The 144,179-nt window shown below is 40.9% G+C and overlaps 2 protein-coding genes across 5 annotated transcripts; one reads left to right on the top strand and one right to left on the bottom strand.

The window, feature by feature from the left end:
• Positions 1–8,520: 8,520 nt before the first annotated feature.
• PRKAB1 (protein kinase AMP-activated non-catalytic subunit beta 1) lies at positions 8,521–19,476 on the top strand. 3 transcript variants are annotated; one of them, XM_024197391.3, is made up of 8 exons: positions 8,521–8,605; positions 12,370–12,546; positions 13,563–13,729; positions 15,363–15,456; positions 15,776–15,890; positions 17,121–17,254; positions 17,724–17,792; positions 17,873–19,476. In XM_024197391.3, exons 2-8 carry the CDS (start codon positions 12,379–12,381, stop codon positions 17,948–17,950), a joined length of 825 nt encoding a protein of 274 aa, XP_024053159.2. In that variant the 5' UTR covers positions 8,521–8,605; positions 12,370–12,378; the 3' UTR covers positions 17,951–19,476. The 3 variants fall into 3 exon arrangements, with proteins under 3 accessions (XP_024053159.2, XP_024053157.2, XP_024053160.2); XM_024197389.3 differs by lacking the exon at positions 8,521–8,605 and adding an exon at positions 9,622–9,861; XM_024197392.3 differs by lacking the exon at positions 8,521–8,605 and adding an exon at positions 10,108–10,976.
• Positions 19,477–27,060: 7,584 nt separating this feature from the next.
• CIT (citron rho-interacting serine/threonine kinase) lies at positions 27,061–117,879 on the bottom strand. Of its 2 annotated transcripts, none has more exons than XM_024197388.2 (48): positions 117,824–117,879; positions 115,178–115,302; positions 113,890–114,031; positions 112,411–112,586; positions 111,557–111,658; positions 110,722–110,864; positions 109,211–109,304; positions 104,572–104,775; positions 103,961–104,114; positions 94,478–94,658; positions 86,669–86,774; positions 85,670–85,813; positions 84,041–84,160; positions 80,598–80,768; positions 80,270–80,323; positions 79,698–79,751; positions 78,058–78,198; positions 77,548–77,673; positions 72,934–73,029; positions 68,693–68,809; positions 68,083–68,192; positions 64,388–64,562; positions 62,387–62,584; positions 60,043–60,096; positions 51,403–51,600; positions 50,754–50,947; positions 50,097–50,232; positions 49,555–49,659; positions 48,569–48,709; positions 48,229–48,336; positions 47,275–47,392; positions 46,866–47,030; positions 44,869–45,006; positions 44,073–44,253; positions 43,763–43,854; positions 43,329–43,433; positions 42,094–42,263; positions 40,898–40,978; positions 40,543–40,678; positions 38,769–38,908; positions 37,631–37,723; positions 35,969–36,077; positions 35,697–35,825; positions 33,653–33,733; positions 32,945–33,023; positions 32,639–32,818; positions 29,789–30,122; positions 27,061–29,066 (listed from the first exon to the last, which is right to left on the bottom strand). In XM_024197388.2, exons 2-48 carry the CDS (start codon positions 115,271–115,273, stop codon positions 29,043–29,045), a joined length of 6,195 nt encoding a protein of 2,064 aa, XP_024053156.1. In that variant the 5' UTR covers positions 115,274–115,302; positions 117,824–117,879; the 3' UTR covers positions 27,061–29,042. The 2 variants fall into 2 exon arrangements, with proteins under 2 accessions (XP_024053156.1, XP_024053155.1); XM_024197387.2 differs by having other exon boundaries at positions 47,275–47,437.
• Between the last annotated feature and the right edge of the window lie 26,300 nt (positions 117,880–144,179).

Consider the following 144,179-nt stretch of genomic DNA (forward strand, 5'->3'; position numbering starts at 1 on the left):
CTGGCTCCCAGTACTGTTCTCAGATCATTAAGTCACCCCTCTTGTTTTACAATGGGACTTTTATCTGAGTCAGCACCTGCTGGATTGGGCCCATTATGAAGATGCATTGCACCCTGCACAGTTGGAGGAGAAAAACGGGCTGTCAGGTTTGCATTGTAAAATGATGTTGGAGTCAGTGAAACACCAGAGCTGTAGGAAATCCAAGGAACATGAGATGCCAGTACAGAAACTCCAAGCAGGACAACAGAATCTTCCTCCTGCTGGCAAAACTGCCCCAGACCTGAGATTTTTCTCTGCACCCTTCTTGCATCCTTCAAGCACTTGCTGCTTCTTGAAAGCAAGCCCTCTTTTCCTCCCTGCATGTGTTACAGGCAGAGACAGATGGAAACTTTAAATCGCTGGCCTCAGCTCCTGGATCAGATTAACGTCTTTCACTTCTTACAGGACAGCTGCCTTCTGCAAAACAGCAGTGTGCATGTATCCTGATATGTAACTCTAGAGCAAGGCTTCTAAATATAAGAGGCATTTCTGCTCTGCCATACAAAGTGTGTCAGACGAATATTTAAACAACATGCTGTATATATTTCATTAGATTGAGCGGCAAATTAATATCAGTAGGACCATACGAAGATGAAGTCCTGCAATGCCGATCTGCTGGGATATCAGCAAACTTCACAATACATGCACTGAAGATTAGCACTGGAGCACCCAGACGATTTCAAAGAATCACTTTAAGAATGATCAGTCAAACACACACATCCGTGTTAATGGGGAATTAAAAGCTGCAGTAGCATAAATTCAGCTGGTCCCCATGTGATGACACTGGGTCTGTGTGTGCCTCTGGAGTTCGCCTGTCCCCATGTGCTCACACCGTGGCTGTGTGTGACCCGTGAAGGCAGCCTGTCTCCCCCACGTGCTCTCTCACTAGGGCTGCGTGTGCCTGGCTCTGCAACTTCGTCATGCCTATGTGTTCTGGAGGCCATGTGCACACCTGTTCTGTTCTGGATGAGGGAGGATGTCCACCTCTATCCCTGGAAACAGCCTGTACTTGTATGCTGTCGCAGTGTCTGTCTGTCAACAGCCTGTGTCTATGTGCTGTTATAGTGTGTGTATCTATCTGGCTGTATGCAGCCTGTACTCATCTGTTGATCTGGGGCCTGATTCTGCTTTTCTTTATAGCCAGTGACTTGAATGGACTTACTCCAGATTTGCACTAGCAAGAGGAGAATCAGGCCTGTTGGCCAGGATCCTTTTACAGTGCTTAGGCACCCATCCACCTCTTTAGACACCTGAGTCCACCCTCGGGGCTCCACTGCCATTTTCAGAACTGCTGCTCAGCTGCCACCTAACCCCACGGGTGCTGCATTTCCACCCGTCAGCATTTGCAAAGTCCCCTAAGCGCTGGTGCCGACGCACAGCTAATGACTTGCTGAGAGCCTTTGCTCAAGCCAAAGCCCCGGGCGCCCCCAAGCCGGATTCTCAGACTGGGCAGGAACATGCCTGTCTCACCAGCAGAGCCTGGGCCTATTGGCATGCTCAGAGCACACCTAACACCTGTTACCTGCCCCCCCCCCCCAATCAGGAGGGCCAGAGACAGGGCCACTGATGGCTGAGGGGCAGCAGAGCACCAGCACAAAAGACAGCTAGGGACACCGGGCAATGTCGGGCGAGTGTGAGAGAGGTATGGAGTGTGAACAGAAGATGGTTTGGGCTGCTAGGGTACGGGCTATTTAAGTGGCTGACGTGGCTTAAGTGCCTGGTTCCAGGAGAAGGGCTGCAGCTGAGGATCCCAAGTGAAGGGAGGCCCTTGTCTCTGGTCCAGCAGACAGATGTGCCAGGTCAGAAGCTTAGATGCCTAAATCCCTTCTTCTCCCTGCCCCGCCCTCAGCATGTCATTCCTGGCTAGCTCAGGTGGCTTCCCATTCAGCTGACCAGCTTCTGAAAATCCCTTTGTTAGGTGCCTAACTCTTCCCATGCACTGTCTGGGGAGCCTGGGTGCATAGCTCAGGGCTGAGGGTTCCACTAACGACAGGCCACTTCGGGTGCATCTACACAGCAATTAAACACCCACGGCTGGCCCAGGTCATCTGACTTGGGCTGGCGGGACTCCGGCTGCAGGGTTATAAAATTGCAGTGTAGACATTCAGGAGCCTGAGCTCTGGGACCCCATGAGGTACATTGAGACTGCAGCTGGGAGTGAGCCTCCCAGCCCAGGTACACAGACTCATGCTAGCTCGGCTCCAGCTAGCATGCTAAAAATAGCAGTGTGGACATTGCAGCTCGGGCAGCTGCTTGGGCTCTCAAGCCCAGTTCATGGGAACCAACAGAGGATGTTTCCAAAACAAAATATGCTCCCAGAGACCCCAGCAGCTGCTGACTGAAACTGATATTCTTGTCAGTTTCACTCTAGCTGGGAGCCTAGAGCCATGGATTCCAGGGCTGCCGGGCTTCTGGCTCTGTCGCATCGAGCTTGAGAGCCCCCTGGGTTTCTAGGCTGCTGCTCCATGGCAGGGAACCTGGCAGCTCTAGAAGCCCTGGCATGGAGGGGCTACCCCAAAGCTGCAGACTCATGAAGCCCAGGCTCTCTGGCAGTGGCTGTTCACAGGATGGGCTGCTCAGAGCTGGAGGCCCTAGGTTTGCATTGGAACCCTTCCTGAGGCTCACCAGAAGTTTGTCAAACCAGAGAGATTTCTGAAAAACATCTCAGGGCGATAAATTGTCATTTTCTGACAAAACTCTGTCAGAAAATTCCCAGCCAGCTCTAATTATGACATCATTATTCTGGATAATAAACAAAATCCTTTTAAAAATTAATTTCTGAATGTGACGCTGCTTGTCAGTTTTAATAGTAGGGCCATGTCCTGCTTGCTTTACTCACCTGAGTATTCCCCTTGACTTCAAACAGGCTACAGACGGTAGTAAAGGGAGACAGATTTGCCCCTTTCTTTTTGTTAATGACGACATAAAACACATGTACCTCGTATAACACTATCTCGAAAACGTTTTACAAACATTACCTAACTGAACCTCACACACCACTTATGAGATGATAAAGACTGAGTGAATAATACTTAATAAGTAATATTCAATTAATTTTGCTTTTTGCAACTTGTGGAATGTCTGTATGCGGATTGTGGTTTTTCTCAAATGGATTTGTTATTCAATGAATTTTTTCAGCCATTTCTTTCACCTTGTGGTTTGCCATTTGAAATCCAAGCTATGTTGCTTAATTATGATTGGTCAACTAGATCACATGGTATTGTTTCTGTTCCCTGATTGGACAAGTAGTTCTCTGTAAGCATTTGAATGTCCAAGCATATCATTTGCTTTCCATAAGCAGTTGGGAAACTCTAGCTCATACATGTTAATGGACAGTGAAGACAAAGAGACTTAAACACACCTGGAGCAAATTCATTTAAAAATCTGAATTTATATTTAAAGAAATGTTTGTGCAATATTCACCTATTTTTACTAAGTATCATTATCTGAAAAGGACAACCTAAGTATACTTAATACTGCCTCAGGGCAGGGGATGGACTACATGACCTCTCAAGGTCCCTTCCTGGCCTACATTTCTATGATTTACAACTATCCCTATTTTACAGATGGGAAAACTAAGGGAGAGAGAGATTAAAACTCTTCCTCAGGGCAATATAGGGAGTTGGTGTCAGAGCCAGGATTAGAACTCAGGACATTTTTTCATCTCACTTTCTCTCTGCTAAGTATTTGTGCAGCTCTCACTGCTATGGCCATTGCACCAGAGCATCTGAGTGGTCCATAACTAGACCTCTCTTTTCTCTCATTCTAAGGGCAGGTGGGTTCTCTGTGGCATCGCTCTTATTCTTCTGTACCTCATTCTGAAGACAGATTGGTGACTTTTTTCCCCTGGTTCCTAATCCCAGGATTAAACCACCAAACCATGCTTCTGGCCTATAATTTTTTTTTCATTTGGAAATAAAACTCAACATCCATCACCCCCATAATAGAAATTCAAAATAGGTAAATGCAAGGAATGAACTCAGCTGGCAGTGAAGTTACATAAAGCCTGAAAACCTAACAAGGAGGGCAGTTTGTCATGGTTTGGGATGCAATCCAGACCAGTGAGGGGTTGGGCACTGCCTGCCCTGCAACCCTCGGGGCCTGAAATACCCTGCTGCTATGGCTCACATCCTGGACACCAGCAGATAAGCCTGCAGGTCACACCCTGAGTGTCTGTGGGCTGTATATCCCTGGATCAGCAACTCTGACTCTAGCAGCCTGACGACAGAACAACAGCCCCACCCTGGCTTCCACCAGCCGTGGTTATTACTTGCAGGGTGACCCCAACACGCTTCCAGTCTCAAATTTCCCCAAAAACATGTATTCGGAAGTGTGCAGACCACTTGGAGAAATAATATCGTTTGTTTACTCCTATAAAGAGAGAAACACACATTATAGTTTATTAACTTAACTGGAGTAAATACACCCTTCCCTTCAAACACAGCACTGAGTTAGTTTATAGTAAAAAATAAAACAAATTTATTACCAATAGGACATAAGTGATGCCAGGTAAAAGAAATAAAGTGAGAAAGGGTTACAAGCAAATCAAAGTTAAATCATGCATCTAAAAGTCTAAAACTTAATCTAACAAGGTACAGGCTTTGTTCAAGATGGCTTCTCTCACCAATCTGCCTTCTTTCCAGCCATGGCTGACTTTCCCTCAGTTAGGACTTTCCACAGAAGTACAAGATGCTGACTTACCTTATTTTCCTATGTGAAAGATTTTTGCTTAAGCAGGTTTCTCACCTATATTCAGTTCCCAGAGACTTCAACCCCTCCTTTCTCAGCTTGCAAGAGCTCTGGCCCCTAATGTCTATCTAGCGATGGATAACTTGGGTGTTCTCTGCCCCTCCCTTTATGGACCAGTAAACCTTTGGAAAGCATCTCTCTTAAAGTTCATTGACCTTGCTTCAAGAGTCAGGATGACCTCATGCTGTTCTTCCCTTCCTGTGGTCTTCCCAGCCCCCTGCTGATTTCTATGTAATGGGGCTTCAAGTGTTTTTGGTCACCCCTGGCTTAATTTCTTACCTTCCCTCTTGTCTGGGTAAAACCTGTTTCTCCCTTTGTTTGATAACAGACTGTAAAGTATAATATCAATGTGTATCCCTAGTTCTCTGTATAGTGTTAAAACATACATGTCACGATGATGTTAATCACCAGTGTGTCGTAGACTTTCATCAAACACCTCACTCATTATAATACAGTAACATTGTATGCAATCAGTTGATTCAATTGCTTATCACTTGAGGTTCCATCCCCCTGTCTTTGTAGCCCAGATAAAGTTTCTCTCTGCTGGAGAGTAGACACCATGCATGCTGTCTTCTCCCCTGCTCAATAGCTTTGTTTACCTTTATATGTAAATGGACCTTCATTGTCTCTGGCTGATGACCAGGCTGGTCAGAGAGGCAAACGCACATTCCTGTTTACCAACTCCCTGTGACATGCCTGGTTTAAATACATTTTAGTCATATTTGCATCATATATCCATAACTCTTAATCACGCAAGAATATTAATGATCAGTGAGTTATTAGTTTTTCAATGACTTATTGCATGACACCTTTCGGATACAGATTATAACCACACTGCATTGGGTACACTCCATTGGTCAAGCCAGCTGAAACTCATTACCTGATACCACAGGCACTGATTTTTCTTTTTGCCAGTGGGTTCTTTCCACCTTCCAGTTTCACTGTGCACCATAGATGTGCTCCTGCCATTTACTGGTGGCTCGTGGGTACTGAGCACGCCCTATTTTTTTCTTCGGTGGGTGCTTGAGCCCTGGAGCACCCACAGAGTCAGCAGCTATGCCTGGTACCAGCGAGTCCCTTTCTCTCTGATACTGGGCTGCTTTAGGGTCACACAGTTCAAGGCTTGGAGGCTCTGAATACCTTGAAAGCAGGCATGTGGAATAGCTAGGAAGTCTCACTCAGACCCAGCCAGAACACCTACAACATAATGATATCACCCAAATGATGCTCTAGCTAGCTGAGGCTTGGACAAGCACAGGATCAGATGTTTAATTTGCTATGGATTCCAGAAAGAGGTGGTTTTATTTTTTTAACTTGACAGAGAACAGAGGAGTTAAGTTGGACTATGAAGGAGAAGAAGAATCTAGAGTGGGGGAACCTGAATAGTTAAAGAACGTAAAAAGTCACAGGGGAGCACTAGCTAGGGTTAAGAAAAGCAAAGAAGAAAGTGTGATGAACTAAGTAGCCTACAATTTTTTTGTAATGTTTTTATGGGATGTTAGTGCTGCTGTAAGAAACGCTGGAGACACCTGTCCTCTATTTATGCTCAGAACAGACAGCAACAATGCAGGTTTCTCCACCAATGAGCCATAATCCTGACTTGGAGGGATTGGGTAAGAGGGGGAATTTAGTAACCAGGGCCTGTTCAGCCCTTGGTCTCTCTGCTGAGACTGTCAATGAAGGGGAACAATTAATGCCAGCTGTGGTGGTTGGGCCTGAGCTAGAAAATTCAGATCCGGATCCAAGCTCTGGGTGTTTGAGTTTGGGATTTTGACTCAAGTATATCCCTACAAACAAAAAAACTAACTGAGCATTGGCCCTGGCAAGCTTCCACACAGCTCCTGTGTCAGTGTGCCACAGCCCTGACCTGGAGGAACCTGATGGATCATGAACCCAAGAAAGTAAAATCAAATAAAGGTCCATTTCATATCACATGTTAATGTCAGTATATCCGCTGATTTGGGTTTTGAGTGACTCATGTTTGTGAGATGTGTGGGCAGCGCTTCTCAGCTTTCTCTTTGCTATGGTGACACTTCTTTCCATGTGACACTTCGGAAGTCTCTAAGGATGCCACATCCCTGACACCAACAGCCAAGAAAAGGGTATAAGAGCTGCTACAGTAGCTCTCTGCCACTCAGGGTTCCCCTAATGCTGAGGTTAAACCTTCCATAGCCACGTAAACTGGTTGCAGAGCAGCACAAAGCTGCCTTTGTGCTGTGGAGAACATAAGCTTTTCTGGCCCTACAGAAACTACACCTGATCTTGCTCCCAATTAAGTGAGTGCAAGTTATGCTGTTTCCCTCAATGAGGGCAGGATTAAGCCCTAAAGCCTTTGCAAAATTACCTGCTGCTATTTGACTGAGCCCAGACATCTGCCAATTTGGAAAGTGAGAAACTCTTCTCACCAGGAACATTTTTAATTACAATTGGCATTTTGGATCTTCTTGCTAATTAAATTTTTAAAAGGAACATATGTGTGACCCTACAAATACAGGAACCTGTTATGCAAGAATCTGAAGTAATTTCCATTCTGCTTTAAATCAGGTCTAGCAATGAGAAAATGAATGTTACGGTGAGTGTACTGAGGTGAGGGAGGGTTCCCTTTTGCACCAGCACAGGAGGCTGGCACGGGGGGAGTTATATGCTGTGCCCTGTGCCAGGCAAATTCTTTCCATCACCGCTGCAGAGAGTTGGGCAAATTGGAAAAATCACAGAGGGGGCCCCACGACTCTATTTAAAAGGAAAGGGAGTAATTCTATTGCTGTAATAAGCTAGTGGGTGGGAAAGCTCTGCCAGGCTCTTTCAGCACTATTTCAGATAATCTCCTGCTTCCCACGTCTCCAGCCTTAACAGCTGTAAGAAAACTGGGCTCCAAACACTGGATTTATGGGACAAAATTATACTTTGGTACATGGGAGAATCCTGGATGTGGACAGGCTGGTCAGGAAATGGAATGACGATTTATAATACATGGACAGCACTGTTATGGCCCTGCATAAAACATACCAGCCACTGGTGTAATGTCAGCCAGGCCTCCTAACTCACGGGGAACGCATTACCAATAGCTCTGAGCACAATGTAAAGTGCTCCTACTCATCCCTAGGGATGCATTAACCCTGAAGCCTACTGCTGACAATTTAAATGGCGACCTTGTTAGCTGTTGCACGGCTGATCCGAGCAGAGGCACAAGAAGGAGGAACCTGATTATGAAGAGCGGTGCACTAGGCTGCAAGCCGTGGTGCCGGGGGGGGCAGGGGCTTGGAGAACATCCCCACCCCCACGTACCCTCTTCCACCCTGGCTACCCCACGCAGCCATTTGCTGTGTCACGGCACGTCGGTAACGCGACGTGGGATCCGTTGCACCGTCAGATGCTACCGAGGAGCGGGGGTGGGCCCTGAGGCTCCCGAGAAGGGGCATCCCTTGAACTGCAGAGCCTGGGGTGGGCCCCGCTCCTGGGCCAGGGGGGTTGCCCCCCCCCCCGGGCAGTGCACCGCCCCAGGGGCTGCTGATGGTCTCTCCCCCACGCCCCGAGTCCTGCCCGAGCGCGGCGGCGACAGCCGGAAGTGCAGAGACGAGGGGAGCAGGCTGACCGGAAGTTCAGGGGAAGGCGGCACTAGTGACCGGAAGTGCCGCTCCGGGGGGCAGGTTCGAGTGTTACGCCGCGGGCGGAGGGAACGGTTGTAGCGGAAGCGCGCCGCAGGGGGCAGGGAGAGGGGTGGCACAGGGGTCGCCGGAAGCGGAAGTAGCCCGGGCGGGAGAACGGACGGGGCAGGATTCGAAAGGGGTTTCTGAGGCAGACTCGGGGGCGGCAGCCGGTGAGATGCGGGTGGCTGGTCCCGTCGCTCCAGCCCGGGCCCGCTGGGTATCGCCGTGAAGCGGGGTGTCTGCCCGGGGGCGGCGGCGGCGGCCTTGGGAGGCGGTGCCAAGCGGCCGGCCCGGCCCAGTGACCTTGAGGCGATGGGCGGCGAGGCCCCGCCCTGCCCCGGAGGCCCGTGGAAAGCGGCCGGGAGAAGGCTGGGGGTGGGGCTGAGGAGAAGGAGGAGCGGCCTGAACTGGGCCCCTCAGGCGGTGCCGTGACCTGCGTGCGGGGCGGGCTCCCAGCGCTGCCCGGCCTGGGTTCGGGGCGGGGTTCCTGGCGAACCCGGGCTCGGGGGCTCGCTGCCCCTTTTTCCGCGCTAAGTCGGGGAGGGGGGGGAGAGAGATCCATGCCGTGCCGTGCCCCGCCCCACCCCACCTAGCGAGTTCGTGGGTCTCATTTCTGATAGACACGTGACCACACCCACCAGCGCTGACTCGAAATCACCAAGGGGGCCATGGAGCGCGAGCTCTTCTCCCACCCCCGGGAGCCGCCCATGGGGAGCCCTTTGCGGCCGCTGCCAATGGTGCATCGGTTCTTGAGGGAGGTGATGGTTGAGGGCTGTAGAAAACCACCTATCAGCGATGATCTAGGTATACATGGCTCAGCTTCACTATAGGGGGCTTGACCAGATGACCTCTAGGGGTCCCGTCCAAGCCTATGTTCCTATGGTTCTATCCCAGAAGACTACAGGGGCAGCGTGAAACTGACTCATGACTTTTTACTCTACAGAAACAACCTGCCACCAATCACTTTTGAGGCTGGAATCTTGTTCTTTGCTGCCAGGGGTCGGGGCACGGGGGCTTGTCCCACTCCACCCGCCTGGTACTCCAGCCAAAGAGTGGTGTTGGGGCGCCGAGGCTTGCTCCACTCCGCCCACCTGGCACTCCTGCCGGGGCAAGCCCCCACACCCCGGCTGGAGTGCCGGTGGGGCGGATGGAGTGGGACAAGCCCCTACATCCCGACCCCAGTCCCAGGCTGGAGCGCCGGGCGGAGTGGGTAGGGCCTGGGAGTGCCCATTTTTCTGGGGCCCAGGTTGGCCCAGTGGCTAATCTACCACTGGGAGGAGAGCGAGCAGGCGCCCAGCGGCGGTAAAAAACTTTAAAAAAGGTAGGCCCCCACCCCAGGGGAGCCGGCCCCTGCATGGGGCGGTGGGACCTGGAAGGGAGCCAGGAGCCATGCACGCTTGAGAGCAGCATCTCCTCCCGGAGCTGGGTGAGTGCCTGGAGAGCCCCTGGCCAGAGGGTCCATCCATCACCCACCACAAGGCCAGCTGCAGGGGTTGGAGGGAGGCGGGCCCTCCCACCCCCAATTGCCCACTCACCTGAAGTTGGGGCCCACTCAAAAATCCCATGCTGGCTACACCACTGGCTCAGGGGAGGGGTGGGGGAAGAGGTGGTGTGGGGCCTTGGGGGAAGGGGTGGAGTGGGGGCTCAGCAAGGGGTTTGGGGGATCCTTACGTTGCTAAAGTTTGAGAACTGCTGAGACTATGGGGTAATTAATGGACATCTTCCAGGTGTGTTCTGCTGGGAGTTTGTTCCTTGAGCTTTAGAAAAAATAACACTATGAACACTTAACATACAGAAATGATTGGCTATTGTGAAATAAAAGAAAAAGTAACTGAAACTTGAAATAATGAGTTAATTACTTAGAAAGTTTGTCCTAATGTGGCAACACTCATGTTTTAAACAGATTAATAATAATTATCAAGTATTTAAATTTTCTTATACAACTTCAGTGTTTCTGTATATTGATAGTTTATATATGGGATAGATGGGATGGGAAGGGTTCCTACCAATATTACAATTAGTAATTGGATTGGTGAATTGGCAGATTTTGGAATTTTTATCTGAGATACTTGAGTCTGGATATTGTAACTTTACGGGGTTGCTAAAAAGGGAGATTGGAAGAAGTTCTTAAAACAGTGTATCAATGAATTGTTGATGAGTATTATAAGGACTTTCAGTTATAAATTTTCATAAGAGAAAACTGACTCAGTAAATAACTTAGTGACTCTTAAATTGAGGGTTAAATCTAGACTCTCGTACTTGTTACCAGCAATAGAAAAGGCTGCACTTGTGCAGTTTGCTATTAGACATTTAACTTTATCATTCCAATATATATCTGAATAATATTAATCAAAATTTGGATGGCAAGTAGAAATAGGAGGCTCCCTGTAACCCAGACTTAGGTGGGGCTTTGGACACACCCCTCTCATCAGTCTCTCCCATTTACTAGCATAGGCAGCTCTCTCCCCATTCATTGTAAAGGGAGCAAAGGCACCTAATCCAGGATTTGTGGATTTCAGTTATTTTCTTCATGCCTCAAAGGTAGGCATTGCAATGCTTAAGACCCTTTGTTTGTCTGGGCCCTAAGCACTTAGGGGCCTTAGTCTCACTGAAAACCAATAGAACTGAGAAACAGAAGTCCCAGAAGCCCTTATGAAAATTTTACCCCAGATCTGGGGCTGGCTTTTATGTTGGTGGGATCCCTGAAACCCTGACCTGAGGTTTAATAGACTTGACACCTGTTACACTTGGAATGAGGTTTAAAAAAACAATCCAAGTAATTAATGAAACTGATGAGTAAAATGAGGATGAAATTATCCTCTTCCCTCTTTTTCACAGTTACTGTGGGTAAATTCATCAGACTGCTTTTGTTAGTTTTAAAAATAAACCTTGATTAGACAAATGCACCAGCTTCAAACATCTGTCTCCCTCAATCTCAAAAAGAGCTTATCGCCCATATACACTTTCTTGTAATAGGTAGATCTTTCTGAAAACTACTGCCCTGGCTATATTTGAAGAACATTTTAATTAAGTAAAATTATTGATATTTTTGTGGGTAGTTTTGAGCCCAGACAAGTTCTTATTGACATCAATATTTGTGTGGGTTTTCTTTTTTTTGCCATTGACTGTAGTTGGTGGCATTATATATGTGTATGAATGTGTGTGCCTATATTGGCTGGCTTCTGCATAGAAAGAACATAAGGCTTCGTTAACAGGAAAAGAAAAGAAATCTTCCGTTAGCTCAAATTGTAGAGATGTTGGTTTTGGGGCTCCAGGACTAAGCACCCTGATATTAGCATCTTTTGAGTGGTACAATAGAGGACCTTATCTTATGATGAGTATCTCTGAAGGATCGCAGGAGAGAATGTGCTTTTGTGACAACTACCTGCATGCTGAGGCTTCAAAGTTGTCAGGATTTATTTTGCAACACAAATAAACAGGGCTATTTGCAAGCTTTCCTTATAGTTATCCCTTTTGCCTTAGGAGCAAGCTTGTTGTTTTAGGTATAGTATATTTTAAAGATGTTTGTAGGATAGAGTAATTGAATGATTTTCTCCAACTCCGTAAGTGTGAAGACAAGACTCTTATTCCTAATTCCTTGCTTAGTGTCCTATCCACTGGTCCTTGCTAAGGGTGTGGAGTCGGGTCGGGGGGTATCTGTATGTTCCATTCCTCCAGTGTCGCTTATAATACAAGTCAAGCTGTTATGGTCTACTAATTACTATGCTTTCTGTCAGTACTGTGTATGCATGAAAGGAGTAGAAATATCTTTCTACTGTTTTTTATGGCTGCCTTTGTATTGCTGTGCGTGTCTGATTTATCGCTGTCTGTTTTGCCATGGGTTTATTTCTGTAGTCTCTTCTAAAATGGCAGAGCTCAAATTTCACTAATATGTGTATGTCACACTGGATAAGGCTATTTCTGTCCTTTTCAGGGCCTTAAAATGGGGAATACAAGCAGTGAGCGAGCTGGTATGGAGCGTCATGGGGGCCATAAGACGCCCCGAAGAGACAATTCTGGTGGAGCCATTAGTACAAAAGAAGGTGATAGACCAAAAATCTTGATGGATAGTCCTGAAGATGCAGACTTGTTCCATTCTGAGGAAATAAAGGTATCATAAGTTATGGCGGTTCCTTCCGTCATAACCCGACACTGGCACCTTGTAGCTTAGACATTCTATCAAGCTGTATTTTTGGAAGTGATATTAGTGATATTTTAGCCAATTTTCTGTATAAACTCAGTTTTAGAAACTTGAAGCATTGCTGACTTTCTCTCTCTTTTTTAAGGGAAGAAAACCTTATTTCTTCTTCTAACCTTTTAGCAGATTTCTGTGAATGAAATACTACATTTTTAACAAAAATTGTAGGAAAACTAAGAAATTGGCTCTAAGCCCTTGCCCAATGTTGTATATTAATACACCACTTTCCTTTGCTATATCTTTTAAGCTCCTTTTATGCTTTTTTAATCACCATACTCAGTAACATTCCAGATGATGATTCTTTCCATTTTAAAAGTTCTGTCAGAGTTCCCTATTTAGTATTAATTTCTAATAGTCCTAATTTTGGTCTGTCCCCATTGTTGGGTGGAATAAGAATGTTTAGCTCACGGTCTTCCAACTTAATTCATCATATTGCGTTAAGCTGTACCCTGCAGATAGCAATAACCTTCCTGTGGTCCAGTTGCAAGTTCTCTATGGAAGGCATTTTGCAGGGTCTAACAAATGCCTTATACAAGAAATTCCTTTTTAATTATTTTTTACCCCTCAGTTTAAATATATGCAGCTACTTTGTGTGCTTCTCCCCCTCAATGATAGTTACTTCTCTGGTTTAATTGTTTTGCATTCTGTTTTAATATCATCTGCCAATTTGGAAGGCTACTAATCTTTCAACTTATGGGTTATTTAAAAATCTTTACAAGCTGGCTTGCAAACTGTTGAGATACCAACTTCTGTCTCTGATATAACAGTGGCTACCTGCATTTGTTTCTAATTTATGGGAATGTTGAAGAACACACACAGGGGTGAGGATACCTTTAGTCAAATGTTACCTTTCTCTAAGCTTACCTCTCCTTTCACAGGGCAAAGGAGCCAACGTAGAACTTCTGTTGAGTAAAGTTTTGTGCTTCTAGGCTCCACGAGAGAGAGAGGAATTTCTAGCTTGGCAGCAAGATCTGGAAGTGAGTGAAAAAGTCCCTGTTCAAAATCGGCCAACAGTCTTTCGCTGGACTGCAGGAGGGAAAGAGGTTTATCTGTCAGGTTCCTTCAACAACTGGAGTAAACTTCCTCTTACAAGAAGGTAACAAACTTGTTACATTGCATCACTGGCATTCTATCTAAAGTTGGAAGCAATTAGGGTCATGTTATTGTTACACTTAGATTATTGCATACCTCTGTTAGCTTTGAGAGCTCTTAAGAGGAGAAATCTTAGTGTATCATGCTAACTGTCAGTATTTGAATGGTGGGACACTCTGACTGCCGGAGGTGAAAATTGTCCCATGGAAGTAGTTATTTGCTTGGCACTGTGGAAAAGACACACCACAGTCCCTGCCATGTAGGGTTTACTGCCTAAAGGTAGATGTAGAAGATTGGACACACTGGGAAATCCACAAGTGTTTTTAGCTACATTGCCCCAAAGTGTTTTTTAGGGACTTTAATAAAGAGGGTGTTGGCTTGGTGGGTTTGAGAAGGGCATTCCATGCATAAGCAGCGTGGGAGAAATTATGGAGACAGGAGTAGGGAAAAGGGGACCAATGGAGCATCAATACTAGGATAATTTTCAGACTGGACAGATTGAGTGGGGAATGTAGTGGGAAGCAAGGCCAAAGACACATGCCAGGATGGAATTATAAGGGGCTTTGGAGGGGCAAACGAGAAGCTTAAACATGGTGCAGTGCTTCAAGGGGAGGCAGTGGAAGGATTCAAAGAACTGGATGCCAGCGTCAGATCAATAGACGAGGGAGGTAGTTTTGGCATGGTGGTCTGTAGAGTTTGTCTAGTCTCAGATTTCTCATCTGACAACTTAGACCTCTCCTAGCAAAAGTACAAAGAAATAATAACCGGGGGTGGGGGAGAAAAGTAGGTTTGTCTCCTTCAGATGTAATGTTTAGAAAAGAGAGACATCTGTCCCCCTTTAATTTGCAATTGGCCGTCACTATAGTGAATCAAGTAAACTCTCTTACAAAGTCCCTTTCAAATAGACACACGTTCCAAACTCAAACAGCAAAAACTGCCTCTCTGGACACTTTCCTCTGCAGACTTTGCCCCCATCCCTGGGAAGAAGTGAGGAATGGAGGACTGTTAGTGTTGCATGACTTCTCTCTGAGCTACTGTGAAGACCTCAAAACAGGCAGGAAGCTCGTAGCACAGGAATGACAATCTGATCAAACTGCGTCTACTCAGAGCAGTTTTTCTGGCAGTTACTGCTTTCATTTTCGCAGTTCTTGTTTATTTGACGGGCGAGATTTGTGATGGAAGGTACTGAAAAGCAAGTTCACTCCAATATATCCTTATCTTGTATGTGAAGCTCTGGCTGATGGGCCAAAACTAGTGTGCTGTCACGTTGTATTGAGTAACAAAGATGCAAGAAGAATGCTTTTCAAAAACACAACATTAACCCTTTGACACCAGGAGCCTGGATTTTCTGGTGATCAGTGTTAATGTAAAACATGTGCAGTTGTGCATGTGAAGAGATGGGACTCAGCTGTCACTGAGGAGGTACTCATTAGCGTTAGCTTGTTTCTGTACATTTAGATTATTGCATTGGATTGCCTCACATGCTGTCTTAAAAGGGTCATTACCTTCAGGAATTTTCTGAAAGATTCTGTTTGAGATCTTTGCATTCTTTCTTATAATAATTGTAGCGAGTCTGTAGATGGACAGATTTTTCAGAATAAAAGGTTAATTGTTCGTGTATTTTTCTGAAATCACAGCCACAATAACTTTGTAGCAATCCTGGATCTTCCAGAAGGAGAGCACCAGTACAAGTTCTATGTGGATGGTCAGTGGACGCATGATCCTTCGGAGGTAACATTTTTATGTGATCCTGCAGGTTTACAAGATGATTCATGCACATGAATGGGAGAAATGAGTTGGCTTCCACGCTAACCTAAAGGAAAGGGCCTTTGCTAACACTAGCAATTGGTTGTTTGATCGGGTGAAATGTTCCCGGCCCCAGCTGGCCTAGGTAACTGAGTCTAGTAGTGCTGTCTGTCTGTTAAATAACCAGAGGCTAAACAAGAAGTAGGTGATGAGGACTGTGGGACATTGGTTTTTCAAGTCTGTAGAATATTAATAACCCTGCATACCTTCTGAATTGTGACTTTTTGCCTCTGCTTCTTCCTAGCCAGTAGTAACCAGCCAGCTTGGTACAGTTAACAACATCATTCAGGTGAAGAAAACTGACTTTGAAGTATTTGATGCTTTAATGGTGGACTCCCAAAAATGCTCAGATATGTCTGGTATGAATCCATTTGTAATCTTATACCACGTGCTTGAAGTTACGTAAATACCCTCTACATTTAATTCCTGGTCTTAAATCCCCAAAGTAGAAGAATCTTACTTTTTATACCCGATCTGTTGGGGATATGTGCAGGGATCATGAAATGTAAAAGGAGAGAAGCTGGAATGAGTGAGGAGATTGTAGTAGAATACAGGTCACTGATCAAACCCCATCTAGATCAGTAGTAAGTGGTTGCTATTTGAATGCGTGACATGAAATGGTGATTTCAGATTTCCCTGGTGAATCAGTAGCTACCTCAAAACTGATACTGAGGTTGACTGCCTTGACAGCAGTTTGAAGGTCATGGAGACTGACCTGCCTCTGATCCCTTTTTTCAGGATTGTTGTGTACTTGTGGGGAATGCCATGGCAGCGTTCTGGGTACCTGGAAGATTCTATTTGCGAGCTTGGCCCCTTTCGTATACACTAAATAATTTCAGTAATATTTTGTCACCAAGAAGGGGATTTTATTCCACTGTTTGCCAGGACTGCCAAAAACTATCATAAAAGCAAATAATCTGAGGTAGCACTTAGTACTGAATGTGTGCTGCAGAAATACTGGGCAAGGAAATCCCCTTCCCCCCCCCCCCCCAAAAAAAAAAAAATAAAAGCTTCAGGACCAACCCTTGAAGTGCTGACGGCTGACCCTACCTAGCTGGTCTCCAGTAGGCAGACTCTGGAATCTTTAAAATCATCTCTTGGGCTTCTTGCTACAGATCTTTGTGCTTGAACTTCACAAAACTTCCCAAATTCTGAAATGTGGGTTCCCTTTGCGTTCTGTCACCTAGTAGTGTTCCCATATTTGTGTGCTGTTTGAGTAGTATCTTGCTGATGAGCAGACCAGTGTCAAGATTAACCCTGTGTTATGAACAGGAACTAATTTCTGAAATGATGTGACAAAACTTCCTACTGTGCTGTGTAGCTGCAGCTTGCAAGTGCCCTGTCCTGGGTGATGGTTGTATTTTTTAGTTTGTTTCTGGCCCAGCAGGAATTGTGTCCCAGGAAACCAAAGACTTCATCTAGAGTGTACAGGAAGTGTGGCATCTCTGTAATTCCTGGAGGATTGACTTTATAGCGCAATTAGCTTCTGTCATACACATGTTTCTGAATGTGAAATTACTACTGCAGCTTATGTATCTGTGAAGAGTTTATCTTCTTTAAGGTTAAATATTTTAACATCTCCCTAACAGAGCTTTCAAGTTCACCCCCAGGACCCTACCATCAGGATCCCTATGTTTCTAAGCCAGAGGAACGCTTCAAGACTCCACCTATTCTTCCACCACACCTGCTGCAGGTGATCCTGAATAAGGACACTGGCATTTCTGTGAGTAGACAACCTTTTTCTTTGGGTCAGTTATTTGAGAGGTTGGACATGCACTGGAGCTGCTTGTAACAATCCCAAACCTTGGAAGCGTCCCCTAATGAGTGAGATCTTTATTGCCCAAGTCCAAACTGATCCATTTGTAATTATCTTCTTAACTGATCTTTTTTCAAAACTGGAAGAAGAATAGTAACACCGTTTTCCCCACTCATAAATCCTAATCTATACACTGCAAAATTATCAGAACTTCTGAGAACATAGCAAACCTGTAAGAAATGAGAAAAGGCCCATTCCTAGGTGGAGGAAAGGTAACCCCATATATACCCTTGGTCCCCCCTTAAGTGATCTTTGATTATATTGGAATTTTGACGGGGAGCCAATACAAAGATTTGTTGAGTGGTTGCCTGTGAAAGACAATATGCCATAATTTAGTTTTTCCACTCTCTGTCTCCTCCTTTTATATGCTTTTCAGTGTGATCCAGCTCTACTTCCTGAGCCCAATCACGTCATGCTGAACCACCTCTATGCACTTTCTATCAAGGTAAGGGAGTCTTACCTTATCACAACAGTTACATTGAGTTAACCATTACATTGTGATAACTTGTTTTCCATCTTCCCTAGGATGGAGTGATGGTGCTCAGCGCCACTCATCGTTACAAAAAAAAATATGTGACTACATTGCTGTACAAGCCAATATGATTAGACCAGGTATCCTGGGGTGATGAAGTGCCAGAGGGAACAAATTCTTCGTTAAACCAAAACATATGCATGGTCTATGCTATTGTAAACAGACTCTGATTTCATACGGTTTTAAAGACTTCACATTTGTTTCATATTTGCCTTGGTCTCCCAGTCCCATCTGGAAGTTTTCAGACTCAGCCAGGACCAAATAGATGGCTGGTGGTGCTGTCATTTTTTCAGCTCAATAACAATCGCCTGGGATCTACCAGTGAAATCAGGCTGGGAAATATGGGGATAGTGACAGCTCAGATGTCATTCATGAGTGATACAGGCTGTAGAAAATAATATTCTAAGAAGTGCAAGATCCTTGCTGATCGAGTGGCTGTTTTTATCATAAAGCTCAAACATTCAATTATATTACCACTGAGCTCCACAAAGAGCCCATTCCCTGGCTCGACTATATGTGAAAAATGGCATTCTTTCTGTTGCAGCTGTTTTGGGCGAAGCCAGAGATGCTGCCACTACCACACACACTGTTTCTTTTATTTGTTTGTTTAATCAGTAGACGGTTGAGTACGTTTTCCAATGTGAGTGATGCTCTAGCATTGTTTCTCTTATGAGAACTCCAAAATAACTTTTCCCCAGTGGAATTGCTGATAAAGACAATTGTTCTTTATTGCTGGGTTTTGTGTAGACCATATAATGCACCCTGCAATAATCTGTTCTTGTAACAGATTTGTAATTCTCTTGCCGATAAGGACTGATTTAAACTGGGCTGGGTTCCTATAAGGAAATTGACCAATTTAGCATAAGGGCTTTAATTCTTCAGTATCAGCTTTTATCAAATTGATGGTAAGGTGACTCCCAAGTTACTTTAAAAACTGTATAGTAAATGAGATATTGAGGGGAAAAATCATCTGCTGATATAAGCAGCTGCAGCCCCTGTGAAGTGGCACTGCACTCACTTATGTCAAGGGCTGGATTGGCCCTGAATCTATATTTGCATTTGACTCTGCCAACTTAGGTTCGTGTGGTCTCTGCAGCAAGGACTCCCAACAATTTCTATCACTTCGTGCTTTATTTATATTTATGTAAACGGATGTCATTCTCACAAAAGGTGCCAGGTTGCCTTTCTTAGAGACTGATGATCTATTTGATCCCAAAACGAATAAATTCCCCACCAATGTGCCTCAGGCCTGACCTGGAGGGACCAACTTGGGGAATGCATAGTGCCCGTCCATTCCTGGGCACCTGAGTGCCAATAAGAATGACGAGAGTGACCTCAGTCCATGACCTACTATACAGGGGTACATATTACAAAAACCACCATGTAGCTAATCAGATAGTGACTTTGGTGACCACGATTAGATGTGATACAGTCAATGATAAAAGACTACTTTTCAGTTTTCTGAACTGTTCAGTTGTATTGTTACAATATTTTGAGTAGTTCAGGGTACATTGCTATTGGGTTTTCTTTGAAAACATGGAATTCCTGTCACTGTCTGACCTCTTCAGAAACAAGTTAAAATATAAAGCATTTTAAGGAAAAATGGATAATGTGTTTTTGTTTCCTGTCAGCCCCGCTGCCCACGACCATACTGGGTTGGCTGGCGGCATAATGCTTGGCTAGTTGTGCAGTTTCTCTCCCTGGTTAAAGTGGTAGCTACTTTACTTTTATAAAACCCAGTTTCGACACACATCCTCTCACCATACACTGGTACGGAATAATACACTTTAAGAGTGGTGGGGGGGGAGTAAACCAAGCTCTTAATGACCTTTGGCAATTGGAAAACCCAAGGATTTCACTTTTGGAAAACTGACTGCTCTCCACCCCTGTTTTTGGTTTGGTTTCCTTTTGTTTAAGGCTGTCATAACTATAAAGGGAAGGGTAACAGCTCTCTGTGTACAGAGACTCCAAATCCTTTTACCTGTAAAGGGTTAAGAAGCTCGGGTAACCTGGCTGACACCTGACCCCAAGGACCAATAAGGAGACAAGATACTTTCAAATCTTGGGGGGGGAAAGGCTTTTGTGTGTGCTCTTTGTTTTAAGGGTGGTTCGCTCTTGGGACTGAGAGGGACCAGACATCAATCCAGGTTCTCCCCATCTTTCTAAACAAGTCTCTCCTATTTCAAACTAGTAAGTAAAAGACAGGCAAGGCGTCTTAGATTTACTTTGTTTTCTCAACTTGTAAATGTACCTTTTTACCAGAGTGTGTATCTTTGTTTGCTGTACTTTGAACCTAAGACAGAGGGGGGTCCTCTGAGCTCTTTAAGTTTGATTACTCTGTAAAGTTATTCTCCATACTGATTTTACAAAGATGATTTTTACCTTTTTCTTTAATTAAAAGCCTTCTTTTTTAAGAACCAGATTGATTTCTCCTTGTTTTAAGATCCAAGGGGGTTTGGATCTGTATTCACCAGGAGTTGGTGAAAGGAGGGTGGGAGGAAGGAGGGGGGATGGTTAATTTCTCCTTGTTTTAAGATCCAAGGGGGTTTGGATCTGTGTTCACCAGGGAATTGGTAAAAGGTTTCTCAAGGCTTCCCAGGGAGGGAATTCTTGTGATGGTGGCAGCGGACCAAAGCTAAGCTGGTAGATAAGCTTAGAAGTTTTCATGCAGGCCCCTACATTTGAACCCTAAAGTTCAAAGTGGGGATCCAGCCTTGACAAAGGCTGTCACAGTTCAAGCAGCTTGAGCAATCTCCATTGGTTGGCCTCTGTGATGCTGGGTATACTTGACTGCTTGGAAAGGTCGGTTTTCAGTTTGTTACGGTTCATGACAACTGAGGCATGATGAGAGAGAATGTCTGTTCCTGGCACAGCCTGCACATGAATATTTGTGAACAGAGGCCAACAGGAAGTCTGGGCACGGTGAGGGCTCTGAACAGCAAGAAGAAAGCATTAAGTGCCCCAGAACTCCGTATTACCAGCTCCAGCAGTGCAGATTAATTCAGCTGGAATCCCGGCCACAGGGGTGCCTCAAAATATATCCATTGCTTTCACATCGTCTGCCCACAGCAGGGCAATGAAAGCCTGCCTCAAAAGTAAGGAAATTCCCACACCAAAAACTTGATGCTCATGTTGTAAAGACAGCATTAACTTACTTACATTAACGCACTCATGCTTTCTAAAAAAAATAGTACTTTGTCATTTGAAACACCTAAATCCCTTAGTGTGGAAATACTAAATTATTAGGGCTGTCGATCAAGTGTAGTTAACTTAATAGTTAAAATTAATTGCGCTGTTACACAATAGAATACCAATTGAAATTTATTAAATATTTTGGATATTTTTCTACATTTTTAAATACACTGATTTCAATTCCAACACAGATTACAAAGTTTACAGTGCTTGCTTTATATTTTTATTACAAAGATTTGCACTGTAAAAACAATAAATAATATTTTTCAGTTCACCTTATACAAGTACCATAGTGCAATCTCTTAATGGTGAAAGCACAACTTACAAATGTAGATTGTTTGTTACATAACTGCACTCAAAACCAAAACAATGTAAAACTTTAGAGCCTACAAGCCTACTCGGTCCTACTTATGCAGCCAATTGCTAAGAGAAACAAGTTTGTTTACATTTATGGGAGATAATGATGCTTGCTTCTTATTTACAATATATCACCTGAAAGTGAGAACGGGCATTTACATGCCAGATAGGCACCTTCATGTTTCGGCCACCATTCCAGAGGACATGCTTCCATGCTGATGACGCTTGTTAATGTGTTTATTAAATTTGTGACTGAACGCCTAGGGAGAGAATTGTATGTCCTCAGCTCTGTTTTACCCACATTCTGCCATATATTTCATGTTATAGCAGTTTCAGATGATGACCCAGCACATGTTCATTTTAAGAACACTTTCACTGCAGATTTGACAAAATGCAAAGAAGGTACCAACGTGAGATTTCTAAAGATAGCTTCAGCACTTGCCCAAAGATTTAAGAATCGGAAGTGCCTTCCAAAATGGGAGAGGGACAAGGTAGGGAACATGCTTTCAGAAGTCTTAAAAGAGCAACACTGATGTGGAAACTACGGAACCTGAACCACCAAAAAAGAAAATCAGCCTTCTGCTGGTGACATGTGACTCAGATGATGAAAATAAACATGCATCAGTCTGCACTGCTTTGGATCATTATCGAGCAGAATCTGTCATGGCCATGGGTGCACGTTCTCTAGAATGGTGGTTGAAGCATGAAGGTGCATATGAATCTTTAGCGTATCTGGCACATAAATATCTTTTGACACTGGCTACAACAGTCCCATGCAAACGTCTGTTCTCTTTCAGGTGACGTAAACAAGAAGTGGGCAGCATTATCTCCTGCACATGTAAACAGACGTGTTTATCTGAGCTATTGGCTGAACAAGAAGTAGGACTGAGTGGACGTGGAAGTTTTACATGGTTTTGTTTTTGAGTGCAGGTTTTGTTGTTATTTAATTCTACAGTTGTAAACTGAACTTTCATGATAGAGATTGCACTACACTTCTTGCAATGGGGGAATTGAAAAACAAAAGAAATAGTATTTTTTACAGGGCAAATATTTGTAATCAAAAATAAATATAAAGTGAGCACTACGCTTTGTATTCTGTAATTGAAATCAATATATTTGCAAATGTGGAAAATATCCAAAAAGATTTATATAAATGGTTTTCTATTATTAACACCACAACTAATCATGCAATTAATTTTTTTAATTGCACCATTAATTGCAATTTTTTTAATCGCTTGACAGCCCTAACACTTGGCCACCATGTCCCATTTTACTGTTGGCTATAAGCCACTGGGCCTCACTCTTAGCCAGAACCCTCTAGTTATTTATTTAAATGACCACCAGGGACATCTCCAGGGCTTGGCAATACAACAGTTTGCCAATGTTTACTGTACTGTAAAAAAGCTATACTGTAGCAAGTACTGTGATGAAACTAAACATAAATATTAGCTAATAGAGTACACTGACATTGAAGCTGCAGATGGTCAGTTACATGCTCTAAAGTTTGGCAATAGATAACAAATGTGGTAATTAATGTGAGAGTAATCATCTAGATTAGGACATATGTACCAAATGAACTAGCCACATAGCATACTAATTGACACTAGGATGTTGAAGGGGATGGACTAGTTAGTGGGAGATCCAATCAGAGTTGGTTTTAAATCAGAGAAAAAGCAAACCTGTATTAGCAGATTTCTAGAAGTGATTAGTCTCAAATAGTTGTTTGCGCAAGCAGTGAAATTGATACCTAGATGCATGTTTTGAATAAATGAGGGTTAATTCATACTAGAATAAAAAGGAATCCTTGAGGTGATCCAACAGACTTTTTCTGTCACAAAACAGTAAAATAAATTGTTCATGAGTGAGGAAATGGGACACAAAGAGCTGTGAGCGATGGCGTAAGTCATTAGCTTGAGCTAAGCTTCATGTATTTTCCAATTATGTCCACACCTGGATAACTTATTTCACAACTTTCCAGCAGCAGTGCAGTTAGGCACGCAGAGGAAGATGAGCACAAATATTTTTTTTAAGATGGAGGCTGTCAGTCAATAAGTAACATGATGCTGCAGCCACCTTTATATTGGGTTGCAGGCTGGCCCACCATTGGGCTGCAAATCTTTTCTTGCTGGGCTCCAGAAAATCAGCACACCTGGAGAGGTGCTGCCTCATAAAACTTTTCCCCACAGGGGTTGCCAAATACAGCACGAGGCTTTTGCTGTTGGGAACTCTCTCTATTCAGAGTTAAAGCTCAGCTTTCTTTGAGGCCCTACAGGGCAGCGCTCACACTGCTGTGGAAGACAGGGAAGTGTTTGAACTCATTGTGCCAATGGCTGAACTTCGCTTCTGTGGTTGGGGGAAGGACTACTGTCCATGAAAGTGCATGGGCAGCAAGGGTAGAGTGGAAGTATGTGACAGTGGCTCCAAGAGTCAGTCCCGCACCCCCCACAGTGCACAAAGCCTCTGCCTTATGTCCCATGGCGTCCACTAGCAGCCCTGCATGACATGCTGCACGCCCAAACACTCATATACAGGTTACAGAAAATAGGGTCAATCTGCCTTTGAATGTTTCCTGCCAATTTCTAGCCCATGGCCTAAGATTTAATAAAAGTCATGTATAGGTCACAGGCACTAAACAAAAATTCATGGCCCTTGACCTGGCCATGATGTAAATACCCATGATGACAAAATCTCTGTTCCTGAGGCCTCACTGCTCTGGGGGCCCTGCTCCAAGGTCCCCAGGGCTGGCCCTGGGACTGATGCTTGGGCAGTCCCCAGGCTTGCTGCTCCAGCCACGCTGGCTGCTTGGGCACTGCCCGGGGCCACCCGAGCAGCACTAGGTGGAGCTGGATCCAGGGCTGCTCCAGCAGTGGCCGGTGCAGCTAGCCACAGGGCACCCAAGCAGCTGTGGGCGTTATGGAGGTCACAGAACCCACAACCTCAAACAGACTCACAGCCCTAGTTACAGTGGCTTAGCTGTGTTTTGAGGGAGCTTGGGAAACTGGACCACTGCTAAAGCCACAGTGGGCACTAAACAAACATGCAGTACCTGGGTGACCATTTTTTAGGTGCTTGTTTTTAAGGTGGGTGGCTGGCCCTACATCCGTTCTTAGTAAATTATCCATGTCAAAAACAAAGCCAGCCGTGCTCAAGAGCTGGCTGAAATTTTTACAGCACACCCCTTTTATGAAATGGCCTCATCTCAAAACCCATCCCTCTGTTTAGTGTAGTTTTTTGACAGTAGTTTGTCATCTGTTTAGCGGTCTCACACACTCTTTTTAGCTGGGTATGGTTGGGGAGGGGTTACATAGCTAACTTTGGGATGTTGAAAAAAATGTGGCAAAAGAAACTTTCAATAGGGGACAGCTAGCCCAGTGTGTGGTAAATCTGGTGTTTTTAGTTCAAAGATTCAGTTGCAGTACAGCTCAAATGAGTTCTCTTACAGTCACGTGTCCTGTGTAATAGCTGTTGAACTAGTGTCACAATGTGGCTTCTTGCACCTGCATTGACTTGTATGCAGCAAATCGAGCTGGCCAGTTGTATTTACTAGAACAGCAGCCTCAGCTTCTTTCTATGCCTCATAATTAGACAGACCATCAGCCCCCTTCTTTACCTGTGGGCCTAGTATAGCCCCAGCTTTACACATGCAGAAAGATTGTTTAATGACTTCTCACCTTTCTCCAACAAATGCTATGAAGTAATTTGGGAGAAAAGTTAATGGTCAGCACTTTGTTACACATCATAGCTCCACTTTCTTGGGCTGAAGCAGAATTCATCTCTGCTCCAGCTGCTCTAGAAGTAAGGTGGGGTCCCCCTCTGGTGCAAAAGGCTAATCCCCAGTAGGTGTCTCCCCACACTACACAACTGTAATAGCGCAGTAGTACACCTCCACCTCAGCCACTCCACGATAGCAGGTGTCAATAGTAATACCCAGGGCCATATTCCAATACCACTCCTGGGGCAGTGGATGTTTCTATGCAACACACATTCTCGGTACTGAAGTCGTGCACTTTTTTCTTGGTGACATGTTATATTGTCAGTTTTGACCTTTCGTGAAACAGCAGCACTATCTGAACAGCTTTGGGCCATGTGCCACAGTATGTTGAAATCTAGCCAGCCCTATTGTCACTGGGTTGGATTCCTGTAAGAAGTGAACAGGAGTCCGATTCATGGTATTCTGCTCACTTTCTATAACCCAATGAATTAAATCCCTACAAAAGGAAAAGCTGGGTGCCAAGTGGGATAGCGTAACTGCTACTTTATATGCCCACTTCTGTTTGTTGTTTCTTGGCTATTTCTAGGAGGCTAGAGTTGTAAGTAGGGGCAGTATTTCTCCTTACCGGCCCCCCTGCGAGTAAACCTTAACAATTTTGCAATAGACAATGCTTTTTCTCCAGTAAATTTCAGCACAGAAAATATGGGCACGGTGACAGTGAGAAGTTGTGCAGTGTTCATGGTAGTCAAAAGGCTTCATAAATATTTTACTTCACCAGTTTCTGAACTATTTTCGTTTTGTTACAATTCTGATCATGCATCATAGGACTGAAACAATGAGTTTTAAATATGTATTATTTGTGCACATTAAAATAGAAATAAAGGAACATTTAACAAGTTAGCATTTCATCAGATACATCAGGTAGTAGGCACAATAGATAAATCAAGCAGTTTGGCTTTATGCAGAACATTGCCATGAAAAATGTTGTGTAGACCAAAGTGTAATAGTAGCTATTAGTAATTCTCCCACACGCCCGCCAAGAAAAATCTTCCTAGGGAGGGTGGGGGTATTTATGTGCACAGAAACAATGAACAGCAGGAGGACAGAAATAAAATAAGTCACCACAGGCAGCAGAGTGAATATTAAAAACTCTTCCTGTGAAAGAATTCTTCAGACCCTGTAAAAATTGTTTAGTTAAAAATAGTTGTATTTACATTTAAGTCTGATCGAGAGAGTTTTCCCACCAGGTGTAAGTTATTAAGATGTACAGTAACTTGGCAGATTGAGTACAATCTGAATTATATTTGTGTAGGCTTTTAAAAAATTGCAGCTCTCAGGCATTACAGCACCAGAATATTAAGATGGTGGGATGAATAACTGTTTCCCTTCCTATTAAAACATTGCTGCAGTACAGCAGCAGCATTAGACTATGTTGTTGGCAATTAAAGGGGTTTATTCCTAGCTGAAATTTTGTGTTTGAATTATTTGCCAGGAGCCAGATTCTTCTTCCAGATATTCACATGTATCTCTACCACCATCAATGGGTGTGTATCTAAGGGCTCACCACTACTAGTTAAAAATCTGGACAAATCCACCTCTGTTTCAGTCCAAGTCAATATGCTTTAATTTTCTGATAGCACATATGCTACTTTTTCAGGGGAAGAGGTCTGCTAAAAGGCAGACTATTCTGAAGGTGAGCTCTGTGGTAGGCTTACACTCCTATCAATTACGTAGCTCCTGCTAGTGGCCGATCTGTTAGAATGGCTTAGTGGTACCCTATATGGAAGGAAAAGGTCATTTCACCATGCTAGTTAATATAGTTAATTGTTTTATTTGGTTATTGTTCAACAACAAAGTTCAATATTTTCCAGGTGGAGCTTGATCTGTACCTCTGATTCCCTCCCTTGTCAATAATAAAAAGGTAATGAAGAAAAATCCTGTACTTTTAGATACCTAAAACCTCATTAATGCTAACAAGCTTTCGATTGCAATTTAATGTTACAATATTTCTTCATGGGATCTGGGAGGATTAAGCTGAGGCCCCTCCAATGTCTGAAGATGGCTGTCCACAACCACCATTAAAACAAAAAGCTAGTGTTGAAAAATGCACAGTTTACAATAAAAAAGTAGAAACCGATTCAATTCCCTTTTGTTACGAATATAAAGTTTCTTGTAAATATGTACAGTCCTTTGAGCTATTTCTATAGCAGGAAGCATTTCACAAACAAGACACAAGATATACACTTTCAGGACTTGACAAGCCCATTTCTCAGGTCATGAAGATCTTCCATGAGATGCAAAGATTTAAAGACTGATCTCTGTGACCTTTCAAAATACTGAGACCAAGAGACAAATTTCAGCACGTTTCCTGCCAAATCATCTGGTCTAAAATAACCCAACAGACAAGAGAACAGAACACAATATCCATGAAACTCGCCAAAGGGCATTGACAAGGCATTTGGAGGTTTATGGGTGTCTAGGACAGGTTAGCACTGGCTGGCAAGGGACAAGCAGAAGATAAAAGGCTTGGCCAACGAGAAAACTGGATGCAGTTTTGCTCTTTTCCATTTATAGAAAACATGTTTTTTTACTCAGCATGTCACTGAAGCAGACTGAATGGTCAAAACCTGCCTTGAAAATCATTTGCTCTCTGGCTCAGTTACAAGGGATAATGTTCATGGCATTGGAGAATATGAAGCAATAACTGGCTTGAGGTTAGAGGCAAAAGCAAAGGTGAGGTGTTTGGTAACCGCCAAAGCTGTTTATTGCAAGTATCCTCTAGTGCCGTGACTATTAGCTCTTACTGTACAACAAGATACAATCAGAACAGGAAAGAAGAACTTTGTGTTGAGAGATGACAATTCTGTGCACTTGCTTTCTCGTGCTTTCCTGTGACGTTCTTGGGGGGCAGGGGGCAACCTATCAACCACTGTGAGGAGTGGCCTCTATGGCAAATGATGACAATAAGGATTTTGATACAATTTCTGACTGCGATTGTGTTTAACACTGGGGTGTGTGAAGGTGAGGGATAGCGATTGTAGTTCTCTTGTCATATAATAAGGATTGTAACTCTCTTCTGTGCCAAATTCTCCAGTAAATCATGGCGGTTAGTTTGCAGCGTAATCTAAAGGCTTCAATTAATTTACAAGTGAGGTACAATACAATACTTAGCACAGCAACCTAAGAGGTGAGAGCAGCCAGAGTGATGGTGCAGCAGCATGCAGTGAATTGCCATGCAGAAAACCTGGGTAAAGAGTCTTGTACCCCAGTACGTCAGAGACAATGCACTTTGTTTTAGGGCTTGGGGGATTGTGACCATCTAATCAGGGGATCTGCCCTCCTCCTCATCCAGCTGAACAAAGCTGCACTGGGGCAATTCTACAGAGAATGAGCTTTGAAAGTGGCAGGGGAACAAACGGATCCAGGTTAATTCTCTAGAGCTCTGTAGAGAATATCCAGTGATGCTGTCTATTGCAACCAAGTCACCATGGCCTTTCAGTTTACAAGGCCATGACAAATTCCAGCATCTTTTTCAAAACTATGATTTATTATCTGGTAAATGGTGCTAACCACATTAAGATTTGGGTTGGGATCCTCATCCCATTTGATTTCCTTGATGAACTGTTAAGGACTAAAGCTAGAGTACAAAAAGTTTATGAACTGCTTGAAAGAGTAACAGTAGTACAAAGTGCAAAAAGTATGACTGCAGGAAGGTGCAGGGAAATAAACTGAGAGGCAGACAATCCTTGTTAGAGTCACATGTCTCCTGACGCGGAGCCACTTCTGGCCCAAGAAGGTTGTTTTGGTAACTGGGCAGCAGAAGCATGGAGTGCATATACTCAGTACATTTCCTTTGTTTTTCCTGCAGTTCACGATGAGGAGTAAGTTTGTCTAGCTGAGACTTATACTGAAGATTGGTCCCAGACCTAGCAGGGAAATAAAATGACAAGTTATACAAGATGCAGTAAAATATTCCCGTTCTCCTATATGTAGTCCCAGGACACAAGCAGCACGGCTTTCAGCAGGAGGCAGAAGCAGAGTTTTACTGAGTCCCATGTGTCTCCTTGTCTAGGTGAAAATGCTATGTGTCATGAATCTTCCCCCCTACCAGTGATGAAGGCCACCATCTTCACATGGCATATAGTGAGCTCCTGACAAGCATCTTCTTCCAGACAAATCCCCCTTCCATTTCATCAAAAAGAACAGGAGTACTTGTGGCACCTTAGAGACTAACAAATTTATTAGAGCATAAGCTTTCGTGGGCTACAACCCACTTCTTCGGATGCATAACATTTCATGTGGGCCTGATTCCTCTCAGTGCAGAGACCCTCCTCATTCACAGATGTACAATGCCTTCAACACCTGTTCCGTAGTCATACACAGATCTAAACACCCAGTGTTGGACCAGCTGCCTTGGCAATGGCATAACAGTAGTGCTGGGGGGAAATATTCTCTTTGGAAGAGATTTTCACATAGCCAATGCATATCTTATGTTTCTATGTACTGTGATTGCACATATATTTTAAAGTGGGTTTAGGTTGAAGCCCTTCACCCACACAGGCTTTTCACAGTACAAACAGTCACCCCGCACTGGGAGACTCAGATACTTTCCTGAGATGATGAGACATTTGACAGAGCTCCAGCTTACCTTATTGACTTGTGAGAGTGGAGTTCTTGCACCTCCCACAGGCGTTCGACCTCTGCTGGGCTCTTCAAACAACCTTCCAGGGGACCTTTCTCTGCGGGTGCTCAGAAGCCTGCCTGGAGATTTCTCTCTCTCCAGTGGTCGCCCAGGAGACTTGTCCCTGCGCAGCTCTGTCCTTCCCTCTCGATACCGATGTGGTGTGCTTGGTTCTCGAGGGTGGCTTGGACCTTCTGGTGGTCCTGGGCTTGATGCTACCCGCTTGGTTATGTGCTCATTATATGTGGGGGGACCTCTCTTATTAGGGCTGCTGTCATTCAAAAACAATGGGCGCGGACAGCTGCGTGACAAAAACCTTAGAATTACATTTTTATTAGAGGACATATCTTCCCCCCAGTCATTCCACAGGGTTCAAAGGAAAGAGCATCCAGAGCTAATTCAGCCTTACTGAAAAATGCTAACCACTTCCCTGTCACTGTTCAGAAAAGCCACACTCCTAGGCTCCCAGCGGTGTGCTCTGTGGATATAATAGCACCAACCCCCCACCAGACCCAAGTCCTGGTTGGCTGGAACGTTATTATTACAGAGATGGAGTCTCTTACCAGCAGTTTTTTTTTTTAACATGGTGTCCTAAAGAAGTCTAAATGACAGTTCATGAAAGGAGGTAGATAAGTGTGGCTTTAAATAGGCTACAGCCAGAAATCAAGTATTACAGAAGAGAGGTTTACCCTCCTTCTGAAGATAAATATAAGTATTGCTGCAGAAATCTCTGCATCAGGAGACTACATAGCTTTAGAGGTTTGTCTACTAAATTAGATATTTCAGCTTCTTAAGGAATATTCAACATAAATCAAGTCTATGGCCTGGTCTACAAGGGGGGGAAGAGGGAGGAAATCAATCTAAGTTACGCAACTTCAGCTACGTGAATAACGTAGCTGAAGTCGACGTACTTAGATCTACTTACTGCGGTGTCTTCACTGCGGTAAGTCGATGGCTGACGCTCTCCCCTCGACTCCGCCTGCACCTCTCGCCCTAGTGGAGTACCGGAGTCGACAGGAGAGCGCTCGATTTATCGCGTCTAGCCTAGACACGATAAATCGACCCCTGCTGGATCGATTGCTGCCCGTCGATCCAGCGGGTAGTGTAGACAAGCCCTAAATAACAGCTACAAGAACTACTTATTTTCCTAGGGATATAGCAGTAGGATTTTCCTATTTGAAAGTACATTAAAAAATTAATTTACACCTCATAGGATTTGTTCAAGAAGCACAAGTTACAAGACGTCTAAGTAAACATTCTGATAAATAAGAGGATAGGAGGAGAGGTTAGAAATTTGCCAAGCTTTAGATTTCTCTCTCGTTTTATAAGTAACACTTTTCACTATACAACAGGGCACTATCAGTCACAATATTCACTTACCCGCCCAATTCGTCCCCGCTCTGCTTAACAGAACAAGATCACGTCACTTATCGGAGTCTCCTACACTGTCACGTTCAGACATACAGTATTTAAAGGGTTGGGATTGTGGCTTTTAAAGACCATTTCAAGCCACTTGTATTTCATTTTCATGGCAATAATGAATGTTAGCACTAGACTTTCAAGCTATGGCCACATCAGCATAACATTAAAATATCATTTCTGATCCAAATCCTGTTCGGTCAGTCCCAGCTGCTGTAGCTAAGGAATAATTCCATGACTAGGGCCAAGCAATTTATTTCAAGAAATATTTTATTCAAAAAAATTTGATTTAGTGTATCGATGTTTAAACATCGAATTTTATTACTGTTCTAAAACAGAACATTGGTACAGGTTTTCTTAGTCATGTTAAGAGAACAAAGCATCCAGATTACTTGTGGCAAAAACTCATCTCTGATTCATCCAGTACTAATCTAGGGATCAACTAGGGATTTCTGAGCAACTGACTATAACCCATTTCTATGCAAAGTATTTTTCAGTGAGGAAGGCAGTCACCCTAGACTTCAACACAGAAGGCCTTCCCCATGGTCTTGATGGAAATCATCACAGCCTAATTATCTATTTGTTCTAGAGTAAATTCTTTTAATTCCAAAACGTTCAAGATATTCCTGTTCTATGGGACTTTGGGATCTGGGGGTACGTCCAGACTACCCGCCGGATTGGCGGGTAGCGATCGATCTATCGGGGATCGCTATATCGCGTCTCGTCTAGACGCGATATAGCGATCCCCGAACGCGCTCCCGTCGATTCCGGAACTCCACCAGGGCGAGCGGCGGTAGCAGAGTCGACGGGGAAGCCGCGGCCGTCAATCCAGCGCCGTGAGGACGGGAGGTAAGTCAGAATAAGATACATCGACTTCAGCTACACTATTCCCGTAGCTGAAGTTGCGTATCTTACATCGACCCCCCCGCCCCAGTGTAGACCAGCCCTGAATGTGGACTCAGCTGGGATATCTGTCTAGAACAATTAGGAAATGTACCTCCTTGGCAAGATTTGTTTTGGACACACAAGTTAAAATAATTTCAGAAAGAATCTCAATACAGATGCATGCAGAGATTCTTCATCGCCCGGGGCCATCTCTTCTTTCACAACAGAATTGTTAACATCACAAAACACTCCTGTTTTGTTTTGAAAATATTTGTGGAGGAAGTTATCCAGGTGTGGCCACAGAGTTCAGGTTCCAGAAGGGAGACCCCGGCACTCTGGATTTTAAAAGATCTGTTAAACCAGCAGGCTTTCCTGATACTTCTGAGAGAAGCTGAGCTTCTCCCACTAGAACAAAATGAGGTTGTCATGCAATAATACTGGAGAAAGGGGTCTAGAACTAACGCTCATACATAGCATGAGGAATGACACTGAATGTAGCACCGTAACTCATACCTGCGTGTAGCGGAGGATCCTCTGTGGTGTTCATTGTTGGACTCCTTCACTAGATTTCCCTTACAGCAGATCACTCTTAATTTGTCCTGATAGGAGGAGGCCAGGTAAATTGCTCCAGATGAAATTGCTGGCCCTAGATACCGAGGATTTGGGATATCCAAGTGGGCTCGTGCAGGAGTGCTGAGTGAAGGGGGGAAGAGAAACACTCTTTATAATCCGGTTGTTGTACATTATTCCTGGAAAGCTATCGCCCCTGCAGCAAAGCATATTTCTTCTCTTCAAGGTGCTGAGCAGAACATGACTTACCCTAGAGAAGCACGTGCCTGAATCTCAACCACTTCCAGGGAATTGAAATGAGTCACAAACAGGTAGGGTTCTCTGTAGGCTGCAGCGGAGAAAGAACACCATGCACAGACTCGACGTTAGTAAAAATTAGTCAGGAAACTTGCAGGATGAAGATAACATTTTCCTGCCCTCCTGCAGTCCATAGGGAAGACTAAGGATGTGGGTTTTCTGTAGCAGTTCTATATACTATATTGCTAAATGGGGAGAAACAAGCTTAAAGAAGCATTGCCTTGTACCTATCTGCTCCCATACCATTATATCACACAAAAGGGATTTAAAAATGGACTATTAACTGGACAAAATCTATTAGGAACTGCAAAAGACCCTATGATTTCATTTTGATATGCCAGATTCTTGAATATTTCAGACACATCCAAGCATCCATCATTAAAAATACCAGTGGCCAATTTAGTCACTGTCAGGCTGGGAATATTAATCAAATATATCACTTTGATTTAATTTTCCTCTTATTCTTCATGCTTCAGAAAGGCTGCTACATCTATTTAGGTTTATAATTATTTGTAACCACTAGAAAACACGGAGTCTGAAGGGGATCCTTCCCACTGGGGCTGTTTCCTGGATGTGATAACCCCCAGAATGCTGAATATTTTGGAACACTGGAACTGGGTGGAACCAGCACAAAACTGGTAAACGTCATTCAACACCTACCAAAAGCCAAAGGCAAGCGACTCCATTTCAGGTCTTCTGTCCGACTGCGCCTTCCATAGGAATCCACAAAGACGCCAAACTCTGCAGAGAGCAATCACCAGTGTCATTTGCTTGTGGCTGGATGTTTTTTTAAAGAGGAAGGCAAGCAAAGGTGGGTTTTTACAACAGAAATATGAGGGCCATCTTTTGCAGCTGGTGAATTCTACAGTAGCCAGAATTAAATTACGCTCATTGACATAATGCTTGCAAACACTGCTGATTTAGGAATGATTTCAATAGTTCAGTTGTTGCAGTCCAAGTCCTCTTTATACTGAGTAAGGCAAAGTTATTATTCCTTACACTTCTAGGAATCCAGCATCTCCAAATAGGAGAAACACAGAAATATTAGTCATAAAAGTGTGCCTGCTGTCCAAGCAGGCAGTTACTGTAAATACCTGAAGGATTATTATTGTTGGAGTGAAAGGTGCTTTGTGGACTTCTAGGACATTGGACTAAAGATCAACAAAAACAATTACATTAAAAAATAGCTTGTAACCCTTTGTTTCTCCACTGAGATGAAAGGAAAAATCTTTCTATGGAAGTCATTGCATCACATAAGGAATCCTCTAGTTTAAGTTAGAAAGCCAGGAACGTTTAATCAGAGTGGTTAAACATCTATTTGCACTGAACATTCATTGTATTATCTTCATCACTGGCATAGAAATGAAAGTTACTTACCTGTAACTGGAGTTCTTCAAAATGGATTCTAAGTTCGCACTCCTGGGATGCTCTGACAGATGCAGCTTGAACAGGTAGAATTCTAGCAAGCAATAAGTTGGAGCCCTCGCACGCTCCCCTCCCTCCCCTTTCAGTGAACAAACGGTTCCACGGCGAGGGTATAAAAGGGGCGTGGCACTCATTTAGATCCAATACGATGTTTTTCCCCAGGGTATGTTCACTGAATACTCTCTGGTCAGAAGGGTCTCTCTGGGGATTTGCTCTTTGCAAAGAGGCTGACAGACATGGCTGAGATGCTCGTGCTCGCCATAACAGCTATAGCCTTTTGTTGTGGATTGACTCTGGAAACAGGAACTGGCCCCACAGTAGTTTTCCTCTTCAGATGCTTCCCACTTCCAGATCCTTTAGTTCTGGGTACAGAGGTGGATGGTTTGTCCTTCCCTCCAGATTCACTCAGAGCCAACACTGGCCTCAGACTCGTTCGAGCCTTGTACTTGCCCAATTCCGGATGGTTTTGCTGACAGTGCTTCTTGTAATAAAATTGTCTGAAGCCTGTTCTGTCTGTTCTTTTTTGCTCACGTTGTACAAGTCAAGCAAACCAGCATTTTGAAGGTGAGTGTCCCTCACCCAGAGATGCCAAGTATCTAGCATGCGTGTCAGATGCCACAAATACTGCCGGATGTGTCACACGTCTTTTAAAATAGGGCTTTTTATTCTTCAGTTCTGCCATTTCTGAACTGCAGACTTACAACTAACTTCACCTAATACTAAACTAGTTAACGATCTAACTGCTAACTAAATCTAATTATAAAATTGTTAACTAGCTAATAAGCTATGGATCCAGGAGCACCCCAAAGCAGTTCCTCATGCATTCAGCTGCTTGCAGCTGTAAGTAATTTAGGTGGCTGGAGTGCCACACCCCCTTTTATACTTTTGCCCTGGAATGTTCAACGTTCACTGAGGGGATGGGCCAGGGAGGCGCAGAAGTGCTCCACTGACTACTGCTAGTTCGAGTTCTCACCAGTTCACGCTGCACTGGTTGGAGTGTCACACGAGTGGGAATATGCAGAGGACACTCAAAGAAGAGCTGACTGACAGGCACAGAGATCTTAACATAACCCAGAAGGAATCTGACCAACATATTTTAACAATATTTTATATTGCACAATATGACCTACAGTCTAACATACCATTTCCAGCAATAATGTTACCCAATATGATCATGCACACCCAATGGCTAGCCTCCCATCACTACAGGTCCCAGGTATCTTGTGACAAATGCTGTGCAGATGATCAAGCTAGTCCAGCAGCCACATGATACACTTACCATGGAAACAAAGCAGGTACTCCTCCCTCTGTCCTGTAGGGTTCACCTGTATGATACTGATTGGGAAGCTATTGGTGGAAGACGCAAACACAGCAGAGGCTAAGGAGTGGTCATTCTTATCGAGAAACTCTGTAAAGGGGTAGAAAGGAAGAGCAAAGTCAACACCAGCCTTTCTGTAAGTTCAGACCCCTTGCTCCCATGTAGGTAGACAAGTCTCTGCCCCAAAGGAACATTCACAGAGCTGTTTGTTTATGACAGGAAATGACTCCTACCCTCCAGGGTATACTGCTTCATCTCAATTTCATAGAACTTGTTGGTTCCGATGATGATGCTGTAATTGGTCAAATGGATACAGCTACATGGCTCTGAAGTTTCAATCTCCTGGAAGAGAAGGACAAGGACAGGCCTAGATGATCCTTATTCAACTTTTCTGTTCCATTAGTTCCCCTGTATTTGTTTAAACATTTCTCTTATTACATAGGATTCTGAGTGGCAATATTTCCCTCTGTAAAAGGTGTTTAACAACTGCAGACTGCGAGCCTGCAATCTCCAGCGGGTGGAACAGTTCTCTTGCTGGCAGAACTAGCATTAATGTGCCTGCTAATCCATGAGTTTCCTTCTCTACGGGGGTTTTACTGGCTCTTTAGAAGGCAGGTGTGCACACTATGAATCTGGTTGAACTCCAGCTACCATTAGAAGTGCAGGCAGCAACAGTTACAGCCAGATCAGCTTTTGCATCTGTGAAAAGCCAAAAGATTGCATTTGTTTCTTTCAGACAGACCATGCAACGGTCATCTACACCTTTGTCAGCTACAAATTAGACAAATACTCTAAATAGCATGCTGTGGTGTTCACTGTACGGCCCCATTATGGGGGTGGAGAGGATGTAGGAGAGATTTGAGAAGTAGAGTCAGAGTAAAGCAGTGATCCTTAGTTATACACAGTGTTACATATTAACAGTCAACTAGGTTGAGGCACTATAAAATTGGGCACCTCCAGGCCTTAAAGGCAAGAGTTGCATGGGGGATGGGGGGGGGGGGGAAATGCTGCCAATCAAATTTATTTTTTGAACAGACTTTAAATGAGAGAATGAAGAATTTTTATTTTTATTTTTAACAAAGTTGGTTAAAAAAGAACCGGTTAGGTTCTCTCAAGACTCAAGTGGCTTGGACACTTGCAATTAAACAGCCCCTTAGCTCAAGCCCGATTCAGCTATTGGTGGAAGAAGCAAACACGGGTTTTTAATTGCAATGCAGACATACCCAAAATAGACTCATAGACTTTAAGGTCAGAAGGGACCATTATGATCATCGAGTCTGACCTCCCGCATGATGCAGGCCACAAAAGCTGACCCACTCACTCCTGGAATAATTCTCTCCCTTGACTCAGCTGTTGAAGTCCCCAAATCATGATTTAAAGACTTCAAGTCGCAGAGAATCCTCCAGCAAGCGACCCCTGCCCCATGCTGCGGAGGAAGGTGAAAAACCTCCAGGGCCTCTGCCAATCTACCCTGGAGGAAAATTCCTTCCCGACCCCAAATATGGCGATCAGCAGAACCCCGAGCATGTGGACAAGATTCTCCAGCCAGACCCGCATTGACCATTGATACTAATTACCTGTGATGGCACGTTATTGACCTATTGACTAAAATCACGTTATCCCATCAAACCATCCCCTCCATAAACTTATCAAGCTTAATCTTAAAGCCAGAGAGGTCTTTCGCCCCCACTGTTTCCCTCGGAAGGCTGTTCCAGAACTCCACACCCTATCAGCTCTGATTTTAACTGGAGCAGGTTACAATTTACTGTCGTTTTAGCTAGCAAGCAAAATCGGTATGAGCAACCAAGGTTTAGGCCCGTGCTCCTCAGCAGAGTGGAGTCTCATGCTGGATTGTTATGAATATGTTAACTACGGAGAGAAATCAGTAAACTTGCCTTCCTGATGCAGAACTTGCTGAGGCTCTCGTTATAGCGCAAAACCACCACTTTGCTGGGCATGGCTGCACAGATACAGAGTCCATTCTCAACCTACAGAGCAGGTTAAAAATATGGTTAGAGATGGCAATAGAGACGTTCACACTAAAGCCGTGGAAAATATTCTGAACACATGAAACAGTTCTCTTTGGTGAAAGGCACCGAGATGTTGGCAGAGATGAGTGAGTAATATTTGTAATAGGACAGTGGGGTGTAACTGCATATTAGTGAAAGAATGAAAAGCCTTTTCACACTCCTAAAGGACAGCACACATCCAGACGGCTTCTGCGATTTCTTTTGTAGTTGAAGCAAGTTAATTAAAAGAACAGGAAGCTTTTAATAGAATGATGTTCCTATTAAGAGGGATAATGAACCCGAATTAACCCAGGCAGGTTAGATCTTTAACCTCCTGAACTTGTATCTTAAACAATGCTTTGAAATGAATTATGTTCAACTTGTCAAGGATCTGAGTAATCTGCATAAGCAGTTCCTGCTGAAAACTTCCGCAGTGGCCAAGAGTTTCACATTGAAATTGGCAAATACACTGAACATTGCGGAATGATACAACTGCATGAACAAATTCACTACCTGGATAAGCATCACTCTGTGGTCAAGAGCAAAGACAGAGGAATAAGAAATGTATTAATCATAAGAGTCTAAAAACGGAGAGCGAATGTCTACAGCCAGAGAGACAAGGTGGAGGAAGTAATATTTTTTATTAGACCAACTTTTGTTGGTGAAAGAATAGCTTTCAACTCATACAAAGCTCTTCTTCAGTCAGTTAGGTTAGGTTTATCTCACAGTCTGTATCATATAACAGGTTAGCATATTCCATGTATTGGTTGTCTGTGCTTGTTTATATTTGCAATAGACACTTCAAGCTCCTTCCCCTCCCCACTCCTCCCCCCTTTACTCATTTTATTTGGAGGAAAATACAAAAAACCAAGTATGTAGCTCCTGAATGTGCTGATTATGACAAGAAATAAAGTTGCTGATTTGATGAAGATTAAACCTGGCAATCCCTTCTACTGTCTCACTGGGCCTGGGATCAATAGATAAACTAAAGTACAGCCCAGGGCACAAAAGATCTATATCCTACCTTGCCAGCAGCAAAAAGGTGACATCCCTTGACAGCCTCAAAGATGTTTGGTGAGATATCAGGCTGGGCTGGGAGGTGAGATTGGGCTAGAGACTGCTTCACTTTCTTTACATCAACAAGACACAGAGCCCTCTCTTCTCCTGAGGACAGAAACAGTTATATTTTTTCAATCTAAGATAGTCAAGCAAGGGGAGAATTTCACTCTTCACTGCAAGAGCCTATTCTGTTACATAAGCAGCAGCTTCTCATTATGGGTTGTTACTGTGGTAACAGCTACAGAACACAGTACATGTAAAAAATAATTCCATGTGAAAAAGGACTTTAAAAAAGGAGTAATAAATACACCCGGGAAAACAAGCACTGTCTCCTTGGATTGTTATAGTTGCTGGTTCTAGCTGAAAGACATTAGTACATGGCCCCATGAAGGCACTGCCTAGATTAGCCAGGGAGACCCCTCCTTTTCAAGTGAAAGGTGCTTTATCATTTCTGCCCACACAAGTTTGTAGTAGAGCCTCATGGTGCTACACTTAAGGATCACTTTGACCCATGTTGGAACCCTGAGCTTTCAGTAATATCACCTTTTCAAATATCACATTGGGTTTGACTTTTGTCTACAATTACTTTCTTTCCTACAGACTTGAAATACTGTTTAAATGCTAGGGCATCTTAATATTATACAGCAAATTTGTGAAGCTTTTTTGTTGATTCCCTACAAACATTATATAGGAGGTTTCGATATTAAATTGTGCTATCTATTTAGTCCTTCTAGGCAAAGAGCAGGACGGCGAGCTAAGCACCACCGGGAAAGTATATTGCTCCAATTCGCATTCAGACTGAGGGACATAAAAAGCAGAAGATGAAAGCAGCCCTAGTTATATTACATGGGCAAGTGTTGTGGGACCCTCTGTTAGAGCATTAGAGGGTCATGGTGCTGCAGATCCTAGGACAGTGGTGCCCAATCTGTGGCCCTTCAGGGCGACTGTTAAAAACAAAGAAAAAGGAGTGTAGCTGATTAAAAATTGAAAATGTATTCCGAGTTAGGCCTTGCAACAGCCCCACTACTTCAAAGAGGCAATAGGGGACACCACCACCCATAATTGTCACCCACCACTTCCCTGGCAGCCTCCAGAGCAACTCCATTGTGTGCTGGGAGGGGGTGTCAGCAGATCTCTGCTGCTGTATGGGAGGGGAAGGAAAAGAGCTGCTCTCGCTGTTCCATTGCCTGCTTCCCTTCTAACCTGTGGGAATGATACAGAAACAGCAGGACGGGATCTTGACTGGCTCTGCCTGAGAGAGCTCTTCGCAAAGAACGGTTCCTCTCCACTATACAGACAGCCAAAGTAGTCCAGGAGAGGTTTGGGAATCAACAAACGTTTATGGCTGACTTCAATCACAGCATGGAGTGTTCAGCACCTTTGATAAGCAGAACACTTATTTAGGTGCTAAATATAGATTAAGAAGCCTAACTTAGAAACTCAGGTTTGAAAATGTTGGCCTCTGTTATTCAGTCCCCCATCTGTAAAAAACAGAGCTCACTCCCTTTGTGCAGGGATATTGTGAGCATTACTTCATTCGTTAGTGTACATGAGAATCTGAGGTGATTCTGTGATGAGCACCACAGAAAAGCTATACATAAAAAGTAGAGAGGAACCCAGGGAAAGCAAGTTCCACCGACACTGTGCTGTAGGGAGTGTCCCCTTAACCTTCACAATCTAGAACGTTTATCAGAACACTTCCACAAAAGCAAAAATCTGCCATCTTCCTACCATCATACCTGCTATCATGAGCAGTTTATCAAGATCCTTTATGAGGTGAATTTGGAAAACAGCACCAAGTCCTGGAATGTGTGTTAAGGAATTTTTCAACACATTCAGGGCATAGAGACCTTCCTCTGTACCAACGAGTACTACCTATAAAGACAAAAATTGAACAGTCAGCACTGTATAAGAAGATCACAGAAATGCTCCAAGACTAAATTTCACTCATGCATAACACCAGCCAATGGAAAATAGAATCCAACCCCAAGGTACAAAAGGAAACATATTCCTATTTACAAGTCTGGATACACATACTCCTTTCACGCAAGGTATACAGTGACCAGGTTGAGTGTTGTACACTGATGTCATCACCTGGTCACTGAAGGGCATTGTGCAATTTATATCCAGACGGTCTTCCCCCTCAAGCTTCAACAGGGAGTTTCCAAGCAGCTTCTGTAAGTGACAAAAAGAAAACACAGTATGATTAACTAGGAAACACAAATCAAACTCTTAGACAACAGTTAGCATTGACTCACAGCAATCTGAAGAGCCAGCATGTACAATCACGTCTCAAAACTTTAACGCACATTATTGCCTCCAGACTCGTGCTACATTGCTTGTAGCAAACACTAAACAATGGATCATTATCTGAACTGCAACCATCTGCTCATGCACAGCATTCAGCCGTGGAAAAGCAGAGTTCTTCTGCCACACAAAATGTGTGTCAAAGCTGTAGGGACTCTATCTGCAAAGGGTTCATAAGCTGCCACTTAACAAGGCACAATTATTAGGAAAGTGAGGAAACAAGCATGCATGTCTCTCTATTTGAGCCCAAGCAGAAAGGAGGCTTTAAGACAGTCACATCAGTCTATTAATAACACAGAAGTTAGCAGAAGGTTCATATACTAGTTCCTTACAGAGTGGCACTGAGGTTCCTTCAAGACACATACACATCCCAACACTTACCTGAACAGGGAACATTTGAGAAGTGATACAATTTAGGAAATCCTGATGTGTCTCAACATCCACAAAGTGGTTAGAAAAACTAAACAGAAACGTTCAAAAGAGAGACTGCCAAACAGTGTAATAGTTGGGAAGAAAATCAAGAGAGTTCTAATTAACATCCTGGACTACTCCTGCTAGTCAGATTTCCATTGACTCAGTAGCCAAAATTTGAATATGCAATGCCAAAAAGCACCATCTCCCTCTATCAGGAAAGTTATAGCGATGAAAAGGGCTGTTCTAAATGAAACACCAGTGAGACCACTTAACTTGCCATTTTTGTCAGGAATAAACAGCTAACAAATCACAAAGGAGGGGAAAAAAATAACCCTTCTTCTGAGATTTTCTATTTTTCGGATCTGAAAGAAGGTGTGATACTGTGAGGCATCAATCTCATTGTAAACCATGGCTCACGGTATTCCTATTACATGATATTAAAGACAGAAATAATATTAACTAGTTTCACTTCATTTCAAACTCAGCATGTCAGATACTAAGAAAGAAAATTTCAAAATGGTTCCAAGAATATTTTATTATTAGATTAAATTATTATTATTTGTACTTACAGCATCAGCCTCAGCTTTTTCCCTGGAAACTCTCCCTCCTGCCACTATTGACTCCAAAGCAGTGACCCAGCGCTGCTTATCAGGGAAAGTAGGTGCTAGTAAGTAGAGTGTCCTACCAGGCCAGCATGTGGTGTGTGGATGAGACTCCACCTTTAGTATATATGGCACATCTAAGGTGTTGCACAGAGAGAACAAAATTGGGATTAGCACTTGGAATATTTTCCCTTGGCTTAAATTAGCATCCTTCATCTTTGTCAGAGAGGACGTCACCATAACAAGATGTTTACTGCTACAATTTATACTATCAGTAAAGATGGGCTTTTCCATGCCAGGTGCTGCAAATTAGCTATTAAAGCTAAAAAAAAAAAAATTGATAGCATTGTGTGTATGGTTTCCATCTTTCTATCTGCTAAGTAAAGATTAACTATCAGCCTTTATTCAGAGAGGAAGAGAAGTGTCAGCTATAACACAGAAGTTCCTTTTTAAAAAAAAGCCCTATGACTGAAGCGATCCCTGATAGTTTTCTCTGCACTGTTACACAGTGTACGCTTTCTAAAAGCAAGTCACTAAGTAATCTCTTCCATGTCTGTAACACTGGCTTATGCAACACAAGACGACAGTTTCCTTTTTTTAATTGTTGTTCAATAACCTGTTTTAAGAAACAATAATGTTCCTACTTTTGATAGCTGAACTCTCTAACCTTCAATATTAAACCCAAGAGATATATTACCTTTATATCAGTTCAATTCCATATATACACAATCAGTACAATACAAATATTACTTCTTCTTAGAGAATAACTGATTCCATATGCCTCATATTATTTCAGGTTAATGGTTTACTGCTAGAACATACACTTTGAAAATTCAGATTGGCGGAGGGCACTGAAGGATGAAGTTTATATGAACTATGTTTAAAAGTGCTTTATAATAACTTTATAAAGCCACTCTAAGGTTTACCTCTATTTGAATGAAAGAGTACCTCATTCACAGTTCAACCATCGGGAGAGAAGCAATCAACTTTGTGGATCCAACGCTAGATGTCTGAACTATTCACAAGGCATACCTAATTGAAATAGAGGTAACCTCAGAAAGATTTATGATGTTACAGAACAGCAGTTTAAAAGGTTAACTGCAGAATGAGATCTGTTCTACCATAGTTAACTGCCGGTGGATGCCAAGCCATATTCATGGATCAGTTGAAATCCATTCGACCTCAGCTGCACTGATTCTCACCTGTCTTTGCTGTATTTGCAAGTTCAGTAGCTCCTACAGCCCCATGAACAGTTACATCTCCATCAGGAAGGCACAGCTCAAACTCCTCCACAGGCCGCTGTCCAGCTTTCAGGAGAAGGGGAAGGGACATGAAGATGAATGAGAACAAGACCCAAAGAAACAAGAAAGTAGTGAGAAAATAATGAAGAACTGGAGGAAGGAAGTGGGTAGCACATTGGGTTTTTCATAGCTGGAGCACAAGGTTACTTCCAATATTTAAAGCATGTAAGGTTAATAAAATCCTAAAGGGAGGAAAAAAACAATTCTGCCTTATTAGACACGTCAGTTCAAATTAGCAATAGCTAATGTTAACATATTCATTAGACCCTTCAATACAATGAATAATGTCAGAAAACAGAAAAGGCAAATCTTGTTTGTTGAAGGTGTGAAGTTACCTTCTCTTGCTTCAGCATCATAAATTAGCACTTTAGTTCCTTCCAGGACAATGAATTTCCTGTCCCAGCCCTGCTGTCCACGCTTATTATTCCTGAAAACACAGCAAGCACAAAAGAACATCAGAATTTCCACCAAGTTTCTGAACTGGAGTGGCAAGCAAATCCCTGGGGGATAAATTTCATATGTAACACAAGACTGCAACTGCAAATATTGAGAGAATTCAGCGAAATTGCCTCACAATCTGGGATAATTACAGCACAGCTCCATATGTGCCACCACCTGCTCTGGCACAAAGACTCATGTTTATACCTTGGCACCTTCATCCATCCTTCCAGACGTAAACTGCTGCTTGGCTCCTTCAGCTGCAGTCCTGGAGAGTTCAATTTGTCCCGACAGAAGGCTTCAGAAAAGTGTGTGGCATATTCCGCAGGCAGTCCACACGTAGCTGGCAAGCATGTTGAGCACTTTGGGTGACACATCACTTGGCATTCTGGGAGAGTAAAACTTTATAAAGGACATACACCAGAAAACATGGCCCAGTCCATTCAGCCACCCAGAGACACCCCCACCTCCCCCTGTTCAATCTAGCCATCTGATGTTTTCAAATATGGAGTATACCCTCCAGTTACTCTACAGGTCTTCATAATTGGACACTGTCAATCTTTGTTTGCGGGGAGAAAGAACTGGATGGTGAAGTCTCTGATGGCGCAGAATATGTTACCAAATACTCCCATGGAGCGAGAAAGAAGTTGGAGTGATTTCTCCAGTTCTCACAGGCAGTGCTGGTCCAGAAAACAACATACTTTCCCTGGTGAGGAGTTCCTGGTAGTCACACACTGTCCCAGTTCCCGGCTGTTTTTAGCAAGGCAATATGGGCAAAATAACCATATGGTAGCTAGGAGAGGGAATCAGTCACCTGCTTTCCCAAATAAAGAGAACAGTCTCTTTCCAAGGACACCTAAAAAATGTAATTAAGGCTGTTGGTGGAGAAGCTCACCGTCTTCACTGAACAAGGACATGAGACTCTATTCTGAATGACTTGAAGTGTTAACCCTCCATTCTAGCATTCAATTGCCCTCCATTCACTCACACACCCTGCTCTTACCAAGACATTTAGATGCTTGACGTCCAAAGTGCACAGTATCCAGACACACTGCACATTTTGTTGCCCTCATATTTAGCCCCACATTGAAACGGTGAGGGATATTGTGATGCATTCGCTCTTTCATACGCCGACTGAACTCTGGAAGGGGGAAAAATGTCACAGGGATAGACAAAAGGTATAACATGATCCAATGGCTGGAGGTTGAAACTAAACAATTTTGGAAATTGGTGGAAATAGAGTGTACATTTTTAACAATGAGGGTAATGAACCATTGGAACAACTTACCAAGGTCATGGTGGATTCTGCATCACTGACAGTTTTTAAGTCAAGATCGGATCTTTTTTTAAGAGATATAGGAATTATTTTGGGAAAGTTCTATGGCCTATGTTATAGAGGAGGTCAGACTAGATGGTCACAAAGGACTGTGCTGCCAACAAACAAGCCTTTCACCACAGCTTTTCTCACTTTATCTATGCTAGATACTGAGCATGCGTTCCCCATACCAACTTCATACCCCAACTTTCAGTGCTGACCAATGAGCACATCTCAGCACCTGCCAATACATTTGATTGGCAGTGAACAAATCTTATCCCTCATATCAAGTCTTTTCCCTGCTGCATATGTCTTCCCACGCTACCCATACCCATCCCTTACCCATGATTGAGGACATCTCTCCTTAAGTCTATGTAATCCATGCTTACAAAGCATGGCTCTCTTTCCACCTCCATTGACATATGAGTTTCTGAGTGTATGACAACCATTGGGCTAACAGACCTGGGTCTTTCAGCTCAGGCAGTAGAGGCTTATGGTTTTAGATTCAGAGGTCTGGGGTTCAATCCCCATTGTTATGACCCACCCAGGGACCATCCAGACACCTAATACCAATTCTCTCATATACATGCGAGCATAGCCCCTTAATTTTCAGTTGCATCCTTCTTGCTGATGAGTCTCGCCCCATATTTTCGACAGCATGCATCTCTTCCTTCATTCCTTACTCATAAGGATCCAACTTCTCCTCTCACCCAGTACCTACCCTTTCCATGCACACTTCATGCGTCTCCTCATGCCTATTACCATTCCTTTCCCTTTATAGAGAATTCTCTGCTCAGCTGAATGAAGTTGCCGCTTAGACAAGTAAAGATATGCCAACCAGGGAGGAAACATCCATACACCCTTTTGATCAATGCAGAATTGTAGTTGAGAAAGTAAAGTGTAGTCTGAAGATCAAAGCCTACAACAGCCCTGTTTTGTGCCGATGCAGGGCAGCATAGCCTCTGTACGAGTCCCTGTTTTACAAAGACCATTGTGACTTTGAAGCGGCACAATATGGAACAACAGTAAGATTGGAATGGATTTTGTTTGCACTTTTCATTGTCAGTCTTTACTGAGACTTAAGACACACAGAGGTTAGCAAAAAAACCTTTTTTTCCCCCAGTATGTTTACTTCATGCATTTCACAGCTCTTTGAATCTAGCCAGCTTCACTATCTCCCAGAGAATTTATTCCTTGCTGAAAAACACCTACTAAACATCAACAAGGGAGCAGAAAAAAACATTAGAAAAAAGTTTAATTCCAGACACACTATTTAAAGGATTCTCTATCAAAAACTAGATTTCTTTTAATCAATCAATTAAAAAAAACTCAAATAGACAGAAAGCCTTTAACTGAAGTTTTATAAAATAAGCAGTGTTGAAATTTCATTCAAGCAGAGATTTAGACTGCAGAACAAGAGCAAGAAGGGATGATCCAAGACTTCTATTATGACAGGAGTTTTTACAAAAATTCATCCCTCACAAATAGGTAACACAACCCCTTCCCTCATACAAACTAGGCTCCAATTCCCCTCACGTTACTTTCCAAGTCTGCTACCTAGAGCTCACCAATACTTGTGCACATGTCATTATACACACCTGCATGAAAAGAGAAAAGATGGTTTTGAAAAGGGGGGTGGATATTCTGAACAGGAACAGGCATTTCATATTCTCCTTGAGACTTACCCTCTGGTGTGGAGGACTCCTTTCTGCGACTTGAGGGTGGAGCAAGCAGGCTGATGGGAGTTGGCTGATGCTCTGGGGAGCGGACTATGGCAGACATGATGATCTGCTGTCTGGCTGTGGCAGGAGTGGATGGATGAGGGTGGTCTGTTATTTTCCGATGGGCAGCTACAGAGACAAATACAACTTGTTAACTCATCCAGTATGAGGCTAGTTTCCAGCCATGGTTCTATGTAACCATTCAAGGGTTACAATGTGCAGAAAACATGTAGCCCTAATGCATCTTCAAAGCAGCAGACAAAGTAGGAATTAGACAGTAATTTTACTGTTATAGAGACGCACAATTTAAGGCAAGTTTTGGGGCCAAAATGTCTCTCTTCTCCAGATTCAACTTTTCTGTTACCCCCCCTACCTTCTTCTCGAGCAGATCTGAGTTCAATGCGTGTTTTCTGTAGAGCCTCCTCCAGCTCAGCAGAACGGGCCTTCTCCTTCTCCAGTGCCACTTTCAGCTCATTGTATTGCAGGGGAACCTGTGTGGGTAAAGAAGGGTCCTCTTTCCGCCGACTAAACAGGCCCTAGCAACAGAAACACACAGACAACTCCTAACTCCTAGTAAGAGATGATTTAAACTAGGCAAAGGGAAACTAACTAACTGCAGGCCAGAGGGCCTAGTGGTAATTATGATGTACAAAAGGATAGGCTTTTAATTGGAGTTGGAGAAAAATGTTGAGAACTTTGTTTATTTTAATTTAAATAAGCAATGTACATTGCCTGTATAATACCACCATTACCTTGCATTTCCTATAGCACCTAACAGAGGATCTCGATGAGCGTTAACACTAGTGAATTGAGCTTCAACGCCCCTGACATAGATTAACATTATATCCATTTCACAAGCTGGTATAGATTAAATTGCTTAATTCAGGGTCACACTGAGGTCTGTGGCAAAGCTAGGAATAGGACTCCTGACTACCTACCCTATGATTTAACTAAAAGATCAACCCTTCCTGATTCTAATACATTCACATATACTTACCATTTTTAAAACTTGTTCGTACATTTTCGTTAAAAAAAAAATGGGGAAGGTTCATATTTCCCCAGTTGCTGCAGAGGTGTTTTTAGTGGGCTGCAACTTGACTCATTGTGGAAACAGAAATACTAACAGGCCACAAGGCGGACATGTTGCCTGATAAAGCTTTTTTCAGTCATTTATAATGTTCCTTAAACTGGAATGTGTTTGTGTTATGCAGTAAGGATAAAAATAAAAAATATTTCGAACACACAGTAAATAACTAAATCATGAAGATTTCAGTCATTGACTCCATGGCTAGTTTCCTGAATTCTGCCTCCCAAACCTTTAACCCACCTTTTTCTTTTTGGCTGGCTGGTCCATCTTTGCTTGCAGGAAGTCAATGAGTTTGGTTTGCTGAGAAATAGTGCCCTCCATTTTCACCTTTTCATGGGAATAGAGAACCTGGGAACCACACACGAAAAAAGAAAATTAAACCTCAGCAATAGAAAAACAGCAGCATAACAATCAGAGATGAGATAGTATGGAAGACCAAGCAGGAAGTCAAACACTCAAGCAGAGCTGACTTCATTCAGTAGTAGGAAATGGCACATAACAATGACAGGCCATGTACTGAAAACCTCATATTTGATATTTCTTACAGTATCCCTTTTGCTTTCCTCTTACTGACCCTCACCTGAATGTTTTCCAGTTGGTACTCTAGGTCACTCCTTTCAGTCTTCAAAAGATCTGCTCGATCCAGAGCTTCTTGCAGGCCTTGAGTCAGGCGGAAGATGTGGTTTTTTTGCAGATCCATTTGCTGCTGCAGCTTTGCCTGCTATTAGTGGGAAAACAAGGGCCAAATGTTAATGTTTCTTGCAGCACACGCATCTTCCTAGAACTTAAAATTAAGCATCTAATTATTTTATAGCTCAAATATTAATTTACCCTATTTATAAAATCCCAGAATCTTTCCTTCTTCCCAAAGTGCCATATTATTATTTTTAATACCAGTGATTTGCATGAGTTCATAGCAATGCTGCCTTTTTAATATATTTTTACACACACACCCACACAAATAAATAAAGCAGTGAAGTAATTTGCTTTGGTTTTTGGAAATTCTATATCTGCTAGCTAAACTAGTGAGGGAGACAGCAACATCAAGAATTTCTGGATGCCAGTTTTCCAAGCCTTTCACACAGACACCAAAAGCTACCTCAACATTTCTCTCTAAGAAAGCCCTTTCTTAGAAACAAGGTCAAGCATCTGCATATTTGGTTGATCTGTGAGATTAAATTTATTACAAGTGCTCAGGTCTCCTCTCCCGACCTGTGGCAGAAGAAGCTATCTTTCCGTACAACCAACCAAAGCATACAGAGCCACCAAAACTCCAAGGCTATGATGAGGCAAAACCAAAACCACTTTAATTGCGATAGGTGATGAGACATCATCTCTGGGATAACCACCCTTCTCCAAAGTGAAAACTAACATACCATTTTGATTTACTTTCTATTCTCCACAGCAACATTAAGGAAGGATAGAGTAGCAACCTGGATCTTTGGCATTAATTCTGAATTTTCTAGCTTCATTGAAACCTAGTACAACTATTTTTGTGGGTTCACATTGTGGATCTTTCCATATAAATTTTTATAACATGAAATTCCCTCACAGGGTAGCCCTTACCTCTTCCAGAAGCCTCTGTTTGAGCTCACGTTCTGTCTCAAGCTTCTGTTGTAAACTGCGTGCATTCATCTCCAGCATTGCATGCTTCTTCTCCAAATCATTGAGCTAGGCAGTTGGGACAGACATATATATACATAGTCATAGATGCGAACAAATATCATAAGACGCAAAGATCTTAAAATCCAAATTCACCAGTCAAACATAAAAGGCTAGAATGAAAAAATATTACCTATTGCTTTTTTTTTTTTTTTAAAAGGGTTTTGGCTGTTGCTGCGCAAATGTGGATGTCACATCAGTTAGAGATTTCATTAACACCCATGATGTCAGGATCAGCCCTTTGGGTTAAATTTAACTGATGGGAAAGCTAGGCTCTTGGCCTTCAGAATTGCGTCCTCAACAAGAGAGGCTTCAGTCTTTTTGTAAAATTTACTCCTCCAACTGAAAGACTGTTCAGCTCAAAACTACATTTTTATCACGAACACCTGAGTTGACACATTTTTCTTTAGTGAATATACAGAAGATTAAGGTAAAAAGATACTGACCTTGTCAGAAAGACTCTCAGCTTTGAGTTTTTGCTCTTTCAGTGCTTGCTGGAGAGCAAGAATCTCCGCTTTGTGTTCTTTGACAGCTAGTTCTACCACCTGGCGGGATTCAGTAATACGCTGATCTGCTCGCACTCTGTATTAAAAATGGAAAAAATGTTACCTGATGATTTCCTCTCTGGGACTGACCTCTTCCTAGGATGCCAGGACATCAATAGCCACTTTCAGAGGCTTGCCTCAAACTCAAAATGTTGGTTTATGTAGCCAGTCATCTTATTGTGATGCTTCCACATTACACCATCCTGTTCTCAGCCCCTGCTGGAACTACTGCTTGGGAATTCAAAGTCACCAGAACAAGGAATGAGAATCAAAGATGAGTTTACCATATCATGGTACAAGTCCAGGTTTAGTTTGAAAGATAGCTTGCAAGTTACAGTTAGAAAAACTATTTTCTGAATTCAGTGCCCTTGCACAGGAATGAAGGGGAACACATATCGTTGGAGAGTCACATGTATCAGTTTAAATATCCATCTTCCAGATTTACCTCCTATCAATGAATATTGGGTGCAAATTCATGTCTCACATTCTATATGTATATATTGAACTATATTCCACAGAGCACTTTTACACAAAGATTAATGAAGAGAAAAGCCATACCGGCTCTGTTTCTCTGTGTCCAACATTCTCTGTAATTCTCGCACTCTACATTCAAACTGGGACTTCTCATCCCCTAGAACGCTTCTCCATGCTTCCCACTGACGTTCCTTCTCTAGCAGTTCATCATTCAGGGCCTCCAAGTCCATCACCTGCTCTTCCAGCATTGTGCATGTTGTCTTCAAGGCCTCCATTGTCTAAAAATAAATCCTCCCATTAATTCTCACTTCCCACATCAAACATGCACTTTTTAAGATACAGCTTCACCATTTCAATTACATTACATGCAAATCCACAGCATCAACTGGTAAGTCACATCTCATTTATTTCAAGGCCTGTATCTTTATGCATTTAACCGTAGTTGCCTTTAATCTCAGCAATACCTCATGATGGATTTAGCCACAAGCAAAAATGAACAACTAGGAAGCACCATTCTTTGCCAATGTTGCAGTGAGCCACAAAGGGACATACTAAAGATCTCAGTGCATTCTTACACTCCCTCCCAGAGCGGTCATTGTAGGGTCAAGTTGCTATAAAAGTTATAAACACCCTCCATTATTTCTCCAAATTAGAAAGAATTTTTAGCTAGTCAGAGTCTTGCAAGAAGATAAGTGTCATGAAGAGATTTTAAACAGAATTTCTAAACTCTCACTTGTTTCTGACTGGTGAGCTGCATCTCTCTCTCAGTGATCTCTCGACGGAGGTGGTCAACCTCACTTCGCAGCTGTACTATCTCATCACTGGCCCCAGAGGCCTCATCAAGCTGCTTTGACAGGAAGAAATTCTGATTGTTCAGTTCTGCATTGTCCTCACTCAGCTGGTTCAGCTGTTCTTCCAAGTCTGTAATCACCTAAAAAGAGCAAAAGAAGTTTGGGTTACAGGTCAGTGAGTAGAGTTCTGTGAAAGGACGTTCTCCACTCCTACAGCCACACCTTGCCGAGCAAATAGACAGATTGTAGCATTTTTGTCCAATTCAAACACGAGCACAATTGTAATTGCAGATCTTATGAATGGGCATGAGCTTAGCATGGGCAGTCTTTCTTGCTTCTTAAGGAAAGCAACTTGAGATACTTTAATTCTGATTTAGCCTAAAAAGGTATAAATATTTTGCAATACAATTTATGATTAATTTGGTGGCACATCCTAAAGGTTAGAACATCAGCTTGAGAGCCAGGAGAACTGGGTTCTCTTCCCAGGTCTTCCGCTGACTTGCAGTGTGCCTTATACAAGGCACTTCGCCTCGATACCTCAGTTTCCTTATCTCTGAAATGAGGATAATACTTCTCACAGAGGTTTTGTAAAACGTAATCTTTAAGATCATTAAATGAGAGGTGCTATAGGTGATACTATTTGGAAAGCTGCTGCCTAGAAATTGCTTAATTTACTTAACTAAAATCATACGTAGCCATGAAAAGTTATAATTTATGAAGGAACAGATAGTATCAAGACAAGAGAGTTATGGATGGCAACATGACGAATATGACGACAGAAAAAGCTTGGCAGCACCACAGATTATAGTAGAAAATTCAGTACTGCCATCAATGAAAAACAAGGATTCAACCAGGTTGACAACGCCTTGCCTTTATGAACCAGGACTGCCCATTTATTAAACTAGATTGACATCTCATTATGCAAAGTTTGGTTTTTAAAACTATCCCAAAGTTTTAAAAAATTAATAATAAAAATGGAGTATTTTCATACAACCCTCCAGTTTCTGTGAGTGGAAACCCGTATGAAAAGCTCAAAGGGCGATCAGTAGAAAAAATTCTGCAACTACCTGTACTATAAGACCAATGCAATTGGGGGGATGGAGGAAGGGAAATCTCTCATACATCTAATCTGAAAACAGCTTAACAAAAAGAACCACAGAACATCATTTAGCACAGTTTGTGTTAAAATGCCCCAAATAGGTTCAAGAGGCGTTTCAGCACATATGTACAAATGCTAGTGTATGTCAAGGTAATAAAACGCCTTATTAAAAGCAAAACTTAAGATCCCAGAACATTATCTGGTTACATGTTTAGACTTAAATGTTCTGGTTTCCCATGCAACAGTCAAGAACCTCAGTATCTGTAGTAGAGAGTACAGCTCCTTTCGGCATTTCTGAGGGGAATGCAACCATTTCTTTTTGACTACAGGCTCTCTAAAGCATACCCATGGCAGGCTTTCACCATGCCTCTCCTAGATCTAAACCAACAGTACTTGCCTTTTAAACTGTTGGCAAAAAAGACAGACTTAAACTACTCCCTACAGGGTGAAGGGGGGTTTTGTCAACCATTTGTTTAGGGCCAACTCATAAGGTGATTCATACCCTAAAATGCAACATCACTGATTTATATTTTCAATAGTGTGGCTGTTACTTTAACACTCCTAATGCTCTATTGAAATTAAATATTTTGTCCTGGTATCACTTATACATCATATAAGTTATTTAGGTACCATGATTGCACCATGAGGACATGTCAGTCTCTACATTGTTAAAAGGGACACCAACTAAGAAATAAAAAAATAAAAAACAAAAACAACACTTCTGTCTGAAAATGTAACAGATTTCTGTTACGTTTCAGACCAGAGACATTTTTCTTCTATTTCCAGTTTGTTTTTTCTTTATACATTTGACAGCACCACCAGTCTTATCAGTTTCATCACCTCCCTTATACAATTAGTTTCACTTATAGTTTTTAAAAATACAGGAAAGAGCGAGTGTAAAACTGCAAAAATTGGCAGGACGACTCAGTGGTTGGAGTAGCACTTGAAACAACTTAATTCATTTTAGTTCAAACTGACTAAATTTCAAGATGATAGCATCATCCCTTCAGGGTGAAATCTAGCCTTAAGCGTAATTTTGACTCACTTCCCTCAACCTCACCAAAACTAAACCAATCTGCCTGAACTTGGTGATCTTATTCCAAAGCAGAACATTTCTAGAAAGTTTGAGGCAAATCAGATGAAGTACTTGAGAGATGAAGGGTTCAAAAATGGAAGAAATGATGTGATCTCATTTCTTGAACATTATTTTGGCTCATCCTAACTCCAAAATGGCTTGGCCTACAAATTTCAAATTTATTTTAATCGGTTGACGTTTGCAAGGAATGATCTCTCGGACTAGGGTTTTTCTTTCCGCAGATGATATGGAGGAAGGGGAGATTTGCTGACAGATTTAATTATTAAAATCAGCTTCCATGTACGTTATGGCCCCAATATGGAGTTTATAAATTCTATATAGCCAAGAAAGTGACAATGGGAGCAGCAGCATGAGAGCACCCACATGGAGCAGAGCCCAGATTTGGAACAGTAGATGAGAGACAGCCACACAGGAAGGTGGGAGCCAGTTGTGAGGGAGCTGTCTAGCCTGGAAACCAGGAAGAAGGCAATCATGCAGCAAGGGCAGTTTAGGTTGGACATTAGGAAAAACTTTCTGTCAGGGCGGTTAAGCACTGGAATACATTGTTCAGGAAGGTTGTGGACATACATCATTGGAGATTTTTAAGAGCAGGTTAGACAAACACCTGTCAGGAATGGTCTAGATAATACTTAGTATTGCTGTAAGTGCAGGGGACTGGACTAGATGATCTCTCGAGGTCCCTTCCAGTCGGTACAATTCTATGATTCTATGTGTGGAGACACTGGAGGCACAGTCTGATAAGGGAGGTCCGAGTCCATAAAACTTGCAACTTCCACTGAAGTCTTGTAACTGACAAAATTCTCGAAGTGATTGTAAAATTAAGGAAATTCCCAGGCAAAAAACTATGTTACACTGGAGTTAAATTTGCAAACAGCAATTAAGGGAAGCGCGCTTAAGAGTACATAGTAGTGTCCTTTAAAAACCCAAATGCAATAGAAAACTTCAAAATTCAAAGTTAACATTTATCTATTTCATTAAGTAATACTAGAAAGCATGAAAATGCACTTCCAAGCCATCAAACTTAGCTGTGCCACTATCACCATCCACAGAACATCTGAAAGCACAGAACCAATTCTAGCCTCAGACAATGCACATCATCACCACATCTGTAATTCTGAAAATTAAGACATGATTTAACTGGACCATGTTAATCTTGTTGAGACTGGCTGTACACTACTGCAGTATTTCAACTGAATGCCTCGTTGTCTTTACATTGCTACAATGAACTACACCTACCTTTATAATACCATACAGAGTAACCAGAAAATGGCATCTCTTCTATGCAAGTGACCACATTCAGGACAATTCCCACCAAAACATACAGTTTCAAATGCAACGTGCTGCCATGCTGTGATATTTCACATAGACTCATAGCTGCCATATCTGGGCCTATACATTTCTCCAGGGATGGATCAAAAATTAGGTAGCTTAGATGTCTGGGGCTCAGGATAGTGGTGTTTAGATTTACATATCTGACACAGCCATACAAAACTCAAGACACATTCTCCAGAGTTCAACACTACAGGCAAAGTATGCCAAGAAAGCAGATTTAGGATGGTCTTCACTGCAGACTGCAAACTTCTTCAAACCTCCATCAAGATGTCTCAGCCTTTCACAGAAGCTCCAAACAGGTGTGGAGGGAGGAGGTTGGATGCAGAAAGAAAGAATTAAGATTTTTTGGGTGACCTCAGCAGCACATCAGTACAGCTACTCTTTGGGGGTGGTAAAGATCTTAAGTGCAATCTTAACTTGGAATTTCCAGACTAATGTGTGTGGCTTTTCCCCTTAAAGTTCTGCTCTACTCATCTTTCTCCTTACAATCACCTTGTAGCTAGCAAGAAAGGATGCATGGAAGGAGAACAAAGCATCCCCCCAAATCCTAGATTAATGGGGAGGCAAGACAAGCACCAGGATCACCCCCCAATACACACAAATAGACACAGCCTTGGACCCGAGAGCCACCCCCCTCCCACACCGCGTAAGGCCACCCCAGTAGGGAAGACAGAAATGCCAGGGGTCCTATAGCATATAGTAGTAGAATGTGATAGATCTCAGCCCTGACAAGTGGTTTCAGTGGCTCAGAAAAAGATGATGCTGCCCACCTCCCTCCCCTTTCTCCAGTCGCCTCTGCTATGACTGAGGCACACTTTAGGAACAGAGGTTGTTTTCCCCACCTCCTGGAAAATCACCTACTGCTTATCTTGGGGTTGGGATAATGCCATGGGTCTCAGGCAGTGTGACATGCCGGTGCCTGTGTTTCTTTCCTCCCCATATTAAGCAACTTTTTGGTTTGTTTTTCTTCTTCTCTTTTTTTGGGTGGGGGACAGGGAAGAAGGGGGGAGATCATACTTGATAATTCCCCTCTTTGCACTACTTGTATAGAGTGTTCCTTGTGCTTATCCAATCCCCAGCAATTGGGCTGCACCCCCCCAACCATGAGCCTCATCCTCTAAAGATGTTGTCCAAGAAGGAGCCTTCTCCTTCAGGGCAGCAGCTCCCGGAGACCCTAAAAAGTCCTCCAAACATGTTTTTACAAAACTGTAAAGGTCCAACTTGGGCTACACAACTGACCCTTTCCCATAATTTTTTACAAAATGAGAGATGGGTTACAACACAGCCAAGCAACTGAGAGATTTTTTTATGCATTTAACTCAGTCATACCAAAGTTTTTGCCTGGGCATTAGCTTCATGTTACAGTCTCATCTTTTGACAGGCAAGGTTTCCTTGCTATGGAATGAATGTTACTGTATATAGCACCGAAGAGGTAAATTCACTCATGTGCATAGTCTCACTGAAGTCAGTTCAGAATCAGGACATCTGGTTGAAGTCAACAGGACTACACACGTGAATAAAGTTATGCATGCGCCTAAAGGGTTTGCAGGATCTGTGTCTCAGAGTCCAGTCCGTTCACACGTGTTTACAGGATCAAGCCCTGATAAGGCTAAAGATAACAATGGGAGGTGATGACAAAAAAAAGTGTAGGTACCATTTTGGAGAGAAGAAAGTGGATCTGGTTTTATTAGATTATTCTCTGGCTAAATGGAGATACTGCACCCAATTAATATATCAAGATCTTCCATTCTCCTTGCCAAAGTAATAAATAAGAATAGCTTGTAATTCAAAGAGCCCGAAGGTTCAGATGTTGATTTTTATGAAGAATGTACAGGATTTTATGAACTTCACAGTAATTTATTTAAGAATCTAATTTTTTTCCTAAGTTTTCACAGATATTTTTACTGTCTCTTTACTGAAATTTATATTTATGAAATGCTTACATTACTGCTGAAGCCAACGTAACTGTTTTTGTTGTCTAAAATTATTAAATCCATCAGTAAACCATAAATAAGAGCAAGGTGGCAAAAATATAAACTTCCCTATTTAATTAAATGCATTTTATTAGTAGAATCCTTCTGACTGTCTTGAAAATATTTGTCATGAAATATGATTTCAAAAGTCAAGTTATGCATTTTTGATGTACTGAATCTTTGGAAGCACAGAATTAGACTTTCCCTCTCAGCAGACTTGCTGGATAAGCTACGGATGTGATAAGATATGAGAGAAGTAAAGCAATTTTTACTGTAATTATGTTATTTCTTATAAGACTAAGAGCAAAGGCTAAGATTTGTTTTTGTTCCTGACAGGAATAGAATGATATACTGAAGTAAACTGATTAACTCAAGCCTGAATCTATCAGAGAGCAATTGAATATGTAGTTCATGCACAAAGCAGGGGCACTTCCAGCAAGAACAAAAGGCTTGCAATACAATCACACAACAACATTCTCTATGCATGAATCCCAAATCATAGTAATTTTAAAGTATACAATCAGAAGAGTCTGACAGTAACCTGACTTGGTTGGAGGGACATGAGTGGACTGAGGGTATAAATAAACCAGAACATACATTAGAAGTGTAAGCTTGCTCTGTGTCCAGACACCCGGACCTCTAAAGAGTTAAACAACTAGGAGATATCAAAGAAAGTAGATTGTAAGTATCTTTACCTATCATTCTGTACAGCAACTTCTCATTCTACATTATCAAAATCATTCAGTCTTCAGTAATGCATTTTCTGTATAATTCATTTTATTTTCATACTTATATTGATTTGAACTTGTTAGTAAAGTAAAACAAATGCAATGGCCATTATAAAGTTTGACAGCACAGTGCTTCAAGGAAATTCACTCTTGATGTTCATCTTGAAGTAACATCCCTTATGAGTAGAGGCCACTAATCCTTACTAGGCTGACTAAAAAGGAATGTGTTTGAATTACAACCCTGATGGATCTTCTTGTTTTTAGTTCAGCACAAATTCTGAACCACTGCATAGGTGCTGGAACTAGGGGTGCTACCGCACCCCCAGGTTTGAAGTGGTTTCCATCATACACAGGGTTTACAGTTTGGTTCAATGGCTCTCAGCACCCCCACTATAAAAATTGTTCCAGCACCCCTGAACCACTGTGGCATAGCCTTGGATGTCCACTAAAAAGTTACGGCTGCATCATAATGGCCATTACTGAATGAACACGGGGTTGAAGCATCAGAGAAAGAAGCATGACAAGAATGCACTGATCTCTCCTTGGTCAATACAAGATTGTGCTGTCATTTCCTCAGTTCTTATGAAGAGAAGAGGGTAGGCTGTTAGCTTATGACATGAAATGAGAGTTTATGCCTATGGACTATTGAGAGAAGTCTTGAGAACTATACTTTTCATTCTCTTGGGTTGCAAACTGAATGTGGTGTTGGAATTTTCATTCATTCGCTATTCATTCAGTTGCTATTTGATTAATTTCTTATTGATGGGGATTGGCTGTTGTATGAACCATCCTTCTAAAGGACCTAAGATGAACATTACACTTGCAAATCTTTTAATGTGGCATCTCCAAAGTTCACACTGTTCTTGAAACCACCTGGCATGTTTGGCATCTCCTTGTGCCAATCCTCACTGTTGGAGATTATTGCCCATTCTTACAAAGTCATAGATCAGCCAAATAATGAATTTTGACTTCTTTAAATTAGCTTGCTGTGCAGAAAAGAGAATTTATGGGAATATCCACAGATTATGTGATCTTTGAAGCTGGCCAAATCCAATCATCTGTATCAGTCACTTGCACAGAAAGCTGCTATTCTGTGCTGACAGCAAGACAGAGAACAAGGGAATGAAAAGGAGTATCTACTACTGAAGTAGAAAAAACAACTGTGGGAATAAGCACTGATAGATAGAAGTACACATGTGGACCCTCTACCTCCTTGACGGAGAGGACAGAAGGTACAGATAGTCTGAATTTATTTTGGAAGAGGTTAAGCCACAACAAATTAAGACTAGGCCTTACTTAATTACTCATTTTTTCAAATCAGTGTACACTGGAAACAGAGTAAAAAAATGTCCTGGCCCTGAGGAACAAGGACTACAGATTTGGAAAGTAAAAAAAAAAAAAAAAAATCTGAAAGATGTTCTTGAAAAAAGGCATTTTCTTTCTACCTTGGGTTTTCCTACAGCACCTATGACTATGCAATCAAAGCATGGTGGACAATTAACTTTGTGGAGAGGCCACTGAGTATGGGAGAGGAATACCCATTACAGAGGTAAGGAGCAATTAGATCCAGCTAATGGAGGAGGGATTAGAAAGACTGAAAAGACCTGCCTCCAATTATTACACAGAAGGTGGTGGTCAGTGTTTGACACTTCTAGAATTTGTGTGTCATTGAAAGATCGATGTCATCATGGTCCATACAGCACCATAAAGAAATAAGCAAAAAGAGTGCAGATCTGGGAAAACATCTAATGATAAGGAACACAAAATCTAGGACATCTGTCCCGTATGAATTAAATGAATGAAAAAACATATCAAAAGATCTCTCGAGTAACAGAATGTACAAGTTAAGAACCTAAATGAGTTCTCTTTGAACAAGAGACTATGTAACAATGTATTATTCAGAAGCACGGGACTTCTTTTCCCTTCAGAGTTAAAGCCCTCCTTAAAACCCAGAGTGGCAAGATAGCGCCTTCACTCTGGCCTAGATCTAGACTATAGCTCAGAATTTGGACAGGGAGACTTTTCCCTTCCCTCATAAAAGGAAAAAATCTATATCCCACATAATTTTTGCAGCTGCTACACCATTCTTACTAGCTGCACTGCAATGAGATATTTGAATTGACTTCCTTCTCCAAAAAGATGAAGGACAGTGTCAATTTTAAATCAGAATAAAACCTCTAAACTGAGGTTTATTTGAGGCCTAAAAGAAATCAGATCCAATCAGGCTAACTCCTGCTAACTCCTTGAAGCCAGAAGCCAATGTCAGGAACAATTGCCATCAAGGAGTAAATGAGTTTGTTTCCTTCCTTATCCTTAATTTCAAAATAATTCAATGATCTGTATTTAATACTCACTGTGCAGCTATTACGAAGGGCTTCAAATTTACGCTGGATTTCATCTCTATGTGCCTAAAGGAGGTAAGAAGTTAATCATCAATTTTTCATACATTAGAATTAGAATCCAACAGCTGTTGCTAAATAAACTTCAGAACAATCTATCAGCAAGCAAAGTTTGGAAGACAGATGTTGCAGGCTATGAAAGCACTCTGTAGTGGCAAAGAACTGATTAAGTCACATCCTACTTAATCAAAGCACGCACATGCTCCCAATTCTGAGCTACTTTAGCAAAATGTACAACAAACTGGATGATGCAAAACATTCCATCTTAAGTGGTCTCCAAGGTAAGTGACCATTTAATGTTAAGTGTGTACCTTCTTCACTTACGATAATTTGAGTAGTTTGTTTTCACTTCCACATTTGGATTAATACTGTATGTAACATGTTTTTAATACTACATATATTTTAATGATTGCAAAGAAAAGTCTACAATGAAGTACTATGTACGCTTCCGCAAACTGCTCTGCCAATCTACCTCAACCCTACCCTGAGGAACTCTCCCAAACCGTGACTAAACTAAATAATGATTTCTTTGGAAGATGGAAACCAAAGTATTAAAAGCTGCAAAGCATTTTTAAAGAATGAAATAATGCATGCATCATTTTACTTCCTTATTAACAAGCAAAGCATGATAAAGCAAAGTTCATGTTTCAGCCTCATGGCCTCTCTCAAGATTCACTCAGACTGTCAAACTGATTTAAGTTGTGACTAATAGCATATGCAAATTAAGGTCTTAACAGATAAAAGGCTAGTGCACTAGCACATCCGATCACTTTTATTCAAGACATTTTCCCTTACAGCCAAGAGACTCAATAGGAAAAGTTGTTCAGCAGAAGTCCAATGTGATAACTAAAAAGTTATCTTACCAGAACAGGCAATGCAAAAAAGACCCTCAAAACAAAAAATATCCCAACCCATTAAACTGGAGTAAAGTGACATGGAGGTGCCAGATTGGAATCTTACGATAGCTGGTACAAAAGCACTACCATTTCATCAGAACAGTTGTGGTAATATCTGCCTGAGCAAGCACAGATCACACACGTTCATCTGTTTTGTTGGTGTGGTAGGAAGAAATATCAAACACGTCATCATTCTGTTCGCATGGCAGCTAACAACTCTGCCAAATTTTCAAATTTCAGTGGGAGCATCTCATTTTTGAGCAAAAAGAACTGCTTTGTATTTGAGATGAACTGCTGCCATGCCCTATTCAGTTACTGTAAGTCACTCATGTTGCTGTTGCATTTTCCTAGCATATATTACCCAGTATATACCAGTTTAGAACAATTCTGAGTGAATGATCTCCCTCCTCACCCCTGGGATATCCAACAGCATTGGCAGACACACACGCACCAGTCTTCAGCTGAACCCCCATCCCATCTGAATGGTGGTAATGGCAGGAATAAGAACTCAAGGAGATTCCATTTTATCAGATTCTATTGGGGCAACAGACTATTTCCAGTACTCTAAAATAACTGGATTTGAAGGTCAATGAAGACTGATACTTCGATGAGTGATAGCCGGCAGCTCAAGTAGGAGGTCAGTTATTTCTTTGCCTCCCACAGCATTAGCAAGCCTTTGCAAAGCAAACATTATTTAAAATCCAACAGTTTAAAAGCATCTCTTTGTACTCAAAGTAGCAACCAGCAGCATATAATTAAGTGTTCCGTTCACTGGGCAGGGAAAAATCTTTCCCCCACCCCAACCCCTGCTGAAGTTTTTGTAATTCACACACCTCACAAGAGACTGCAAGATCTAAAAGAAACAATTCTTTATGGAACAGCCTTTGGAGTAAAATTAGAGAAGTAACAACAATATTTGTCTGATTTTTTTAAAAGGATCGCAGAGTTGGCTAACTTATTATAGAGAAAATACTAGAACATTTGTGATCACATTCCTTTTGAAAAAGCACTACTTTCAAAGGTCATACATGAATTTAGGAAGAAAAAAACAGCAGAAAGTCAAAGTCCTACAGTAGGAATAATTTAGTGTGGGGCTTTTAGCTTATCAAGTAAACTGATGACGTTTTCACTAATAGCCAATCAGTTTTCGCACAAGTGGACAACAAACAACAAGCATATGTATGTTTTGAGAGACAAAGAACTCTGACATTTTAGCCGTCCCTGTGCCTTCCTCAATCCAAGGCACATTTCATATGTTGCATTGCAAAAATTAAACATACAAAATTTAAGTTAGGACAACCTCAAAACTAATAAGTTAGGACACTTCTTATGAAGTGTGCATCAACATTCTGTCAGATCTGCTGGTATAGTTCGCAATACCAATCCAGAAGTATAGGACTCACCGTGAGAGCTTGAATCTCCTCCTCTGCCTCAGCTGTAGTCTCCTCTAGTTCAGTTTTAGCCTCACGGAGCTGATTCTCTAGGGCTGATCGTGCAGCTTGAAGCCCTGAAATCTGAGATTCTCTTTCCTGGAGGGTCAGCTGCAATTCTGTTAACTGTCGTTTCAATTCCAGCTTTTGTTCTTCATGCTCTAAGCTAACCTGGAGAGAAACAACAGCAGCTGAATATGAGTTACTAATAAGGAAATGGAGAGTACAGCTGCTATATTTGTTCATTTTAAACTAGAGCCCTGCCCTAGAATTGCACTCTGGGATTGCATGGCAACACTCCAGGCTAATATCAGATTTGGATGGATTGGTTAAAAATCAGACCTGAAGGTAACTATCCTCAGGATGCTGCTTCATCCATCACTTGAAAAACACTCATTTAGTTTGAAAAGGTTCAAAAATAAAACTATATGGTGTTCTGAAATGAAAACTAGGATATAAGAGTAATGCCAGCTATGTTGTAAACACATATCAAATGTTGATATAAATAATTGTGACAATATGAAAGTTCAAGTATAACTTGTGTGATTATCTTCCATAGTTGCAAGTTAGTATACTGCATTTGAGACTCTGTAAGAAGAAACTATCAATATTACTTTGAATAGATAAGAAGTGTCTTTATATACTGTTCAATTACTTTCATATTTAAACTTCCCTTCAGATTCTTGTTACAGACAGATCTATCCCTGCAGTGATGCAACATCTTGGCAGATCCCATTTACCATGGCAGAGTGGAGAAAATAGTTTAAAGAAAAAGTTCCAATTTAGCTTCCTGCTGCTGGTTCACTTACATGCCCTCCTCCAAATATTCCCCTGGGAAAAAGATCATTTTCAAGCTAAAATACTTTAAGATGCCTGACTTCTTATGTTATTGCAAGTGAATCTGCCCATAATATTGCAGATGTGTGAAAAATAGGCCTGCCAGAAGACCTTGCACTGATGTCTAGCAACAACTGGCTAATTAAAGGAATGACATTGGACATCTCAAACCTCTTAGCCAGAGTAGAGCTCTCAGTCTTTGTTGAGAATTAGAGGAGGGACAGCAAGGAAGGAAAAAGGAGATTATCCAGGGAATCATAGAACTTGAAGGGACCTCAAGAGGTCATCTAGTCCAGTCCCCTACACTCATGGCAGGACTAAGTATTATCTAGACCATCCCTGACAGGTGTTTGTCTAACCTGCTCTTAAAAATCCCCAATGATGGAGATTCCACAATCTCCCTAGGAAATTTATTCCAGTGCTTAACCACCCTGACAGGAAGTTTTTCCTAATGTCCAACCTAAACCTCCCTTGCTGCAATTTAAGCCCATTGCTTCTTGTCCTATCCTCAGAGGTTAAGAAGAACAATTTTTCTCCCTCCTCCTTGTAACAACCTTTTATGTACTTGACAACTGTTATCATGTCTCCTCTCGGTCTTCTTTTTTCCAGACTAAGCAAACCCCATTTTTTCAATCTTCCCTCATAGGTCGTGTTTTCTAGACCTTTAATCATTTTTGTTACTCTTCTCTAGAACATGAGGTGGTTCCAACCTATTTCTGCCTGTCTGTCCTTTTTATTCGAAAATAATATAAAAACTTGATTTTTCAAGTCTGCAACTGAAAATAAATGAATTATCCAGCTAAGCATATATACTGTGCCCATCACCATTATATCTGGGCACTATTAAAGGATGTTGTACAAAAGGATGCAAATAAATTTGGTTCTAAGAAAGCAAGCTGATCTAGAAACTCAGACTCGACCAGTCTAAGAAACAAAAACCCAAAATAGTCATGCTCAACTCCTTCCAGCAAGCAATACATTTCCACTGTTACAGAAATGGAGCAAAAATTGGGTCATTCAGCTCAAGTCATTATCCTGCAGTGCTGAAAACTAAAACTACTTAATTTTAATTCTCACTGTACTCCTTGAAATGGGATACACCCAAGTACATCAATCTGCAAAGGATTAAATTTTCACCTCTCGCAGTCTAGTCTCTAACTCCAACAGACGGCTCTTGTCAGTATGGTCCTGAAGACTGATCTTCTCCAATTGCTCTTCTAGTTTTTGGTTCTGGGCCTCTAACTTCCCAGCCTGTGTTTCCAGGTAGAACTTCTGCTGTCTGAGCTCTGAGATCATCTCCTCCTGGGCTTTCCTGATAGGAAAACACACAACAAGACAAGACATAATCAAGATATATTTTGATCATGTAGTTTCATTGGTATAAAAGTTTCCTGGTAAGCAGAATGTGATCACATCAAAATTAGCTCTTCCTATTTTAAATTTCACATCCCCTTTATGGAAAAAATAAGGTCTCTTATGTCGGCTTCTGCACAGATTCCCACATCGGTGATTAAACCAAGTATGTGCCTCGAGTAGCTCAGATATCATGGTTTTGCAGGTTGTGCATCTGTTTGTACATGGAGAAAGGTGAACACCAAACCTTGGAAATCTACAAGAATGCCTGATCTACAACTCATTCTAAGCTGTCAACCTTTTCCTTGTCATTTGTTTTTCCATTTGGAAAAAAAATGGTTCAATGAATGCTGGGAGCAGGAACTTCCATACATTAGACGTCCAGATCAGAGGAACTGCAACTGGCTTCATTGCATACAGATTAGTTCTGGACTTTGGAAACTTGCTAGGAGCCCAATCTGGCCAACACTTTAGCAAACTTTTGCCCTGACTGAAACCCAGATGTATGCACTGAACATACAATTACCTGTGCTCCCAAGAAATTCAGAAGCTGGTAACTTCTGCTACAACCAATGATCTATTTTTTTTTTTTACCATGAAGGCTTGATAATTAGATATCCTAATTGAAAAAGAGCAGAAAAGCTCTTTCTGAATTAGTGGTAGCTTCCTACAATCATATTATAATACATTTGAAAACTTTGCCCTTGTATAGTGTCTTCCATTCAGGTTCTTCACAGAACTTACAAATATTAATGAACTCAGATGCAGAAAAATACTGCGAAATAGGTATTATTATCCCTCTCCCAAAGAAATTACATGGATTGCCCGGGATCACATAGCAGAGCTAGAAACAGAACCCAGGTCTTCTGAGTCACAGTCCTGTGCTTTGATAAGAACAAAATCATCCTTCCCCCACTTTTTTAACCTGATTATTGACAGCCAGAATTGTCCAAATAGCCTGGGCAACAGTAGAATGAGAAATGACTCCGTCTCCTTCAGAGCCAATCATTAGGTTTTTTTGTTACTGATAGAACAAAGGCTGGTTGGATTCCACAATTCTTTGAAGGCTCTAATTGCTAACTGTCCATATCAATAACGCTCAGTTTAGCAATAGCTTTTGTGGATTCAAATATGGTTCAATTACAGATTTACATGCCTTTTCACAGGTCAGAGGAATGCAGTAGGATTTGCTAGTTATATCGATAAGATCTACAGTCTCTGCTCAAAAAGAACTCACTTCTCTTAATGACTAACATGACTCACTCTAAATTTGCTGCACGATTACTGACTTGCCAAAGCAATTTGTTTGCCACTCCCTCCCAAAATGTGAATATTTAACATAAGTCACAATGGGTAGAATTCTTTTTTTAGGCATCATTATATTTCTTCCTCTGCCTTTTGACTTTAGTCTGGTGTCCTCCTTCCAGAGGATGCATCTAGTCCAGCTAAATGGTGCTTTCAGTAGTAGACTTTCAAAGCTGTTTATGCAACCTCTTTGCAGAATTGCATTATTTGTAATTTTATTATTAAATTATTACAATACCCCATCCTTATAGCATCCAGCCACCAGTCTATCTTATGATTTAATATCCATAAGAGTTCCAAAGTGTCTTGATTAAGTTTCTCCAACTCTTATATGCTGGCAAATGTCTCCATTTTTCATAGCCATAGACCAAGAAAGAAATCATTACAGCATGGTGAACATGGAACTTTGATCTCACATATGACAACCATGCTGGTTCCAAAGTTAATATTTCAACCGGTAGAATACCCCTTTTTGATTCTGGTAAACATTTCTTTAGTCAGCAAGAACAGCATTTCAAGGGAAGTGAAATCTATTACCACATTGAGTTCAAGACCACTGACTGATGCTAAGTCTTACCTATGCTTTCCCATGTATGAGCTGGTAGATTACTTCTGTATTCTTCAGATTAATGATGTTATGGTTTTAGCAGCCTCTACAAGCTTTTTGGATGATTAACTAGAGTGCCTATAACAAGAGTATAATCATCTGCATAAAGCAACTCATGTATAACTTTAACAGTTACTTTTGTGGAAGATTTCAGTCTGCTCAGGTTGAAGAGCTTGACAGAAGTTTGAAATGTAAAGCCAGGAATTTTTATTACATCTCTGTTGGTACAATCAATCACTGCTAAAAGAAGAGTTCAGAGATTCTTTGCCAAAACTCATCCTTGCTTGACTTCACAAATGGATCTAACCAACTGCTGTCCACAGAGATGCTACCCAGCATTCCACTATGCAGCTGATGGTCTGCACATATTTCTCCAGACAGCCAAACTTTAAGATGACTAATATCTCACTGATAGGCACCACTCAAGCCCTATTTTTTCCCTACTTACAGGATATTAAGTAGCTTATGCTCTTTCCTACACATGAAAGTAGAATCTCATGTGACAGAGAACATCGCTTTAAAAGAGCTTAAAACCATTTAGGAAAAAAATAAGGGAAAACAATTATCTTCATGGGAAGATAAGGCATCTAAGTTAAAATCTGAACCAAAATCTGGTTCTGAGATGGAATCAAAGATTTGAGACAATAGCAACAAGAGATCCAGTATTTTATTATTCACTTTTTAAAATAAGGATTTGCCTCTAGCACAGCTGCTGATGCTGCACTGACTGAAGAGGACTGTAGGTCTCAATTGAATACCCTGAGGGAGCTGTCATGGGGGGGGAAGTAAGGTCCCTAAATGGCTAAACTGAGAGCTAGACTGGCCATTGATGAGAAGATCTGAAGAGGAACTGAAACTAAAAACCATATAGAATCATTGTGGCGGATACTGTACCCAAATAGTTTCAGGATCAGAAATAAGGAATCAGGATTAAAGAATCACTTTGACTCTAGGGCTCGGGCCCTCTTTTTTTTTTTTTTTTTTAAACTGAAACAGGCAAAGATAACACCAATACCTCATATTTATAATCAACATTTAAAAACATGAAGGAAAATTCCTAAACCAATATCCAATTTTCTTAGATGTCTTGACAGCTGTTGGGAGCAGGATGGAAGCTTTGTGAAGAAAGGACATTTAACATTTTCTTCTCATCTTTGAGTGTCAAATAATTATAATAAGGCTTTGAGTTTCAATGAGTAATGGCCACAAGAAGCAGATGTGATCAAGTCCTAAACACCAGAAGCAAAAGGAATACTAATTGTTATATATCTCCACAGCTGGAACAGTATTGAAATTACTGCTTCTCAGGAAGTGTTTCAGACATTTAAATACATAGATTTCAAAAAATTGCATGCAGCAAAAAAAGGGACAGCAACAGCCTCATGAAATGATCCAAAACAAATGCAACAATACAGACCAATAAAACTGAACAGCTATGATGGGGAAACAAAATATTGAGCAAACTATAGTTTCTTGTTAGAGAAATAATATATTTGGAGAACAGGTCTTACTGAGCTCACACCGGGGCTTGTAAATGCAAGAGTGCTGTAGCAGTTCCTTTACTTACATGTTTCTCTGTGTAAAAAGGCTGCTATTTGCTGCCAGTTTATTAGCCTCAGACAATTCGACTATTCTCTGCTCCAATGACCTTATCTTCGAATCCATGGCATTGAGCATCTGAAACAGAGCAGTCTGCCTTTGAGATCATGTGATGGAAGTTAGTGACTACAGCAAGGGGGCATTTAAAAATCACTTCTAGAAACTTCATTCAGAAACAAGATATCAGACTGAGTGGACAAGAAAACAAAGAAGCAATCACATATTCAGATGTTACATCTGTTATATCAATCTATAACTGCTTTCCAGTCTCTTCCAGATCAAGAGCAAGCAGCTCCCATGTGAACCATGTGCTGGACTGCCAGGTAGTAACATACTAGGCATGGATGACTTTCTTGAAAGGGAATGTTCTTGCAGACATCATGAATTAAAAGGACAGCTATCAAAACAAAACAAACCACCACACAAACACACACCACACACTCCTCTTCCCTACCCCCAAGAAGCCTCCAGCAACAAGACCCAGCAGCAAAAGATCTTTATTTTAGGAACATCACTGGGTAAGAGCCTTAAAATGGCTACTCTTAAAATGTTTCTGTTTCTGATTCAGTTACACCTACCGCCTTCTGCTCAGCCAGAATTTTGCATTTCTCATGTGCTTCTTCTTCATGTCTTCGCAGCATATTCTCAAGTGCTTCCTTATCAGCAAGATCTTTCTTCATCTGAGCATCTAGCACCTGAAGTAAACAAAACAAATTTCCTCACTTTGAATCATAGAATATCAGGGTTGGAAGGGACCTCAGAAGGTCATCTAGTCCAACCCCCTGCTCAAAGCAGGACCAATTCCCAACTAAATCATCGCAGCCAGGGCTTTGTCAAGCCTGACCTTAAAAATCTCTAGGGAAGGAGATTCCACCACCACCTCCCTAGGTAACCCATTCCACTGCTTCACCACCCTCCTAGTGAAAAAGTTTTTCCTAATATCCAACCTAAACCTCCCCCACTGCAACTTGAGACCATTACTCCTTGTTCTGTTCTTGAACCTGTTTCATTAGTCAAAGGGCAGTCAGAAAGAAAGCCACCAGGGACGGGTTACAATCGACGAAGGGGCTTGACCACGTCCTAAGGAAAACTAGATGGGATGGCAGGAAATGCCTGGGACAGCAAGCTTTGAGGGAACTACTCAGCTGTCTGAAAAGGTTGAGTTTAATGAGTAAAAGGAGTTATTGGAAAGGCTATGGGCTGTTGTTGTTTTTTAAACAGTCTTTCATAAATTGTGCTCATGAAATATGCCAGTTTGACATACATGGAAAATTAATTCCTCTATTCACAGAGGACGTATGGCGCAGAAAAGTGGCAATGAAAGCTCCTTTTCATTACCTCACTGATGTGCCTCAACATTGACCTGTAAGAACCACATGTAGGTATGAGAGTAATTCAGCCTCCATGACTACTTTAATCCTTTGCCTCTCTGCTGAGACATATAACAAGGGTGCCAAGTAAGGTGGCGACTTGAGAGATACCAACACTTGTTCACTAGAAAGTGAACTAAAACAACTCCTTTGGGCTGTTGCATAGATTTTTTTTTTATTATTATTAATACTCTGCACATATGTCCACAGCTTTGGATTTTAAATAAATTGAAATAAAAAAATTAATTAGGGCTGTCCATTAATTGCAGTTAATTCATGCGATTAACTCAAAAAAATTAATGATTAAAAAAATTAATCGCATTGTTAAACAGAATACCAATTCAAATATATTTAGATGTTTTTCAACATTTTCAAATATATTGATTTCTTTTACAACACAGAATACAAAGTGTACAGTGCTCACTTTATTTTTTTTTATTACAAATATTTGCACTGTAAAAATAACAAAAGAAATAGTATTTTTCAATTCACCTCATACAAGTACTGTAGTGCAATCTTTTTATCCTGAAAGTGTAACTTGCAAGTGTACATTTTTTGTTACATAACTGCACACACACAAAAAAACAATGTAAAACTTTAGAGCCCACAAGTCCACTCAATCCTACTTCTTGTTCAGCCAAGGTTGTTTACATTTATGGGAGATAATGATGCCTGCTTTTTATTTACAATGTTACCTGAAAGTGAGAACAGGTGTTCACATAGCTCTTTTGTAGCCGGTGTTGCAAGGTATTTACGTGCCAGATATGATAAACATTCGTATGCCCCTTCATGCTTTGGCCACCATTCCAGAGGACATGCTTCCATGCTGATGATGCTCATTAAAAAAATAATGCATTAATTAAATTTGTGACTAAACTCCTTGGGGGAGAGCTCTGTCTCCTGTTCTGTTTTACCCGCATTCTGCCATATATTTAATGTTATAGCAATCTCGGATGATGACCCAGCACATGTTCATTTTAAGAACATTTCCACAGCAGATTTGATAAAACGCAAAGAGGGTACCAATGTGAGATTTCTAAAAATAACTACAGCACTCGACCCAAGGTTTAAGAACCCGAAGTGCCGTCCAAAATTTGAGAGGGATGAGGTGTGGAGCATACTTTCAGAAGTCTTAAAAGAGCAACACTCCGATGCAGAAACTACAGAACCTGAACCACCAAAAAACAAAATCAACCTTCTGCTGGTGGCATCTGACTCAGATGATGGAAACGAACATGCATCCGTCCGCTCTGCTTTTGATCATTATCGAGCAGAACCCATCATGACCATGGACGCATGTTCTCTAGAATGGTGGTTGAAGCATGAAGGGACATATGAATCTTTAGCGCATCTGGCACATAAATATCTTGCGACGCCGGCTACAATAGTGCCACGCGAACGCCTGTTCTCACTTTCAGGTGACACTGTAAACAAGAAGCGGGCAGCATTATTTCCTGAAAACTGTAACCAAACTTGTTTGTCTGAGCAATTCGCTGAAGTAGGACTGAGTGGACTTGTCGGTTCTAAAGTCTTACATTGTTTTATTTTTGAATGCAGTTGTTGTTGTTGGTTTGTTACATAATTCTACATTTGTAATTTCAACTTTCATGATAAAGAGACTGCACTACAGAACTTGCATTAGGTAAATTGAAAAATGCTATTTCTTCTGTTTTTTACAGTGCAAATATTTGCAATACAAAATAAATATAAAGTGAGCACCGTACACTTTGTACGGTATTGTATTTGAAATCAATATATTTGAAAATGTAGAAAACATCCAAAAATATTTAAATAAATGGTATTCTGTTATTGTTTAACAGCGCGATTAATCGCGATTTTTTTTTAAATCGCGATTAATTTTTTTAATCGCTTGACAGCCCTAAAATAAATACATAAGAGGTACGTAATATTATTTCATAATATTATAAGTTTCCGTGACTATAGATCAGAGTTCAAATCAGTAACCTAGCCATTAAAGGACTAGGAGGACTGGACTTGATGGACTACTGCTGTAGTGATGGTTGGACTCCAAGAGCCAACTGACATTTTGATTCCATACTAATTCTTCTGTCCTGTCACAACTCCAATGTTTCTCAGACATCTCCTCTTGGAAGAACCACCATTTCAAACTTACTCTCCCCCTCTCCAAAACTGAATTTGTCCCTCCGTCTAGTCCCTTCCCTACATCTTCCTTCCTAATCTTATTCCATTCACTAGCTCCACTGTTAACTCCACTATCTTTAGTGCTTCCCATGCTCATAATCTTCAACCTGTCTCGCTCTTCCTCTCCCAAATCCAGGTTCTCATTATAGCTTTTCCTCCCATTACTATTATTTCTGCTCCAAATACATGCTTCCCACCTCCTAAATCCCTTCAGTGTCATCTCGTCTCATTTACCAAAGCCCACATAATCTTGCCCCATTTATACCCTGGCTCTCATTTCCCTCTACTGCTCCCTCCCATTCTTTACACTCTTTTCAATCCTTTCACTTTACCACTTCTTTGGTCTCCTTTCTAACATCCAACTCTTGGCTTCCTGCCTTGAAAAGTATGCTTGTTCCAATCTGCCATGCACCCTCCACTACTCAGTATTTTCTTTCAAGAAATTCCTCCTCTCTTAACATCTCTTAACATCTCTCTTTCCTGGACAGTTGTTTGAAGTCTAATCTTATTCAGACTAAGCTCTTTGGGCCAGTGAACACGTCTTTACATTTGTAAATGCTGTGTAAATTTATAGTGCTATATAAATGTAATAAATCATAATGACAAAGAGTAGGAAAAGATCATACTTGGAAGGCACAGAGATCCTTAAAGAATACTTTTGCTGAATGACAAACTGTAGGTTTTTTAGATAAATTCTGAAGTCTACTACATAATCCTGTCTCTCTCTCTCTATGGTTTCCCTAATTTTAGGTGGTGTCTATAATCATGTTTTCAACTGTTTGTTACAATTCTTAAAATATCCTAGAGAAGAGAAAAAATTCAGAGTGGGTGGATCCCTGGACTCACTGGCAGATGTTACAGCTCCAAGGAGGTGGAATTTCAAAAGTGCTTTTGTGTTTTCTAAATTTAAAGCTTCTAGGGATGCTAGTGTTAATGCTCTTCAGATCAAAGCAAGATCATCAGACAGAATTAAAAGCCTTTTTGAAAGACTGATTTCCCACAAGCACTGAATAAGAATCACCTGTTCTAAAGGAATGGTCTGTTAACAGTTGGATTCGTATAGCTCTCACAAAGCCTACATGGATAATGCAGCCTCACACAAAAGGTGAGAGCATGATGGGCACAGGTTAGAAAGACAGAATTATTTAGTTTTCATTCAACCCTCAGAAGAAGTGAAGAAGGAAGCAGAGGACCAGGGATCAGAGTCCAAAAGCAGCTGTTTGGGGATAATCCAGAGCCCAATGGACCTATAAAAGAGTATGAAGGTAATGAAAAGGGATATTTACTTTGATTTTTTCATCACAGAACTGCTCTTTCTGTTTCAGCTGCAATTCCAGATGCTGTGCTGACAGCTGAGCCTCACGGTGCTTTTCCTCTAGCTCCTGAACACAAAGATTTATGTCAGACATATATAGAAATATAATACATAGAATTTACAAATACATATACAGTACATGTACAAAACACTCATTCCCTCTGGTTTTAAGGCTTTCTAATATAAATCTATGAGGCCTTGGAGCTCAGCTGAATGAGATACCATTATGAAAGTACATATCACCAGCATTAAACCTTATAAATAGACAGATGGATATATCAGTTATCCTATTTTAGTGTGGGTAGTATAATCAAAAGGGTAAAGAGGTGTTTAAAAAAAGAAGTAGATTCCACCTCCACCAAGAGCTGCCTCCTGACCCAGTACTGCCCCTTCCGATCTGCTTCCAAAAAAAAGTAAGGTCTTTCCCAAAATGGAGCCAGAATGGTTTGTGATAATGAGCAGTTATGAACAGCTCACAGATGTGTGATGGGATTCTGAAACCATAGACAAAAAAACCCCAATCATCTTGCAGTTAACTTTAAATTCCTTTGCATCAGATTGGCTGGTGAAGGTTTCAAATATATGGATGGATATCTAACAACAAGGGAAAGACATGTGGTAGAGTGCTTTGAATACAGGACAGGGAATTCCTGAGAGTTTAGTCTCATTTCTGATAATGTCCCTCCCTCTCTCTCTAGCCTTGGGCAAATCACTTAGAACATAAGAATGGCCATACTGGGTCAGACCAAAGGTCCATCTAGCCCAGTATCCTGTCTTCCGACAGTGGCCAATGCCAGGTGCCCCAGAGAGAATGAACAGAACAGGTAATCATCAAGTGATCCATCCACTTACACCTTGATTCTGCACTGAGGATCATGCAGGTAAACCTCTGCATCAGTGTAGTTCTCAGTGCAGTGGTGCCTTAATTTCTATGCTTCAGATTCTCCATTTGTAGATTGGAGTGGAGATAATCCTTTCTGTCCTCCCTACATGGTTGTTGCCAGGATGGATATTTATAAATTGCTTTGAAGATGAAAAGTGCTTTACAAGTTATATATTAGGTGCAAAAAATATTTTTATCTTCAGTGGCTCACAAGGGTGAAGGAACGTAAGTCACACAAAATACAGCCTTGAGTAAGTTAAACAGCCCTGTGTCTCACAGGTAAACCAGTTTGGTAGAGGGGGGCATTTTTGTTCATGAAGTTGGTCTTTAAGGCAGAGCTAGAGAGTCTCCTTTCTTGAGGCTAACTCTCAAGAGTTGAGACTTCAGAGAACATTATTCTCCTTCATGGCCAGGTTTGCCATTCCAGCAGTTTCTGTAGCACAGGAGGCAGATCCAGATCCAGACCTGACAAGCCCTGGAAAATGGGTTGATTCCCTGACATTTCTCTAGTTGACACACATGCATTTTCTATCCCCTGATCTTCCTTTCTCTTATCTCAGGAAACCAATCTTGGTAGTACACAAAGGTTCCTTTGATCCAGTCACAGCATCAACCCTCTACCACACGGGCTACAAAAATGGAGTGAAAGCCTGCCAACAAATAGTCATCTAGAAGGAGCCTGCAGCATTTGGTACCCTGGAAGGGGCATTATTGTTATCTTCAGTTGGAAAATGTCTTCTAGTACCAAGAAGTCAATTCAGCTTTCACACAGGCCCACACAGTATAGGTCCAAATAGTGAATCACACAGTCAGGTCAGCAGCAGCTTCAGAGTTACCACCACGAGGTTGCTCATGCTAGAGTAGAAGCTCTGCCAGCTCCTGAAGTGGCCCTCTGCAGTGTAGGCATAGAAATGTAGTCTCTTATTTTAGGGGGGAGGGATAGCTCAGTGGTTTGAGCATTGGCCTGCTAAACCCAGGGTTGAGAGTTCAATCCTTGAGGGAGCTATTTAGGGATCTGGGGCAAAAATCTGTCTAGGGATTGGTCCTGCTTTGAGCAGGGGGTTGGACTAGATGACCTCCTGAGGTCCCTTCCAACCCTAATATTCTAGATAATCTTCTCCAGCAGTTCATATTCAGCTCCCCTCAACCAACCCCTTCCTTTTATTCACCATAGCCACTGAGAACAACCATCTCTACTCCCAAGCAGCAAAGAATAAATTGCCCTTTATTTTTTATGATTCAGAACTTGGCATATCCTTCCTGTGGCTCTCTTCATCTACAGACAGGCCAGCAGGGCTTATCAAGTACAACCAGAAGAGTTCATTCCTTCAGAGAAAACCATCATCCATTTCTTCTGAAGGCTCACCACCTGGCTCCCTTCCTGTCTTCCCTCAAAACTAAAAGAAACAGAGGCCATACCTGTTCCTACATCTCCACCCATCCTCTTCTCCCCATCACTCCCAAGAACAGTTTATCAGAGTCCCTGTAAAAAATGCCCAACACCAGCTGCCTCATGGGATTAAGGAGTCTTCAGACAGAGGTATGTATATCTGACTCAGCCCACCACTCCATATACTCTGCCACTGTAGCAAAAATCACAGAAAAGGTCCCTCTCCGCTACAGGGACATGCCAACAGAACAAAAGTCCACATCTGACCTATCTTCAGACTCAGGTCTTTTGCCAGTTGTCTTGTCACCAGGAGAAACATAAGGCATTTAAGGTTAAAGAAAAAAAAAAAAAAAAAACCCCAACACTTCCTCAGAGAAGTCCAGATCTCACCAAACTGTAGAGCAAAAACTCTAGACACCATAAAAAGAAGCCTTCTAACTGCAATCAGCAAAAAACAACTTCATTTTCTCTTTTGCCCTCCAAAGAGGGCTAACTCTCCAAGTCAGAACTGGCGGGACCTAAGGAAGAGACTCCTGAAACTCCAGACCTGCTTGTCTTAGTGTTATATAAGGGCATTATGGTCCCCAACATTCTATGTAAACATGGAGAAAACTGCAGATTCAAAACAAGGCCCATGGAACAGTGAAATTATATTTCCTGCATTCCCTTCCATTTTTTATGGAGAATAATAAAACTCAAACAAAAATGCCCAAATACACACAAGAGACTTATGCAACAAGTCTCAATGTGTTACATGGTCTCTGAATACAAAGCTGGCTTTGTACCCGTGCAAGCAGTGGTCTTTCACTTATCATGCCCTGATGCTGAAAGAAAGAACAATGCCAAGGGCCTTATTCTACCTTCTTTATGGTGCCTCAAGGGTTCTGATCTTGAAATCCATTTATGCAGCTATTTCTCAGAACAATTATGGATCACCTATCAACTTCAGTTAAGGCTATTTATACATTCCCATTGGGTCTTCACACAGGGTATGTCTCCGGTTCTCCTGCAGTCAGGACTACGACCACCTGTTCAAGGGTGTTTAACATGTTCGTTTTCCTGGTAGTAACACCAAGAGAAAAAGAGTGGGGGAGGGGCGGAGAATCCATATCGATCCCTTTTCTAGATTACAGTCTCATCTGACCTCCAGTCAAGCTAAAAGCAACAAATGACACCAAATATGTGACCTTTTTCCTTCAACACCACATTTTTAATTAGCCCTCCTGCAGAGTAGCATTGCTGTTATAAACTTACTGCTGGAATGATGAACCTAGCTATTAAGGGGAAGCTAAATATGTACTATCCTGATCTCTCTTCTTCAAAAATGAGTCAGGTTTGCCATTCCACCCCTCCTTTGGTAGGGTATCATTTTTAATTTTCAATTTATCTTTTGGGTCTCCTTCAGGCACTGTAGAAAGGTAATTTAATGAAAGATAGATAGTTGATAAACTCAACTACCAGGAACGATATATATATATATTGTCGCTGGAAGCAGTCTCACTGGGGGTGGGGAGTGTTCCCAAGGGCACAGTAAATCACTTCCCTGTGACTGACAGGTCTAGATCCTACATCCTATGCTGCAGAAGGAAACCCACTGTTTGAATGGGTATTTGTAGAAGAGAACTCATCAGAGAAGCACACATTTATTTATCTGCCTCATCACAAGACAATGGCTTCTTCCCCCAGGGAGGTATATGTACCAGCAGTACCCTCTGTTTGGTTCCCTTTAGACTAAATTAACCAAAAAGACTTAACAGATTTAATAACAAGAAAAACAAGAAATTGCCAACTATAGTGGGGAAGGTATGTGGGTGAGAATGGATCTCTGACAAATATTTTAAGAGAAAAACAGTTTTGATGATTCATTTTGTTCTTCTGCAAAATGCAAGAATTTGGGATAGATTAGAAGTCAGACTAAATTGCAAGGGATTTCAAAGTTAAATACTAAAGATGTCATTGTTACACAACCCAGCACTGACCATTAAGAAAGTTATGCTTTTGAAATAGACATTAGGAAATGAATTGCATACTAGTGAGTTAATACAATTGAGCTGGAAAGTTTCCTATTGGGGCAACTGGGATTTTTAAAAAGTCATTTGGTAAGAGAGCATAGATACCTAGGAGTTAGTTTATAACTAACACTGCAGGCAGCAGAATTTGTGCACTGAAGTTATTTCCAACATAAAATTTATACAACATCCAATTCCCTTATTCAACAACCCCCACCCGATTTTATGTAGTTCTATGTCCTCTCTTCCCACTCCACTGTGGCATACTCTTTCCCTTTATCTTTCATTTTCATCCCTGCTCACCAAAATTTTGTCTGCCATCTGTTGAATCTGCTGAGATTTAGTTTGAATATCTTCCTTTAGTCGGTTTTCTCTGCGTTCCACAGTCTCTAATCTCTTCACTTGATTCTCCAGAGAATGGCGCCGTTCCTGCAGAGCAATTATGAACTGCCATTTAAGCTAAACAAGTTTTGATTATCAAACAGCAGTGAGCAGGCACTGGGAAAAGTCAGCTGAAGCCATCAGTATGTGGTCCTCTTCTACATCCAAAATCATCCCCACTCCCAAAGACTTAACCTAGTCACATGTTCATGTTGAATCCAGATGGAAAACACCACCAAAAAGCCTCCCAGTAAGTATTCTTCAGAGAAATACATTTATAAAAGAATGGATAATCAACTGCTATTTTCTAATCTCTCTCCTCTGACAAGCTGTTACAGGGATCCTGGCCATTCAGTGTTCTACAAGTAGGGGTTTCTAAGCCCAGTTGCATTCTATTGACTAGTCCAGTGTAGCCAGAAATTCTCTGCTCACCTCTGCTTCAAGCAGTTTCTTTTTCATGCCTTCATTAGAGTCTTCCCGATTCTGCAATTTCTCCAACTCTTTCTCTGCTCTCTCCTTTGCCTGACGGATATTCTGAAGAAGTTCAGTTGCCTCAGAGCTGGCTTTCACAGCCTAAACCAAGAGGGGAAAAAAAAAAAAAAATCAGTAAATGTTAGTACAAAGACACACACACACAAAAAGTCTTCATAGTAACAGATGCATGTACAGTATGATGGCAACCTCAGATGTTCAGCATTCTGAATAAAACATTTATAAAAGCCTGGTCTGGCAGCCTAGAATTAGCACAACATCCAACCATGTGAAGGAATATTTCATTTAGTCTCCTGAGGGCTGTAATACTTTGGTCTAATTCTGGTTGACATCTGGTATTAGGCTGGCTGGTTGGTGTTTAGTGGCCTGTGATGGCGATCAGACTAGATGATATGTTAGTCCCTTCTGCCTTTAAACTCTATGAATCCAGGTTCAAACTTCTGCTCCAAACTTCACTTCAGCTGTTGCAAATGTTGGAAAGAGCATGAGGGAAGAACTACTACAGGTCTGTCTTGTTGTACCAGTAGCTTCTACTGCTCTACTTGCACTGGAGCTCAAGCCTAGTCCACAAACTCAGCCTAATCCCTTGAGACAAGATTCATAGATATATTTCTATTCAAGTGCTGAGAGAACATTGTGTTGAGCCACATCATTTCTTGGAACGAATGAGATAGTAATGGTGAAAACTGGTGGCCTGCTTGAAGGACTGAGATGAAAGTGACATCCTCAGACTATTTTGACCTCAATGTTCACACTACAGATTCATTATCCTTAAGGAAGCCCCATTTCTGGAAAGCCAAAACAGCCAGCAGACTAGTTGTGGGGAGGGGTTTGAGATGCTCCCAGATGGATATGAAGCGGCTAGCTCTCTCCTCGCCCCAAAAAGAACCACCATTAGCAATGTATTAGCTGGTATAGTGTTTTCTCACATATAGCCCTTTTGGGTGCACTGGAATTTCAGCGCTCATTAAAGTGAGACTGATAGCACTGATTACAGCAAGGTAGGTACTGTGTATACTTCCTCTAGATGCTAATGTATCCTAATCCTGTCATGAACCCTTATCATAGGCTCATAGGACTGGAAGGGACCGGGAATGGGTCATCTAGTCCAGTCCCCTGCATTCTACTGTTTGACCTATCAACAGAGTAGAGACTGCTAATTGAGAAGTGATTTTATGATTAATACCAAAGCATGCTGGGAGAGTAAGCCAAGACCAAAATACATTTCACTGCTGAACTAGCAAGACATGAACCCAAGTCTCCAGAAATAAAAGGTTAGGATAGCGTGTTAGGTGCTGTACGCCCATGCTGGCCTTTTAAATTAGAATTTCTACGCATTATTCCTGTTGTGACTCAGCTTCATTTGTAAAAATAAACACTGCTGACACATTTCAAGAGCAGAAAGCATATTGAGAATTCTGATTTCAGATCCCGGCTCCCACCCCCACTTTCTCCCTCTGACATCCCCTCTTGCTGTGACTAATTCTATTTTTGACTATGAAACAGTGCACATCTCCCCTGCATTAGGGTTTTGCTGGAAAGCCTTGTGAAAAATTCACCAACCCCACCCCTGACTTTACCTTTGCCAGCTTGTCCTGCAGCTCCTGGATTTTGGTCTGCTGCTCTGTATTGATCTACAGTTAAATGCAAGGGAGAAAAAATGAATGTCTGCCGTACTTGTGATTTATTTCTTTTAGACTTGTTCCCAGAATCTCTCTCTCTATAATTCCAACCTGCCAGATGATCCAATGCATTCCTGCTCCTGATTTCCTCTAGACCATTTGCCATATTTCTGTCACTAAATAAATCACTTTGACACAGCATGCAGAACTAAATAAATTTATTTTTCAGAATAATCATATTTTCCATGTGACATTCTTCATTCATAATGATACATACAGGGTTTTTCTTTTAACCCACCTCCAGCACAGATTGCTCATAACAGGTTTGTCTTGTCAACTGAACTTATAGAGTAGCTATGCCAACAGGACTGACCAAGCCCAGCTTTAAATCAAATCACACAGAACAGTCGGTCCCACAGAGAGAGAGGATGGAAGTCTGTTCATGCCACTGACTATCCATGGATGTTCTGGGTTTCTGATAGTGACAAGATACTTGGGCAGTAAACTCTACTGACACTAAGGAAGCATACCTTCTCCAGTTTGGAATACAGCTCTCCTACTTCAGTTTTCCCATGGTCTTTAGCCTGTAATTTAAAAATATAAAATGTATAACTCTGAAGAAAAGTTTTAGGATCTTGGACTTCACCCAGAATCATAAACTCAGGCAGTTTAAATGTAAACAGCTTTACAGGGAATAAATGAAATTGTTCCAACTATACTGGTAATACAAAATGGCTTCCAACTGTACAACCTGTACCAAGTTTCCAAGGACTTGAATGCAACTCATTTATAAATCCCAGCCAACACACACTAGAAACTAGGAGTGTAACAACACCTTTCCCAGGGAGCCTTCACTACCTTCTGTAGTTTGTTGTGACATTCAGTAGCTTTACGTTTGAATTCTTCAGCTGCCAATCGTGACTCTCTCAACTCCGATTCATAGAGATCACTACGTCTACGAGCTGAAATAAGATCCTCTTCTAACTGATTCATCATCAACCTCATCTCTTCCACCTGGGCTTGATACTCCTGTGGGAAGAAAAGAGACGTTACATTTTGGAAAGCACAGAGGAAAGACAGAGTGGCAAACAATACGATAGTACCTATATGGAGTAGGCAGAAAGCAGACAAAGTATATAAAGAGAGGACAAAAACATAAAATAAAAGGGTGAGAGCCAGGCAGAATACAATATCCATTCCTTTCTGGCTTGTGTCAAACACCCAGATATATTCTCTCAAAGTTATTCAGACTGATAACATGAGAATTACTACAAACCTGGATGGTCGGGGTGGGTGAAAAGGAGAAAAAAAATGTGTTGTGGCCTCCAACCATCAGTTTATTGGTTTCTTTTGATAGCTCAGGAAAGAAACATATTAAACCTAAAGTAAAAGTCCTCTATCATTCTTGGTGGGAGTAGCGGTAATCTAGTATCAAATGCTACCTTTGGAGGATAACCCTCTAGGAGTCACATTTTCCCCCCAAAGGCCACTATTCTATGTAGTCCACTCCTCCATTAAACTACAATAAAGGATTTGGAATAAAAATTTTGGAAAAGTGCAATGCCTAAAAATCGAAGAACAGAAAGAACATTTGGACTGATTGTTCCAATTAGAGCAAGCATGCAAGGTGAGAAGTGGGTGTAGATAGATCCTGAGGTGACCAATGAAATCTTCAGTAAAGGAATCTAAGTGTTGATTGTTGTTACATAGTACGCATTTGTATAGTCCTTTAAATATACAAGTGCTTACAAGAAAACAAATATTGTCCCTTTCCTAAAGAGCTTGATTTTATATTTATCTATCTGGTGGGTGGGGAGCATGCGCACCAGGAGTATGATAGGCAAGTACACAACACAGACAAAGGAATGGGAGAAAGGACATAACAGATCTTGCTTTCCATGTTATTTTCTTAGAGTCCATATACACACACAATTATTCAATTCTCCCTACCAAACCTTGCCCATTCACCCACTACTTTTACTTTCTCCTGTGTTCAAATTCATATTTATCAGTTAATTCTCTGCTCTCTCCACTTCTTGCCACATATGGCTGGAGGTTGCCACTAGCAGCCTTCTGCCTTAGAGTGACTCGCTGTTTCATAATACCAACAGGGGACCTAGCTGGTCCATCCTCCCACCAAGTCCAACTGTTGCGGTCCAAGTATTTTCTCCCTGGACGGGGCTGAAGCTTTTATACCATAGGTGAGGCAAACATGCATTAGCTCAAAATATCCTTTCACATCAATGGATTTGTGCAAAAAAAGATGCAGAATGCTTGGAAGAAGTGTGTTCTGCTCAGAGATCACAATTTGGATCAGCACTTCCAAGAATACTCAATTTCTAGAGCAACAATCACTTGACAAAGGAATTATAAGCAAGGCCTCACATGCCATTGAGAAAGTTAATGAATTTGGGAATAGTTAAATAAAATTTCAGTTTTTCTTGCTTCTTGATACTATCCAGGCTGTTTCTTTAAGCACATCATATACTAAGGTCAGAAGAAAATGCCACACAACTCAAACACACAACACTTCCACTTGCACATCTTAACCTAAGGCATCCAACGTTGGGCAACTGAACACAGAAAAGCTGAAGTGAAAACTAACCAGAGATTAAAAACTGTCATATAAAAATATACTAAGTAAAGTAATGTCTAGAAGCCAAGTCAGAAATAGTAATGCTCTCTTATACACTGTATCCAAATTGATGTTGAATTTATGGCATTACCCTGAAATATCAAATACTTGAACTTATTCTCCTTGTGGGATTTGCCATTGTTGGTAACTTAAGTATCACCACCTCAACAGGATTCTCCCCAAGCATGGCTTTTCTTAGGGTTTCCCCCCCAGCATCTCCATCCTTTGTCTCAGACCCTAATTTCCTTTTCCTGAAAGAAATGCTCCAAGCCCTCTTATTTGCCAAGACTGACCAGCTAGTATGAGTGAGCAGATACTACACTGCATGTTTATGCAGCATTCTAGCACCTGAGCTTACGATAACTCAGAGGAACCCAGTAGTAGGTTCTTAAGACACAATTTCCTCTGGTGACCTAAACAGCACCTTAACATTCTCATGAATCTTAGCCAAAATCTACGTTAAGATATTGAGTTCAAATCATGTTGGGATGCAAGTTTTATTAACATTTTTATTTTTCCTCTCTGACAAATAAGTTTGTACATTTTCACAACCTAGTTATCATCCAAAAACATTCTACATATAACAAATATTTAAAACAACTCTACTAAAGCAGCAATGGCACTCAAAGTAGCTAGCCTTAGAACACTGTCATTCTCCAAAACAACCAGCAAAACGAATACTTGAGCTGTATATATGGTTCTGCCACATCCTGAGGGTTTTATCTGCACTTCATTAAATTTTGCATAAGGTAAGTCTCCAGACAAGAGCTATTACCAAGGGTTCTGTGCATACGAGTCTTACACACAAAGATATTAGTCAGTTAATATTTGTAAAGTGCTTTGAAGATGAAAAGCAGTAGATGATTGCCAACTATTGTTTGAACTCCAGAGAAATTACAATTTCTTTTTCTCAATATAATGTGTTTCCATTACACCATAGAATGTAATGGGTTCTGTGTGGTAGACTATTTTTAATCTTAAAATTACCCAACATTATTTGTTGTATTTTTCATTTAAGCTCTCTCTCCCCACCCCCAGTAAAACAAAATTCACAGAATGATTTTTTTACCACTTTTCTGAAGGAAAAAAATTATCTGAACAAACAAACATCTTCTCTGCAAAAAAAGCTAAAGTTGGAAAAAGAACAGTTTAGCGACATAGGCAGTATTTTGAAAAACAGCCACATTCAAAACTGAGTAGACACTGAAAATGGTCAAATTAAAACAAGATATGGGTTAATGTGCTTCTCCCCCAATTCAGAATTCCCATGTGAGGATTTAGGTGAAAGCAATATTAACCTTTGTTAACCTGTGTAACTTGATTGCTTAAAATGGATTTTTCCAACATGTCAGTTTCACAAAATATTGCAACTTTCTCCTAATTTGGTTTTTTAGGCAAAGATGTCATTTGATCAGCTTGATGGATTGCAAAAAAATATAGGAAGACTCGAGACCATGCATGTTTGCAAACACACACACACACGTCCAAATTTGTTCTTAGTTACTTTGTTTAAGGAACTCTTCCCTCCTGCTCCCCATCCCCTCAGACACACACACACGGAGCCTTGGCATCCCACCAATATAAAACACATTCCTGGCATCAGAAGCGGGTAATACATGCAGTGAGTTCTACTGTCAGCTATTCTGCTCCCAAGAAGCAGTTGTACCTGTTCTTTGATCTCCTGCAGTTTTCGGCTCTGCTCTCTGATATCATGAAGAAGTTGTAGCGCCTTGTCATCCTCCTGAGACACCTCCATCCGTGCCTGTTCCAGGCTTCGCTTTAAGCTCTGCAGAAAGCAAAATGTTCAATGCATAGACCCTTTGCACACTACTCTGTAAGAAATATCCTCAGTCAAAGGAACACAAAGCTTCTCCTCAAATACTATGAGACAACATAAATTAAGACACCAATTACGGAAACTTGCAAATTCACTGCTACTGAACTTCAATTTTTCCAGCTGGAGAAAAGCAATACACTTACAAATACCATCTATTGCACAGAGATGTTAGTTCAAACCCTACTCTTGTAGACCAGGTGTGGAGTCAAAGAACACACACAATGAGGGAAACTTCTTAGCAACATTAATTATCCATCCTTTAGCACTATCTATTCACATCTCTAGCACTGGCACTCAGCTGATGCTATATTACAACCATGACTTGCTATTTTTCTCCCCACTGTTGAACTCAGTTATGTCCTTTACTCTTTTTTAAACTTTAAAGAGAAAAGGGCAGCACTATTGTTTCAAGGTTTCGGCAAAACCTTTGCTTACAAACTTCAAGTTAGACAAATGCTCATGTCACCTACTTAATGAGTACATCATTTTTCATCCAGAAGGATCCAAAACTTTTTAATGTTGTTTATACAATAGAAAATAGTATATCCAGATGGTTCAACCCAGCTTCAGATGCACCTCCTGCTGTGCATTATTGCATTGAAAGCCCCCCATTTATCTGGATAAATTCATGTTCCCCATTCTATTTAGATAAATGAAGTTACACTCTATAGGAAATGCTTCACACTCCACTGAAAAGCAGCCACTGATAGAGTGTTGTCTTGGCATGCTACATAGACAGGGTTTTGGTGAGAGAGGGGAAGGAGGACAGAAAAATACCACATCCAATTGAAAATATAAGCACTATTTAAGTAGGCAGAGTGTAAACATCCTCATTGGAATTTTGCCAAGACAACAGGGCAGACATCCCCACTCCTGTAAAAATGACAAAGGATCTTAAATACATATCTTTAAGGGCCTCATTTTTATATCCCATCTGAAAAACAGCACTTGCCACAGACACATTGCTATCACTACCCTGGGGAATTGGAGCAGTACAAACTCAGAATGTCACATTGAGTCAACACCACCATGTCCTGAAACACCTTTGTTGTCCTTTGAGGTTTTCCTTTAAGTATTGAATAGGCCCCACCTTGCTTTCATTCTGAAGTCTCTCAAGATCAGAACCCAAAAGCGGTACAGTATTTCTACTAGGACAAGAAGAGAACCAGAGTGTAGTTCATTGTGAGCAAGACAACAGTTTTAGCTCCTTTACCATTACTACTGAATGATGCTGTAAGCACATAGGCCAAGGAATAAAGTTTGAACAAACCCATATCTACCAGGCCTTCAATACTCTGCAAACAATTTACTGCTCCGATTTCAATAGACAACCATTCCTCTTCCACATTATCTTCTTTCTTTACTGTATATGCACCACCAAGACCATCATGGAACAGAAAGCTAAAGACCATCAGAAATTGCACCTTCAGAGGGAAAAGGACTAGGGTAAAGGCTCACACTGCATTCTGTGATGTAGGTTGCCAGGTCCTGCTCCAGGAGGGATCGCTGGGTCTCAGAGGCTTTCAGTTCCACCTCCTTTTGGCTAAGTACAGCCTCCACCTCTGACACCCTCCGGTGCAATCGCGTCATTTCCTGCTCCATCTGTAACAAACATTGAAAGGTTAAAAAGCATTTCCAAAGCTCTGTCAGTTGCTAATTTCAACGCACCACATGTGATGAATTTCAGTCTCTAAGAGACTCCTAGTTATAATTCTCCAGATGCTATTTAAATTCCAATACCATTGTCTCTGCTCCTGGGAATGCACAGTTCTTCACAAGGACAGGTAGTAAGTCTAAGTCACCCCATTCATTCAAGCTGCTTGTTCATATTCAGTCATTCTTCAGTCATCTCTGGTTTTGCAGAGATGGGTCACTTTAGCTTTATCCCAAATCCATGTTGGACCAGAGGATGGGTCTCCCCCATCTCCTTGCAGGAAGAAATGGTCAAATCCAGCACAAGACAGGGAGACAAATAATTGCACTCTCATAAAAGTCTCAAACAACACTTGAGTTTTTATAGACTCCAATGAGTTCTCTTTACTAAGAAACAGCAACTGTTAAAAGATGTTCACCATAATCAATGAAATGGCAACAGTTACACAAGTAGAAGCTGAAGGACTAGGAAGAGAGACTTTGTATCACTCAGAACAGAAATGCAGCAACTCTGCAACCGATGAGAAGTAAATGCTGCATGGTGGAAGAAGCAGTCATCTGTGTCATGGTGAGAAAAGGGCTTTTTAAAATCCAGAGCCTCCTCTTGTTAAGTTTAACATATCTACAGCAAAGGCATGGCCTAAATTCAACTTCTTCTGTACTGATCAGGAAGCCACTTCACTGAAGGAAAAGAACTTTGCCCACCACAGATCTGGACGATCAGCAGCATCTGACAGATCCCTTGGCATACATTGGTTGTAGATTCCTGGAGCAATGAGGGAGGCCACTCACATAAATAAATACCTTGTGACACTTGTCCTGGGTGTCCTGCAGCTCTTTGCTCTTTAGAAGGAGTTTCTTTTCCATGGAGCTGATCTTAGCTGGAGAGTCCAACCCCGAGACAACAGACCTATAAGAACAAAGCCAAATAATACATAAATATAGGCAAAACGGTACAGGACTCTCCACTTAAACAACTTTGGTCAGACCATTGGGTAGTTATCCTGGGCTAAACTAGGAGGAAAGATGAGGCAAACTATATGGTGTAATAGCTACTAGGTTAGGTCAATCAACATTGTGTGTCATTAGTAACCACCATGTCAGCTCCTCTACTGGTTACAAGATTAGTACTTTCATTTACACAGTAAGTTTTAAATACATATCAAACAATGTGACACAGAAAGCATTTCTGGATGCTCCTTGCAGGTGTTAAAAAGCCAAATGTCAAATTGGTTTTAACCACTCAAGAAGTTAAATAATTCTCTGAAAATTCATTGCCTGTTATATTTTGTTACTGTTAAACAGGTTTCAAAAACAAAAGCAGACAGTACTAGAAAAGCAATTGAAAACTCAAAGGTGCCAAACTGTGAACAACAGTGAGCTGAAGCACCTGCTCATTAACTTGGTCTCTGCTATCCCAGGATTTTACTGAAACATTCCCAGTCCAGCTCTACACTCCTTCTCTATTTCATCCACACCGACACAATTAGCCACATTTCTAGATCTCAAAGTTCCACCAATAAGCTGTGTCTCCTGAGAAAAATCTACTTAACCGTAGCATTCATTGAAATTTGACTCCAGGAAATTGAGGAACGCATTTAGATTTTTTTAGCACTCTCTCTGATTGGGTTCTTTACCCCCCATAAAGTTAACCATTTATGTTGGCTTAAACCAGCACATCTCAAACTGGGGATCTCGACCCCAAAGGGGGTTGCATGCCTATTGTAGGGGAGGTCATGGTATTGTCACCTTTACTTCTGACCTGCTTTCAGAGCTGGGCAGCTGGAGAGTGGCGGATATTGGCTGGGCGCCCAGCTCTGAAGGCATTGCTGCCACCAGCAGCAGTGAAGAAGTAAAGGGGGCAATACCATACTATGCCACCCTTACTTCTGCACTGCTGCTGGCGACAGCGCTGCCTTCAGAGTCAGGCACCCAGCTCTGAAGGCAGTGCCACAGCCAGCAGCAGTGCAGAAGTAATGATGGCATGATAAGGGTGGGTTGTCATCACTTTTTTGGGGGGCAGTCATCAAAACCTGAAATATTTACAAAGGGGGTCCCAGCAAAAAAAAAAGTTTGAGAACTTTTGGCTTAAACTGATTCTAGAAAAGCATTAGAAGTGACTATTCGTGATTTGGAGCATATGTTAGTGTTTTGCACTCTTAAACCAGATGTTTTAACTATTACCTGCTTAAATATGCATCTCAAATTATACAAAAAAATTAAAAGACAAAAATCACATTCGACAGAAACAATTCCCTGTAGCAAAATGTGATTCCAACTAGGTAGTTAAGCAGTTAATGAGGGAACCAGTTTTAACAGAAGAAGCCTAGAGCTCATTGTTAGTTGAGATTTTAAAAGTACAATGAAGGTGCTAATAAAAGAACATGCAGTCTGCCCACACATTGCTTGCCGGCTTCTCCTGGCCACAGCTTTGGTATGCAGCCAGTTATCCCCATGGAGAGAAATGAGCTTCGAGCAGCCCTTTGCACATAGCTACACACCCACACACAGCAGCACTGTCTCTTCTTACACCAAGGAAAGTTTGATTTTACCACCACCATTTTCTGAGAAAATGTACTCCCAAGTCCAAATACATACAGAGGGTATTAGTCACACACATGAAAAGAAATGGACTTTATAAAACTGTGCTGCAGCAGCATGTATGGAACAACAGATTTTAATGAGTGCCACCTTCTAAAGCCATTTGGAATGCAATCCTGATATTAACCTAAGTATAGCAGAGCCCACCACTCCCAACCTGCGTAGAAATATCTAATATAATGAAATCATTTTTTTTAAAAACTAACAAAGAAACAAGCCTATTAGAAGAATGAAACCCACATATCAAATGACAAGATATAACAAGGATTTATTAGAAGAATAAATCTTAAAATTGAATGCAGTGGTTAAACACTCAAATTGGTTAACTGGTCTAATCAACCCTATCCCCCAGATTATCATTTTTAAAAGTTAATATATCAAAACATCTATACTCCTCCAGAGAACAAGCAGCCATCAGAGAAAAATACTTATTAAATCCCACCACAGACAGGCGTACAAACAAGGCTAAAAATGGATAGGTGAGAAAAAACAGTCCTAGAAATAAAAATTAAAAGATCACATTAACTAAAAAAGATGCAAAGGAATCTGCTTCAAAATGTAATTCTTATAAATATAAAAATAACTGCAAATGTGTAATGATAATTTTGACAAGTTTTTTATATTAAAATGTTAACTTTTAAGATCTCTAAATTAGCTCAGCAAAAGCCATTTTTTAAAAATAATCATAGTTCCACACTATTAATCATCGCACTTTAGTTTTCTGCTCATACCACAGGCACTGCTCAGCAGATTCTAGCTAGTTCTGATAGGAAAGAGGACACTTGCCCCACTGGTTCATTATAAATGTTCCTGTTTCATCCTGGTGTGCGTTTTTTGTTTTTTTAAAGGAACAGGCTCATAATACTGTACACACCATTTTGCAATTCAAACATTTTGCCTGGAGAGCCAACTAAACCATCTAGCTGCACTGCAACACAGGGAACAACAGTATGGGACCCAGGGAGAAAGCACACCACACAGCAATGGAGTGGTGGGATGGAACGGAGTGTATTGCTACTCTTAAATGATCCCCCAGCCAAAGTTTGGAATGTCATTAACTGGCTCTGGAGACAGCAGCTTCTCAGGTGTGATGTGTGGGGTTTGGGAAGAAATACATTGCAATCTTTCCCTCCCATTCAAAATAAAAAAGATCCCTTAAAAAACTGTGCGCGCTAACTATGGCAATTTTTTCTTGCTATGAAAATCAGTACATCTCAACCCCAAAGCAAGCCGGTCTCCATATACTGGATTTGCATTAGGCACACATAAGAGTTTGGCAGTGTCCACTTCAGCTAATTCCTCCTTTCATGCAAACTCTACTAAGGCTGCTTCATAAGTACCGCTACCTCCTTTTTAAGTCTCAAGAAGAGAGAGTAATCAAGAGAACGGGGATGCTTAAAATCTAACAGAAGCCTCATCACGGAGATCCAAACTCCCAAAGGATTTTATGACAAGATGTGAGCTGTGTGCTGTAGTGTCATTGTTACATACCCCCTCATTCAGAGTTATCTCAGAAGTTAAACACATTCAATCTGACAGCAAAAGCTACCATGCAAACATATCACTCAACTGGTACCATTTCAGAATATTTAATTAAATTAACCATTAAACCAAGGGTCACTTTTCTCAGCACAACAGTGTCTGCAATTTCCTCTAAGGTGTGAAGAAATGAACAACAAAAAAGGGAATCGACTCATGTAAATAAAAAACAGGAATGAAGGGGGATATAAAAAAAAACTCAAGTCTTGGTCAAATCTACAATAGAAAATGCTAACCACACTAGCTGTGCTAATCTATTTTCAAGAGGAAAATTACCTCCTTGAGTTATCATTTAAATGAATTGGCTTAATGCTGATTACCTAGTAATTCATAGATAGTAGAGCCAGAACCTCTCCCAGAAGGACTGTAGGGAATGGTGCAGAAGTGCTGGATATCAGAGGGCTCCTCCTGTCCTAATCTTTCCAAGTAAGAATTGCTACAGAAAAAGCTAGAGGTTAACCAAAAGGGAATGGCAAGTTCACAGCTCATCCTCTATCATGCACTGTATCTATCTTCTTACTTCATCTTTTTATCCCAATCTCATAAGCCTCCAACTCACCTGTGCCTCTTCCTTCTCATAGCTGCTGGTACCATCTGTCCTAATCCTGGCCCCTGCACATATCCATACTCCCCCTTCCCATGCCTCATGCTTAAGGCTAATATTGTGTCACAGATATTTTTAGTAAAAGTCACGGACAGGACGCAGGCAATAAACAATACATCACGGAAGCCCAACTCCTGCCGTGCATGGGGCTGAAGCTGAAGTCGAAGAAGTCATGGAGATCAATTAAAGTCACGGAATCCGTGACCAAATCATATCCTTACTCATGCTCTACTCTCTAACTTCATTTCCATCTCTACCCTTCCACTCCTCCAGCCTTTCCATTTTCTGCTCCCTCTCAAATGCCTCCTCCATCCTAAAACACAGCAAAAACCAAACAATGATACCATCAAGATGTGAATGCGGTGAACTGAAACAGCAGAATATTATCAAAATCTTGTTCTCCCTTTCCTCTTTTCTCCCTTCACAAAGGCTGGAACAGAAACCTACCAGCTGTTAGATTAAACTTACCAGCCAGAGAGGTCAATACAAAAAATAACAGGGGAAGAAATCCTCACCAGCAAACTCTGGGGTAAAATACTGGTGACAAGGTCAGCCCCTCTCCCAACCTCAGTTGCTGGGGAAGGGGAAGATGCTTACCGGCACCAAACATGAGAATTCCTCATTTTATATCAGCCTTACCTCTAGCTAGTAAGTGTCTGATAAATTGGAAGAAAAAGTCCTCTTCACACTTCTCCAGTCTCTTATTGTCTTAAGGAGGGTAAGAGTTGGGGCAAAAGAGAATGAAGAGAGGTCTGCTCTACCCCCTAGTCCATCCTTTTTTGGGAGTCCTCCTTACCCATGACTCATGCAAGTGCCTATCTGCGCTGTTGCTTCTCAAGGCTTTGCCAACCAGCGGCAGCAATGTGAAAGTAACATGATTCTTGGCAGTTTGGCTACGGCCCACTAGATTCTGACTGGAACATAGGACTGGAAGGGACCTCCTGGGTCATCAAGCCCTGTCCCTACTATTGCATATAATCCTATTCATAAACTTATGCTCCATATTAAACTAGCTAGTCCTATTGGAAAGGTGTGCCAGAATCGATCCTCTGATGTTTAGAAACTTTCTTCTAAATTGCCAGCCTAAATTTATCCATGGTGAGTTTATATACGTTTGTTCTTGTGTCCTTTAGCTTAAATAGCTCTACTCCCTGCCTGGCATTTACCTCCCAATGTATTTACAGAGAGTAAACATATCCCCTCTCGGCCTTCATTTTGCTAGTCTAAACAAGCCCAGCTCTTTTAGTTTCCTCTGGTAAGACCGGCTCTCCATTCTCCTAACCATTCTAGCAGTCCTTCTATGCACCCATTCCAATCTGAATTCATTTGTCTTGAACATGAGTGACCAGATCAGTACACAATATTCCAGATGAGGTCTTACCAGTGCCTTGTACAATGGCATTAATACTTCCCTATGTCTATTGAAAATACCTAACCTGATACATCCCAGATGTAGTGAAAGTAACAGGGACCTTGTTAATTACAATCTACTGCTGCTGCACAAAAAACCGTGAGCAGCAACAAAGGCACTAGAGCTATCAGTCTGCAAACACAGGAAACCAGCCTGGCATCACTTAGCAACCATAAGAATTATAATTCATTTTTAAATGACAGTAAGTTCTGCACTGGTGAGTTAGTACCTCACACTTGTTAGAGAAAGCACCCCACTTACTACTAGCAAGTTCACAAATGATTTTTTAAGCCTTACCCTCTGTTTGTTGCTCTCATTCACTGCCTCCTGTCTAAAATTAGATTGTTAAGCTTCCCAGGGCAGGTAATGTGTCTTATTTGTTCAATAAAGTACCTAGCACACAGTGCACACTTTATAAATTATAAAGAAATCTTCCTCATTCCCCAACCTAGCAGTGGGATTCAGGAGATCACTAGTCACTGCACTAGTTCAACACGAGTTTAAATACTGATGTAGCCTAATCTCCCTCCACTCCTTGCAATATTTAGCAGCTGCTCCTCAAAACAAAATGCAGTTCTTTACTCCCAAAGGTAAATCCAGGAACGAGTTTATGAAAATCTCGTTCTAATATAAAAGTTCAGCCTATAATATAAGCAGAATCTTCTTAGGTTCCTTTTGGAAGAAAAGGATTATAATATATGACCAATTTTGTGCATCAACATACAGGAGACCAGGCTGCATCAGGCAGTTCTACACAACTTTACCCATAATTCCTCCAATACATATTAATCTTGACCCTCTTTTGCTGTATCCTTGCTATTCCACTACTAGAACCCAAACAAAACTTCAACAGTTATCCTTAACTGTTATATGCACCACCTCCCACTAATCAGTTCCAACATAGCTTTGACAATGCATACCTATATCAACCTGCAACACCCTCATTATGATCAGCCTTTAACCAATATCACACAGATATGCCAGTGCACCTGAGACTTAACCATAAACCCCCTCCACACTTCCAGTACCAGGACCCCAATACATACAGAGTTCTAGCAATACACCTAGATCAAGTTCTGGGCCTCTACTGACAGTTACACAAATGGCATTCTGGTTTTGTTATGTGAAGAACAGTCCACTAGGGAGTAGGATGACACCATAAGTCATTTCACTTATAATTCAAGGTAGATTTTAACCCCAAGTATCCACAGTTGAAATTTACCAACTCCAAAACTACTTCCACTGACATCTCACTAAAAGCCAACATCTCATCTTTCAACCATTATTATAACCTCCTCCTTCTCCCTCCCAACCACGAAGGCAACACCTGTGAGGAGGGACAGTCACTAAAGACAGTCGGAGTCTCCCCTTCTGATCACCGACCTATACATCATATAACCTTGACTCAAAATATAGGCAACAGCCAAGAATACCACCAAATTTGGTTCCACACTTCTCTCTCGAACAACTTACTCAACACCAAAAGCAACTATCACAGCCAATATGACAAAGACATGAAACCTGGTTCAAGTCCCTGATGGGGACGAACGCAGTGATGAAAGAAAACGGTTGAAACTAAAAGATGGTACCTTAGCATGTTGAGTCACCAAGCCAGCTAAAGGAATTGCATTACTGAGTGGCCTTCTGGTACTGGAATAAGGATTCCTCAATTTGATGTGCTGCACGAATGCTTTTCTCATTAGCTCTAACACCAGGAACCAAGGACTCACCAGGTCAAAGAGGTTTACACCATCCCATTTACACTCTTCTTTTTCCTGTCTCAGTTCTCTCTCTGAAACCCTAATTCCTTCCCAAATGAAGACCAATTTTTATGGATCTCAGTTCCTCACCCCCTGCACTGTCTGTGGCTCTCTGACCCCATAACACATCCAATATACAGCAATGCCCAGTCTCAGTGTTTAACTTGACCGAGCAGTACACACTGCCAGCTCAGTGAAGCTCTATCTCTGGTTCACTGACCCATCAACACACACTTCTGGATTAGTGGCGCTCCATCTCTGTGGATCACTGATTCAGCCTCACACCCACCCCTAGTTTTGTGACAACCAGTCTCTGCATTTCTGACCTAACAGAACATACCCCCACTTCAGCCTCTGAACTCCATAGGATTTTCCTTCTTCCAGAGACCTGGAAAAAAAAGAAATCAAACTGCCCACTCCTCTCCAGGGAACAGCAAACACAACTAATGCAAAGTAACCAAATCACAATTTTAGCAATGTCAGTTTCAGAACCAGCCTTATTTTCCACACAAAACCAGAGAACAATATTAAATATACAAAACCACAGCAGCAACAGATAGAGCCTAAAGCGGTCAGCTTCCCTAAAGCAGAGCGCAGGCCAGTTAAAAGCAGCTTTCCCCCTCCCCCACCCCCTCCCCAGTACAAGCCCTGATTTTCTTGTACTGATCCTGTTCACTTAGACAGTAATTCCCACTTACTCTGATCTGAGGATCCCCAGAGCCTTGATGAAGGAAAACCCCACAAACGGCAAATCTTCACCCGAGAAGCCGGCTGGGTTCAACTGCCGCGGAGAGGATAAAACCCGCGAATTCTTCTCTGGTTCATCAAAATTTGAGGTGTCATCATCAGACCTGAGGGTAGGAACGAAGGGGGGAGGAGCTGGTGGAAAAAACAAGGAGAAAAGACAAATTTCAGCTACAGTTTGCTCTGCAATGGTCCCATTCATTCAATGCTTGCAATGGCACTGCAGCTCCTGCTTTTAATCTTGCTAACACAAGCAGACTGAGCTGCTGCTCTCAAATCGTATTACAGCAACAAGAGATTAACCCTTCAGCTACCAACATGGCTACCATTCTGCAGGCACAGTGTCTCCCATGCTGGTTAAACTGGTATTTTGAGTCAAAGGCACCAGGCTAAGAAAAGCTTTGGACTCATATTTACAGGTTATTTCTTCCTGATTTTTCTAGAAAAACAAAGATGTCTCTAAGCCACCGAATTAGTGGAGTAAACTACTTCATGAGAATAGAGTCAGTTACCTTGCTAGCCAGCTAAGGACTAATTTCTGCCTATCACCTCTACCAGCAGCCTCCCCAGTCCAGATTTCTGGTTCTTGTTACCATCAGTAAACGTATCTTGTTCCTGGAAGATTTCAACATGCTGCAGCTACTAAACCCAAATAGGTCTAGGAGGAGGGAGGAAAAGAAATAAAGATTTGCTTCCCCAAGACAGCTTGCTTAGGATTTGGAACTCTTGGTGGGACACCACTGCAGTCTGGCTCCGATACAATCTGAACAGAGGTATTGATGGCAGGAATTATAATCTATTTCTTACTCTAATTTTTAAATCAAAATATCTTAACTTGTTAACCAGTTGTTTAATTTCAGCCCATCTTCTAACATTTGCTGCAGTTTAATTAACGCAACGAAACAAAAGGATAAGTTCTTTTAAATGATGTGCAGCACCTCAGGTCCCTGCTGGTTTGGCTGCATGTGTGAAAAGAATGAATGTAAAAGCTTGCTGTGCAATTCCTACCTCATAAAAGCATGTTTCCTCCCAAGATTTTTTTTTTTTTTAAATTTCATCATTCAGGTCTTCACTCCCTGCAAATCTACTAAGCTCTTTTTTGCTCTATGAAGCAGACAGCTCTTCAGTCCGCAACTAGAACACAGCCCATTGTTACAAACTGATGGAAGTGTTGTGTGCTAAAACCGTTACCATGGATCCAGTATAGATCTCCTGTAGCTGAAGGGCTGATGAGAATTGAAGAACCGGGAACAAACATTACAGCCCCTGCAGTGCAGGCTCCCTGCTCCTCACTCTGTGCATGCTCTAAGTTTAACCCTACCTGCCTGCATTCGTGACAGATGCTGATGCTTATCTGACTGACACAAGCAGAATGAGTCACTGCTGGAGCTTGCTAGCTCCCTCTAGGTTGCCAAATCCTTTCACAGCTCAATTTTTAACTCTTAATTTTCTACGCTAATTTGTGTATAAGCTAACAGCAGACCAACACCAAGCTACCACCAGACCAGCATTCATAGGCAAAAATCTGCCTGTTTAAATCAGTAAATTGCAACAATACATGCATGCTCTATTAGTGGCTCTCCAGGGAGCCATGCTGACACAGCTTCCAAATAGGGAAAAGGAAGGAAGGTCCACCAAGCTGGGAGGCTGCTGCTCACATACCATAGTTTCAAGAACATTGGAGTAGGATGAATGAAAAACTCAAAGATAAAAATATGCATTAATAAGGAAATTATATTACTTTTCAAACAGTCTCTGGAGCATTCAAATCTTCTTTGTCAATATCAAACAAATCGGTTCTGATACTTTATTGGTTTAAAAAAATTGCAAACGTTTAATAGGATGGGAACTGTATTACAGATTGAATTCTCTTAATATGACATCCAGTTATAGCTCTTCTGTCTAGCACTCTCACTCACACAAACACAGGAGCAATAGATTACAATACAACTTCATTAGCTATAACATTTTTCATACAAATGGCACCCCAAAATGCTTTGCAAAGTTAAGAGTTAAGGAGTGGCAAAGGGAAGAAATATAGGTAATACATTTTATTTTCAGCATCCAGAATGAAAAGGCCTATGGGCACCCTTTAAAAGGTTTATTCCCCCTGCCCCCATCTAAGATTTAAAGAGAGATTGGATTGATGAGACAGAGCAATAAAGGAAGGAGAAGACTATCTAGTTGATATGGTAAAGTCTAGAACCCCTCTTGTAAGAGTAGCCAAAAACATACCTTAACAGAAAAGGAAGGTGTATATTATAACTCTATGTAAGACCGTATCATTTAATATTTAACAGATTTGTTCAAGTTAGAAATAAAGAGAGAGATAGAATCTCACCTTTCATCAGAAAGGTAGTGGGAATCTACAGAGGAACCATTCTCAGGCAACTACAATTAAAGGCAAGAAACTTTCCTCTCACCATTAACAAGTATCTTCTAAAAGTCCCCACTCAGACTACAGTGGTAGAGCTAATTTAAAATATGCTTAAAATAAGTATAGAGATAAAAGATAAATAGCACTCAATGGAAGAACAAGATACATCACAATACCCAATAGCAACATCTTCATATGGTTGAAGAAAGCTAAAGATGGAAAGTAAATAGGACTTTTAGAAAGAGAAAGCTAATTTTAATATCACATCATTTTCTACTGCAATTTCTTCTGATGTTTAATAAAAGCTCTGCACAAAGCAGAGAGACACAGAGAACACTAGCTGAAAGGGAAGAAACCTGAATTTGCCCTTTGCTTTGCATCTCCTGAAGAGGCATTCATGTGAGAAGAGCTATTACCAACCTAACACAGTTGAGAAGCTCTTCTTTCTAACCTTGTTACCATATTACTATCAAGAAACAATGGCAAGGAAAAAAAGAAAGTCATTCAACAAACACACCTCTGGCTGCAAGTGGATCAGAACTGCTGACAGTGACTGAAAGGGGGAAAATGAATTTCTTCAGAGGTAGGTTTCAGACCACTTTGGATGAGAACAAACTCACAGGAGTGAAAAGGGACACACTTGGAAAGAGATATGCTAGATCCGCTTTGCTTGGTTGGTTTTGCTAATCACTTGGTAATGTCTTTAGATTCCTTTATTCCTGAGATTGAGGCATTCCCCTGCTTGTCTCTTGAAACTGCCTGTAAAATAATTGGTGCATCTTATATAACAGGCTGAGAAAAGGGAGCAATTTGGTTGGTTAACAAGGTTTAAATGCATGTCTATGAAAGGGTCCTTGGGTAACCAGAACTGGCCAATTATTTCTTGTTTAAAACCAGAGAATTCTCATTCCTCTATAATTATGGTATCCTCAAAATAACAAGATGAAGACTAGCGAATACAAAGGTGTAAGCGTGTTCATATTGAGGCTATTCTCAAGTGCTTCTTTAAAAAAAAAAAAAAAAAAAGAACCACTTAAGAGAGGTCATAGTAAGACTCTGGGAACTGAATAGCAAATACATGCCATTGTATCTGGCAAAACTAAAGATTTGTTCAGAAGATTCACATTTTCTCCCTCTCCAGGTTTATTCAAAAGGAGACAAAACTATGCTACAAACAGGATATTCTAATCCTGATACTTCAATCTTATAAAAACTGATTGATACATGGATCATTTTCTGCCTGTAATATGCTGCAAGTGACCACATGTGCTGTTTATTATTTAAATGCCTTCTAGAGAACTGCACATTACATTAGAATCAATTGCTTACTCAGATACCCCTCTTATGGAGGAGGTATATAACCCTCATCCATCTGTTCTAAAGAATGACTTCTGGAGGTAAGGGGGTGTCATATGCTGATAAATTAAAAAAATAGCACTGCAGTAATTACCCAGTTTATCATCATCTTTATGATTATACTAAATGAAAAACAGTTTTTTGAACTGTGTTAATATGTGTATTTATGCCTCGTTCAAGGAATAATACAATCAACTCCATCATTTCAAATTATTTCCATGTAACTTTAGAGATTGTATACTGCATTTCCCTGGGATTCCCCTCTTCTAGGTCAAAGACAGACCTTACTGGACTAGGGGATTTGGAGGAACTACAGAATAGAAATGTATCTTGTCTTGTTCTATGATATAACCTATTCTTCCCGGTGTCAAAAATGTATACTGCGTTTCCAATGGCAAGTAGATTGAGCATTAGTATCTTGTACTTTCAGTAATATTTATGGAAAACCCAACAAAGGACAGCATCAGCTCTGAATTATATCTTTAAGAATATTTGATCTAGAACCACCTAACTGCAAAAGGTTATAAAAATTTTATTAAAATTAATGTTTAAAAATTATATATACACAAGTTAAGAGGGAAGGTACTGTGCATCTGGGATCAGGCTTGATTTATGAGGGATTACAGGTATCAGTTGCAAGGGTGAAGAGATACATACATATCACATAACCAGCATAGACCCAGATGGGGGTGCAAGAGTTTTTAAAGTGTCAGTGGATAAGTGGGTTCGGGCACACCAAGTCAGTATCAGTGTAGCCAATGAGTACTAATATACAATAGGCCTATCCCAGCTATAAACAATATTCACCAACTGTACAAGAAGCTACTTTTGAATCTTTTCCATTGTTTGAAGGCAATTATCTTCCCAAGATATATTCTTATTTTAGTTAACAGCAGTGCCCCTCCAAATCTGTGTTGGCTTCAGTTACTGCCTACCAAACTGGTGATTAATAAAAAGAAAAAACAAACCATGTATTTTTTATTACTGAAGACCAACAATATCTTAGTGAAAAAATACAAAATGTAATAGTTATCACCATATAATATAAAAACAAGGCAAATAAGTAATTTGAGAACTATGTGCCATGTGACAAAAAAGTGAGTAAATTTATAAGATATAAGACACTATAGTAGATGGCAAAAAGCCCTAATTTTTCCTTAAGCCCATTCTAAAACATTCACACACAAGTTTTTTCTCCCTCATCAATACAGCAGCAGACAAATAGAATGGTTCAGGTCACACTAGAAACATTTCAGCAGTGTCTTTCTGCTTTTAGATGTGAAAAAGCCATCTTTTCTCTGGGAGACCTTGCAGAAAAGGGATGCAGACAGCAAGCAGGCATTCCATGAGCTAAATTCTTATGGACCCTTGTGAAAGGCATTTGGGAGATATGAGAGCTCAAAAATGAGATGATCTCAATTCTGGAGTATTTGAAGTGAACTTTAAAAGCCTCACCCGTTTGACAAGTTCCTGACATTCAGCTATCCAGATTTAATTTGTGGGAAACATTCCCACAATGTATGTCTTGCAGAATAGACCAGGGGTCGGCAACTTTTCAGAAGTGGTGTGCCAAGTCTTCACTTAGTCACTGTAATTTAAGGTTTCACGTGCCAGTAATACATTTTAATGTTTTTAGAAGGTCTCTTCCTATAAGTCTATAATATATAACTAAACTATTGTTGTATATAAAGTAAACAAGGTTTTTAAAATGTTTAAGAAGCTTTATTTAAAATTAAATTAAAATGCAGACCCCCCCCGGACTGGTGGTCCGGACCCAGGCAGTGAGAGTGCCACTGAAATCAGCTCGCGTGCCGCCTTTGGCACGTGTGCTATAGGTTGCCTACTCCTGGAATAGACTATCATATTGTAAGGATGCATGATTTGGAGTCACTTATACTGGTAAACTGTTCCTGAGATCCCCATTTCTCGAAAAAAATTACATTACATAAATACCTGAATATCATACAAACTCCATGCAAAGAGAAACAGGAAGATATTTGTCTTTTCAAGTAGTTTTCACATTTATCTCTCTGCCATATTCTCCCTGGTTCTGTTTCCTCCTGTCCACTAACCTTTTCTACAACTCACTTTCTGCTTGCTATTCTTAAACATTTTATCCTGCTTATTAAACTATCATCTTTCATCAGAAGGGTACTTCTGAAAGTCCCAAGTAATTGCTTCAGTTTCCTTTGCTTTTCAATTTCCCATATTCAAATGCTACTCCAACCCTTATGGAATCCTCTGATATGAGCACTCTTTCCCTTTCTCTGCTAAGAGGGGTACATAGCCAAAACATTTGGCTTACTGTATGAAAGAGCAATAATGGGGGGGGAAATATCACTATGTATTTAGCTACATTGTCCACTGCCATTTACAAGAAGAGTGTTCTTCCCAAAGCCATGAGATCATTCCTCAGGCCAGGTCAGAGAAGAACAAATGCTTCAGCACCAACGGGTTCATTTGGATCTCTCCTCTGTCATGACACTACCTCAGGCATCTCAGATTGGGAAGAATGAATACAGTGGATTTTTTATTTTTTTTTTATGAAGACATTTCTCCAGAGGTAGTCTCCAGCTCTCTATCACACACCTTCCTTTGCACCAAGATGTAAAGTTCCTTCCTTTCTTCTCAGATAACTTTGGATTAATTTCATACAGGTCAATATTCTGCCCTGCCCTTTAAGACCTTCTGTTACTTGCTGCGCTGTTAGTTACTACTATGACAGCTGCCATTTTCCTTTGGACTTTGCCAAAGAGCAACTACAGGACAATCCCCAAAGGAAATACTGTCCTTGCCCTATGTGTTTTGTATTTAGATTAAGGTAAAAATCCTCCTGACCACTTCTCAAACTGTACTTCATGAGATTATGTTTGTAATTTTAGATTCAAATTAAATGGCTAATGTAATTTACTGACTTTAAAAAACAATAAAACATGAAGCTACAGTTATGAAAAGCTTATTGGATAGCTTGAAATCTTCTGGCCAGTATGCAGGCAGCACATCATACCCAGTTTCCTCCGTCTCTCTTATTCTGGATTCTTTTAACATACTTTAAAGAACAATGTTCTCAATTTTCCAGTCTAAACCCTGATTATTATTTAACTGACAGATAAGTATAATTATTCTGGCTACCAATATAATTTTTACTCTATGTAAAATACTAAATATACAATCCAAACCTTTTGCAGTACATTATGTCAAATAAATCAACATGCAATCTTTAGGAAGTGAATGTTCTGTAATAATAAATTTCAGTAAAAAGCAAAAGTAAATAAATACAGGGCAGAGAGCCTGTATTAGGTTTTACTAGTATGCTCCTAGTAAGGTGCAAACTAACAACGAAAAGCTGTTTCAAACACCTACTGGAGCAGATTCAGCTGGCTGACCTGGGGGACTTAGTGCTGCATTCTACTTCTACATTTAGGAGCTGACTTCAGATTCCTGCTGCCTGAACCAATGGAGGTTGGAAGCTTTATAGAAGTGACTATCTCAGGGGAAGAGAAGATACGGTTTAAATGCAAAACCAATAATTGGTTTATAAGTTCCCATAACAACAAAAAGTTAAAGGATGTTTTTGTCAGTATTAACAGCACAAATTCTAAGCTGAAAGGGGTAGAGTTAGGCTGATTATCTAGGCGCTTACATAGCCCCAGTTACAACAGTGATGGAGTACCTCCCAAATACTTAACAAGTAACACTATCGCTTTCTTCCTTCTCATCCTGAAAGAGAAATAACTTGATTGTTTTATAGGTGAGTATTTGTGTGTGCGCGCGCGCGCATATAGAACTTATTTAGTGAAAGACATGTCAAAGGAATAAGTTTTACATTTTATTCTGAAAGTGGTTAGGTCCATGATCATCAACTCATGGGAGCGAGCTCCATAGCCTATGTCTAGCTCCTGTGAAAGTTCCACTTCCTGCTCTCACAAGTATCCCACTACTGGTTGACAGTTTCATTGCTCCAGTTGAACATAACTGTCAAGAGAAGTCAAGCTGATGGAGAGAGCAGCAATCTTTCTGGAAGCTAACTCCTGACATCTCTGAATAGTAAGACAGACATTGACCTGGACAAACTTAGTTAATGGGGAACAAGTACAGAGAGCAAAGCACCAGGGTGATGTATTCATTCTGTTGCTAAAAGCAGAAGTACCGCTGTGTTTTGTACCAATTACAGCTTTTTCATGGGGTATGGCTTCATTCCTACATGAGTCATAATAATTTAGCCTATAGGTCACAACTGTATTGATCTCACCATGGCTAGGTCTGTATCTAACAGACTAGGGCACAATCTTCTGGTCAGTTACAGATGGAAATAGGTTTGGATGTTTTGGGGGTTTGGGGTTTTTCTTTTTGCTCGCATGGCTATTTGGACATTCAAAAGAACCCCAAGAATGCCTAATAATTGAATAATCAGTCAGCATCATTGTTCTCCTGTGAAATGGCAAGGCAACACCAACTAACTTGGGCAGTTTCCAGAATGCCAGACAAGCAGATTGCCAAGGTGGCACTGGAATGGATTCCAATTCACCATTTTCCACAGCATCCAAGGTACCTTTGAAAAGATTAAGGTCTAAACTCAATCAATATAGGAACCTCGAGAACAAAAAACTGGTGAACTAGTAGAGATGGCTCAAGAGAAAGATGAAGTGTGAGCTGAAATCTGCACCAGACATGCTGAAATAATAAGAAACTTCTCAATCAAAACTCAATGATATTATAAAGGTAACAACCAACAGTTTTAGCTATTCTAAAAGTTTAGGATTCTTGAAGCTGAAAAGAAGGAGAGTGTCAATATTCAACCCGAGAATCCCCAAAGTAAGAGGACAAATAGTCATCTGAGGCTGGCAGTCTCAGCCTAATAGTAATCGTAGAATCTAGACTACTCTCATGATGCTTAATAATCAGAGTAGCCAATCTGTTTAGCTTTGTACCAAATGTAAGGAAGACATGGTCCTTGCCCCAAGGATCTCAGTTTAAATAACTGAATAGTATTCTAAAATCAGAGGTTCAAGGACCACTAGTGAATGGAGTACTTGGCTTCACATGTGGTGCTGGCACCTCAGTATTTCCAGCAGCTAAATTGCATTACTTTCCTAATATTACAGGCATTGTTTACAAGGAAAAGTATTTGCCACACGGGTGTTTATTCTATCACCAGGGGAGAAGGTGGCCTGCACAATTGTGAACAGGCGTGTCCACAAGAAAATCTCTATTTACACGTGATCCATACTATGAAAAAGTTTGGGAATCCCTGTTCTACTTTAGTTTCTAGTAGCACAAACTCCATACCTATAGCATCCCTGACATAGGTCACTACAAATAGAAGGTAAAAGGATTATGATTCACATATAACAAATTGAATCATGAGGTGGTAAGAGGAAAGAAGATTAATAAACTTCAAAACAAAAACAAAATAAAGGTATAGGCAGACTGGAGTGGGGAAGAGTTGCAGAAATACACTTGTATTTTATATCATTCTTTACTTAAATTTTCACCTGTGAGGTTATAACATACAGTATATTAACACATCCTAGCCATAAAACAGAATAAATAAATCATTCCTCAAAACATTTCTGCTGCCATAATGCAGTACTGCTTTTTTTTTTTAAATGATTAATCAGTTCAAACACTCAGCAAATACTCATTTTACTCATACCCACATGTTATCAAGGACCTATTTTTAATACAATATTGTTCTGCTTACTATTACGGATGTTTTTCCAGTCAATTTTAGAGAAGAATGGATGACAACAGAGACCCTCATAATCTAGCCTCTCCTTCAGCCCACATAGCAGACTCTGGACCAGATCAAGAAATTCATTACTGACTTTCACATCTTCTGGGAACTTCAGGAACCTCTGCATTTGAAATAAAAATATTTCTTTGCTCAATAGGAAAACAGAATCTGAAGCTGTTAGGTTCAAATCTTCATTAACCTGAGATATGCCAAAAACTTTAAGGTTCAAGATGGGAATGAAAGTATTTTGCTAATAGATACTTTGTACCAATTTCGCAGTGCATCAAAGAAGATCTTACCAATACTACGGCATGACACAGAGAAATCTTTCTTAACTGATTAATTGCACAGACTTATTTTTAGACAATTCTTATAATAATTGGTGAAGTAACTTGAGATAGTCAAATGATTGACATACATTCAAGGAGAATATGGGAAACATTTTCAATACGTTTCATAGAACTCTTAAAATGTGACAAAATAACAGACATCTAGAACCTCCTTTTTCCAGCTGTAGAAAAAAAGGAATTTTTAGTTCTAGCCTTCTTTATCCTGAAATATAGGAAAGGCCTCTCTACCTGGAAGTTCATGATGTTATTAAAGGTTTTTGTTGAGGTCCCTTCAGTGAATGGAGATTTTCCATAAATCATATCATAAGCAATGATTCCCAAAGACCACCAATCACACTCTGGGCCATGTGAAGCTTTACCATCCCCATTCAAAACAGTTAGCATCTCTGGTGCCATGTAGTCTGGGGTGCCAACAGGCAGCCTGGCATTCACCTGGAAATAAAGACATTGCATGTGAAGTTACAGTCTTGCCCTTGATTGTTTTCCTGGCACTGAAATTAATTTTTCATCATGCTTATAAAGAACAGAGGCATCTGGTTTTACATCACTGTTTACAAGTAAATTTATAAGTAGGAGCTTTCCTAGAAAAGAATCAGAGAGCAAGATAATTAATATAGAGTTAGTTACAGTGTTAGGGAAACTGAAAATTAATAACTTCAGATAAAACTATTCACCACATGGAGTGAGCTAACATAGACTAAAAGAGCTAATTGTTTCTACAAACCACATACAACTGAAGTAACCAAGACTTAGAATGTTGCATTCTAAAGAGCATGAGGTACCACATGCACTAACCTCTGATGTTTTAAGTGGTATGCATAGCCCAGTGATGCAACTTTCACTGACATTAATGGGAGTATATAGCTAAATTCTCATACACAAGTGAAATTTAGGGATCAACATTTCTCAGCATGACTTCCTGGCCCTACACTTCATCCATCATTCTCCCCTACCATTCCATTCTGCGTATGCCACCAGAAACTAAAATTTACTGGAATCCTGGTCTCTGAAGTGCTCTGAACAGGTTCTTCAGGCATCAGAATTACAGTCATTTTCACACTGCTACTGGCATAAGGATGAAACAAAACAGCAGGGGAGAGCAACGCAATAGCCAGGAGGTTGAAGAAATAGAAGACATGAAAAAAGGGAGAAAAGAGTGAACGTGAAAGGTAATAAGAAGGTACGGGGGCTCTGATAAAAGAAAGATTTGGATGATACAAAAGTACAGTGTACAAGGGAAGATCACAATAAAGAAAGGCTCTTTATATAAATTCCAAATATACACAACAAAAGCAGGCTCTAGACTAGAAATGTATATTCTATTTATAAATACAGCTTCTAAATATTTTAATTTCAAATTCTCACTTCTTAAAATGTATGCAATATTTTAAATTTAGAAACAGCTTGGAAAAAAAACTAAACCTAAATAAGGTTTTATTCACTTAGAAAGCAATGTGTTCAGAATCTAACTGAAATGACTGCTTTTAAAACTGGAGTATCAATAGAGTTCAAGATATGCCACCTTCATCCACACTTGGAATACATTTAGCCCTGATTCAGCAAGACTTATAAGTACATAAGAACAACCATACTGGGTCAGACCAAAGGTCCATCTAGCCCAGTATCCTGTCTTCCAACAGTGGCCAATGCCAGGTGCCCCAGAGGGAATGAACAGAACAGGTAACCATCAAGTTATCCATCCCGTCGCCCATTCCCAACTTCTGGCAAACAGAAGCTAGGAATACCATCCCTATCCATCCTGGCTAATAGCCATTGATGGACCTATCCTCCATGAACTTATCTAGTTCTTTTTTGAACCCTGTTATAGTCTTGGCCTTCACAACATCCTCTGGCAAGGAGTTCCACAGGTTGACTGTGTGTTGTGTGAAAAAATACTTCTTTTTGTGTGTTTTAAATCTGCTGCCTATTAATTTCATTTGGTGACCCCTAGTTACTGTTATGACGAGTAAATAACACTTCCTTATTTACTTTTTCCACACCAGTCACAATTTTATAAACCTCTATCATATTCCCCCCTTAGTTGTCTCTTTTCCAAGCTGAAAAGTCTCAGTCCTATTAATCTCTCCTCATATGGCAGCCATTCCATACCCCTAATCATTTTTGTTGCCCTTTTCTGAAAATTTTCCAATTCCAATATATCTTTTTTGAGATGGGGCAACCACATCTGCATGCAGTATTCAAGACATGGGCATACCATGGATTTATATAGAGGCAATATGATATTTTCTGTCTTATCTATCCCTTTCTTAATGATTCCCAACATTCTGTTTGCTTTTTTGACTGCTGCTATATACTGAGCAGATGTTTTCAGAGAACTATCCACAATGACTCCAATATCTCTTTTTCAAGTGGTAACAGCTAATTTAGACCCCATCATTTTATATGTATAGTTGGAATTATGTTTTCCAATGTGCATTACTTTGCATTTATCAACAGTGAATTTCATCTGCCATTTTGTTGCTCAGTCACCCAGTTTTGAGAGATCCTTTTGTAGCTCTTCGCAGTCTGCCTGGGACTTAACTATCTTGAGTAGTTTTGTATCATCTGCAAATTTTGCCACCTCACTGTTTACCCCTTTTTCCAGATCTTTTGTGAATATGTTGAATAGGACTGGGCCCAGTACAGACTCCTGGGGGACACCACTATTTACCTCTCTCCATTCTGAAAACTGACCATTTATTTCTACCCTTTGTTTCCTATCTTTTAACCAGTTACCAATCCATAAGATGACCTTCCCTGTTATCCCATGACAGCTTACCTTGCTTAAGAGAGAGGTAAGGGACCTTGTCAAAGGCTTTCTGAAAATATAAGTACACTATATCCACTAGATCCCCCTTGTCCACATGCTTGTTGACCCCCTCAAAGAATTCTAGTAGATTGGTAAGGTATGATTTCCCTTTACAAAAAACATGTTGACTCTTCCCCAACAAATTATGTTCATCTATATGTCTGATCATTTTGTTCTTTGCTATAGTTTCAATCAGTTTGCCCAGTACTGAAGTCAGGCTTACTGACCTGTAATGGGTGGGATCACCTCTGGAGCCCTTTTTAAAAATTGGCATCACATTAGCTATCCTCAAGTCATTTGGTACAGAAGCTGATTTAAATGAGAGGTTACAGACTACAGTTAGTAGTTCTGCAATTTCACATTTGAGTTCCTTCAGAACTCTTGAGTGAATACCATCTGGTCCTGGTGACCTATTACTGTTTAGTTTATCAATTTGTTCCAAAACCTCCTCTGATGACACCTCAATCTGGGACAGTTCCTCAGATTTGTCACCTAAAAAGAATGGCTCAGGTTTGGGAATCTCCCTCACATCCTCAGCCGTGAAGACCGATGCAAAGAACTCATTTAGTTTCTCTGCAATGGCCTTATCCTCCTGGAGTGCTCCTTTAGCATCTGGATCATCCAGTGGCCCCACTGGTTGTTTAGGAGGCTTCCTGCTTCTGATATACTTAAAAAAAATTTTGCTATTACTTTTTGAGTCTTTGGCTAGCTGTTCTTCAAATTCTTTTTTGGCCTTCCTAATTATATTTTTACACTTCATTTGCCAGAGGTTATGCTCCTATTTTCCTCAATATGATTTAACTTCCACTTTTTAAAGGGTGCCCTTTTGCCTCTTACTGCTTCTTTTACTTTGTTGTTTAGCCACGGGGCACTTTTTTGGTTCTCTCTGTGTTTTTTTAATTTGGGGTATACATTTAAGTTGAGTCTCTATTATGGTGTCTTTAAAAAGTTTCCATGCAGCTTGCAGGGATTTCACTTTTTGTGCTGTACCTTTTAATTTCTGTTTAACTAACTTCATTTTTGTTAAGTCCCCCTTTCTGAAATTAAATGCTACAGTGTTGGGCTGCTTCCCCGCCACAGGGATGTTAAATTTAATTATATTACGGTCACTATTACCAAGCAGTCCAGCTTTATTCACCTCTTGGACCAGATCCTGTGCTCCACTTAGGACTAAAGAATTGCCTCTCCTCTTGTGGGTTCCCAGACTAGCTGCTCCAAGAAGCAGTCATTTAAGGTGTCAAGAAACTTTATCTCTGCATCCCATCCTGAGGTGACATGTACCCAGTGAATATGGGGATAGTTGAAATCCCCCATTATTATTGAGTTTTTTATTTTAATCTCCCTGAGCATTTCAGTCACTATCACCATCCTGGCCAGATTGTCGGTAGTATATCCCTACTGCTATATTCTTATTATTAGAGCATGGAATTACTATCCATATAAATTCTATAGTACAGTTTGGTTCATTTAAGATTTTTACTTCATTTGACTTCATTTTTACTACATAAATAGTTCCAATGGATTTCATTGGACTACACAAGTGCTTAAGTTCTCCACATGTTTAAGTATGTTGATGAGTCAGGGCCTTCCTGAGAAAAAGCCCTTAGACCCTTTCATGTGATTTTTTACCTTGGATTTCTGAAAAGTATGCGTACAAGTAGTACTGTCCACTCAAATGTTTTAGTGGGAACTCTTGTGATACCAATGCAAAATACCTTTTAGAGAAAAATAAAGGAAAATCAATAGCTACCAAGATCTTTTAAAGTATGAATTCACATTGTAACACAGCCTTAGTGCCAGGAGAAGGGAAGCACTGTAAAAGATTTGTCTATCCACAACTGAAAACCTGTATAAGCTAATCTGTTTACAGATCTACCTACAGCAATGGAAAATACTTCAAAGACGAAAAGCATTAAGTATTATCATTAGTACTCCATATTAGACGGGAAAGACAAAATAATAAAGTATCAACAGTCAGGAACGGACATGAAATTGGTTTTCATTTTTGACTGAAGTATCCAAACAAGACATAGACAAAGTTTATATACACTTTATTACCGTTTTGTTCGCTGTCATTTTGGCAGCTGACCCAAAGTCCACCAGTTTAATGTGTCCTAGTCGGTCAATGAGAACATTCTCTGGTTTGATATCTCTGTAAATAAGCACAATACAATCAATAATCTCTCTATGCCAGTCAGTAGCTGTTCCTTGCTGTCACTTCTACATAACATCTCCTTACTACTCAATCTGTGTCTCCTCAATTGCATGCTGTTCTTCATAACCCTACATAGGGATTCTGTGGGGTCCAGACTTCCAGTTGTTGCTCCACTCACAACTTTGGTTTTAGGCAGTCAGCTACTGAGTTTTCCCCACTGGAGGGTGGAGGAACCAACAATTAATAACAAATGTATTTCTTCCACCAGAAAGAAAAGAGAAGAGAGGAGCTGGTGTTGCATTGCTATTTCATGACACATCAATGTGCTGACCTCGAATGACAATGCAACATCACATGGTTCTCAACCCAAATCCTTATAACCAACTTATTTTGTTGTTCTTTCAAACTCCATTCAAAGCCAAGTAGTCTTCTAGCTGTTAAAAGTCTGTGTCCTGCTGCCCTACATGCAGCAGCTGCTGTTGGTTGGAACATATGTGTTGTCTGTCCATACGACTGAACACTTGGGGTGAGTATCAGATTGTAATGACATCCATGTATCAGGGTGATGGGTTCCTTAGAAATTCTTGTAATGCATACATGCACCCAAGTACTCTAACATAGAATCATAGAATATCAGGGTTGGAAGGGACCTCAGGAGGTCATCTAGTCCAACCCCCTGCTCAAAGCAGGACCTAATCCCCAACTAAATCATCCCAGCCAGGGCTTTGTCAAGCCTGACCTTAAAAACCTCTAAGGAAGGAGATTCCACCACCTCCCTAGGTAACCCATTCCAGTGCTTGACCACCCTCCTAGTGAAAAAGTTTTTCCTAATATCCAACCTAAACCTCCCCACTGCAACTTGAGACCATTATTCCTTGTTCTGTCATCTGGTACCACTGAGAACAGTCTAGATCCATCCTCTTTGGAACCCCCTTTCAGGCAGTTGAAAGCACTTATCAAATCCCCCCTCATTCTTCTCTTCTGCAGACTAAACAATCCCAGTTCCCTCAGCCTCTCCTCATACTATATTGGCTTTGTTTTTCCAAAGCACTCATCTCACCTCAATAATCTTTAACAGTTCAAATAATTTATTTTATTATTTGGTGCCAAAAACATCCAAGCTCAAGTGTTGTAAAATGTCTTCATATTTCTATAGTACAAAACAATGTAACTGAGCTTCCAAACATATCTGTCGCCATCCTTTCATATTAGTTTCAGAGTTTACACCAAACTTAATGCCTTCAGCTACAACTGCAGCTGGAGTATAATTCGTTTTCTAATTTTTTTCCTAACATGTATGAAAGACAGACCTTGGAATAGATGTCATATGAGATTTGGAGTTCACCACTCCAATACTCATTCCAGAATTAAAATGATAAAATCATAAGTGTATTTCAAAGAGATGCCCACCTACCGGTGTACATAGCCCATCTGGTGCACACTGTGAATCGCCAAAACCAGCTCTGCTAAATAAAACTGCACCATACTTTCATCTAGTTGGTCTTCATATCGGTTTAAGAGTGACAATAAGTCTCCTCCAGGTTGATACTCCATAACCTGAATGAAATTTTAGAGACATGGCTGTAGTTCAGACACACAAAAAGACATCCCATTAAGCCCTTAAATACTACATAGGCCAGATAATCTTATAGTTAGGCTTGGAAGGATTGTATTTTATCAGTAAATGTAGATAAACATCAATTTCACCGTACATACACAAATCGATTGAAAACTATATCCATTGATGATAGAAATTTACAGATAGGCTAAGAAAGAAAAATGTTGCTTATTAGAGTTTAAGGCTAAAATTTTGACATACAATGTTGACAGTTTCTTGTTTTAACATTTATAAAGCTTTAACTTTTTGAATCTTAGTGTCTGTCATTAAATAATTATTGTCTGACACACCCCATTGTCTGACTCTGCATAATTTCCCACAACTGCGAAAAAAAAAATAAAAAAAAAAAAAAAAAAAAAAAAAAAAAAAGCTTAGGACCTATAATTTTGCACAACTCTGAAAAGTTACATTGATAAAAATAGAAAAAATGCTTAAAATAAATAAAAAAAAATCAATATTATCCATTGAAATTGTTAAAAAAAAAAATAATCAAAAATTCTGCCAAGCCTACTTATAGTGTAGAATTTACAGAAGGAAAGGTTCAACTTCCAGCCACCACAATGCTGTTTAATACAAACATAGAAAAGTTCAACCTTAAACACCACAGAAGAGAAAAAAAATCTACACTTACCAAGTAGAGATTTTTTTTGTCCTGAAATGCATAGTGTAACTGTGGGATCCAGGTACCGCTACTCCTAGATAATATACTCAGTTCTGCCTCAAAAAACGACACCTACAAAAAAAAAGAAAAAATGGATTAGTTTTAATCCTAATAAAAAGTAGCAGAATGGATTAGAATTCCCTAGCTCCAGAGGAACATCCATCATTGCCATAAGCTTATAACGTGCCATTTATTCAAAAATTACTTACAAACCATCATCTGCCACTAACCTGCTGTGTGATCTGGGAAAGTCATTTCACCTCTCTGTACCTCTATTTCCCTTCCCACACTTCATTGCCTTGTTTGTTTAGATAGGAAACTCTCCAGGGTAACACCATCTCTCATTACACATTTGCACAATATTTAATATAATGGATCCCCAATCTCATTTGGCACTTTTAGGCACTTCCATAATAAAAATAGTAAATAATACCACCACCGCCAATTGAGGAAAAAGAAAATCAGACAAGAACAAGAACCCATGCTAGCACAATTAGGACCGAGCATCCTACGACCAATTCTGCAATAAATACATAATGAAACATTAAATTATAATGCTACCTTAAATGCAATTCATTCAATAAGATTTCCATCAATCTAGCTAATCCCAAATCACCCCGAACACCATGAGGTGGAATTTATTGTTGAAATATTAGTGTAATTCTTTATTATATCATTTTACTCCAAGTTAGAACCATCTTTCCCATCAGAGTTTTTAATCAAAGTTTAATAATAGAGGACAGAAAATGCTCACAGCCACTAGGTCACCTTTTGCAGGTCTACTGACATAATTAAAAGAATATACCATAAATGAATGCACATACATGTTCTCGTGCCAACAAGGACTCCTTGTTCATCACCTTCATAGCATAGACATCACCAGTCACCTTCTCTCTCACCACCTGTACTTCTGCAAAATGACCACTTCCCACCACACTTTTTACTTCAAAATCCTTCACGCTGGGCAGCAGTTCCCGTAACTCAGCTACAGTCTCTGAATCTGCACAAAATGGAAGTTATTTTACATTAGGCAAGTGACATTTTGTGATGATTACAGTTTTAGCAAAGGAAGAAATATTCCTTTAGTTCCAAGCCCTCAATAAATATTAAATCACTTTATAATTTGTTTGTTTACGTACATCAAGCATAATTAATTATTAAAAAATGCAAATGCAAAGTTATGACTGTGATTTTAGAGTCAGGAAATTCAAAGATAGTTTGCACAGCAACCATAACTCAGCCCCTTTTATAGCATCAGAGAAATCAGAAATAAAGGAGACCTATTAGACCATCTCAATCATTCTCTGCCAATACAAGATTAGTCTCTATACTGTGTCAGAGTACTTTGTCCAGTCTAGTTTTAGAAGTCAAATGGCAGGGTTTTCACCACTTCCTCACAACTTCCCTTGAGAGAGACTATTCTATAATCTAATAGAAATTACTAGCAATTTTTTCTTGATATTCAGCCTAAATTTTCCTTTGCTCAGTTTATCCTATTATTCCTTGTTATACTTCCTTGGATCATGATAATCAATTCCTCTCTCTCCATTATTTTAGTCTTCAAACACTAGTAGTTTCACTCTATATTTAATAATTGGAAGTCACCAGATGTAACTATTATAGATAGTCTTATAAACTCGGTTTAACTAAATGTTGTGCAATTAGATCTTAGCAAAAATGCTAGTTGATTATAATGCAGTTCTCTTTAGAATCTCAGCATATCACTAGTAAAATGGGTTTACTCTGACTGAAAAAAATTCTTAGGTGCCGACCTATTGCTTACAGGATATACCCACCAACCCGCTCACATACACAAAACACCATGCATAATACATGGTATCTAAAATATTACACCAGGCTAAAATAATTAAATATTTATCTTCCTTCTTAAATCAGTCCTGCCAAGCCTTTAATTATTCTCATATTCTCCAAATTCCTTCCAATTTGTTCATATCTGTCAATGGTTTATAGCCAGAACAATTCTGTATGCAGTACTCTGAGGGGCTTAGAATAGAAGTGCCTCCTGAACCAGAACTATATCATAACTACAAAATCACATTAGAAAAGATGCACTTTAAATCCTTCAGCTGACTGTGCAGGTGGACCTTTGCATATGTACAGAGCTCCAAAAAGTTCAGGGGAGTTCCACATAAATGCAGGAGTTTCCCATACAAAGTCAGTTACAGGAGCAAATCAAAGACAGCAATATTAATGCTTTATGCATTTAAGTTTGTTATTTAAATGCCCATACTTTTAACTACTATCCATCAAATTAGTTCTAGAATTAGTCTCAGAAAACTTACACTTTTTTACAAAGTTGCCTACATGTTTAATTTTCATTAAAGCAGGATTGCTGCATTCTTCAAAAAGAACGAATAGGGAATCAAGGATGCCTTCCCGGGAGAGAGGAGACATCTGCTGTTGAGTCACAAAGGGTGGCTTCCCCTGAAAAAAAAGCAACAGCAGATGGAGTCTCAGACAATAATGAAAAGCCTCAAATCAATAACATATGTATAGGAACAGATTATATATTATCCATAAAAAAAAAAAAAAAAAATCACTGCTTCAGAAATTAAACAAATAATATTTTAGAGGTTTGTTTTAAATACATCAGATAGTGATTAGTGATGTACACAACTATTACAAATGTTTTACTTTTTTCCTTGAAGAAAACAAAAAAGGCAGCTAAAAGGCCAAATCACATCATTCGTGTTCTTTTTCTAGGTCCTTAGAATGCTTCTGATTTAAGTTGTCCTATTTTTATACTAGCCCATGGATTTTGCCATGTGCTTCAGGAATATCTAGGCCAGCAGTTCTCAAACTGTGGGTCGGGACCCCAAAGTGGGTCACGACCTCATTTTAATGGGGTCGCCAGTGCTGGCATTAAACTTGCTGGGGCCTGGGGCCGAGCCCAAGCCCCACCATCCGGGGCTGAAGCCAAAGCCCAAGGGCTTCAGTCCTGGGTGGCGGGGCTCAGGTTACCGGCCCCCTGCCTTGGGCTTTGTCCTCCCCTCCCCGGGAGGTGGGGCTTGGATGGGCTCAGGCTTCAGTCCCCCTCCTGGGGTTGTGAAGTAATTTTTGTTGTCAGAAGTGGGTCACAGTGCAATGAAGTTTGAGAACCCCTGATCTAGGCAATTACCATAGCAACTCTTACTTGAAGTAAAAGGCTGTTTAAATCCTGGACACTAATTGAAAAAAAGATGCTTGAAGTGCAGCTAGTTAGTCAAATGATGCTTATGACTACCCCCATCTTCAAGTGCAAGTGAGAAGCCTGCAAAGACTACAAGTCCCAGCATGCAATGTTCCATCTTCATCTCAGAAGAGTCCACTAGAATTAGATGCTCCATCTTAATCTGAAATGTATAGTATGTGAGCAACAGCTCCATATTAAAAGATGGTCAGCAGCAATCATCTATACTTTATGCAAATTAGGTGCAGACTTTGAGCGTCTAGCAAGAAGCCTCTCTATCATCCTCCAAAAAATCAGTTGGGCAAAGGTTGGTAGCCCACACAACACAAGACATTTTTATACAGTGAACATAGATGCAAACAAGATGCAGTTCATCAAGTCTGATGCACACTTCCCTATACCTGAAAGAGCAGGTTCAGCCGAGAAGCACGGCTAGCTATGGGCTCCATGGAAGCTGGCTCCGTCGGACTCCGCACAGCATATTTAAACTTCAACATCTTCACAGTTTACCCCAGAAATATACATCCTAAAAAGAAAGTTGGAAGGGCTGTCAAGTGGAGATATTTTGAATAGGGGGAAATTTTAAAAGAAATCTCGGATAATTTAAGCCAAAAATTTTTTTTGGAGAAACAAATATTAAAAACTAATTAGGGAAAAAGACTCCATGAAGTCCACTAGGGACCTCATTATTGCTAATATATTTCATGTGGAAGGCTCTGAGCTACGGGTAACAGTACAGAGCCCTACATAGGGCAGGGCGAATAATTGTTTTTTCAGTTCAGTGGGGTTACCTGAACCAATAATATTTTGTTTTTTCTTGTCTACATAAAAAACTGAAAGAGTTTCATTTCGGGTTGGACCCAAAACGAAACATTTTTGCGGGAAGGGAAGCTAATTAAATCTAGCTAAATGTATAAACGAAATGTCATTTAAAAAAAAATCAAAATGTCTCATTTCCAAAGTGTCAAAAAAGAAATGTTTCAACTTTTTTGGAAATTATTCCCTCATTTTTGACTGAAACTATTTGCTAAATTTGACCTGAATTCATGAACAGGTTCAGTCAATCCAGAATTGCATTTTTTGGTGAATAAACTATTTGCCAAAACAAATTCACCCAGCACTAACTCCAGGATGCATAAGGTCAACAGAAATGTTTGTGATTTTATCAAGTTTCAGTTAAAATAATTTGTTGTTAATCCACCCCCCCCCCCCCACACACACACACAGGTTTGGTCGACCTAATTACATCACACAGGGTGCAACATTTTTCACAACCCTGAGTGATGTAACTAGGTCAATCTAATTTTTAGGCATGGACCATGCCTCATATGCTTTAGAGGAGAAATAGCAAACAAGATCCTACAAAGTGCTGCCAAACATGCAAGATAAAGACATTGAGAATTGAGATAAAGACATTGAGACATCGAATTGGCCCTGTCAACACTGGCTCTTCACTTGTGAGGTACTCCCTTCTCTTCATGTGTCATTATATAATGCCTGCATATGTAACTTTCACTCCATGCATCTGAAGGAGTGAGTTTTTTTACCCACGAAAGCTTATGCCCAAATAAATCTGTTAAGTCTTTAAGATGCCACCGGACTCCTTGTTGTTTCTGTGGATACAGACTAACACAGCTACCCCCTAACAATTGAGAAAAGAGAATCCCTCTCAGCCACAGTTAATCTAAAGGTTATTTGTAACTATAGGAAGAACTATGGCTTCATACACAAGCAGGATCTGTAAACTCACACTGTAACTTTAATCACGAGGGGAGATTTTCAAAGCTGTTTAGGAAAGTTAGATGCACAACTCCCACTAAACTTATGGGAACTGTGGATCTAAATCCTTGAGACAGCTTAGAAAGTCTCACCTCACAGCAGTGACAGAGGCAATGAAACTTGTTGGTTAACAGTACAGTAGAACCCCAGAGTTACGAACACCTGGGGAATGGAGGTTGTTCGTAACTCTGAAATGTTCATAACTCTGGACAAAAAGTTATGACTGTTCTTTCAAAAGTTTACAGCTGCCAACATTGACTTAATACAGCTTTGAAACTTTACTATTCAAAAGAAAAATGCTGCTTTCACTTTTTTTGGTAGTTTACATTTAACACAGTACTCTACTGTATTTGGGTTTTTTTTCCTTTTGTCTCTGCTGCTGCTTGATTGTGTACTTCCAGTTCCAAATGAGGTCTGTGGTTGACTGGTCAGTTGTAACTCTGGTGTTCGTAACATTGAGGTGCTACTGTACCTGCTTTATAACCAGGCAGGAGGCCTGTCAGCTAGCCTAGTGCACTCAAATCATAGGGAAAAGACACCTCACTGCAACATTTCATAACCAAATGGTTTAAGGGCCATTCATCCCACCTAGGAAGGAGAGCCGTAATATAGCTGTCACCACCAAGTCTTCTGCTCCCAAAGGACAGGCTGAGAGCTGCCCCCACCCAAGCGATCCCTCAATGTGTGTGTGTGTGGGGGGGAGAGGGAGTTGGCAACTCCCTGCCTGAAGGAACGGGCAGGCCACCAATGAGAGGAGAATAAGGGGGCTTGACCTCCTCCCTCCAAGAGAGGGGACTTAAGGGGCCTATGGGGCTCGACCATCCCTGCAGGAAGAGCCCAGCTCCCAGGAAGACCCTAATGAGATGGGAATTGGGAGGGCTTGACACCCCCATCTCTCCAAGGAAAGAGAGGGGAGTGGGGGTAGGCTGACCCCTCCCTGCAGAGAGAGCTCAGCTCCCTCCAAGGGAAGGGATGGGGGCTCGACCCCAAGTCCCTAACAAGAGCTGGGGAAGGGGCTCCCTCCCTCCCGAAAGACCCCCAACCGCTAACGAGAGGAGACTAGTTGGGGGGGGGCTGAGCCCCTCCCCCAATGACGGGAAAGGGGAGGGTTCCCTAGGTCCAGGGGGAGCCCAGGAAAGTGGGCGGGGAAGAAAGAGTCCCCTCGCTCCACGGAGGGGCCGGGCTCCCCTATAAACAGACACCCAAAGTAGCTCTCCAAGACCTCTTACGTTCCCAGCAGCCCCCACGCCCAGGGCCTTTCTACCCACCGCCGCTCTGCTTTGCCGCCATCCAGGTTTGAACGGAGCAGGGGGGAGTGGTCTCATCACCGTCATTTCCGGTGACGCGAGGCAGACGTCAGCCTTAGCCAATCCCCCAATGTTCCTCCTGGTGTCGTTGACGCTCCGCCCAGAGCACGTTCGCGCGTCAACCCAGCCCCTCCCCGCCGGAAAAACGTTGTGGGCGGAGTCAGTCAGCTCTGAGGCCGGTGCTCGCGGGCAGGAAGGAGGGGGGAATTGTTAACGGTTCTAACCGTCGCGTTTCCCTCTCCTCATCCCTCCCCCTGAGGGAAAGCGAGACTGGGCTTTCCTGGAGGCTGAGGCTGGTCTCGGTCTCGCCAGAAGAGGCAGCCCGCGTACAGCGCCTCGCTCTGCCACTCACTCACCCCACCATCTGAGGCCTGCCTGGGCCCACAATGTAGGCAAGAGGGGGTAGCACTGAGAAAAGGCCTCCCATGGAGGGTGGCGCATAGACGAAATGCCGGGAGGGAGGAGGAGGGTACGTGGCGTGGAAATGCTGCAGTGCAGCATGGGCCCTCCCAAGCATCACCGGGGTGCTCTGCCCAGGGCGCCAACCCCGTGTGAAGAGGTTGCTGCCCGGCCATGGGAGCTGGGGGAGGGGGGTGAAGCAGTGAGGCTGCCCTGGCAAAGTGACAGGACACTTTGAAAATGCCCGCGGGTTTATTATGCGATGTGAGGGGGTTACGGGTCCAGTAGCTTCGGGGCCGGATGCAATGTGGTGACATTCCTTAAAAACAGTCTGGGCTTGACAGCTGGGTGAGTTGACCAGTGAAATTCTGTCAGTTGACCACCTGTTAGTTGACCATAGTCAAATATTCCAGCAAGGATGCCATGGTATAGGCAGCAGACTGCCTTTTTGATTGAATCATGGTACCGTTCCATCCTTTTTAGAACTTGTTTCACAATTTCTGAATTAAAATAACTCAGTTAAGTAACTTGTTTATTGTAATTAGGCCTAAGTATCTGTCTATAGCTAAGACTAAGCCTGTTGGAGATCATAAAGTCTTTCTCTTCTATTACTAGTGCAATAAATTAATGCTTTAAAAAAGAGGATTATTTTGACATTATTTAACTGGTCAGTTGGCCAGTCATCAGATCATTCAGCTGCCCAACCCTAAAATAATCACATTGTAGTGGATGCATGATGCATCCGAAGAAGTGAGGTTTTTACCCACGAAAGCTTATGCCCAAATAAATCTGTTAGTCTTTAAGGTGCCACCAGACTCCTTGTTGTTATTGTAGTGTAGAGTCTCACAAAGCAACTTGTTACTGTCTTACCATCCATCAATCATTGCAGTTATGGTAACATTGTCTTGGTATCAAGCCAGCAAAATATGGGACTAATGGTTTGTTGCATGACAATGTGCAAGTCACTTTACCTTTACGTACGTCCATATCTCTTTTTGTAAGATAGGGATGATACCTATCTACCTCAGGATGATGTAGGGCTAATTTTTTGTAAATCACTTTGACTTCCCTAGATTAAGGGGTCTATATAAATACTAAGATCTATCCTAAACAGAAAAATTGCTCTATCATATTTTATTATGAATTTTATATAGTTCCTCTAATGATTTACTCCCCTCCTCCCCCCAGGGAGACTTAAGAGGACACCGTTAAGATAATCATACCACAAATATTATAATTCCATATCTAGGTTCACTTCAAGATACTAAAACTGAAAGTTTTAAAATCTAATTTACTTTCCACCATTTTCACTTCTGATTTATTTGTATTTCACTCAGTTTGAACAATGATCCTAAACTGGTCAGTTCTACTTTCCAGATCTCATGCATTACCATACTGTTTTGTATGCATAACCCTACAAGGGAATATTTAAATCTCAAAAATCTGTTTATTGAAATTGTTGTAGACAGCTCTTGCACACTCAAAAGCTACCTGTAAAGAAAATGTGTTTCAGGGCAAAAACTAAAAATAACTGACAGCCAGCATTGTTTAATTTAAAGGGGCAATATAAAGTTAAATCTTATTATGCTTATAGCTGCATGTTCCTATATTTGTGTAACCCTTATGGCCAGAAGCTTCAGAGGGGAAAAAGTGCTGCCACAGAGAGCTCCATTTGCATAGGCTACCTAGTCACAGTTTCTCTAGTGACACTTGGAAAGTCACCATCACTGTATGAAGTTGGATTTGGGCTTGGGGGGGTGGTGGGCTTCCAGAGAGGCTATGGGGACCTCATTGCTCTGAACTTACTTCCAAGCAATCAGAACTCTCTGTCCAAGGGTCTTAAGTGTTCTCAGTTCCCTCCCAAGGGGACTTTGCTGTGAGAGACAGTGCAGAGAACAGCATCAAAGCTGAGGGGACTCTGGTGAGGCACCTTTCTAAGCAGGACTTTAATAAAGCTGAATGACTAAAATGGGTCAGGAGGTAGGTCTAGTCCTTAAAGTGGAGGTCACAGACCTGGCAAAAATCTCTGTCTATATAGATCAAATTGGGTTGTTGAGTGATGCACTTTAAGCATGGTCTTATCAAAGCTGCTGCTCCCATGTTATGATAGACCTCCCCAGCCCTCTCTTGGGGGGGCAGGGGAAGAGAGAGAACAAAACCCCACACAGACCGCTTTAATCACTGGTGGTCCTCCAGGCTGGACCAGATAAGACTCCTTGGGACTGGAGACAGACCTGCAAAGAGATGCTGGGATTACAACTAGTTACTGATCCAAACTGACTATGGTTTGGTAGATAGCTGAGTGGTACAGCCAAGGGACTGTTACCCCTCACAGATTCTCACCAGCAGGTGGGAAGGAATTAGAGGCATTGTTAACAAACTTATTAGAAAGAGGATGACTTTACTTGCACATACACACACATATATATTATATATATGGGCGGTGAAACGATAAAAAAATCATGATTAATTGCACTGTTAATAGAATACCATTTATTTAAATATTTTGGATGTTTTCTACATTTTCAAATATATTGATTTCCATTACAACAATACAAAGTGTACAGTGCTCATTTTATTTGTGATTTTTTTTTACAGTGTAAATACTTGTAAACAGTATTTTTCAGTTCACCTAATACAAGTACTATAGTACAATCTTTTTATCAAGAAAGTTGAACTTACAAACGTAGAATTATGTACAAAAATAACTGCATTCAAAAATAAAACAATGTAAAATTTTAGAGCCTGCAAGTCCACTCAGTCCTACTTCTTGCTCAGCCAATCGCTCAGACAAACAAGTTGGTTTACATTTGCAGGAGTTAATGCTGTCCTTGCTTCTTGTTTACAATGTCAGCCGAAAGTGAGAACAGGCATTCTCATGGCACTGTTGTAGCCAGTGTCACAAGATATTTACGTGCCAGATGCACTAAAGATTCATATGTCCCTTCATGCTTCAACCGCCGTTGCACAAGACATGCGTCCATGCTGATGATGGGTTCTGCTCGATAACACTCCAAAGCAGTGAGGACCGACGCACGTTCATTTTCGTCATCTGAGTCAGATGCCACCAGTAGAAGGTTGATTTCTTTTTTGGTGGTTCGGGTTCTGTAGTTTCCGCATCAGTGTTGCTCTTTTAAGACTTCTGAAAGCATGCTCCACACCTCGTCCCTCTCAGATTTTGGAAGGCACTTCAGATTCTTAAATCTTGGGTCAAGTGCTGTAGCTATCTTTAGATCTCTCACGTTGGTACCTTCTTTGCGTTTTGTCAAATCTGCAGTAAAAGTAGTCTTAAAATGAACAACGTGCTGGGTCATCATCTGAGGCTGCTATAAATTGAAATATATGGCAGAATGCGGGTAAAACAGAGCAGGGGACATACAATTCTCCCCAAGGAGTTCAGTCACAAATTTAATTAATGCATTTTTTTAATGAGCATCATCAGCATGGAAGCATGTCCTCTGGAATGGTGGCTGAAGCATGAAGGGGCATGCGAATGTTTAACATATCTGGCATATAAATACCTTGCAATGTCGGCTATAAAAGTGCCAGGCAAATGCTTGTTTTCACTTTCTGATTACGTAAATAAGAAGAGGGCAGCATTATCTCCAGTAAATGTAAACAAACTTGTTTGTCTTACGGATTGGCTGAACAAGAAGTAGGACTGAGTGGACTTGCAGGCTCTAAAGTTTTACTTTTTCTGTTACATAACTGCCCTCAAAACAAAACAATCTAAATTTGTAAGTTGCACTTTCACAACAAAGATTGCACTACAGTACTTGTATGAGGTAAATTGAAAAATACTATTTATTTTATCATTTTTACAGTGCAGATATTTGTAATAAAAAATACACATTTTTTATTCTGTGTTGTAATTGAAATCAATATATGAAAATATAGAAAAACATCCAAAATATTTAATAAATTTCAATTGGTATTCTATTATTTAACAGTGAGATTGAAACTGCGATTAAGTGTGATTAATTTTTTTTGAGTTAATCACGTGAGTTAGCTGCAATTAATATATATATTCTGTTGCTGTGTTTTCCAAGTTTATGATTGTATTCCCTTTCCCTAATAAAGATTTCCATTGTTTGTACATGGTCTTGCAGTGCTTGCACATGGGGAAGTTCTTCCTATTAAGGGCACACAGCACAGGCGTATTTAGTTTTCCCAGGGTTCTGAACTGGTTTCATTATTTGTCAAGATGTATTGACACCTGGCCCTTTTTGCTGCCATTAGCCACCTAGAAGTAGTGTTACATTTGTAGTTTTTTCCACTGCTGCCTTGCTCTGTGAAAGACCCAAACAAACAAGAGACAAACAAGTACAGGAGAAACTGACAAATGAAACTGATAATACACACACTACTATCAAGTGCACCAAGAAACTGAAAAATTGAGAAAAACATTTCTTTATTCTCTTTGTTATAGTAATCTTAGTAGTTTCTTGTGACAATAGTAGGTAAGAAGCTTCAGACTAAAGTATGCTTTTTTTGTTATTTAAGTTGGTATCACTGTAAATTCTCAGAGCTAAAGGGTTGATTCCTTCATACTTCTACAATGTTTTAAATTACATGTTTCAAAGGCAGCCATAGTAGACTGATTCCTTCCCTTCTTAAGAGCCAGATTGGTGAATGCTTACTAACATGTGACTAGTCTCATTCAATTTAAAGGCTCACCAGCAGAACCCCTGCACGTATACAGAACAAAATACTCATTCCCTACTATTCAATTAATTAAGAGGTCACTCAAAGCCTTAACAGAATAAATAGCTCTTAGTTTTTCTTCTGCACCAGATCCTGATATGCAGCTTCACTTGTTTGACATCTCACCATGCACTGGATTGATTACCATCTGTTTAGCACTTCTTGTTATAAGAGTAGAGGTTTTCCTTGGCCAACATTTTCCTTCCTCATGCTGTTAGGTAATGTGCTGAGATGGCTGCATTCCAAATGTTCTATGTGCCTATAACTGTGGTGCACTTCAGGATCTTTTAGAATGTAGAGTACTAAGTAAATATAAATTAATGATAGTTTCACTAAAGTTTATCAGTAAAAAATAACTGCTTATGTGCAAAATGTAAATTACCATACATTCTGAGAATACTGAATGGATTTCTAATACTGAATGGATTTTTAATTTTTACTCTTAGTTTGTATGCTATGAAGAGCGCTTACAACGCTGCTCAATATGTATTGTAATCAGTGGGTTGGTGTGTACATGTATCTTTGCATTCTAAATGGAATCTGAATTGTGATGTAAGCCCTATACAGCTTAAAACTATAGGATATTTTCCTTTGTGGATCAGGTAGTGGGTGCTAGTGCTTTTAATAATAAATAAATAGCTCTTACATAGTTTTAGAACAGGCACTCCAACTGCACTGTTATTAATTTTTGAATGGCCATGATGTACTCTGTATAGTCACACGTCTGAAATCCTAGGTAACCGCAGATTTATTACAATGTAAAGTCTGACTTATATGTAAGGAGATATCATCGATAGGTAACAGTGCACCTATCCAATGCATTCTAAGAAGCTGATGACATGTCAACAGCTTTGAAGACTGGTAAAGGCTGGATGGAAGATTAATTCAATATAAACATTTGCAGGATTGCCCACTGGTAATATCTATTTGGCCGTCTGGCTATTTATAGTAAGGTTGTGCAGATTTTTCTTTAAAACATTTGTTCACCTTTAAAAAGGATGCAACTATTCAGTTTTGCCTGAGTAAAGACCCATGACTGCGTAAATGAGCCGTTATAATTGTGGTTATACTGTAAGCTTCATCCTTTGGATAAAAGAGAGATTACTTTTAAAGTAAAGCGTACTATAGGGCATGCTCAAATTCACAACTTCTGCATTGCTTCCCCATGCAGCAATGTATATGTCTAAATGCTGTGGGTGAAATTCTGGCCTTGTTGGAGTCAATGGCAAAACTCCAATGGACTTCAGTGGAGTCAGGTTTTCATCCTATATTTATTTACACACTAGGCCACTGAAGTCTATTACATAAATAATGCATGTTTTAAACATTGCTTGGGTTCTCATACTTCCATAAGAATTTTCTCTTTTTAAAAAGAATCTAAAATACAGATCACACACATAGTATTAAAGTAATATATCAAATATACAAACTCAAGAAATACAGGGACAACTAAAACGCCATCCATATTAGCTATTTATAGATCATTGGTGCACAAGGGGTTTTTCATACAAGGTAGGCGCAGTCCCTGTCCTGAGGAACTTACAGTCTAGGTAGGATAAGACACAGGATGACAAGAGGCAAAGATGTGAAAAAGAAGGGGGATTTACACTGTAGGAGGTCATGAGGCTTTAAAACAAAGCACACAGACACACCCTCTATATGTCATCTCAGTTCTTGTAAGAGTGTGGTGGCCTCTTTAAGGGGATGTGCTGTTGCGCAGGGTCACTACTAGCTCTCAGCTCTTTAAGGAAAGGAAAATTGTGGGAGGTGTACTCCTGGACGACAAGGATCATAACAACCAAAGCAACTATAAGAGCGGCCTCTGCTCAGTGTCAAAGATATTTGGACAGAGGACTGGCTAAAAGGCACCAGGCAAGAAGAACAGCCAGGAGAAACATTCAGGGAGTAGGAGGAACTGGTGTCTCCACCTTTGGATCCCTGGCTTCATTTTGTAAGGCCGTGTAGGAAATGGCCCGCGTAAAAGTTAAGCAAGGTTTGAGTGAAGGAGACACGCTTGTTCACAATTCAGGATATCCAAGCTGTAATCTGGAGTTGAGGGAGAGGCCTGTTCTATTACCCCTCAGCAGCGGGGCAAGCTGGTACTCTCTAGTAGAAGGGGAAAAGGGACAGACTACTGACTGAGCCTGACATGAGACAGAGAAATATAGAGCCCACACAGGACTGGTGAGAGACTACTTTGTCTTCGTTTTGTATGGACTTGTTTTATTGACCCGAGAATAAAAAGGGTGTACATAGGTTTAGTTGGAAGGTTATACAAAGCTGATAATATCCCACCTTAATTGAATAGTCTCATTATAGTTGGTATGGCAACACCCATTTTTTCATGTTCTCTGTTTATATATATCTTCCTACTGTATTTTCCACTGCATGCATCCGATGAAGTGGGTTTTAGCCCATGAAAGCTTATGCCCAAATACATTTGTTAGTCTCTAAAGGGTACATCTACACTACCCGCCGGATAGTGATCGATCTATCGGGGATCGATGTATCGCGTCTCGTCTAGACGCGATACATCGATCCCCGAACGCGCTCCCCATCGACTCCGGAACTCCACCAGGGCAAGAGGCGGAAGCGGAGTTGACGGGGGAGTGGCGGCCATCGATCCCGCGCCGTGAGGACGTGAAGTAAGTCGATCTAAGATACGTCGACTTCAGCTACGCTATTCTCGTAGCTGAAGTTGCGTATCTTAGATCTTCCCCCCCAGTGTAGACCAGGCCTAAGGTGCCACAAGTACTCCTCGTTCTTTTCACAAAGCCATCCCTTCACCAGAGGGAGATGGTGGGCCAACAAGAGATACAGCCACAGTTATAAACTAAGGCATCACCACCAGAGAAGTAAGAACCCCATTACAGCATTTTGGGGGAGGGAGGGGAAAGGGGGGAAGAGAAGTATTTACATTTTTTTGTCAAGCTGGCTCATGTGGGAATCAGTGTTGGGGGAAAAAAAGTGATTTCAAAGGAGAGATTTGAAGAAGAAAAAAATCCTTAAAAGAGATTAGAACTAACTTTTAAGGAGAACACCTCCTATGGTATTTTTTGATGCATGCTTACCTAGACTTTATAGATAACCCCTTACAGTTTCTTTCCAGAGCTAAGGGGGTTCAGACATTTTCAAAAGGTGCAAATAGCTGTTCAGGCACCCAATTTATATAATCTTTCATTGTGAGTTAGGCACTTACCAGCCTTTGAAAACTTCCCCCAAGTTTCTTTTCATACAAAGAAAACATGGACCTTGCTTTTCACATAAACAGTGCACTCCCCTAGTATTATGAAAAAATGTTTTATGTTCACTCACTTTTATTATAATTCTTACCCTTTATATTTATTTGCACAAGTAAAATTTAAGGAAAACATTCTGAAACTCCATCCATATTTTTGCTTATAGAACACACTGTGAGTGCACATAGTATTCCTCAGACAAATCAGACACTACCCCTGTCCTGAGAAACGCGCATTTGAGCACACTTCTTAAAATGAATATGTGTCTTTTGTTATCAGGCTCCCCCAAAGTTACAGCCCCTTGGTTGCTGAATTTTTGTTTATGCTGAAATCTTGTAGACTGAACTCCTGACATCACCAAAGCAAGAGTCTGTCCACGTGGCAAAAGGTAAATTGAGTGAATTATTAACAATTCTTTTTGTGTGTGAACTGAAGTGCTAGAATCCCAGGGGGAGGATTATTTATATTTGTTTACGTTGGCCCGGAAAATGTAGTAGGCTCTTTTCAGACACACAAAAGGATGCTCCTTGCTCCACAGTGCTCTGTATCTAAGATCTTAGACAGAGATGAAGGTTTTAAGGGAAGAGGAACAATTCATGGGAAACTTTTATGTAGATCAAAGACTGATGCTCAGTTTTTCCAAAGAACAGATGCAGTGTGAACAGTGGTAGTGAAAGCTACCTAGATACTTATGCCCTTATCACCATAATATGAATGCCTCAAGTAATTAAAAATAAATGTCTTCTTCATCACACAGGGTAGTTGAATTTTGTTAAATGACAGTGACTTTGATTAAGTGTGTTAAGAACTATTGAGGGGAAGAAGAAATGGGTTTTCCATTTGTTTTTGAATGCTGTTAAAATCTGTGGTCTTTCTTATCCCTTCTAGGAGTGAGTTCTATTGGTACAGTTCCCATGAAAGTTCTCCCCCTTGTATTCACAAACTTCTCTCCATTGGCCAAGTTTCACTTGTTTCAGGGCTTGTGTATATGGGGATACTCAGGAAAGTTAAGACAAATTAACTAAGGTGTTAAGATCATACATATTCATTACAGCACGTTAAATCGCCATATGGACACTCTCATTTGAAATAAAGTGGCCATCGTTGAATTTAGCATAGCTATTCTAGGCTGTCAGAGGGAAGGGAAAGACAGGTGATCTTTTGGGTAACTTTGTTCTAATATTCAAAGCCCACAATGAGATTGACCCAAGACTTTGATTTAGACTTTGCATTCAACACAGCCAGTACATAAGAGAGGAGTGCAACATTGAGGAATACAAAGAGATGAGTGTAGGCAGATAGATTGCCTATTGAGTTTTGCCATAAATAGCATTCTTTCTGCATATGTGCTTTCATTTCTAGATATGAGTTGCAGTAATGAAGCCAGAAGGTTGCAAGTGTATGCATTACTATTGCTGGAAGCATACGTGATAGGAGGGGACACAGTCTTTTGGCCAGTAGTGGATGATCTTGAAATATCATACAAGCTGTATACTGAGATACAACAGAGATGGATTTACAACCTTAAATTTACTGCCATAAGAATTAATCTTGGCCACTTAATATTTTAACCTATTTGTGTATAAATGTAAATGGTTGTACTCACTGCTATAGTACCCCAATTGTCATGGCTTCTGGTTGCAAGGATTCTTACCTAGCACCCCCTGCAAGCTATCTGCCATCCAGCTTGGAAATTACCTAATTCCAACCTCTTCCAGGGTAACAAAATATCAAAGTGTAGTCCAAAGTCCCAAAGAATCAGCCTAGCTTCTGGGCCCTGTTCTCAAGCCCTTCCTGGGATTTCACTGGAGTCCTTTTCTCCACTCTGGTATTGAGTACTGTCCCTATTCAGCCTAAGTCTTTGGGAGGCCTCTAGCTTCTAACAGTCTTAAGCCAGAGAGCAGATTTGGGTGAAAGGCCTACTTTCCCCAGACTGAACTCTTAGCCCATTTATGAGGCCTTAGTGCAGGGGGTAGGCAACCTATGGCACATGTGCCAAAGGCAGCACGCGAGCCGATTTTCAGTGGCACTCACAGTGCCCAGGTCCTGGCCTGTCCGGGGGCGCTCTGCATTTTAATTTAATTTTAAATGAAGCTTCTTAAACATTTTAAAAACCTTATTTACTTTACATACAACAATAGTTTAGTTATATATGATAGACTTATAGAAAGAGACCTTCTAAAAACATTAAAATGTATTACTGGCACGCGAAACCTTAAATTAGAGTGAATAAATGAAGACTCGGCACACCACTTCTGAAAGGTTGCTGACCCCTGCGTTAGTGTCTGGGTGATTACCAGATCCTTCTTAGTCCCACCCTCTCTGGCTGAAAAGTAACTGATTACCACACAGGTGAACTGAAGGTGTCTGACTTTCCCTTTAATCACTTCTAGCTTATGATGAAGTGTCACCCCATCACAATAAATGTCATTCACCTCCTGACAAGTATGGGGGTACTCTTTGATTTTAATACTGTATCTGTATTTGTCATTAGCATGGTGTGTTTGTCCCGTAATTAGGAGTGGATATTTCAGCCTAGAAGTTTGTCTGGATAGCAGAGCCTACCTGCCTAGAGAAACAAAGAGGAAAGGCCCTTTCTAATAGTCATCTAACAAATTACACGTAAGGGTTGTTAAGAGACAGTTGCAGAGAGAATAGCCTTAATGGCTCTAGCCTGCTCTTGTGGGGAGCACCCAACCCAGTTTGAACAGGATGAGTCAGATAGGGTGACCAGATGTCCAGATTTTATAGGGACAGTCCCAATTTTTGGGTTATTTTCTTATATAGGCTCCTATTACCCCCCACCCCCGTCCCGATTTTTCACATTTGCTGTCTGGTCACCTTATCAGACAGAGACCTACAGACCAACAAGATTTGAGTTGGCTATGAAACCGTAAATTGGTTCAGTTCCATTCCTGTGACGTAAGAGGAAAGCCTACCTAACAGCTTGTAGTGAAGCATAAAATTAGATTAAAAGTGTATAGGCTACTTGTTTTTTAAATCTGTTCTCGGATGCTTTCTTCTAACTACTAAATAAAAATACTGTGTTTTATAAAGGTTGCTGGTCAATATCACTGGTCACAGGTTTCTAAAGAGAGAGCCTGCAGATCAAGTGATTGGTATACAGAGGGTAACGTACCTGGGTCCTGCTCTAAGAATCACGAGATGTCTGACACAGGTAACAACAAGAGGCCAAACACCTGAATTGGGTGCACTCAGGGACCAGAAAGGCATAGAGGTGCAGGTAGCCCCATAACTACTGAAATGTAAGAATAATAAAACAAGTAGTTCACTGTTACTAGACGAATATCTTATTTATGTCTGGAATAAAAACCAGATGAAAAAAACCCCTACATTTTACATACCTCATCCTCTAGCTTGTTTTATGCTCTGACAGGAACACCACTGACTTTGCAAAAGTGATTTATTAAGCTTCACGATCTATCAAGAGACGTGAATATTGATGTGTTCACATTAACATCCTGTGTAACAGCTGAATACTAGATCTGTCATGATACAATGAGAATCATATGTTGCAGTTCAACAAATGACAGAAGGCTTAATTAAAGCAAAATTGACAAGGTATCAGAGGCTTTTAAGACAAAACAGCTTTATTTTACAAAAGGGAAAGCGTGAAGAAAGGACTGCTTGGCAGAGAAAACATGCATGGAAAGGAGGGGAATATTAAAAACAACTTATTGAAAGGCAAAACTAGTATGTAGAAGTGTGAACTTGCACTACTTGATAAAAATAATTGTAGCTTACTTTTATCTAGAAATGTACAAAGCCTTCAAAAGTACAGCTATTCCAGTATTTAGCTACATTAATGGTTTAAAAGATGGCTAAATCCAGTTATTTTAGTTGCAAGTTTTAAGTGAAGATACCAATTGTAAAGTTTTTTTAGAGTATTTAAACAGAAGGATTTTACCAGGCAGTACATCGTTAGACTGAAACAGACAGATGTTAAATGCCATCACAATTAAAACTGATTGGTAGAGTTTCAATTCTAACTGGCACTTTTGTTTTCCTAGGACAAATGCAGTCTGCAAGCTAATGGGTGTTTTGTTAGCTATTCAGATCCTTTCCTTGCTTCAAACCAAAATACTACAGAGAAAACACTTTGTTAGAGCTCAGTTTAACAATAATTGGCCTCCTTGGCCAGTAGCTTGTGGGAGGCTCTTCTGGACTTTGCATAGATGCCAATTTTGATCCATAGGGGAACTTGTAAACTTTCCATACTTTTTGCTGGCTATATCCTGCTTCTAATGCTGGAGTTTGACTTTGTCCCATCCACTTAATTGACATCAAGGGGGATGCTCATTAAATCCCCCAAATGTCTTAATGTAGGTGATGTGCTCTTCCCTGATTAATCTGTCTCGGACATCAGCCAGACACAGAAAGATCTGCCAAACAATTCATATCTTCTTCTAATATTGATGAGTTATAGAGAGACATACGCGCATCTCTCTTTGGCTGACCTCCAGAAAGGTGCAGTGATGTGAATTAATTTGGGAGTTAGCTAGATGGCGTTACAGCTTACATATATGTTGCTACATTGATGTGACTCTTTGGAGTCCAAGTCTGTTGGTTAGATGTTTCTGGAATTAGATGTAAATTGTGTGGTGCTATTGCTCTGTCTAAACTGCATTATATAGCAAAATGGAAGTAGTTATTTCGGGACTAGGCTGGGACAAAACAACAAGTTATTAATGTTTTTGGAGAAAGGGCTGAAGAAGAAGCATCACTGAAACCAAGTGTGTAACGGATTGGGAAATACTCTCATCTCCCCTTCAAATTTAGATGATTTTTTAAAAATAGGTCAGTTTTAAAGAGTGGCTGAGGAACACAACCACAATTACATAATGTAATTTCTTTGTCTTTTAAAATTGATCACACATCTACAGATGGATATTTAAGATCTGAAAATAAGGATTTCAGAGTTGTGGATCAAAAGATAAAAGAGCTCATTTATGTCAAGTCTCCACTTCCCAGGCATTTCTTTGGCTTTCTACCATGTAAGAGTTATTGGAATTTGTAAATGGGTGTTATGGATAAAATGTAACGAATAGGCCTGAGTTCTGTCATATGAAACAAAAATGAAGATGCTGGATTACACTTACAAGTTAGCAACAAAAATACTGCAAGCCAGAAGGAGCATGATTCTTATGTAAAATAAGTACTAAAGGAGATAAGCCTTTTTGTTTTTAATTATGTAGTCTGGCACTGGCAAATCATTTTTCTAAGAACTTATACATAATAATCTGTTTTATTTGCTGGTGTTTATGACAGAGTACAAAAACAAAGTCATAGCTTAACATGACTGATTACTTTAAAAGAAAGAAGCTGGAACCTCTTTAGAGAATTAATCCAAAAATTCCAACAAGCATAATTATCTCTACACTATAACCTGATGTATGTGATGGCAAGCATGAAAAGAACAAACGAACAATATTGGTGCTTTGTTCACAATGTAGGTAAAACCATCACGATGAGCAGTGTCAGATTATGTACAAGGAATCTTGCAAAAGACTGTACAAGAAGTTTAGATATTATTAGCTGCCTTTTTATTCAGAATCACGATTTTGGTACTGTATATATTTAAGATGTTCTTTTTCTGAGTGGGTGTGGTTATTCCTGTCTTGGAGAACTCAGTGACATCCTACATGTTACTTTATTTAATTCTTTCTGAATTAGCAGTTGTGTCCTGTTTGGTTTGTCAGATTAGGCAAAGAAATATTCAGTATTTTGCAAGGGCTATAGCTTGAGTCTAAAATCAGTTATTCATGTTAATTTGTGTTTGAATATTTTTAAAGTATGCTTTATATGACCAAGACAACAATGGCAAATGAAGTGAATTAACTTCAGCAGTAAAAATGGGTTGAATTTGACCAAAATTGTTTGCTGGCCCTTAGGCCATTGCAAGACCAAAATATAATTTTTGAACTTTTGGGGATACTACTGCCCTTTCTTAACACTCCTGACATTGTAAGAAAGAACTAAACATAAAATAATTTAACATCCCTTTCCCCAACCAAAACACCAACCTCTTCCCTTGCTACTTGGACTAGAAGACCTCCAGAAGCAGCATACTCCTTTTCTGGGGTAGAGAAAGCACCTTGTGTCACTGCAACAACCCTGCTCTATGGTCACAGAGCACCACTGATAGTCCTCAGAGGAATCATGTTTAACCCTGTGGCAAACCCAGGGCAAACAGCTACAAAGGGGGTAGTAATCAGTCCCAGGGGGTTAAAAAGGCCGCTCCCAAGCCACTGAGGGGAGAGAACCATGGGGAAATAAGGTTCAGCTGGGCAAGGGCTTACTAGGGAACTAATTAGGTTCAGCTGGCTCCAACTGCTTGGGACCTTTTTAAACCCTCCCTGGCGTGGAAGGGCGGGGAAGAGAGAGTGAGAGAACCAGGGAAGCTGCCAGGAAGTTAGGAGCAGCAAGGCTCTGAACCCTTCCTGCAAGGAAGGCTGCACTCTGTCCCCAGAAGGGAAGATAAACAAGCACAAGGGGCTGACTGAAAAAAGGAATAGCCAAACCCTGTGCTACCTGCAAGGATTTGCCTTGCCCAAGCCTGTGTCTCCAAGGCTAAAAAGGACTGAGCCTGCTGAGGAGAAGAAGGTACTTTGCCACAAACCCCTTTCAGCCAAAGGAAGGTAACTAAAATATCAGGCCTTGAAAGAGAGAATGCACTAGGCAGGGGAGTTCCTCTGTAGAAAACGTTCCCTTTAAAAAAGGCTATTTTTATTAGTGTTGGTTCTTAAAGTGATGGATCTGGGCTTCCTCATCTTGAATTTTAAACTTATTTGACAGGAATTTTATTTGTGTATATGTGATTTTAAGCTGTAATCGATGGTTTGAGCTTGCTGTTTAGTTACATTGAAAGAGATAATATATAGAATTCAGAGCTCCAGTTGGAAAACCACACCCCAAAGACATTTGCCTTCAAATCTTCTCTGTTTTTAGGGACAGTTGTCAAATTATGAATGGAGGGGAAGGGATGGTGGCAATTTGCTCATCTTTTCACTTACAAAGGCTGCAGTTGGCTCAAAGATTCTTTCATGTGTCCACAGGCCCCACTTTCAGAATTGCAATGAGATCTTCATTTGGAGCTTTTGAAAATAAAATACATATATTTTCTTTGACTTTTTTTGTGTTTTGAGAACACTGAGGGATATTGGGAGACAAACTAAGATCCTTGACATTACTCTTAATGATTTGCCTATCAACTATAATATAATAAATCAGCATATTTCATTGCTTCTTTAGGCCAAGCTCTTTGTACACACGGAGGCTCCTTGCAGCCCTCCGTGCTCCCTGTGTGCTACTCTCCCATCCCCTTCTAGTTCTGGAACCTTCCCCTCTTCCTCTTGCCAGGGGCTCTATACCTACCCACTTCCCCCATCCTTATTACGTTGATTCTCCCAATTTCCCTCTTCTGATTTTCCCTAAAATCAGTAGGGTTCTGTCCATTGAGGCCTAGAACATTTCCTGAAATTTGGAATTGATCGGATCCGGCATTCAAGAGTTATTGGCTGGAAATACAACTTGGCCTATATATGCAATGAAGCATGTGACCCCTCTCCTTTAGAAGCTCATGGACACGTCTAAAATCAGGGATGGCTCTATGTTTTTTGCCGCCCCAAGCATGGCAGTCAGGCGGCCTTCAGCGGCACGCCTGCTAACGGTCCGCTGGTCATGCGGATTTGGCGGCATTTCTGCGGGTGATCCCGAAGCCACGGGACCGGCAGACCTCCCGCAGGCATGCCGCCGAAGACTGCCTGTCTGCCGCCCTCACAGTGACCGGCAGGCCGCCCCCACGGCTTGCCACCCCACGCACGCGCTTGCTGCGCTGGTGCCTGGAGCCGCCCCTGTCTAAAATGATCTCTTGCTTGATTTTACCCAGAGTGGCATACTAGCTGAAGGTAGGTATTTTTGGGGCTTCACAAGCTTGGCCAGTAATACAATGACCTACATTTGCTAAACATTAAACAAATTAGCTAACTATTTGCATTTTTGTTCACATCAGGTTGTAATGGTCAAACTTAAATGCCAACAGTTGGAAATTTATACTAACTATGTAAACTTCACTATTAACTAGCAACTTTTCTGAAAGAGAACACTAGCCGTCATTTAAAAATAAAAACACTAGTGCAGAGAACTGGGTTCTCTGTCAACTTGGGCCATCATAAAGAGATGAAGGCAGGGATCAGTAGGAGGCAGGGCTTTTATACTCTTGGATTTAGAATACTGGATTTGAGGGACAGAGGCATGCACCCTTTCATAGTTTCAGAGCTAGCTGCACCTCTGTCCCTTTTCTGATCTCAGAAGGTATGTCTACACAATGGATAAAAGACCTGCCGCACAGCCACGGCTGGCCTGGGCCACCTGACTCAGGATGTGGGGCTAAACATTGCTATGTAGATGAGCTCTGGGACCCTCCACCCTCACAAGGTCCTAGAGCTTGGGCTCCAGCCTGAGCCAGAATGTCTATACATCAGTTATTCAGCCCTGGAGCCTGAGCCCCTCAAGCCCAAGTCAGTGGACTCAGGCTAGCCACAGGTTTTTTAATCCCTGTGTAGATGTACCCTGAGTATACCCACCTCAGGTCTTAGTGCCTTTACCTATCTCAGTGTGTAATTTCACAATTCTTCCATTCTTAGATAGGGCCCTGGGCTATAGAATCCTGTGTATCCACTGTGCATACCCTGCAGCTCCAACCAAGTTCAGGCCCCTGTGATTCTTCCTACTATGACTAGTAGCTTACAGTGACCAGACAGCCTTCTTAAAAGTACCACTTATTTTAACAGTTGGAAACAAGCAAAAGAAAAAAAGGATTTTAAAACAATCTACACACACAGGTGTTTTACCTAAAGGTTGGTAACCTAGGCAGGCCTAATTTAGAGACCCCCACTGCAGGTGCCTGAACAACAACTGCTGAGAGAGAACGAACATGAACTTTAAACTTTGCTATAGTTCTTCTCTCCCCCCAGGCTTTGACCCTTCTGGTGAAAACCAGTCCTGCAAGAGATCAAGACAGGAACAACTCTCAAGTGTTTGCTGAGGGCTAGCTTATCTTAAGCCATTTTTTTCCTTCTTGAATGTTTCCAAAGAGACTCCTGTGGAGATAAACCACTGTAGTCATACAGAAAACACATCAACATTCAGTATTTCTTAAATTTATTCCTGCTCAGTGCCAGATCAGTGGCACCCCTCTAATGGATAATTGCCTTACTACAATGGCTCCTGTGGTCACATGGCAGGGCACACAACACCCACTGTGGACAGCAAAAGCAATATTTTAGGAGAACACCAGTAGCTGGTAACTAATCTTTTTCCTTAACCTCTCTTTCTCTCTTAAGGGACCACATCTGCATGAGTTCTATGCAGAGGACGCAATGTTTGCAGAATGGGAATGTTTCACTTTTTTATTTGCACATCTTTTCCACACCAAAATAAAGAGGAGACTGCAGTACTTCAAATGTACAAAAATCACTATGCCTAGGCAATTTATAGTATTTAGTGTCAAATGTTCGTTGTGATTATGGACATTTTTGGATTTAAATTAAAAAGCTTACATCACACTTGCACGTGTAAAGCGAGGTCATCTGTTTTTTATCCAATGCGCAATTCAAGAATTCCTATAATTGATTCCCCTTGACAGCTTAAGTACCCGCACTCGCCTACACCGCACATATTGTGCTTCCTGACATAGTCTATGTTGGGAGTTACAGATTGAGCTATGATATTTCAACAGAGGAAACTAGTTAAGTCAGGTCAAATAAAATAAGAAGCAAAATCTGCTGGGGTTCTTTCAAGTGGCTGTCAAATGGCTCAAGCATCAGTAACAGTGTAATAGTTTTTAAATGTTGATGGGCTGTCAGAAGAAAAATACATTAGAAAAACAAAATGAAAGTATGGATGCAGGATTGTTATTGTTCAGACAGATTGCAAGTCTCCTGTATTGTTCGTGCAATTTAATTTGGTCTGGAAGTCTGCTGTGATGTGTTCCTTTAGGGTCTGCTGAATGACAATCATGCTGAACAGAATCCCTACGGATGAGCTCAGATGCTACAGTGATGACAATATAAGTATTTGGATAAATAAAGGAGTTTTTTCCTTCATGCTGACAAGCCATCAATGTTTTGTTGGATAAACGTGTTTATATCCAATACAGTGTATCCCAACCTTTTGGTGCAACTCTAGTTCTCCAGAAAGTTGGAAGTTATACAACCAGCTTACCAGACTAAGACCTCAGCTGTGCAAAACAGTGCTTATTCTACCTATTTGCTTTAACATGCTTTGACTTGAGATGCAGCTTGGGCTGCTCCTGTGTCTTACATGTCATCCAAGCTCGATGACATGTAAGAGTATCCAACTTCATAACTGGATAGGACAGGAAACAGGCATTGGTAGGGTACTTGTGTTCTCCACAGCAGCTGACCATTAAAGGCCCAATTCTGCAACCATTAGTCAAGTTAAACTGCACTTATTCAGTTAATTCTCCAGTAACTGTGTGCATAAATGAGTGCTAGTCAATATAACTAAAGTTGCAAAAGCAGTCCTTAAAGTAGGGACAGCTCAGACTACTAGCTACAAAAGCTTGAACCATCATTTCTGGTACATGTACCATTACTTGAGATCTAATCGAATATATGAATATGAAGTGGTTTGATTTTTAAGAGAACTATTTGAAATGTAGATGGAGATATTTACTTTTCTGGCAGTGTCAAAGGATTCCTCTATTATACATGCTCCTTCCAATTATATGAACCAATTCTAAAAGACAAGCAAGCAAGTTGTGCCAGTGACCATTACTTACCTTTATAACAAAACAAAAAACAAAACAAACAAAAAAGAGAGAACCTGGAGGTGGCCAGGACCACCAGAAGTTTTTGACAAAACCCAGAAGAAGGAAAAATAATCTTATGGGTTCTATGACCATAGATAAGATTATATTATTGTGTTCTCCCTGGAGGATTTTCCCTTGAACCAGGCCAACCTATAGCAGTGTCTTGCTGGCAAGTAAAGAATCCAGGCCTCCTTCATACTGCCCTTTTGTACACAAGTTATCTAGTACAGGGTACCATTGGAGTGGCACAATGCACTCCATCCTCTCTTCCATCTAGAACTGAGCAAGCCATATCCACAATACTTCAACCACTTCTGACCTGAGAAGCAAAGAACTTATGCCAAGATTCAATATAATACACTTTGATAGGCTTTCAGTGTTCACATATTACCTGTAAATCATGCCCTTTACAATCTTTGGAGTCAGAAATTGAGGGGTCTTTTTCCCCAAAAATCCAAACTTGAGGCATTTCATATACATAACTCCCATTGACAGCAGTTAATAGCTTCCATAAATCCTCACATGTTGATAGAATAGTCCTCTAACACGATACTTCATTGATTTCTAGAGATGGAAAAATAAGTAGACTGACGTAGAATGCCCACAATAAAAGGGTTGGAAACCACTGAGGTTACCCTCAGTAGATATGAATGATCTCATCTAAAGATCAGCACAAAATGAGCATAGATTTAGGCTTATTTAATTAATATACCTATGAAAGTCTCATCACTTCCATTTTTTAGAGTACTGCGGTTTGTTTCTCGACTGTACCTTTTCATTGAGGCAGTAAGTCACCAGGAGAGAGCAGTGCAGCTCTGGGTAAACAACATATACAGAAGCATGAGCCAAGGTAATGAAAATCACAAGGGTCCAATCCTACTTTTCACATGCACACACAACTCCCATGAGGACATCCATGGGTGCTTTTCAGTGCATGAGAAATGCAGGAATAAGCTTCAAGGTGGTACAACAGCATTGCCAATGCAGATTGCAGACTCTCACTATTTAGGTTAGACACTGTCTTTTTTGCTGCAAAGTCACTTCTGAAATCCTAAATAAACGATACCGTAGTGCAAACACATAGCTGTTTCCATTATTTATGTGGAGGTTAGTCGGCTAGGTATAAACAAAAAGATGCTGCAATGAATACTACCTGCTGGCTATACTATACATAGTATAGAAGACTGCAGCAGTTTTCTCATAACCCTCATCTGGTATGAGAGAGAGCCTGCCACTTTTTATACAGAATAATTAAAGTGAATTTAAAGAGGGCAACAAGGGCAGAATCTACTTTACTGAGGAAAGTCTTGAATCTGAAATTCACCCACGCAGGAGCTGTGTGCAAGTAGATAATTGATACAGAATATATTAATGACAAATATGGTCTGCACACTTCCTAAAATATCTAGAAGTGTACAATGCAGTATTAAGGGTTAGTAGGAGAGGCAGGAAAACAAAGGGAGCTTTTTATCTTAAGATTTATTTTTTGTCATTTTTTGAAAGAAAGTATGAACTTTATACAGAACACCCCCAACAAACCTGTCCTAGAACAAAGATTTCATTATCCCAGAATACCATACTTTTTCTCTGATTTTGTTTTTATGTAACATGGCCAGTTCATTTGATCTATTATGATCCATCACTGAATTAGTAGTACAGGAGGAGTTGATATTCTGAGAGTGCCTTGCAACAGATATGTATTTTCCCTGCTATGCTGCCATATTTATAGCCAATTTTTCTGGACTGGATCCACCTAACCTGAGCAAAGAAAGACTTTGGACTTTAAAAAAAAAAAGTTGCTATGTCCCCATTTCCAATGGAGAGCAGATTTGGCTCTTAAATTTTAAAATCTCACCAGGTAAGATTACTATAACCTTTGTCCTTCCTCTCTCTTTCTTGCTATTTAGCACCCTTTTTGTGATTTGTCTTAAATTTTGATTGCAAGCTCTTTGGAGCTGTGTCAGTGTCCTTCTGTTCTCTTCAGGCTTTTATAGGATAACCAATACCCATCTGTGTCACCTATGAAATAGTATAGAATAATTATGCTTTAACCTTTAATATGCAGCCTCAAAAGTCTAATATTTCTAATAGGAGGAAGCAAACAATAAGCATTTTGTCCCTTACAGCTACTTGACTCGAAGAGAAAGTTTGGTCTAATCATTAGAGCAGAAGATTGGGTTGGGGGAAATGAAATCAGGCAGGAATAATCAGTTTGGGGCTTGGTATGAAAGTTTCCCCATTCTAGCAAAAGCCTAGATGTCTCCAATTTACCTGTCTTAAAGGCACCCATTGCAGTCAGAGAAAACAATCCCCCTCATATCTGTATCATTTGAGGCAGTGGCAGTCTTGAAATATTTTCTTTCTACTTCTGAGGTGGTCTCATAAAATCTAGGATATGCCTCATTTTTGCAGTATCTAGTTGCACTCCCGTTTCCAACATTCATTTTCAATAGACTTCCATCTGAAGGGGAGTGATCATTTAAAGTACCCATTGTGGGGAACTACCTGAGGGAAAGAGTGCTTAGTGCAGATGCTCTACCTAATGTCCTGATTAGCATATAACACTTTGAAAATCTAGGCTGCATGATAGAAAACTCATTTTCAAATTGACATCTAAAGATAATTAAATACCTCCCCACTTGAATGCTTCAGTGTTGTGCTTATTCGGGGTCATTAATTTAAAAATGGTACAAGATCATGTATGACTATTATCTGTATTGCACCATGCCAAGTGCCCTCAAATCTCACTGGGCTTGATCAGATGAGGTGCTGGGCACCATCAACTTAGCACTTGACAGGTTCAGGCCTTAAGAGAACACAGCATATATTATAACAAATATTTGTTTTATGACTTTGCTATACAGCAATGTACTGAATTGGCCTGAGACAACTGAATAGGGCTGCTCACAAAACACCAATTTTGTGATTAAAAAAATCTTTAACTGAAATCTTACAGTGGTATCTCTTCATGAAAAGTTCTGGTCTAACCAAAACATTTTATAAAAGAATAGCCACTGGGTAGATTCTACACAAATTAATAGTTTTCCCTTGTTCTCCTTTACCTAGTTCTGCAGCAATATCACAAACAAATCTTTCCAGGTTGTGCTGATGTTATTAGTGATGCTGGTACCTAAATAAAGAATAAAGGTGTCAAGGAAAATGTAGATTTATTTCAATCATTATATATTCAGGTTTTTGCCCTGTCCCCAAAAAAGCAACCTTTGCCGAATGGAAGAGCCAGAATCATAGTGTAAAAATCTTATGTGTTCACATCTCTAAGAGAATATTACAAACAATGGATAGTAAACACCAGCAAACCCAATGAAATTAAGTTGGCAATGTCCCTGTAATGCATTATTTAGCAATACTTGGTTTTCTCCCTACAAACTTTTATATATGTAAATATTGGCTTAAACTGAAGACAATTATAAATCTTATTTTATGGTGAAACATCCTCTTGTAGCTCTCCAATTTATTTTTTAATAAACAATATACTTTTACCTTGGGCAGAAGCGGATTGCTCCCCTAAAAGCTGGGTATTTTGACTCTGATAAAGCCACATGGACTGTGATTCAGGCATCAGACCCGAGGGATATGATCCAATAGCCTGGCAAGTTGCCAGTGGCAACTATTCATTTGATGAAACCAGAAAGGTGTTGATAAATTGGAGGAATTAAGGGAAGAGCAACAAGAATGACATGAAGGGTTTTTGCTTCCAAGGAAAGATTAAAAGAACCAAATACATATGGCTTGCCTAAATGAAGGCCAGGGGGAAGGTGAGCATGATTGACTTTCTTCAAGTTCCTATAGGTGGTTACCACAGTAGAGAGGGGAACAATTTAGAATTGTACAAAAGGGTATAATGGGACAATAGGAAGGATCTGAACAAAGGAAAAAGGTAGGCTGCATATCAGGACTATATTCTTAACAGTGATGTCTTATCCCCAAAGGACACTAGTTCATCCCCCAGTGTTCAATACCTTGGGGACTAAACAGCATTCAGTGTTAAGAGGTGATCCCTGTTGTGGGCATTTTGTGGAATGTATAGAGGGTTTCCGGCCCCTGGAACATGTGCCAGGTTGGAACTTTTGGGACTCGAACTCAGCAGATTTCTGCTGCTGTTTATAGGGGAATCACCTGATCCTTGCTCAGGTGTGCCTGCTTAGTAACTAAAGTTGGCTGGCCCCAGCCTCTATGACTTTAAAGGGCCATGTTCTACCCCATTAAAAATAATAGGGGATTTTGCTGTTGACGTCAATAAGAGCAGCACTGAGCCATTACAGACATATCTAACTGTTTTTATATATAAATAAATCAGGCCAACTACCTTTAGCATTCAAGATTGCTTAAAACCATCATGGATTAAATTTATTCAATAGTATTACACTTTTGCATAAAGGGACTATTCTTTCTATTTTTAAAAGATAGCATATTAAGCAATATATAGTGTTTAAATTCCATAGTTTGCACAAGATATCAGGTTAAACGTATTATTTCAAAAGTAGTTTTAATACATGAAAAATACTGAGAGGTTTCTGATCCTAAAGCCAGCAGTAGTTGGCTGTATACTGACCCTTTAAGCCCAAGACTGTCTGATCTGACTTTTTGAAGTTGACACTGCTCAGACAAAAGACTATTTTAAACCCCTTTTCCCTATTCTATTCAGAGACTAGGTTGAGTTCTCAGCTTTGAATAATATTCAGTAACTTTTGAAAACTGATTTTAGCCCAAAGCATGTTATTTCCTATGAGCTGGTTAATAAGCAGAGCATCTGAGGGTTAAAGGGCTTATATATGTTTTATATCCTTTCCTAGAGGAGTTTATCTGGGAGAGGCAGTGAATAAATGAACTTCTAACCCACAGAGATAGTATCGAAAGATGTACTGGTGGTGTAAAGTCTCCTCAAGCCAGCAGGTGAAGGTGCTTTTGTACGGTGGACAAAAAAAGTCAAGGCTATCAATTCATTTCACAAAGGCCACCACGATTTTAACTAGCTATGTAGAAGAGAAAGGTTCTGTACCCTATAACCAATCCCTTGAGCTCTCCAGTCCCCCTTCTCTCAACATTAAAGGAGCACATCCTTCCTGCTTCTCCACAGCCACAGACAGCCTTGGCCCACAGCACAGCCAGTCTGGTTCAATTGCATAGACAGGACAAGATTTTAGGAGCCTGGTGTATGCTGCCTGCATGTTGCAGAGCTCAGCTGCCTCGGAATTACCAGTGCATGGCTGCAGATGGGGCCTCAAGGAAGGGAAAGGCAGGAGCCAGTGGATCTTGAAGTACTGGTCATATACCGCTTCAGAAGATGGGGTACCAACTGACCAAACGCTGATGAAGCTAAAATAATGGCCAATGTAGCTCAGCTGCCACTCAAGGAGGATTCCTTCTCCCTTCTGTTGGGCCTCCAGTGTCAAGCCTGTGTACTTGTGATCAGTAGCAAAGAGGATTTGCCCCAAAGAGCAGTTACTGTGCAAGTGAATATGGCTGCAACATTTGGATTACATTGTTAATTGGTGGCTGTATTTGTGAATACAAATGAAATTTTAAGAAGAAAAACAGTATTTTCCACTTGCTGCACCCAACACTTGTGAATCAGGCTGGTTTTCAGATAATTTATAGAACCCTAGTTGCCATAACAACATGATTGTTCAATGAAGCACAAATACCTGGCAGAGTTGCCATTATCATGAAATAATTGACCTCAATAGTGGTCCTTCCTGAAGGAGCTGCACTAAAAATCAAGATTGCTTCATGTCAGCATGGTCACTTATAACACAATAATGATAGATGACTCACAGTAGCAACAGCAGTGTGTGATTACAAATTGCAGCATATGCATAAGCAAGCAGACAGACACTAAAAACAAAACTTTTCTCTTCCTTCTCCCTCCCCCACAACAACGCATAAAGTCATGTCTCGGCATTTAATGACCGCAGAACAATTCTAACCAGGTTAATACAGCAGTCCAGAAAGTTAGGGCATAATTGTTTCATATAAATAAACCACAAGACAGAAGAAAATGCTACTTGCTCTGTCTTCCACTTGACCACACAACAAAAAGTTCTGAGAGAGAATGGACTACATTTTTAGAATGCTTATTCCACTGAGTCTTATTATGCATTCTCATGCTCTAAAATTTAGGAAAGGGTCATTCTAACCCTCTGCAAAAGGCATGTGTTTCATTTAAAATGAAGCCACTTTGAGTATTTCTTTAGTACTAACTGAGCACCTGTTGAAGTAAATACAAGCTGAATTCACTGCCAGTATATGGAGGTATGAATCCACTGGCTTCAGTGGTGGTGTGCTTGTTTGTGCTAGTGTTGAAATAGGTCCTGTGAGATGGTTGTGAAGCTTTGAGGGGTTTCTCACATGGAAACAAATGACTAAGAACTGTAGTAAAAAATTTAAATCTCTAATTCATAGATCAAAGGGTTACAATATGATACTCCAACATGCTATGAAATACTGTATAAAGCTTATACAGGGTAAACGTATAAATTGTCCGCCCTCTATAACACTGATAGAGAGATATGCACAGCTGTTTGCTCCCCCAGGTATTAATCACTTACTCTGGTTTAATTAATAAACAAAAGTGATTTTATTAAGTATAAAAAGTAGGATTTAAGTGGTTTCAAGTAATAACAGACAGAACAAAGTAAGTTACCAAGCAAAGTAAAACAAAACACGCACATCTAAGCCTAATACATTAAGAAACTGTTTACAAGTAAATCTTACCCCCAAAGATGTTCCAATAAGCTTTTTTCACAAACTAGACTCCTTCCTAGTCTGGGCCCAATCCTTTCCACAGGTACAGTCCTTGTTAGTTCCAGCTCAGGTGGTAGCCAGGGGATTTATCATGATTGGCAGCCCCCTTTGTTCTGTTCCACCCCCTTTTATAGCTCTAGCCCAAGGCAGGAGTCTTGTCTCTCTGGGTCCCTACCCCTCCTTCTAAATGGAAAAGTAACAGATCTAAGATGGATTTCAGCATCATGCGACATGGTCACATGTCCTGTGAGACCTCATTCTTCTTTCTTCCAGAGCTGGCCCACACGTACCTAGGGTGGTTTGCAAGTAAACAGAGCCATTTACAACCAATTGTCCTAGTCAATGGGAGCCATCA

This window comes from Terrapene carolina, unplaced genomic scaffold (assembly GCF_002925995.2).
Source record: "Terrapene carolina triunguis isolate 2854851 unplaced genomic scaffold, T_m_triunguis-2.0 Scaffold951, whole genome shotgun sequence".
Classification (NCBI taxonomy): Eukaryota; Metazoa; Chordata; order Testudines; family Emydidae; genus Terrapene; species Terrapene triunguis.

Excerpts from the sequence above, each read along its gene's own strand:
- PRKAB1 (XM_024197389.3), top strand. The coding sequence starts at position 9,790 with ATGGGGCGGTGGGACCTGGAAGGGAGCCAGGAGCCATGCACGCTTGAG. Across the intron at positions 13,730-15,362 it reads AAACTTCCTCTTACAAGAAG|CCACAATAACTTTGTAGCAA; the intron begins GTAACAAACTTG and ends CTGAAATCACAG. Across the intron at positions 17,793-17,872 it reads TCTATGCACTTTCTATCAAG|GATGGAGTGATGGTGCTCAG; the intron begins GTAAGGGAGTCT and ends CATCTTCCCTAG.
- CIT (XM_024197387.2), bottom strand. The coding sequence starts at position 115,273 with ATGTTGAAGTTTAAATATGCTGTGCGGAGTCCGACGGAGCCAGCTTCC. Across the intron at positions 44,254-44,868 it reads TCAAGCATCTAAATGTCTTG|AATGCCAAGTGATGTGTCAC; the intron begins GTAAGAGCAGGG and ends TTACTCTCCCAG. Across the intron at positions 33,734-35,696 it reads GTACCTGCTTTGTTTCCATG|AGTTTGGCGTCTTTGTGGAT; the intron begins GTAAGTGTATCA and ends TGCTCTCTGCAG.